General features: G+C 37.5%; 1 protein-coding gene across 3 annotated transcripts; it reads right to left on the minus strand.

Moving 5' to 3' along the window:
- Nucleotides 1-24,507: 24,507 nt before the first annotated feature.
- RSPO3 (R-spondin 3) lies at nt 24,508-110,107 on the minus strand. Of its 3 annotated transcripts, XM_059941263.1 has the most exons (6): nt 108,584-110,107; nt 78,158-78,349; nt 76,435-76,581; nt 71,627-71,824; nt 38,701-38,800; nt 34,834-34,929 (listed from the first exon to the last, which is right to left on the minus strand). In XM_059941263.1, the coding sequence occupies exons 1-6, from the start codon at nt 108,678-108,680 to the stop codon at nt 34,893-34,895; spliced, it is 771 nt and encodes a 256-aa protein (XP_059797246.1). In that variant the 5' UTR covers nt 108,681-110,107; the 3' UTR covers nt 34,834-34,892. The 3 variants fall into 3 exon arrangements, with proteins under 3 accessions (XP_059797247.1, XP_059797244.1, XP_059797246.1); XM_059941264.1 differs by lacking the exons at nt 34,834-34,929; nt 38,701-38,800 and adding an exon at nt 24,508-24,584; XM_059941261.1 differs by lacking the exon at nt 38,701-38,800 and having other exon boundaries at nt 33,686-34,929.
- Nucleotides 110,108-144,179: the final 34,072 nt, after the last annotated feature.

Genomic DNA, 144,179 nt, shown 5'->3' on the forward strand with positions numbered 1-144,179 from the left:
TATGAGGAATTTTTTAAGGAGAGGTATATGTCTTGAATATAATTTTCTTAGTTTCCATTTGTAGCATTGCTCTTTGTCTGTTCTTCTGTATCTGTTTTTTAATCTAGAGATATATGATGACAAGAGAGCTGTAAGGCAGAATTGAGAAAAAGGAAACACTGCCAAGAAATATCACATACATCTTTTTAAAAAATTTTTTATAAGGGTATCGTTGATTTACAATGTTGTATTAGTTTCAGGTGTACAGCAAAGTGAATCTGTTATACATATACGTATATCCACTCTTTTTTAGCTTCTTTCCCCGTATAGGCCATTACAAAGTATTGAGTAGGGTTCCCTGTGCTATACAGTAGGTCCTTATTAGTTATCTATTTTATATGTAGTAGTGTGTATGTGTCAATCCCAATCTTCCAATTTATCCCTCCCCCGCCTTACCCCCTGGTAACCATAAGTTTATTTTCTACATCTACAATTCTATTTCTGTTATGTAGATACGTTCATTTGTAACCTTTTTTTAGATTCCACATATAAGCGATATCATATGATATTTGTCTTTCTCTGTCTGACTTACTTCACTCAGTATGACAATCTCTAGGTCCATCCATGTTGCTGCAAATGGCATTATTTTGTGTTTTTTTATGGCTGAGTAATATTCCATTGTATATGTGTACCACATCTTCTTCCATTCCTCTGTTGATGGATATTTAGGTTGCTTCCATGTCCTGGCTATTGTAAATAATGCTGTAGTGAACGTTGGGATATATGTGTCTTTTCGAATTATGGTTTTCTCCAGATATATGCCAAGGAGTGGGATTGCTGGATCATATGGTAATTCTATTTTTAGTTTTTTAAGGAACCTCATACTGTTATCCATAGTGGCTGTACCAGTTTACATTCCCACCAACACTGTAGGAGAGTTCCCTTTTGTTCATACATTTATTTATTCTTAGTAGATTTCTTGATGATGGCCATTCTGACCAGTGTGAGGTGATACCTCATTGCAGTTTTGATTTACATTTCTCTAATAATTAGTGATGTTGAGCATCTTTTCATGTGCTTTTTAACCATCTGTATGTCTTCTTTAGAAAAATGTCTATTTAGATCTTCCACCCATTTTTTGATTGGGTTGTTTGTTTCTTTTGATATTGAACTACATAAGCTGTTTGTACATTTGGAGATTGATCCCTTGTCAGTTGCTTTGTTTGCAAATGTAATATCACATACATCTTGGTGAAAATTAACAGTTTTCAGAGTTTCAAAGTAAATCTTTAAAAGCTAAGTCCTTCATGTGTCTATAAATTCTCAGAATTTTAAAAGGGGAAATTAGCTTTTATTTACGTTTTTAAAAGTTTATGAGCACATAATTATTTGTTTAAAAATACACTTTAAAATTTTTAACTAGAAGTTCCTCTTCTAGTCAAGATGAACTAATAGAGACCAGATTTTACCCACATCTATTGTCTTAAACAACTACAAAAAGAGACACACAGGAAATGCAAGTTTTTGGACATTGGATAGCAAATAGCACAGGACTATGACCCCTGAGAGAAGGGAAATAAGCAGTGCAAGACTTACGTTTTCACCAGCTTATTGCCCAGAGACAGTTTTCATGCTGCAATACAGTTATAGGAACCTGAACAGCCTAAGAGTCTTGCTAAATTGAGGAGAAAAAAAGTAAGAGTTTGGGGGGCTGAGTTGGCTAGAATTTGCTCGTGAAATTTCTGAAGAGAAAAAACCTATGCAAAAAGAGTTCCAGAGGTTTTCAGAGGGATCTCTTGAGTCTTTAGCTGAGAAGTGACCTACACATAAATAAGAGAAAAACTATCTGAGGAACATAGAAAGAACCACCATGAAGGAGTAGGCAGAATAATTCCTAGAAATCACTCAGGGTTGGGAATTGTTTATGTTCATATCAACAAACATGTAAAGACCATACAACACAGAGTTCATCAGAAAGAATTCTCAGTAGAGTATCACCTTAGTGGGACTACATTAGCCCTAGACTGAAGGCTGCTTTGGATACTGTTCAACAGTATCCTTCACTCTAAATACTATGAGGTAGCCAAACACATGGCACTCAACAATGGACAGAGGAGATTGGCAGAGGTTTATTGGCCACGTATACTCACAGCTTGGGAGTGGACACCATATGCCATGCAGGGACACATGGGGGCTGAGCCTGGGGACAAAGTAACCCCAAAGGGCTGGGGGGAGCAATTTCCAGGCCATGAAGAAGGGAGGAAATTTTTAAATTGAAAGACATTAATCACCAAAGCTCACTCAAGCAGGAATAAATTTGAATACCTCTGTATCTGTTAAAGAGATAGATTGTAGTTATAACACTTCCCACAAAGATAATTCCAGCCTCATCTTGCTTACCTAGTGAGGGAAAAACAACATTAATTCTACACAAACTATCCCAAAAATTAATGAGTAAGGAATACTTTCCAACTTGTGCATTAAAGTGATACCAAAACCAGGCATTCCAAGAAGCTAAACAAAACAAACAAATAAGAAAAACCACTCATCAATATGCCTCCTAAGCATCTATACAAAAAATCCAAACAAAATTTTATCAAATTGAGCCCCTAAATATATTAAATGGGTAATACATCATAATCAAGTGGGCTTTATCCCAGGAATATAAAGCTGGTTTAACAGAAAATAAATCAATGTATTCACTAAATTACAAGATAAAAAAGAAAAATCATATCAAAAACATATCAACAAATGGAAAAAGCACTTGACAAAATTCGACATCTATTCCTGATAAAAATACTCAGCAAAGAAATAACACAAGCATACTCCCAGAGCCTGAAAAGGAAATCCATAAAAACCTACAGCTGACATAATACTTAATGGAAAAAGAACAAATGTTTTCCCTCTAAGGTCAGAAACAAGACATAAATATTGGCTCCTCCTAAATCCATCATTGGGAGGAAGGGCTACATCATGACGGAGTTGCATATCTGGAGTGAAATTTCCCTCATTTATAACTGTGAGAGCACATGCAAGTGCCTAATTGTTTATTGCTCAGTGATAGAATGAATAGAAAGGTCACATACTGCCAGATTCCATACCCTGAGAAAACCATAACTCAAAAAGAGACATGTATCATAATGTTCATTGCAACACTATTTACAATAGCCAGGACATGGAACCAACCTAAATGTCCATCAACAGATGAATGGATAAAGAAGATGTGGCACATATATACAATGGAATATTACTCAGTCATAAAAAGAAACAAAACTGTATTATTTGTAGTGAGGTGGATGGACCTAGAGACTGTCATACAGAGTGAAGTAAGTCAGAAAGAGAAAAACAAATACCGTATGCTAACACATATATAGGGAATCTAAAAAAAAACGGTACTGATGAACCTAGTGGCAGGGCAGGAATAAAGATGCAGACATGGAGAATGGACTTGAGGACATGAGTGGGGGGGGGAAGGGGAAGCTGGGACGAAGTGAGAGAGTGGCATGGACATATATACACTACCAAATGTAAAATAGATAGCTAGTGGGAAGCAACAGCATAGCACAGGGATATCAGCTCGGTGCTTTGCGATGACCTAGAGGGGTGGGATAGGGAGGGTGGGAGGGAGATTCAAGAGGGAGGGATGTGGGGATATATGTATGCATACAGCTGATTCACTTTGTTGTACAACAGAAACTAACACAGCATTGTGAAGCAATTATACTCCAATAAAGATGCATATATGTAAAAAAGGAATACAACCTTTCCATGCTTCTCTTTATTTAATAACTTTTGGTTAACTTGACAATTTGTAACAAATGATGAATATATTTTGTATCCCAAATTCTACCTAGCATTGATTCAAATTCCATGTAGTATTATCCCAAAGCCTATGTGTTTTGTTTTAAGAGAAAATGATTTTTTTAGGGAGGTTACAGTGAAAAAATTAATAAAACACTGGTCTGGAATCAAAAGTTCTGATTGTGGTCTTGGTTCCACCATTTAGGCAATTACCTTATCCCTTCTTGGCCTCAATTTCTCATCCAATAAATAAGTAAAAGGCTAGACTAAAAGGCCCTCTAATTCTCTTCCAGGTTAGAGGTGTTTTTTTGTTTGTTTGTTTGTTTTGTTTTAATAAGTACTTAGAACAGTATCTCTCATACTTTAGCATGCCTCAAAATCACCCAGTGAATTTGTACACAGATTCCTGATTCCTGCATCCAGAGATTCTGATTAAGTAGATCTGTGGTGAAGTCAGATACTTTGTATTTCTGACAAGTTCTGAGGTCATGATGTTATTGCTGGTCTTCAGACTACACTTGGAGTAACTCTTGTCTAAACTCTAGAAATTATACTAGTTGCAATTCTGTTTCAAGACACTAGATGATATATTTTTGCATTAAAACTAGTCAGAAATACTTTAGTAAGGATATGTGTTTTAAATAGTCCATCATAAAAAAATATTTCTGTTGCTATAAAAAGTCAGTATTTATTGTTTTATATTATCATCTGGTTTTGGCTGGTTAATGAAGTACATGATTGGTTTATTTGTATGTGTTAGCAAATTTAATCTCTTTTATTGAATAACTTTTATATACAAAGTCTTTTGATTTGTATTTTGGTTTGTATTTTGAACATAGGTTAAGGGTCTTCTATCTTTCATGAATTCATTAGCAAGTGGGGAAGGCAGGCAAAAACACAAACAACTTTAAATAAAGCATCAAATTAAGATGTCAAAATAGTTCTTAAGAAAGCACAACATAACCCCCCTTACAAACAAGGGAGAATGAAGGAGAGATTAATTCTAACTGGAGGGTACAGAGAGGAGGAAACAAATAATATGTTATGACCTGATGACCAGATTCTGTTAATAAAGAAAATAGGAACTGCCAGACTAAGGGAACCTATATAATAGATATGGGGACCTATTTTAAATTCTCTTCTATATTAGAAGGCAACTAACATATTTGGAACTTTCTTTTGCAGTACTACATGCATTTTTCAAGTGTATTACTTTTAAATACATTAGGAAAAATTAAGAAATAACACCAAGCAGTCATTGCGGTCATAAAAAGTCACTTTTAAATCTATTACAAAGATTTAAAGATTTTAAATCATTAACAATAATGTCTTCTAAATTTTCGTGTTCATGAAGAGGATAAGCAAACATAATTAGTCAACTCAGACACTGGTCAAATCAAATTTACAGTAGAATGAACGATATTTCTAAAAATAAATTTTGGTAAAAACCACAATGTAACATATATTTTCTGATTTAATACAATACATAATCATATGAGTTATACATATAAACTATTCACATAATATCTGTGTAATTATATGAGTTACACACATAAAATAAATAAAATACTTAGAAATTAAGGTTCTAGAGGCAAAGAGTTTCAACCAGACCCTAGGGCTGCACCTATGAGTTTTATTCTTTTATTCTAGTTCTCTACTTGCTTTATGATATTAAGAATTGTTGTGATATTCATAATGATTGCTATAATTTGTTGAATGACTATTATGTGCTATCCACATAATATACATTTTCTTGAATAATCCCAACAATCCCAGAAAATAAGTAGTACTAACTTCATATTAAATATGGAATAAACAAGTCACCTTTCAAATGGTATGGTAGATTTATACTTGACACCAGAGTGAGTACTTTGCCCACATCAATTACTTTATTTCGAACTATTCTGTTTTTGCCTTGGAAGAAGAAAATTCTGCTGATTTAATTACTTATCGGTCAGTCCTGTTACCAGGCACGTATCCACTCCTTCCTTTGTGTGTGCCTTCTCGTGATAGTGCTATGTGCTAGTAATGAATCGCATGTGCCCAGATATATTTACAGAATGAAGATGTATCAGAAATACAAAGGACAATGAAACATACCAGAACTGACAATCTTAAAAACATGGCTGTAGAGTCTGAACGAGGAAGCTATGTAGGAAGTCAAGCCAATATGCACAATGTAAACATGTGATTTAGGACCTGAAGACAACCTTTTGGGCCAAGTAATGCAGCATGTTTAGTTAGTTCTAAATGAAGTATGGGACTGCAACCACGTAGTCTGTCATTTTCTTTCTTTCTTTTTTCATAATTATCCAACCTCAGGTTTACTAGTTGCCTCAGAGACATTTTCTGCTCTTAAACTCTAGCTTCCCATGGCACTTCCTTCTGCAAAATGTCCAAGGCTTGAGCTTTTGCTGGTTTTTCCAACACCTGTGCATTACTAGCCTGTTTCTGCTTGGATGGTGTGACAGATGAATGACAGCCACAAAATTTTTGACACTCCTTCTATCACGAGATAGGGTCTACTTACCCTCTTCTTGAATCTGGGCTGGCATGAGGTTATTTTGACTAATAGAGTGCAGTGAGAGAGACTATGGCCATTCTAGACCTTGTTTTTAGGAGGCTAGCAGCCTCTGCTTTGGTTTCCTGAAGCCACAGACCACAAAATAAGAAGTCAGACTACACTGCTGGAGAGACCACATGGCAAAGCCTGCGAATGCAAGGAGAGGGACAGAGGGTCTAGCTGAGCCCAGCCCTCCCATTGACTGTGGCAAGATGTTAAGTAAGAGTGACAGTGAAGCTACCTTAGATCTTCCAGCACAGCCCAGCACAGCCCAGCACAGCCCAGCACAGCACCAGGTGAAAACCAGTGAGTCAGCACCCTGTGGAGCAAAACGATTGCTCAGCTGAGTGTATGCAAATTCCTGACTCACAAAATGATGACATATAACAACATGGTTATTGTTTAAGCCAATAAGTTTCAGAGTCATTTTTAACACAGCAGTAGATAATGGATATTCTGAATCTTGGACTTAATTTTCCTTTTTAGGATAGTTAATGTCAGTTCTCCTCTCTCTATCCAGGAAGATGGATGATTCCCTTCAAATCACGCCAACAAAGCCATTCCTGCAATAGGTAAAGGTCTGTCTGCCTGAATTCCAGTTCCCAGTCTCCTTTAGCTGGTCCATCCCATTCTTCCTGAGTCCTGCTTATTTATATGCATGCCTTTTCCTGCCTTGGTTTGTATATTGGTCTGTCTTTATAAAGTCTGCATGCCTTTTTTGTGAGTATGGATCTCTCTCTGTGATTGTGTTACAGTATGAATCTTTTTATATCAATTTCCCATTGCCTCTGTGGGATGTGTGTGTGTGTTTCTCTCTGTTGATACCTTTCTGCCCAATCCTTTATCTTTATGTATGGGTCAATATTTACATGTTTAATTAACTTTCCATTTTTCCTTTTCTGTCTCTGCCACTTTCTACTTAACTTCTCTCACTCTCTCCCAGGACAGGTAGTACAGCATAGCAGATTAGAGTACAGACATTGGAGCCAGATTGCCTGGGACCAGACCTCAGCTCTGCCACATACTGAACGATGACCTTGGACCAATAACTTCACATCTCAGAGTTACAGTTTTCCCATTTGAAGTATGAAGATGATAATAGTGCCCAATCACAGAATTATTGGGAGGATAAATCTGTACCTACACACATACATGTGTATAGGTATATGTATATGTGTGTCTGTGTACACATACAAATGTGTGTGCATATGCACATGATAATTGGTCCCCAAGAAGCACTCTCTAAGCATAGGCAGGATTATAAGTTTTGTTTCTCACTGTGTCTCCTTGTCTGCATTCCCTGTACTCTGCTCTTTTCCTCCTCTGTTTTTCACCTTTCTCTAGAAAGTAACTGAAGTGGCAATTTAATTATTTTCAGAATAAATCCATAGAATTCAACATTCCCATTAATCATTTTAAAAAATGAGTAGATTGTGATACATTTCTCTCTCTTCAAAATTTCAAAAATTCAATTGATATAAGAATCTTTAAGCTCATAAGGACACTAACTTTTTTTCTCTCTTCTGAGGCACAAAGACTGAATATATAAAAAGATTCCTCAACCAGGCTTAATTCGTGGAGGGATTTCAACCCTTTTTTTTTGGAGTGACACGTCTAACAGATGGCATTCCTGTGAAGGATGGTTCTGTGGGTGAACCTGGAGCCCTGTGCAGTTTCTGACAGACCATCTCCATGTTTATCATTTTCTCTTCTATTCAAGACAGCATATTGTCTTAGGCTAGGTTTCTCAGAAGTATAGCAGCCCCAGCCATGTGATTCGTACAGGAAGTGCTCAGGAGACACAGGGAAGAGAGTCAGGCTAGCAGGACAGGGAAGCAAAAGAAGCCAGGGAGGGGACTTAGCCTGATCTGGGGGAACGTCAAATTCTCTGGAAGGTGAAATCCGCCTCGACATATGTCCTGACTGGAAGGGGAAAGAGCTAGGCCTTCACAGTTCTGTGTCGGTAACTAAATGGCCAAGGACTGGGGCTGTGGGAGGTACATAAGCTCTCAGGCACCTTCAGCTCCTTTGCTCCAAGTCTGTGGGCAAAGCAGCTTCAGTTGGCCTTAGGCAGTTTCCGAAAGAGTTTCAGGTACAGACAGGCAACTGGCAGAGGGCAGGTAGTGGGGATCCAAGGCGCTCTGGGCAGAACACTGAGAGTGTCCCCAGCCCTGCACATATCAAAATGCAGGAAATGGGAGTGATAACATTTTAGGAATAAAATTTGAATTGGTTCAAATTTACATTTAAATTTTAGTCCCTCATAGGCGTTGGTGCTTTAACAGATAGCAGGTGGCATTTTCCACATCTGTTTGCTCTACTTCTTGTGTCATGACGACACAGTTTATATGTAACTAGATTAGACACTAGTTTGTCCATTTTTTTTAAGAATAGTAACTATTGTCTGTCTGCAACTTAATTCAAACTCATTTTTCTTACATTCTAATTATACTTACAAGTTGGCACAAGTAATAATGATGTAATAAAGAGAAGAGGTTTTCCAAGGTTAACACATATCACAGGCTCATTGACATTTTCAGGTCAAGAAGACTTCTAAATGAGGGGGCAATAGCTAACTTGTTCTGACTATGTTAGGCTCTCTGACATGACCCAGGCCACCATGAAACAATGGAAGCTAAGGGAGATGCCATCTCTTACTGATTCCCTGATTTCAAAGGTGCCAAATGGACCATTAAATTCACTCCTAGGTCCTGCAAAGCCTTTCCCCGACTCATTGCTAAGGCCCTGAAAAGGCCAAGCAGTGAGGCAGTAAAGTTTGTACTCAACAGCCTCAGTCTCTTTTTTCTGAGCCTCTTTTTGCCACTGCTGGGGCTCCTGTGAATCTATCACCTTTGTGTTTATCCTCAACCAATAGAGAAAGAAACTGAGTATTAACTATGTTTAACCTGTATGGTGTTGTATGTGAAATTGTTAAATAGACACATGCTCAAATGCTGTAGTCAGTGTTGACATAGGACATGTCATATATGATACTCATGTTTTAGTCAATATCAAAGTGGTTATCAACCCATCTGGAGATAACCCTTGTTACCAATGTTTTTGGAACATAATACCAGTGCTCTCCGAGAACTTTCTCTTTCTTTGTTATTGTCTTTGTTCCCTTCCTTCCTTCTTCCCTCCCTTCCTTCCTTTCTCTTCCTTTCTTCCTTCCTTCCTTTCTTTCTTTCTTTCTTTCTTTCTTTCTTTCTTTCTTTCTTTCTCTCTCTTTCTCCCTCCCTCCTTTCCTCCCTTTCTTCTTATCCATCCACTAGCCATCCATTCATCCATCCATCCATCCAAAAGAGAAACAGACAGAGAGAGAGAGAGGGGGGAGAGAGAGAGAGAGAGAGGGAGGGAGAGAGGGAGCATTTCAAGGTTAAGAAGTAAAACAGGCTGAAAGTATTTTATGGAACAAATTAGAGGAATCAACTCCCCATAGAAATCAACTGGTAGTAAAATTTGAGTATGTAGATATAAAAAAAAAGATACTCTGAAAATAGTAATGAGGGCTTTTAAATAAGAAAAACACAAATCCCAATGTAGGTGGCCTGATAAAAACTATCACAGCCGTAGAAGAGAATATAAGAGGATTCCAGATTGAAGCAGTACATATACAGTATATTCTCATCTACACTGGTTAAAGGGCTCTCATAAGCTCCTTAGTAAAAAGGAATTAAACGTCTAGTTTAGAACTTGACTATATTAGTATATCAGAATCCCATATGTATGCATACATATAGTTGTAAAAAGGTATATGAGTGTGTGAGTGTGCATATATACGTATGTGTGAACTGCAACTTTTATGGAAAAAGATAAGGTTAGCCATGACAGAGCATCCCAAGTGCTTTGATTCTATTTTTAACAGGTACCCATACTCACAAAACAAAAACAAAAGCAAACAAACAAAAAACCAAGCACAGAAACAAACAAACAAAGGAACACTTTATTGCTATCTGGTGTTGGTTCCAAACTCCCATGGAGAGCTTCAGTGGCTGGGCTAGCCTAGACCATACTCTAATTCTTTTGACTTGGTTAATTGGTCCTAAGTGACAAAGTCCAGCAGAAGACCTACTTGTTTTCTTCGCTTCTACTCCAAAGTTTAAATCTGAATTCTGAATGTCAGCACTCTGAGTCAAGGAAAGCATACCATCAAGCAACAAACAGGAAGAAAGCACAAAAACCAAGAAAGTGTTTGGCCCAAGGCATAGGGCAGAGCTGTTTGGATTCCCTCCCTCTGCATTTTTTTGGGTTGGCTGGGAGAGGAACTCAAGGAAGATCCCTTCCTTGGTTTTTCTTAGGCAGCTGGGTGGAAGAACTAACCAGTTATGCAACATACACCAGATAAAAGCCTAATTTATCTAATTTATCTCAGTTATATGAGGCCAGAAATATAAAGTGTCTGAAAACTGTTTTCTTTCTATAAAACTAAGCAAAATGAACTTCTTCTCTTAATCAAGAACACCCTTTGTTCCCACAGAGAAATGAAAAGTCCCTTAAATAGGTCTTACTCTAGGAGCTGAATTCTCTCATTAATGACTAAGCTTGGAAGAGAACCCTGAGCTCCAAATGAGAACAGTATCATGACCAGCACCTTGAAGAAGAAATATTAAAATTCTAAAATATATACAGAAACATCTATTCTCTTTTTGCCTCTTTTTGCCTGAACTGATGTTCAGGACTTCCAAAACTTTAGTATATCAGCTCCAAGTCCAGCAGACCTTTGTTGAGTTTATTTGCTCAGTTGCTTTCTTCCTTCTTCATGTAAAGCACCCATTCATTCCTGTTTTCATCTACCTGGTTCACTTGGGGGCTGAGAGTGATTGGTCCATGGATGGGAATATTTCCCAAACTGGGCAAATCAGAGTCTCTTTCCAGGAATTTAATCTCTTTCTATCTCCTCTCTAGTCAGAAACTGTAGGATGTGACTGAATAGTCAGGAGGCATTCTACATATTGACCATAATGAGAAACCCAGGAAAATAAAGCTAATTCCCACCCCCTAAAATAGAGGTGAGAAGTAGGGAGAATGTCTTGAGACTATTACCATATACAGAAGAGTCCTCCAGTATCTGGTTTATTCCTGAGGCACGTTCAACCCTTGTTCTTCCAAAGTCTATGTTGTTTGGTATTTTTCTAAGTTCTGAACATTAGACAAATATCTTTCCAATAAAACTTCCCCTTTTGCTTAAGCTAGTTCAAGGTGGATTTCTGTCACTTATATGTGATAGAATCCTGACTAATACATCAAGACTTTCAATTGTTCTATTTTTTTTACATAAAAAGTTGCTCTACCAGTCCTAGTTGGGGCTTCAACTTCAAATTCTATATTGAGAGTGCTAGTTGATGGGGCTGGCCCAGGTAGAGCACTCCTTTTGTCTAGACTGAGTTAGCCTGAGTGGCCCAAAATAAAACTGGCCCAAAGCAGAGGACTTTGCCTATCCCACTCAAATTCATGTCTTGGCTTAGACCACACGGCAGAGACTGCTAGTTGCCTAATCCAGTTTTCATTTCCCTTTTCTTTCTTGTAATGGAAACCCTGGATTTTATTTGGAAATATGACTGCCTGGAAAAAAGGTTCCATTTTCTAATCTTCCCTGCAGCTAGGTATGGCATGCAACTGAGGTGAATGATATGTAAGCAGAAGGTTTTTTGGTTTGTTTGTTTTTGTTTTTACAGCTTCTCAAAAAGCTGGCATGTGCTCTTTGCCTATTTCTTCTTCATGCCTCCTTCTTTTCAACTGGCTGTTCCCTTGTACCAATTCCCAGGGAATTTGACCCATTCCCTTGGACCATGAGGTGGAAGGCATGAGCTGAGGTTGATGAAACCTGGGTCTATGATATCATGGAGCTCCATATCAGCCCGGAACACATATCTTCAGGCTTTTTTTTAAACAAGATAGAAATAAATGTATTTCTTGTTTAAGTCAATATTATTATGTTATATGCAACCAAACTAATCCTAAATGATGAGCCATTCCAGTTGGAGAAAATTCTAATTGAGATCACATTTACGGGCAAAAATATACAGAGATTAAAGAGGGACTTGAGTGACTAGACTGGGGCAGACACGTCTTAATCCCCTTACTAGGACTGTGGCCCAAGCTCAGTGCTCTGAGGCTTGACTAAAATTAGACTAGAGTTATTCTTCATTGTGAGTAGAATTTAAGGTAGGCTTATGAAAGAGTCTTGAGTTCTCCCTACGGCCAACATATTTATGTTTATTTGGGGTAAATAATTCCAAATTCTCATTTCATGAATGGGTCCAGTCAATCTCAATAAACATTAATCTCAATAACGTTCAGTGTCATTTTCTAAAAATGCCATCTGAATAACGTCACTTTTCTGCTAAAATCCCTTTAATGACTGAAAGCTCTTACCATAATTTGCAAAGATTATATCTATTTGTTTCCTTATTTGTTTTTTGTTTGTTTGTTTTGTTTTGTTTTTTTTATTCTCTCAGGACTAACTATAAGCTCCGTGAAGGCTGAGACTATGCCTATCTTACTATGACACCAGTGCCTAGCACTGTGCATAGCATATAGTGGATAGTCAACAAATATTTGCTAAATGAATGACAGAGATGAATGAAGAAAGCAAAAAATTCAGGAATTGGAGAAATCCTTAAGGTAATATTGTTCTATAGTTGTACCCAGACTGAACCAGTCAAGATCCGGTGTGCCAAAAGATTAAACCAAGTTGCACTTTTTATAAAAACTTGTTTTAATTGTTTTATATGTGGGGAGTGGGTGTTATGGTATGTTACGTACAACAGGCAGAATTCTAGGCTAATCCCCAATGACCCATGACCTTGTATAGTCATGGGTCATGAGTGTGGGTGAAGCTGTGAATATGATGGGGTATCACTCTTATGATTAGGTTACTAACTAGTTGACTGATAAATCTCAAATGGAGATTATCCTTAGTGAGCTTGACCTAATTGAGTGAGCTCATAAAAGAGATAAGAAGCATCAGCAAATACACTCCTACTGACTTAGAAGAAAGCAAACTTCTGTGCTGTGAACTGGCTATGGGAGCCACAAGGCAAGGAACTTTGAGTGGCTTTTGATCACCAGCCAATAGCTAGAAAGAAAATGGGTACCTCAGTCCTACAACTGCAAGGAGCTTAATTCTCTCAACAATGACTAAGCTTGGAAGAGAACCCTGAGCTCCAAATGAGAACAGCATCATGACCAGCACCTTGATTACAGTTTTATGAGACCCTAAGCAGTGGATTCAGTTAAGCTATGCCCAGACACTTCACCCTGGAGAATTTGAGATAATAAATTTGGGTTGTTTTAAGCCTCTAGGTTTGTGGCAGTATGATTATATAGTAATAGAGAACTATTACAAACACTTTCACATCTGTTATTTCATTCTTGTAGAAATGCCCAGATTTATGTTTTTATTTTAGTGTTTACAGATAATGAAACTGATTTCAGAGAGGTTAAACAACTTAATGTTTACCGACCTTGTAAGTGTATGGAAGGATAGGGAGAGTTTTAGAAAGACCATATTAGGAATGGAAATAAATACTTACATCATGTGTGCAAGTGATGGAGTAGACTGAGAACTGAGGCTGCAAACACCTCCATAAAGTGGTGTAGTTGCTTCTCTCCAGCTGACAGTGTTGATTGAATATCTTTATTCTAATCGAAGCATAGTAACCTAAGCTAAATCTTTTCAATTTTAATTGCTTAGAGATCAACTATTACAGCTCTGTTGGTGCTTTTTAGGTTACTTATTTGTACTCTTGGCTTCCTATTCCTATTTTCATTTTTCTGTTTTTTATTGGGCATGTTTTTATTGAAATCTCTCTCAAATTCTATATAGCATGAAGTATAATGGGAAGAAAGGAAGCAGGAAAAGAAGAAAGAAAGAAGGTAAGAAGGAAGGTAGGAAGGAAGGGAGAGAGAAAGAGAAGAGGTGGAGAGAGGAAATGAAAGAAAGTAAAGATGAATGGAAGAAATAAATAAGATAAACAGGAAGGAGAAAAAGACAAAAACTATAGAATGATGCCTTGTAGCTGAGGAAGCTATGACTCAGAGAGGTTAAATGACTTGCCCAAAGTTAGTTTACAAGATATAATGTGCAGTTTCCAAGTCTTCTGACTTTAAAATTTATGCTTTTTTTTTTCCAGACTGATATAAATATTTGATCATCCTCATCCTGGGACTTTCTATTTTTAAAGCAGTGTGTGTATTTTGCTCAAGCAAGTAATAAAGCAAGTATCTATTCTGCTTACTCTCAATGAAAAGAATCATCAGTGCCCCTCTGTTACCAGTTAGGCTTTGTAGTAGATTTGGGTCTTTTTGTATCTCTAACAGAAAGAGGCTGATGAAAATAAAACATGATGATTTGGATGAACTCTAATCTACACATGCTTCAGAAATCACATTTTAACTTAAGTATAAAACCAATGCCTTGAAAATTTAATAGATCAAAGAGAAACCAAGAAAAAAAATGCAATTTTAGAAAGGAGAAAATAATAACAAAGTAGAAGGTAATAGAAGAGAGGATGAAGAGGAAAAAGAAGGTTATAAAACAAAACTAAAGAAAAATAGATTTTTCACAATAAATCTCAAAATCCACTCTGGTATTTATATTGTATTTTTTCCAAGTCTTAAACAGTTCCTGTTTGTGACTCATTATTATGGATGCAATTTGGATTGTACTGTGCTTTAGACCATATGGAATATCAGAGTATCTAGAACACACTGATCCACCCAACTTGTAATTATTTCACTGTACAATTTGAGATGGGATTGCTTGGTTTGGATTATTTTTTTCTCCAGGGGTCAAGGTATGTTTTCAAAGCTTTGGTACACAATAACAATTACTGTTCATTGAGGAGAAAGGTTAAGCTTGAAGAGAAAGAATAAATGCTAAGACCTTACCTAAAGTCTTCCCTATCACAGTTAATGGCCACTCCATCTTTCTAGATGCTGAGGCCAAAACATATTGGAGTCATTCTTAACTCCTTTGTTTCTTTCACACCCTACTTATAACCTATGAGCAAATCTGGTAGCTCTGTTTTCAAAATACTCTAGGATCTGTCCTTCTATCACCAGCTCCATTGGTATCATCCTATTCTAGGACACCATCTTTTCTCAGCTGCTTCCCTTGTTCTTTATCCTCTAAATCTATTCTCAACCTAGAAGCTAGAGTTATTCTGTTAAAACTTTGGTCACATCATGGCACGTCTCTGCTCACTCCCTCCAGTGGCTCCCCATTCATCCCAGAGTAGAATCCCAAACTCACTCACGTGTCTCCTCCTTGAAATCTCTGAAATCTATTTAAAATTGCCAACTCACCCTATCCCCCCTCTGGAATGAAGCTTCACAGGTATCGGTGTGTGTGTGTCCATTTTATTCACTGATCTACCTTGAGTACCTAGAAGAATGCCAAGCACAGAGTACGTATGTGCTAAATATTTGTTGAAGGAATAAATGAATGATTGTTGACTTGAGCCTCTGAAGAATATAGCATAAACAGTTAACTAACCTTTTATTAACCTTGGTTGATTTACATTTTTCTACTGATATTTGGGTATTATTTTATTATCCCAATGAAGAATTTATCATAGAACCAACATGAGACAGAATATAGCCATTTGAGGAAATGCAATTAATAAGGTACTGTTGGATTGTAGCAGGTATAAAGAAAAGTATCTGCAAGAAGTGAGGCTGGAGAAATAGACCAGATGATGAGTTCTCTGATATGCTCTGCTAAAAATATTGGGTTTTATCCTGAAAGAAGTATAATATGGCCATTGCCCAGGTTAAATGAATTTGGGGCTCATCAAGGAAAAAAATATGTTCACAAGAGACCGTAACACAGGGCAAGTTTTATTAGGCAGTGCTTGGACAGAGTTGCATGAGAAGGGAAGTCTCTCACACTATGAGACTCTCCAGAGGCTTCTGGGCAAAGGGGCCCATAAGTACTTACTTATAAAAGTAACAAAGGATAAATAGCAATATTTATTTGAATATGGCTCCAGTGACTTTCAGCAGAAATGATGAGGAACGTCTTGTAGAAAACCACATGGAAGGCCAGTGTTTGACAGTAATCATGGAGTAATAATAATAACAAAGTTATGGCTTTAAGGAACATTTAAGGAACATTAAGAAAAAAATTGAGAGGACTTAATCATTGGATAAATGTGAACATTGAATGCCATTTCTGACTTTAAAAAATGGATGGGAAGTGGCAGTTTACCAAGATAGGAAAAAAAAGTGATAAGCAAATTTGAAGGTAGGCGGAAGATAGTGAGTTCAATTTGGTACATAACAAGTTTGAGATGCTATAGGACATCCAAGTCAAGACCTTTGGTTTGTTTGCTTGTTTGGTTGTTTTTCTTGAATTACCCATTAGCTACATGGATCTGGAGTGGACCAGGGTTGGAGATTTAGATGTTGGAGTATTAATGTTAAATGGTAGTTAAAATCCTGTCAATGAATGAGATTTTTCTCTATGTGAGATAAAGGAGGAAAATCAAGAGTAGGTGATGTCATAACAATCATATGAGGAAAGAGTTTCAAGAAGAAAAATGATAAATAACATCAGGAGTAGTAGAGAGGTCCTGTAAGGTAAGGACTGAAATGTCTACTGTTTTTAGTACCTAGAGAGACATTTGTAAGATTGGATTTAGTGGAGGTAAAGAAGCATAGATACAGTGGTTTGGACAGTCCTAGGAAATGGGGAAGTGGAGGTAAGTACTAATTGCTCTTTGGAGAAACATGGTTCTAAGAGGAAACAGGAAAGTAAGGTGATCACTAGAAGGAGATAAAGAGACAAGATGGGGGATGCTGGAAGAAAAAGAGAAGTTAAAGTTACAGAAGAGGGGAAAAACACTTGATTTAAGTAAGGTTCCCAAAGAAATGGAAAGATGTACTTCAAAGAACAGATGGGAGGATTAACATTTGAAATGCAGAAGGACAACCACATAGCTAAAATATAAAGAAAAGGAGTAAGTGTGGCTCTAACTATATTTACATTTGATTGTCTTTTGGGGAGACACATGGAGTGGAGAATGGTCTTGTATTATGGTCTCTATTTTTCTCTCTAAAGGAGAGTTCATTTACTCAGAGTGATGGAAAAAATCAGAGTGGTGAAGGTTTGAAAACATTGTTGTGGAGAATGAGAGAGGAAGTGGACTAGGGGTAGAGGTTTTACTGATGTGGGAGACCATGAATTTGTAGTGACATCAATCCATGCGGTTGTGGCATTTGTTTTTAGCAGTGCTTGGCAGCCAGATATGAGACTAGAAAGGGAGTGACTGGTTGATCCCGGGCTAGAGTTTTGCTAATTTGGTGCAGAAGAAGGATAAAAGAGCAAGGACACTGATGGTTTTGGCAAGAGAGTTTTTTAAGTAATAAATAATGAAGTTTAGATGGATCGAAGTTGATAATGATCATTGAATGCCTACACTTAGCAAGGAGCAATGTTATGTGTTTTACACAATTTATATCTAATCTTCACGTCAAATATGTGATATAGGTATTACTACTCTCATTTACAAATGAGGAAAATGAAGCTCAGCTGAATAATTTAATGAAGCTATGAGGAGGATGAAAGATTAAGATAAATTGAAGGACAAAGGATTAGAGTCCTTAATGAGATTCAAGAATATTTTTTGTAGACCAACAGGTTGAAGGAGCAGAAAAGATGAGATCACCAAAGATTGTGGAGATCCAGAAATTATAAATTCAGAGCTGGAAGAATTCTGGATGTTGTATGGACCAGGGTGTCCATATAGAGATATATAGACAGTGAGGTTGGAGTGTTGGGTATGCTGTCTGCACAGAAGTGGCAGTCATCCAGGATGCAGTAGAAATAGGGGTAAAAACCTGACCTTATGATTGATATGCTCAAGCCTTTGATAAGCATGTGGGAAGTGAGTAGGACATAAGAAAATGGCAATTGCTTGTAAGTGTGAAGCTTGATTATGCTAGAGGTCCTGAGTTTTAAGGAGAAGTTAAGGCTTAAAAACAGTGACAGGAAATGTCATTCTTCTGGCTCTTCCTCCTTCACGCACATCCCTCTTATCCTTGGTCACCTCCCCCAAACTGGATCCTTTCTCTGTATAATCTATGTTGCTTCAAGTCTGAATTATCCACTCCTCCCTTTCATCTCTCCCAACCCCATACTTAGAATCCAACATGTTACCAAATTCTTCATAAATTGAGCTCTCCATTTCTTTGCTTTAGCTGAAATTTGACTAGTTTTCTCAAAGACAGGGGTGGCCTGGAGAGAGAGAGAGTGGGTATTTAATCAGGCAAACCTGAATCCTCTCCCCTCCTGAGAAAATCCCACCTTTGTTCTGGGATTCACTGACCTCCCATTTCCCCATAGAGCTCAGGGGTGAACTTGAACAGGCAGTGGCTTGAGAAGCTGAGTGAAATGTGACTTTTCAAGATTCTAAGCTAACTGATAAGGGGATTTTATTGTGGGTGTCTGAAGACATTCTAGTCCAGGTGTGCAGACACTCAGATTAGCTAATTCCCAGGACCTGCCCTTGAGGTGGAAATAGCAGCAGCCCTGAGGGATGGCTGGTCCACAGTACCATCCTTCATTAGCTCCTTTACATACTATATCAAACTCTTAGCCCTATGAAGCTTGTGGTCAACTAGAACCTCTATGAGTTGATTTTTTCCATGCCAATGGCTATTAATTCCCTTGCTCCTTTTTAGTTTGTTGTACTTTAATGTAGGTCTATGCTTTCTTTTCTTCTTGATTTTATCATTTTGGTGCCAGACTGACATAGCAGTTTATTTGACTGTTTTACAATTCCTATTTTCTCATCCAAAGCATCAGTTATTTCTCTCAGCATTCTCTTATTTTTTTTTTTCAAATTTCTTTAGCTTCATCCAATCTATTGAGATGAAATAACAGTAAAGGATGAAGGACAAAGACTTTGGTGCACCATCATAGAAACTGCAGGTTGACACAGAGAATTTTGTCAATATTCCTTCTATAAGGTTGCTCAGCTAGATATGGATCCATCTAATTGTAGCCACTTCTATAAATTTATTCATGAAAATATCCAGAGAAACTCTGTTGAAATTCAAGATAGTGTTGGAAATTTCCCTAATTTATTACTTTATAAACTCTAAAAACAAAACAAAACAAAAACCCCCAAAATCTCCTACACCATAAAACAGGAAAGGAAAAGTGTGATTTGTAAGGCAGAGCCTGATGTCTGAGAGCTGTGGTAATTCCACAGTGGCCTGTACAGTCTCCCCTGAAAGTAATGTCTGGTCTTCTTGCTTCTGCGTCAATAGCTTAATATTAGTTTTATAATTTTGTTAGATATAAACTCATGACTTTGGTGTAGTCTTCAGAATCTACATTTTGTTCCTCAGGGCAGGCCCTGTTACTTAGGCAAAAGAAAATATGTTTTGAAAATAAAGTAATTTTAAAAAATGAGCTGTTTTGAGGAGGTGATAAAACATAATTGATGTTGTTTTTCAAAAGAATGTACAACAGATTTAAGAAAATTCTTAAAATCTGACTTGAAAGCAAGTTTTTCTTTTTTTTTATTTATGAGGAACTGTGAAGATATGTGATTTTTACTGGCTATCTGAGTTTCTATCGGGCAGAAGACTAGAATTCTATACTTACCATTGGATCTATACAATAAGCATTACATTAGGTTTCTGTTTCTAGACATCAAATAAGTTAATGGAGACAATTTAGCCCGAGTTTTTGCTGAATATGCTAAGCACAAGATGCTTCCTATCAGCAACTAAACACATGAGTAAAACATCTAATTTTTAATTGAATAGATGAAACTGTGCCAATATGTGAAAGACAGAGTTACAAACTGCAACAAAATATAACTGGTTTCATTAAACAGGATTGCATACATTGGACTGCTGCTGCATGTATTTGAAAAAAGGAAAGCAAATATGGAGCCAAAAATTTATGCTTCATAGACTATATATTATACCTAGTAGGTTTAAACTTTTCTTTGTAAAAATTTTCTACTAGGTAGTGATAAGTTGACTTGAACAGCTTTCCTTCTTATCAATGACTTGTACTCATGATTCAAACACTGACTTACAGTTTGATGGAGGAGGAGATATGGCATCCTTAAAGTGATACTAATAATATATTATACTTTATATTTTTATACTTTATTATTATACTTCAAGTTTTGCAGTCTTCTATATTTTTAAAAGGACTCATCCCTTTTTGATTTTACTTGTAATTCATTGATAAAGTAACATACAAAAACTAGAAATTAATATAGTATATACAAGTTTTGGGCAAAAAGTTGAGTAGGCAATATTGTCTAAAAGTTGAGAAACTTGACCTGGGTGTTAAGGAGGGCAGTGATATAGATTGATTTTGGATAGAAAAATCAGTTAAGGTGAAATAGCATTACCGAATGCATTTTTGTGGAAAAAGAGACAAATAAAGGAGAAGACAAAAAAAAAAAAAGATCTTGCTGAGAATTATAAAGTGATATGGTGATTTGAGAGAGAGTTGGAAGATGTGTTGGGAGAAGGATGTTAAAATGGAAATACTGTTTAAATTGGTATTTGTCCTCCATGCTTATTACAATATCTTTGGTTGCACTTTTACTTTTATTACAGGTTAGCATAATTGTACTCCTTGTCTGTTAAGCCAGGAAAATGCTTTGTCTCCTTTGCTTTAGCAGGTGAACATGCTCTAGTCCAATTTCTTTCTTTGAAAGCAGACCCAGGTAAAAGATAACTTGACTCTGTGTGGGCCCCGCTCTGAGTTCCCTTTCTCATCCACCAAGAGGAGAGCTTCCCCACTACTTTGCTTCCACGTCTGCAGTTCCCTACTTCCCATTCTGTTCTCAGCACATTGGAATCTGAATTCTGTCCGCGCAACTTTGAGGAAACAAGTTGAAAGATTACCAGATTTGCAAACCCTGGCCACATGGGGCCTTTAGATTAACTGATTTTGTTGTAGCGTTTGATATTATCACAGCTTCTTTTGATTCCCACCCCTAACGTTTCTACGTTGTCACTTTCTTTGTTCTTTATTTACCTCACAGACTGACTTTCACAGTTCCCTTCATATCTTCCCATTTCTCTACTCACTCTTTAAATATTGCTGAGTGTGTTCAATGTTTTTTCTTTTCTTTTAATGTATTCTGCTTGGATCCACTCACTCATGCCCTCTGGTTTATTTATTCGATGATTACTCCTAATTCGACATTTCTACATTTGATACATTTTAATAGAGACAGACCTGTGTTTCAGACTCCCTTGAGTTCATCCCCATTGAATGCCTCACACATCTCAAAATCAACAAAGCAAAGAAGCAATCCACTTTTACCTGTGGTCGATCCTCTGGGTAGTGACTCCTCTATCCTCAGACACACCAAGAGAAACATGGGATTCACTTCACTCACCAGCTTCCTCCTACTGGTCACCGCATTTTGTAGCTCCTACTTTCAAATGATGTTTGATATCTATTCCCTACTCTCCTTCACCTTTCTCTCTGCATTAATTCAGGCTCTATTTATTTTTGAGTTCAGTAATATAATTTTATACCCCATACTTAAAACTGCTGCTCATCTGAGTCTTCTTTTGTTCATTCTTTTAAAAAGTTCATCCTTTCTTTGTCACCAAAGGCATCTTTGCAAGCCAAATAGAATCATTCCATTGCCCTTCTTACAACCCTTCCCAGACTCATCACTCTTTTCAGGATAAAGTCCTAAGTCTTTCACATAGCTTATAAGGCCGTTTGTCACCTGTTCCCTGCCCACACACCCACCAAATCTCTTGCCAGAGAACACAAAATCTACTTGGACTTCCGCAAACAGCATATGCATGCTCTTTTATGCCAGACTCTTCTCATGGCCTATGACTCCATCACTTCTCTCCTACCTTGTCTCACTGGCAAAGAACTACAGTAGTCTCCCCTTATTCTCAGGGGATGCCTGAAACTGCAGATAGTACCAAACCCTATATATACTATGTTTTTTTTCCTATACATACATACCTACGATAAAGTTTAATCTATAAATTAGGCACAGTAAGAGATTAAAAACAATAACTTATAATAAAATCAAATAATTATAACAATATACTGTAATAAAAGTTAAGTGAATGTGATTGTTTCCTCTTCCTCTCTGAATGTCTTATTGTGCAAACTTAATGCCTTTTTTTATCTTAACTAAGCACTTATTACCCAGTGTGCCTGTAACTTTTGTAGTTTGAGGTGCGACAGCAAAACTAGCACGAATTTCTTTTTCCTTCTTCACAATGTCACAGATAGAAGACTTGTTCTTACCATAGAATTTAGCAACCTCAGCATACAATTTTTTTCTTTCCTTACTGAGAACTGTCACCTTTTCACTTAAAGGAAACACTTCACAGCTTCTCTTTGGCGTATCTGAATTGCCAGCATCACTACTCTTGTGCTGCGGGGCTGTTATTAAATACAATAAGGGTGACTTGAACACAAGCACTGTGATACCAAGACAGAGGCATCATAGGATATCGCTTATATGTGGAATCTAAAAAAAAAAAAAATACAAATGAACTTATATACAAAACAGAAATAGACCCACAGACATAGAAAACAAACTTATGGTTACCAATTACCAAAGAGGAAAGGGGGGAGGGATAAATTAGGAGTTTGGGATTAACATATACACACTACTATACATAAAATAGATAGCCAGTAAGGACCTACTGTATAGCACAGGGAACTCTACTCAATATTTTGTAATAACCTATAAAGGAAAAGAATCTGAAAAATAATAGATATATATATATGTATAACTGAATCACTTTGCTGTACCCTTGAAACTAACACAACATTGTAAATCAAGTATACTTCAATAAAAAAATAAAATAAAATAAAGAATATTTAGAAATACATTGCTGATATCTACAAAACAAAAATATCTTATTACTAAACAATGCTAACCATCATCTGACAAAGTAGGGTTGTCACAAACCTTGTTTGTCAAAAACGCAATATCTGTGAAGTGCAGTGAAGCACAGTGCAATAGAACATGCCTGTATATATAAGAACTTCTGTTTCGAGTGATTTGGAAATTCTAAATATTTTAAACAAAGCACATATAAGATCTTACGATAACAGCAACAGCTTACTGAGTACCCACTATGTGCCTGGCAAGTCATATACTTTTTTAAAACTTTATTTTAATTAATTTATTTATTTTGCAAGCCATATACTTTGTTTCCTTTAATCCTCACAACAACTCTGTATAGTCTGGAATAATATAGTCATTTTATACAAGAGGATAATGAGAATGAAAGAACTTAAATTATTATTTTTCCAGGATTGCACAGTTAGTCTGTGATGGAGGGATTTAAAGGCAACTCTTCCACTCTCCAAAGACTGTGCCCTTTCCACTAACTTTCACTCAACAAGGTAACCCCAGACTTATTTCCTAGTGTTCGCCAATGATTCCATCCAACCCTTCGTCTTGGTTTTTTCTTCTGAAGCACATTTGGATTGTTTCTTGATGCCGACAAATGGGCGTCTATTGATCGGGAGAGAAACAGGAGCCAGGAGTCACTGAAGAGGGCAGTCAAGGGGCAGTGGAGGTAGAGAGATGGAAAAATGGCCAGCACTGTGCCCCCCATGTTTGCACTTCCTCTTCCCTTCTGTGGAGCTATGGGATATTTGTTTTTGCTTAAATATGTTTTACTTTGTGACGTTTAAAAACTTGTAGAATGAAAAGCAAATGCTCTTTTTGAAACTTGCAATATGAATACCTTTTTATTTTTGTTTGCTGAAGTTTTGTTTGTTGAAAGAGAGGAAATGGTTAATCATCAAAGCCGAGGAAGAGTCTTTTAAATTTATTACAACTTGTAGCCTGGGTAACTTTGACTTACTGCCAACATTTACAGTTCCTGATAGAAGAGACTGGAATTTAAAACATCCTTTATGCAGCCTGCCTAAAACTGGCATTTTGGTTAATCAGAAAAAGAAAGAAAAAAAAAAGTAATGAAATGTCTGATGACTTATCGCCCAGTGCTCTCCAGCGAGTCCATCTAACTATCCATCTTGGCTGTTTCTTCTGAAGTGCATTTGGAGTGTTTCGTGATGCAGTCAAATGGGGTCTTTTTTTTTTTTTTTAGATAGGAAAACTGAGTTCCCCACTTTGCTGGTATAGTTTAGGCCATATGTGAAAAATAGAATATGTGACATCAGGAGCAGACTGTTAGCAGATGAGATGATACCTCAGGCCATATCTCAGCAATATCCTCTGCCAAACTCTAGTCCCTATGGAAAGAGAAACGAGTGCACTTTTAAAAAACACTTATGTGAGATTAAACATCCTTACATATTTATTTGACTAATGAGAAATATTTATTATCCCACTAGTAATGAACAGGTTTGTTTCATTATTTTAAAAAAAACAAGATTTATGAACTAGGAAGAAGAAATAACTGAGGGTATATAAGTTTGGAATAATTAAGCTGATTATTATTATTCACTATAAATTAGGCATGAAGATTTTTTTTTTTTGGAGGTCTTAACAATTTACTTACAAAATTACAGAAGTTTCTAATGTTTTTTTTCTTTGGCATTGGACATACAATGCCTATGTCACCTACAAAAATTTTATGAGAGCTTTACACAAAATAAGCAAAGTGACTCTGGGGCAAGTATCCACACAACAATCCTTAAATTCAGTAGGAGAGACTCAAGCATTCCTTGCAATTATCTTGCATATGAAGAGTGTCTGACCAGTTGCTGTCTTTATAAACATTAACTGAATGGAATCACTACCCACAAGTTGGATGCGTATGAGAAGCAGACGGAACATGGTCTTTTTGCTTGTCATTGCAAGGAGAAATAATTTAATGTAATAATAACTATTGTATTCTTTTACGATGGAAATGTTGCATCTTCCTAGTACATTACATTGGAGATTTTAGTTTCACAAGCCAAAAGGGGGTATTTTTCTTGTCTACCAGCACCAATAATAATTAGAGCTAAATACAAACCATTTTCATATCTAAATGAAGTGGCTTAGTAACTGAACACTTAGTTTCAAATAGTAGAAAACAAGAGAGCTAAAATATTGCTAAGATTAGCTCAAAGACATAATTACAGACAGTATTACATTATTTGGGATTTTAAAGTAAAATTAGTACATCTTTGGTTTGTGTTTGGTTAATAATGGAAAGCATGTCCTAAATTAAAAAAAATGAAGCCCAGGGCTTCCCTGCTGGCTCAGTGGTTGAGAATCTGCCTGCTAATGCAGGGGACACAGGTTCGAGCCCTGGTCTGGGAAGATCCCACATGCCGCGAAGCAACTAGGCCCGTGAGCCACAACTACTGAGCCTGCCCATCTGGAGCCTGTGCTCCGCAATGGGAGAGGCCGTGACAGTGAGAGGCCCGCGCACCGCGATGAAGAGTGGCCCCCGCTTGCCACAACTAGAGAAAGCCCTCGCACAGAAATGAAGACCCAACACAGCCAAAAATAAATAAATAAACAAAACAAAACAAAAAAATGAAGCCCATACTTTAGTAATAGAACTAAGAAAAGTTAGCACTCTCTCTCACCCCATCCCCTCCAAAGCTTTGCCTCCAGATGTTATTTGGTATTTATTTTGCAAAGTTTATTTTTACAGTCCAAGCCGTTTGTGTTTTAAAGATACACTGGTCAGTTTATTTATAGAGACAGCTTCTTGAAGTAAAGACAATTGACGTGGGTGTGGGTTAAAGCTACCCAGCACTAGAAAGAATGGGGGCGTCTGGTAACCTCCAGTATGTTCTCTCTCCTTCTTCTCATGTTCTTTCATTATGGGGACTCTGGAATTTTCTTTTCCTTTTTTTCTTTCTTTTCCTTATTTTTTTCCAGTCCTGTAAGGTTTTACATGATTCATCCTGGGAGGAAAAGATGAGCTTCTGGACCAGTTATCCCACACAGGAAATGAAAGAAACACAAGGCAGAAGGGGTGACTGGGACTTTGAGCATTTGCTTACAAATCTGGCTCCTGTCCAGGTTGAAACTGGAATAGCTGGAGATTTTCCCAAGGCACCCAGGATGGAGAGCAGTTCCTCGCGTTTGGATAGCATCACTGGTGCTTCTCAAACCAGGCTTAGGACCAGGGAGGTGTGGAGGAGGGTGGGCAGTGGGTGGTTATGACTGCAGTCGGGCTGGATCAAGGTTGTGGAGGCTTCCTGTGCTGAACGATGCTGTCATTCCTTTCCTTCATGTGTTACAAAGTAAAACAATATTAAACTGTAAAACAGGGGTGAGAAATTTCAACAAAGTTCTCATTTTTCTCATTGTGACTACTTCACTGCCACTTCGGTAATATTGAATAACATTTTTCCTTCAAAAATTGTTTTGTAATATAAAACAGCAATTTTTTTTCAAAGATTGCTTTTCTTTACCTCTGCTTTGCGAATCCCTTAGACTTTCTATTGGGAAATCTAGCACTGAGTTTGTGGGAGTACAGGTTGGAGGCCGTGCACAGAAGAAGCTGGGAATATGGTATCCAATGAAGGCTGGGGAAGCACTGAGGACAGTTATGGATTAGGGCTGGTGGGGTGTCTTTAGAACCATAATGCAGCACTTCGTAGTAAAACTGAAGTTTCATCTTGCAAATTAGAATGTACAGGGGATTCCACTTTTAATTATTTTCTTCTACTTTAGCATTATTTTTCTTTCCAAGCTTTAAGAAGTGATTTGGGAATGAATTTGTCTTCTCAATTCACTTTTAACTTAATATTTGAGTTTTGTATAGTGTTTTAAGTGACACTAGGAAAAGCAAGGCAATATGCTACTTTTCTCTGAGGGTCCAAAATAATCTTACACCTACCTACTTCTCCATTTGAAATGCTACTCAAAGCTGTATTTTATTTTTTTCAATCTTTTGAAGCACTGCTTGGATAGTGCGTAGTTTTGCTAGCTAGTTCGGTAGTTCAGTCTTATTTTCATAGATAAAGACTTTTCCTTCAAACTGGTAATTAAATCACTTTCTTTGCAAAGTTAGACTTCTGTATTTTCAAATTTTCTTTTTTTTTTTTTGTATCAAAACATAAAGTTATATAACTACAAAAGCAATAATATGTTTTCTTATTGCTTTTACAGGCTGGAAAACATTAATATTTACTATAGATGCCAGGGATTGTAGAGCAATTAATACAAAATAATACAAGGCTTTAACCTCTACCTGGAGACCTGACAGAAAAGTTTAAGAGAATATGTAACCTGTACACATGGAAATACTAAATCGAATTGGGTAGCTTTAATGGCCCCTCAAAGCACTGTTGCTAATTAGCAATACAATAAGAATGGTGGAATCTATCATTTGATTATTTATTCATTTAAATGATACCTAATTAGTGGATGGTGCTATGGTCTGAATGTGTCCCCCTCCAAATTCACATCTTGAAATCCTAATGCCTGTTGTAATGGTATTAGGAGATAGGGTTATTAGGTCATGTGGGTGGAGCCCTCATGATTGGGATCAGTGCCCTTGTAAAAGAGGCTCCAGAGAGATCTCTAACTTGTTCCACCATGTGAGGACCCAACAAGAAGTTTCCATCTATTAACCAGAAAGCGGGCCCTCACTAAACACGAAATCTGTCAGTGCCTTCATCTTGAACTTCTAGCCTCCAGAACTGTTATCTGTAAGCTGCTATTTTGTTATAGCAGTCCAAATGGACTAAGACAGACAGGAAATACATCTACTGACTAGTTTTATATTACTCTCCCATAGTGACTATATTAAACCTGAAACAATTGATGCTTTTCTACAGTAATTTTTCTTTAAACTTATTAATTTTTAATTATTCTTTGTTAATTTAGTCTTAATTTATTTATTATCTAATTGACTGGTTGTTAAGGGGAGGGCGGGGTGGAAAGGGTAGAGGCAAGGAAATTGATACTGGCCCTGAATTTCAAGTTGCTTTGGCCTGCAGGAATGGCTGTGACCAAACAATCTATTTTGATGATTGTGGAAAGAATAATTTTCATAATAAATTTGAAAAATCTGGAGACCTGGAGCAGCACATTCTAATGATCTCTTCCTTTCTATAAATTGTAGCATTTTGCATTTGATTGGATCATATGGATACAAATTAAGCTCTATTCTCTAGACCCTTCCTTTCACATGTTGCATATTAAGCTATGCTTTAAATATTCCACAGTCAACAAGCAGAAATATTGGTTTACAACAATAATTCATTTTCCCCCCTCCCACCCTAAAAACTTCAACATTTCAAAGGAGACTAAGATGGCAATCAAGAAAGCTAGGACTCATTTGCATGAAAATGACCGACTTTCCTAAACTGACTCTGCTTGTCTATGACTTTTTGGATTCATAAATGATTCTCACTGCTGGTTTGGATAAACTACAATCTATTTTCCTGTAGTATTTGGTGTGTTCCTAAAATGAGTCATAACCGTTTCTTAATGGTTATGGGGAAAAGATCAGTAGGGGCAAGCTTAGTGATAAATAGGATCTGCTTCTAAATAGTTACCACATGAGGAAAATCCCTTGGATGTTAAATACCAAGTGTTCTTATTTTTGTTTTTCTGTGTTCTTTGTTTTGATTTTATTAAACTACTTCTTTAAGAAGTGTAAAATAATGTCTTTCCTTAGTTTTATATTGAGTAGAGGAACTTACTAAATTATTTCTCCTCCAACTTATTCTGAGATTAATTTTTTAAATCAAGTCATTAAATCATCACTGCTTAATGATTTAAAAATCATTTTTTCCTTCTCAAGGTAGCCAACCAAAAAAACATAACCAAGCAAAGTACAGGACCAAAGCAAGGAAAGAGGCTACTGGCTAGGATGATTGGTATTGCCATCATGGAGACCCCAGTACCCATGCCCCAAGGCTAGGAATGTGGCTTTTTTTGTTTGTTTGTTTAACATTCTGGGGGAGAGGGGTGAGGCAGTACATGGTTGTCACTGAGTAGCTAAGGGTCCCCATTCTTTTGGGATCATAAGTTTTCTTTTATTTTCTTTCTTTCAAACCTTGAGACTGTCATGGCCAGACGGTCGACTGATCTGTTAAAGAACTTTCTACCTCTTGGGAGGTTGGGACTCGCCAAGAGCGTGCGTGGTTGGTCCGGGGACAGAGAGCACACATGGTAGCATCAACTGACTCAAAAATGTCTCTGGTATAAAATCAAGATTTAGTGGTAGCTTATGTTATTGTATTTGGCTACCACAAAATTTACAAAGTGAATTGGTGTCTCCTGCCCCACCTTTGATGTAGCTCCACTGACAGCAGCTACAGAAAAATAAGCCAGAAGGAAAAACTGCATGCTGAATTCTCAAATATGGGGTCAACTCAGGAATTTGTGCTTTTATTAATCCCTTCCTGGGAGTGATATGGATAATTTCCTCTAAGAATAAACTCTCCAGTGGGATCAACAGTGTGAGGAATGGAGAAAGAAAAGGCAATGTGTTGCTTTAGTTAGTGACTAGCTAGCAACAATAGTGGTGTATATATTTATTGTGCTTTATAATTTCAAAGCATTTATAAATGTACTGTATTATTTCAGATTTTATTATAAAAGTAGGTGCCTCTGTAACATTTTTAATGGGTTGTTGAGTTGGTTGAAAAAAACTCTCTCGCTTAAAATCTATTCGTAATGGAAATTTGATAGGGATAACTAAAATAGTAACTGGTATTAATAGTATAAAAGCTAGCATACCAGTTAAACCTCAATTAGCCAGAAATCTTTTGTAATTAAAGTTATTATTCACCTTTCCTTAAAAACTTTTCTAATATGTATTTACTAATTTTCTATTTTTATAAGTAAAACTTAATCTTTAGTAGATGATTCAATATCTTGGATTGTCTCAACATCATTTTGAACAGTACTTTTCATTGCGTCAATGCAGATATAAAAGTGTAAGATATTTTCTCAAACTGTTTATATATCAGATTATTTTATGGTCATGCAATTCTGTCTTCTGAAATTATCATGTTGCCAATTTTCCAGCTAATGGAATATTCTTATTAGTTGAGGTTCTCTTACAACTGTATTTTAAGGACTATGAATAAAGTTGTGTTTACTGTTTTTTTGCCTCCCCCTTTCCTTTCCTCCATCCATTTCTTCTTTCTTTCCTTCATTTTTTAAAACCTGTTTATATGATGGACATGCTACATTTGAGAGACAGGATGGGCAAGAAAAGGTGTGTGACAATTAAAATATTGATACTGAATGTCTGATGTAGCTGGGAGAAAGTGAGGCATTATCTGAATAAGTTGTTTTGGCAATTCCAATAGTGAAAAAGACCTGTTTATGTTTCTTCCTGTATTATTTTAACTCTGCACAAGGACTCAGGGAAAAGATGATAGAGCTGGCCAATATTCTGCTTACAATGAAAGAGAACTGAATTGTGAGTCATTCCGCAGTCATGAAGAGCTATAGCAATCCAGGACTTTCCCAAGGAGCCACACTTGCTGTTCCCTTTTTGTCTGAATGTTGGTCTTTTACTGATGGAACATAATTATCACTTCTCCTTTTCCCATCAACTCTCCTATTAGCTAGCCTACAGGCCCTCTGACAGACACACACACTCTCACACTCACACTCACACATGTAGTCACATTTGAGTTCAGATTCAGAGTTGAGTCTTACCCTGGGTTAAGGCCTCTGTGATTTGACTTCTCAGCCTCTTCTTTATGAGGTACTAGCTCAGGTCACAAGAAAATACTCTCATAATGTGTTCATGGACATTTTTGGAGCTAAGAATAAATAGGATTTTAAGAGCTATGAGGTACGGGAAGGAGCAGGGGCAGAGCTGGAGTGACTTCCAGGCTTACTGGTTGCTGGTTCTGTGACTTTGGGTGCTTCGCTGGGCCTCAGTTTCCTCACATTAAAAACAAAGATATCAGTAACCTGTTCAGAGGGCTTTAGGGATAATTACATGATGTAACTTAGTCAAAGGGTAAGTGGCTAGCACAAAGGAGGTACAATTTTTAGGTTTTGTTTCTTTTTCTAATAACTCTAGAAGTAGGAATATAATAAAAAATGTTAATACTACTAAGTTAGTGAGATGAAATGTCACTATTTGCAACAGGAAAAGTCTCAGTTGATCCGGCCACCAGCTTTATGTAATCTTACTCTTTCAGTGGAGGGTGAATTTATACTGGCTTCCAGACCAACTCCGTGTTACAAGAAGTAACAAATCAGCCTTAGAAAGAGGCCTTGTCCCCGACTAATTTGCCCAGAAATAGTTTCAGTCTGACTGAGATAGAGTCTAGTCAGTTCTTCTATTAAAATATATTTATGAGAAAGACATAGTATCTTTATGTCCATTTATAAAAAATGCATACTTTAAAGAATAGGTGATTTCTTAATTTTAAGAAGATCCAAGACAAAACTGGTATTTACATTTTGGTTCCTATTATTCATTTCATTTCCATGATTCTCACATATATACTTATTCCTTGAAATTATTACATGTGTGAACCTATATGGATAATATCATATATTAATCAAGATAAAATTGATTTATGTGTGTGGCTTGTGGAATTATTTTTATTGATATTTATTTATATATAGAATAATTATTATATTGAGTAGTGAACCTTCTAATTCTCATCTAAGTGTCTATACATTCCCACTTTTTGGAAAAGCAGGGTTGGGGAACCCAAAGGACACTGTCACTAATGAAGAGTTATTAGGGATATCACCCTGAACTAACAGAAAGGTCACATGCTTCCCTGCCAATGATGATCTCTAGTCTACCTCTTTCATGCTGCACATAAGTAATGGGGACCCAGAGCAGTTAAGTAACTTGGCAGTGGTTAACACCTTTGACTGGATAGAAGAGAGACCTCCTCTCTATTATAATCTGGAGACTAGAACAGGAGTGTAGATCAGACATAGATTTCCGTTGCTGCACTCCCTCGATTTTCTTTGTATCAAGAATTTACCAGCCATCTGTTACCATTAACAGTTTACCAGATCTTAGAGACAGAATCAGAGCAGAAAGTTAATGCCTTCTGTGACTAGTGCAGGAATTTTACCAGAAGTTAAACAGGAGATTTTGCTCAAAGTTGAGTAGGCTGCTAGTTTGAAGACGATAATGATTCCATGTGCCTAAAGATCTATTACGTGTGGATTGAGAATTGCAGTTAAAATTGATGTTATCTTTGTCCTCACTTATATTTCCCCAACGTGTGACCATTAATGCTAGTTTTCATTTCTTTTTCCTTTGTAATATTTCTACTTGTAATTACATGCTGCATCAAGGATTTAGATTATCTGCCATCGTCTGGGGGACCACAGGGTAAAAGTCTTGAGTCAAAACACCTGGGAAGACATGATAGTCATTTGCCACGATTGTTGTGTCCTGGTTTATTTAAGCTTTTTCCCAGGACTGCATATGCAGGCATAGACCTTCCCAGTAATTGCTTGTTGAAAGAATGAAGACAATGATAAACATAGAAAATACACAAAAATAATTTGGCCACGTATGCTTGACTATAAAAGATTGAGGACAAAGATGGTGATAGAGACCACCCCTAAGTTCTAGAAGATGGGAATATACTTCCACCTAATATAGCTCAGTAGGAAAAGATTTGTTTCTCCTTAGTGACATAAATTATACGTGAAGATAGAATTATTTTTATACATTGGGAATATATCTAGTTAGCTGAAACACATCTCATGTGGACAAGAAAAGAAAACACCAGAGTAAGAAACAGGAACACATCATTCAAAAATTTTATATCTTGGAAGAGGAAAAGAGAATTAAGCCAAATAGTCCATATGAACAGTACAGTTGGTGGAGAAAGAATGACCAGAAATAAGCAGCCAGAAGACAGATTCATTGCCAGCTCTTCAGAAAGCAGTGATCTTTAGAGGGTTAGGAAGCCTGGTGGACAGGCTAGTTGTGTGCCCTTCCACGACAACAGGAAGGTTATGGTGGGTCATGAGATTCTGTGGCACATGCCTCCTTTTGCCCTGGGCTGGCTGTGTCCTCTTTGAAATACTGGTGAGGCCTCCAGCTAGGGTGACTTCAATCCCCAGAAGAGATCCACAGACTTAGAAAATATGGAGAAGAAAAGGCCAAATGTTCAAGATGCAGGAGGAGCCGACACACAAGAAAAGACGCTAACTTTGAAGCAATGAAGGGGGAGTAGTGAAATCATTTAGGGAGGCCCCTGCACCTATAACTAGAATTTTTTGATCAAAATAAGAAAAAAATTGAATAAATATCTTCCAATACCTTGTAAGTAAATCTCCAATGGCTCAGATAAAAGTGGATTCCAAAAGCAAACACTGAGAAATGTAATATGTTCTGAATTACATAGGATACAGAATCCTCCTCCCTAATTCAGGAGTCTCTAAGAGTACCAATTTTCTAATAAAACAAAATGAACAAAGCTTTAAAAACTATCAACAAATATATTTATTGTGGTGGCTTTCCCCCCATTAGATACACTTTGTTAGGAAGTAGTATCCCTTTTAGTTCCAGGTGGACCATTAAGCAGGTAATAAGATTGTTCCCCACCCCCACCCCCCCTCCGTTGAGAGAGAAAGAAAACACATGACTTTGCAAACATGTTATATTTTCCTTGCTCTAGTTTTCGTTTTCTATGAAATCAGAATTTTCTTCTAATAAGTATGATTTGTTTTTGGAAGTAACTTACAGGTACATGTTTACAGACTTACATAACCCAAGGGGTAGCAGAGGCTGAACCACACGATGCTGACATAGACTGGAGACCTGTTCCAGGTAATCACAACCCTTCACGATTTTGGAAAGCCCAAAAGTCATCTCCAACTCTATGGTTTCTTCCACATTTTGCCAATCCCATACAGTATATTTAATTCTGTAAATATGTGCACTCTCATGCTTCTTGCAGAAGGACAAATGAGGGCAAGAGAATCAAGCTTAAAACAGTTGTTTCTGTGGTGATAATTTCTATGATTCCAAATGCCAGGCCCTAATATCTGAGCACTCTCTAGATTTCCTGCACAAAACAACACTGTCCTTTGAAAGATGTTTCTCTCCTCTGATCTCCTGTTTCTTTTGAAGGGATACCACATCTTTGAATTTGCAGAACTATCGTTTGCTTCTTTAAACAATAGCTCGAAAAAATACTTTTATAGGGAAAAGATGTTGCTTCTCCAGATGTCATCATTATGTTGTTACATCTTATAGCCTATTGACGATTATGTACAAAATTTCTTGTCTCTTAAAAATGCACAGAAGCACGTAAGATAACCATTCAAAAACATCCCTTCTTTGAACTTTCAGCTCTTTGTTGTTAACTATGCTGGTCTGAAGAATATAGCAACTATCTGGAATGTTGTTTAGACTGAGCAGTAACTGACACGTTGTCCATTTGTGGTCCTAATGGCTAGAGCACCTGTCCTGGGCATCTGGTGGAGATAGCAGCATCACGAGTTTACAACAATCTCATGGGACTCTCTAGTGTACAGTGCTGACTGATACCGATTTCTGTTGTTTATCTTGGACCTTTCGCTTCTTCTGCTGCTGTTTGTTTTTGTTTTCTCGTTGCTCTGGAGTTTCTCTGCTGGGCTCCAGACCTTTGTTATCAGGTATTGCATCCTTACTTTCTTCTTTATTAAGTTTTTTTCTTTTTCTCTCCCTTCCTTTTTTTCCTGAAATGAAAGCATACACCTTTAAAAAAAAACATTCAATCATGTTCTATTTGGTTATTATAAGTTTTTAAAAACTAGTTGAATTTCTCTTAGGTTGCATACCATGCCCACAGATACCAAATATCTACTATTTAAATCATTCATTCAACTAGTCTTTATTAAGGCTGTGCTATATTTCAAGCAATGTAAACATGAAACACATACAACATATAATGAAGCAATTAATATATGATAGTTCTGAATTCCAGAGGGTTCTATTGCTGTAAGTTTGATATGAATATTATTTTACATGATAGCTATTTATGGATATTTAATAGAAATTTTTGAATAGATTTCTTGCCATCTAAGAAATTTATTAATGTCTATACGTTATCTGGCTCCTACATAAGGCACTATTTTTTTTTCAAAATTGTCCAAGTAGCAGTTACATACTTGCAATATGCTGATATATCTGTATGCCATCTACTAGAACAGAATTAATTTGCATAACAAATATGCAAATAAAGGTTCATGAGGAATACCAGGATAATTATATTTTAATGCAAGTATTTATATGTTGAAAGTAATTTCCATCACAAATTCTCTACATGCAGGGGTAGCTGTGTCTATAACTTATCGATAACCCTATGGTATTAGCTACGAGGGCAGGGACTTTGTGTCTCTATCAACCAAATGAGTAGATATTTATTGGAATATACTGGATTCCATGGAGGACCTTGACCTTGAACTGGGTTTGAAGCACAGATTTATTCAGATTCACACTCTGAGGCATTTTAAAAAGTGGAATCAACACGACTTTAAAGGTTTTGATGCAGGAAAGCATATTGCAAGAAAGATTGGAGCCAGGGTGAAGAAATGGATTTTATTCTATTGGCCTTGGGGAACTGTTAACAGTTTTAGGAGAGAGTAATTTGATCCAAATGCATGAGTCTGGCACCAAATTAGATGAATCGTTTTTTTAAATTTCAAATTAGTGAATTAACTAGATATTTTATTATCATGTTAACATTTTACATATACAACCTACAGTGTAAAATAATTTCAAGGGCATGGTTTTAGTAACCTCCATTCATACACATATCCCAGTGAAAAATTACTGATTCAAATCAATATAGTAAATGAAAACTAGGAACAAACTACTCCTTGGTGTGGGAGAAATTCTGATTGGGTGTATCCCTACACACTGAGCCATGTAAAATCTGAAATTAGTTTTGGTCTACAAAAAGTCACTTTGGACAAAAGTATTTTGGAGAAATTACTTGCATGACAGAACCAAAATATTTTCACATCCTGAAATAGGCTGCAAATATTGAATTCAGTGGTTTGGCTTTCCTTTTCTTGAGCTCTGGTTATGGAATTCTAGGAACCAACATTAATACTGCATTCGTAAACTCGGCCAACACAGTCTCCTCGGATTTTATGCCACAGCTAGCTTTGCCTGAGACTGTATTTACAAAACCTTCCAGTTACTTTATGAAAACTTGCCTTGTTGGGCTCAACATAACACACCTCCAAATTTTGGACTCTAAAAGGACAGTTAACAAAAATGAGAACTCAGACCACGTAAAATAAATATCAGTCAAATTATTTTGGATATGTAGAGATGAGCAAAAAATATTAGAGTTGACTGTATGTCTAGGGTTGACTAGTTGTATATTGATTCACCAATTCCATTTTTCTTTTCACTTAAAAGAATATTGCTGGATTGATAAGATTTCTAAAGAAGAAATTCAGGGTGTTTTTTTTTTTTTATGCTGGCTTTACACATTTGAAGAGCTGACATAAACTTAGTAACTAAATAGAGAAAACTGAAGAGTTAATTTACTTTCTTGAATATGTACCATAATTTAATTTTCACAAATCTGCATGAACTGAAAGAGAGCAATGCTGGTTTTTATGGTATATGCTTGATTTTCTGAAGGACATGGCTGCAAAGGTTAGATTACATAATATTTCCATTCTGAAGAGCATTTTGGAGGTGTTCAAGTTCAGCTCTAAAAATATTGTCAGTGAAAATCATTCCAAAGTTCCATAAAAACTACTGACCCCAAACAAAATGTTATTTTTATGGAAATCATCCAAAAGTTCAGTGTTTAACATTGTTCTCTTGATGATGGTCCAACATCTTACAGCTGTGATCCCAACCATAAAGTTTTGGATATGTAAAAAATATATTGCTTCTTTCTTGGTCAGAGATTGATTTATATATTTTCTAGCTACATGTGACAACGTACTCAAACTTATAGTGCATTTCTGCTTATTAGCAAACTGATATGATTATTTCTTAATATGGGCAGAAACATTCTTGGAAGTAGCTTGAAACCCAGTATCATAGTTTTATTATCCAAGGAATAACTATTTAGTCTGGGCGGTGAGTGAAAGGGGAGGTTCTACTAAAGTAACAGGAAACTAGCACATTGTACATTGTTGTTGCCCAACAGAGGGCTATTGCACAATAGAAAAATGGGATTATTACTTTTTACAGGCCATGTGTTAGTGGTTGGAAATGCTAACTACCCTTTTGCGTAAGTAATATATTTTCCTCTTGTCCAAGAAATAGAAATGCAGAAGAGTGACTCTAGTCCATTAAAAAATCACATGCAATTTGGGAAATTTGGTAAGGTTTTCATTAAAGAGGATTTCTCTTTCTATTCTGGTGACTTTTCATTAATGTGGTCAATAGTTATTTTTATACTTTTTTGGGTAATTATGCAAACTAAGCATTCCAGTTATCACAATCTTACATATATATGTTTGTGTTTTGTCATTCATTGATTATGTGTGTGCACGCACACACGCGCACCAGAATTGTGTTGTAGAGTGTTCCAATGATTAAAAGAATGTTCATCTTCCCTCTATGTTCCACCCTCATGGGCGGACTTTGCATAGAAACCATCAAAAAGAAATTGCTATTAGCAATCAAGTACAATCTGAGCCTTTGCATAGAACTGTAATGTTTAAGAACACTGTCTTAAGATGTAGAGAACAAACATATGGACACCAAGGGGGGAAAGCGGGGGGCAGGGGTGGTGGTGGTGGGATGAATTGGGAGATTGGGATTGACATATATACACTAATATGTATCAAATAGATAACTAATAAGAACCTGCTGTATAAGAAAAAATAAAATTAAATTAAAAAAAAAAGAACACTGTCATTAGAGTCAAAAAAAACATGGTATTCAAATTCTAGGTCTGTCACCAGTTATTTGTGTGACTTTTGGCAAGTTGTTGATATCTCTCGGGATTAATTGCCTGATATTTAAAATGTGGATAATCATTACTACTTGCTAAACTTTTTAAGGATTGCGTGAGATGCTTGTAAAGCACTTAGCATAGTGCACGGCACACATTAACCATGGGAGAAATGAAAGCAAATGTTATTAACTCATTACACAAACACAAATTAAACCTCTATCCCATGCCAAAGACTGGGCTAAAACCTGGGGATACAAGTGAGATATAGAGACAGACACAATAAATATAGTCACACACTAATGCAAAAATAGAAGCATGCACAAGATCTACAGGTTGCAGAGCAAGAAAAGCATTGAACTCTGCCAATGGAGATTGAAAAAGACTCCCCAGATGGGGTGATGTTTGAGCTGAGCTTTAAAGAATTAGTGAGAGTTTGCCAGACTGAAGAGGGAAAAAGGGCACGGTAGGCAGAGAAAAATATGTCAATGGCATGAAGGCATGCAAGGACATGGTGAATCTGGGGAACTGAAGTAGACTTCCTTGGTTTGATCAGAGTTTATATATAGTATATTACCCAGAGAAGCTGGAACAATAGACAGGACTTGATTGCCATTTTGGGAGTTTGTCCTGAGGACCAGTGGTACTGAAAACTGGAGAAGGGCGAGTATCAGAATCTGAGAGCAAAGCAGAGTTTGGGTGTTTCTGTGACCAGTTTAACATGTGACCTTATTTTCTATTTCAGAAATACTTCTATAAGTAATAAGAACCCATGAAGTGAGTACTGGTGATGACTGGTGTTTATTTTTGAGTCTTAACTTTTAAAAGAGTAGCTAAAGTCTATGTGAAGACCATATAGCCGCGTATTATTTAAGATTTTGTTGCAAGTCAGTGTCACATAATTGAGTAGGTGATTGACATTTTTGAGATTCTGAAGTTATTTTCTATTAATACAATAGTATATAGCCATTTATGTAAACACCTCCTAGGGCCTTCTGCAGACCAGGTTTCCAAGCGCAGATGACTCTGAAAAATACAGATTCCTAGTGCCACTCCTGGTGATTACGATTCGGTAGTTTTCATGATGGGCCCAGGAACCTACAGTTAAAAACATGTTCACCCCCAGTTTATTCTTATGCGCAGCTTCATTTAAGAACCATAGCTGTAGATCAACAGAAGATCCAATTTCCTTAAACATATACTCTCAAAAAGTTTATTTCATATCACATGGCTTATCATTTCTTTTCTTATATTTTTTCCCATGGATGTCAAATATGTTTTTTGACTTACTGTAGCTACTAATTTTTAAGTCAAGTTTTCTGATTAGGTACATTTGGAATAGACACCTAGATACAAAACAAAAATTAGTTGCAGATAGTCTTTTTAAAATATATCAAGGAAATATGAACTGAAAAGAATAAACATATTAAAAAGAACAAAGAGAGAAGGAAATGATCCTGAATTATGTCTCCTAAATTACATATAACATATTTTAAGTTCCAAGTAAAAATAAAAACCACAGAAAATGCTCAATCACCCTTTTAAATATAATGCGGTTATAAATAAAAGTTGTTCTCCTTAGAATCACAAATATAATTTATTTATTGAGAATTATTCAAATTATGAATATCAGTTCACAGTTTTCCAGATGTTTAGAAATATCTGTGTCCAAGTCTTTATAAAAACTGCTTCTTGGTGAATTTCTTGCAAGATACCACTAAGGGGAGCTATTGAGCTTAAGTAGCTCCACTTCCAAGCCTTTCAAAAAGCTGAGAATGTATCCTACACTTTGAGGACTAAATATCACTGAATCTATGATTCAAACTAATTAAATAAATATCCCATCAAAAGTACAAAAGTTATTGCTAGGTATTTTCTCTTTATTGGGTGTGGAAGGAAATTCAACTGGAAAGCCAAGGCTTTATACCTTCAAAAGAACATAAGTGGTGTGAAAATGGGGTTAATCTGATGATTTGGGGATCTAGAGTTGGACCTGAAATTTATGTATAGAGGATGAAAATTCCAACTTTTTTTCCTTTTTGTTAAGAGATCACTGAAGAAATTTCCCAAAGGAGGGGAAATTGCTACAGTATAACTTCTTCAGCAAATATGATTTATCATGTAAATACATAATTTAAGGGTCTTTGAACTGTGGGCACAGGACAGGACAGCTTGACCCAGTGGTGAAGAACAGAGCTGAAAGTCAGCAAGGCCAAATTCCTTCTCAGCTATATTATTACCAAATAGAACTGACTTGAGAAATTCATTAAAACCTTTTGTTTTGTTTTTGTTTTCATAAAATAGAAACACTTATTTCTTTGCTATTATTTTAACTCAGGAATTTATTTCAAATACAGTGAAAATATGAAAGAATGGTAGATTAAAAAAAAAAATAGGCAGACAATTTCTCCAAATGGAGATTTAAGCTACCTGATTTATCTACTCTGTACAGTTGATCCTTAAACAACACAGGTTTGAACTGTGAAGATCCACTTATACATGGATATTTTTCAACAGTAATATTACAGTACTATAGCTTCTGGTTGGTTAAATCCCCAGATGCAGAGGAACCATGGACATGGAGGGCGACAATAAATTATACTTGGATTAACCCTCTGAAGTTGTTTAAGGGTCAACCGTAGTTTAATACACGAATTAGTTCAATTGTATTTCCATTTAACTTCCAAGATGCTTCTGAGTAACTATTCACAGAAAAATAATCTGATGTATCATTACATGCTCTGCTAAGTGCTGTAATTTGGGAAGTTACCTTGAGCCCATTTTTGCAAAGATATTAAGATTGAAGTAACATTTTGCCACCAATTGAAAATGGTTAATGTAAGAGACGTTAATCTATTTGAGTCATTCTTTTGGGGATTCTGAAACAAGTCTGTCCTGAGTGAAAGGCACTGAGTGTAAATTTTTGGACGTGAAAGAAGATCAACCCAAACTTCTTGCCATGGCGCCCAGGGTGCTTGTCCTGTGACCTGGCCCCTGCTTATGTAGTCAGCAACCTTGAAGCCCTCATCCTTCTCTTCCTAGTCACCTCCGCACTTCACCTGCCACAGCCCACAGCATTTACAGATCCCATATGTTTGATTCATTTCCCTAGAATGCATTCTCTAGTATCCCTTGCTCTAACTCAGACTTAAGTACTCACGTATCACCCCTTCAGGGAAATCTTCCTCACCCTTCTAACTTTTTCTTAGGCTGGATTATTTATGTTTCTCCTCTCTTTTCTCCTTAAACTCCCAATTAGTTAATCCTGTTGCAATAATCAAGGAGAAGATGACTTGGGCTGTCTCTTTTTAAAAATAGTAAGAGCAATGACAGATAACTAAAAATTAATGAACACTTCCATGTGCCAGGCATACTTCTAAGAGCAAGCACTGTGTCTGTAAGCTCTATTATAACCTCCATGGGAAGATGAGGAAAACGAGGGCTCTTAACCACCGTGCTCCTCTGCCTCCGCAATTGTGTCTCAGTAGAGCACAATGTGACACGACATCCTTGTATTCTTGTTTTATTTCACACTTAAACTACTGAATACAAAAAAACAAAAAAAGAAAAGACAGTGTGCGGGTGTGGACTAACATGGGAAAACATAGAGGTTTTGTAAAAATTAGAACATACTTACTTGACCTCTTGAAACTTCAGTTTCCTGAGCTGCCAGCTGCTTCTCAGAACCTAAGAGCACTTTGCAGTAGATGTTTTGTGTCTTCACCATCCAGTTACCTCATGCTCTACCCTCTTCTGTTTTATTGCTACAAGTCTGTTCAGTTTTCATTATTTCCACTCGTCTCCCAATCATGTAGAGGTAGGATATTGTATACATATATATATATCTTATCATTCATATCTAACTTAGAAACTTTATTTGACTTTTAAAACTACCACTATTACATTTTTGAAATTCTAATAAAATTATCAGAGATTTTTATATTTTGTTACATTTAATATCAGGAAAAGAGAAAGAAAAACTGTATGAATTTAAATTTCACAATCCCACTGAGGCTTGAAGGCAGTCTCATTATAAATAATTTCATTTTATGGCAGATATCATAAACACCAATAATAACAACTTTTCAGAATCTGTATTTCCATAATATGCTTCAGCGTAATGAACTTGCTTTTGCCAAATCAAACACTTTCCTTATGAATTGATTGTTGCCGATAGGCCTTTACAGATTTTTTTCCCCTGTGTTGCTTAAATAGTTTCATTACTCACTGAAGATTCAGGATCTGAAATTTTGAATTCTTGGCTCCACGTCCTAATAGAACTTTCCATGTGCCTTTCCCCCAAACGTAACTCCAGTCCATCTTCATGCTTCTGCTGCCCAGAATGCTACCTGGACATCTTGCGCTCAGAAGGGACATTACCTAGAGTGCCAAGGGAACTGTGAAAGATACTGGCTACTGCATACTATGATGCCTTCCTGTTGTAAGTCGTCAGTATTAAAGGAACAGTTAAAAGTGCAAGGAGAAAAAAGAAACCCAAAATGTTTTACTGTTTGCAATATTTATAATTTACTCATTATAAAAGTAAAGGGTATCCTGTATTTTATTTTATAATATTTAAAAAATGTAACAGTGCATTACAATTTACATTACATAACTATTTTAAGCTTAGTATTCTTTTATGTGGGCTAATTTCTCTTGAATCAACTACCTTTTATTTGAAAGTTCATTTGAAATTAGTAAGTTCAGTGTTGTTTTTTTTTTCAGTGCAAAATTTCTTAACTTGACTTTGAAATTCTACCCAGCATATTAGGTTAGATTACAAAATTCTTGGAAACTAAATCACATACAATTTACATGTTGAAAATTTCCTGATCTAAGCATGTTTGCATAGTGTGTTTTGAAGCAGATCTTGGGTCTTATACAATTTCATCTATTGGATAAGCAAGTAAACTTTTTCTGATTTTCATTTGCTGTCAAAGAATGTGTTGGTAAATTTCACCTATTAAATCAGTCAAATTTTGTTCATTACTTTTGCCATGAAATTCATGACTAGCTTGTGAAATGACTATTACTGCTCTCTTTACAACGAATGACTTTGCATATGATATTTTTATTGTTTCACATACTGTTTATGAATTTATGAGGATATGTGTATATTGCTTATCTTCAGAAATTTAGACAGTGATATGGCTGGCACCGCTATTTCAAAAACCGTTGAAACCTGCCTAGTAGCATTGTCGAGTGTCCTCCCAAAATTTTCAGTAGAGACCAGTCTTCTCGAAGTATTAATGAGTATCTCGGAAATTAATTGATGTGTTTATCTTTGTTGTAACACTCATTCTCTACCTTGTCTCCCTCCTCACTGCCCACCCTCAACTCATGTTGACTGCTGCTATAGGCTACCATCTTATATATCAAGGTAGAGAATATGTATGAGTCTATGGAATGTTTACGTCAAAATTTTTTTCATATCATCCTTTAAAAAATCTATTGCAGCAATTTAAATATAAAAAAAACCACCCAGTTTTTTTCTAGGAACAGCCTCTTTGAAAATTCCTATCATATGCATATTGCCAGACTCAAAGTATGTAAGATAGTTTATTATGGATAGGACTTCCTACAAAATTATTTTAAAAGCAGAATACACAATTGTCAGACCATCTTTTGAGTGATTCCTTTAAGAAATATGGACAATGATTTCTTTAATACTTCATTATAATTAATGTTTAAAAAACATTTCATATTTTTGTGATAAATTATTTTTCCTAATTTTGTGTCAATTAAATTTTTTTTTTCTTTTGGCCGAGCTGCGCGGCATGTGGGATCTTAGTTCCCTGACCAGGGATCGAACCTGGGCTCCCTGCACTGGAAGTGCAGAGTCTTAACTACTGGACCACCAGGGAAGTCCTCAATTTAAATTTTAAATGTAACAACTTTATTTAATATATCACTAGTCAACAATAAGTTGAAAGTACTGCCTGAAGTGTAGACTGCTTTGAAAATCTGAGTCTTAAAATGTTTTTCTTGGTGAATTTTTCTTGGTGAATTTTCATTTTCTTGCTCTAAATCTTTCTGAGTTGACAACCATCCTACCTCAGCCCCACTAACACATGCTAAAGTAACACAATAAAGAATGCCTAAATTTGTTGACTTACCCAATACATTTACCTTAGAGAACCAAAAACCTCAGTTATATCAATATTTGATTCTGAAAATAAACAATTGATATTTTAAAACTGTTTTTCATCCTCACATATTCCTCTCATGAGAGAACACAATGGCAGTGCGTTTTCATGTAGAGCTTAGTCAAAATAACACTGGTATTTGAATTTTCCCATTTTTCTTCAGTTAGGTGTGTAGGTTCACAGTTCAGTCTTTCATACTTGAATACAGGTTCTGGAATCTGTTTATGGTAAATATCCACCAAACGCTTTTTTTTTTTTTTTTTTTAAAGAGAATCACTAAGCCAAGAGAACTGTCTTCATCTTTCATGAAATATAGCTTTCCAATTAACAGGAAAGTCCTTCATTTCAAAAGTCTGAACAGAATGCTACTTGAAAATTCATTCCAGCTGGTTAAATTGAAGAACTGAAAGAATTCCAAAGAAAGAATATTCTCTTGGCATTTATCATTTGACTTTCATTTGGATAAATTTCCATTTGCTCCAAGAACTTGTCTCAGAATTTTGTTCTTCTGAGACAAAAAAAAGAAGTGTTGATAGGCATGTTTGACTGTGCTGTACTTCCTCCCTTACCCAAATTGTGTACTCGGTTGTATTGACAGGAGTAGATGGCCTCATACTTGCTGACACATTGGCAGTGATTGATTATACAAGAAATGTTGATATTATTCTAGTCACTTTTATCATTTTATGCACTAGTTGACTGTGCTGTCTAATTCTCATTCTACCACATCCCACTCTTTCTTTCCTTTGAAGCTTTTTACTGCTTGATGGAGGAAAAATGTAACTCTAATCTGGAATTACATCACAGGGGGAAAAACAACTACCAAGTGTTTTATCTAGTGTGTGCTACTCCATATTTTTAGTAAAGATGTCACACTCTTTTATAGTTATAATTTAGTATTTTCAGCAACTTATTGATTACTTATGTAAAGCTAATTTTTTTTATGCAACTTCAGTACATTCGCAGATGTTTTCACTATTAATACTAGTTTCAGTAATACTAGTTTTAGTATTTTCTTTCTTTTTTTGTTACAGGTTCTATCTCAAACTATTGACTCCTTAACTAGCTTAGAAAATATAGCGTACCCCATAGAGCCTCTACTATATTAAAATTTGCAAGAAATAGATTTTCTTCATTAATGTAAATAAGATAATAAGGGGTGTATTTCACCTGTAGCAGGTAACACAAGCTGTTTTAAGTACTTTTTTTCCTCACTCTGTTCGTGTGAATATCTGTTCTTAATTAGAAATACTTTTCACATGCATTTCCATAAGCAACAAGGTAGCTCCTTGTAATTATTTCATCAGCAGTGGTTACATATACTTGAATGGAATACAAATGATGTAATTTCTTTAAAAGTTTTTGGCAGTTGAGCGTTCACTAATCTAGAAATATCGACCCTATAATTGAGATTAGTAATATTTTACCATATCTCATTTTACAGTTTTTCACTGTGCTTCCTTTTTCATTGTATTGATGCACGTTAGGGTGGGGGAGGAGTTGGGAGAGTAGACACATGTGCAACAAATGTGTGTGTATGTTTGTGTATATATATAAATATATATGCACATATTTATTTATAGGTCCCTTCCCACCACAGATGGAAAAGTTCTGTTTTTCTGGTGGATTTAAAAATATTAATTCAAAGACAGAAAGTCTGTTTTCCAATTTAATTTTCAGTAAGTTTGAAAGGAGATTTAGCCAATTACAAGAGTTCTTCAGAAACCCGAACCTTTAAAATTAAGAGACTCTGCTAGGTTATGTGATTTTTACCTTTTTCTTATAAAACATATTTTCCATATGTTAAATTAAATTTAACTTAAATTAAGTTGCACCCTTTCTTTTTTTCTTTGCAAACTTTCAAAATGTTGTGGTAAAAATAGAATGTGGTGCTCTAATAAGCATCTGATTAATGCAGAAGAGTTTAAAGAATTATGTTCATTCTTCGGATACTCAAACTTTTACATGTGGACTTCCCCTCCTAACATTGACGTTATCATGAGAAGTCCAATTTCCTTCTTCTTTCTTTGCTACTAATTAGTTCATTTCCTTCCATTGTTTTGATTGGGTCCCTAAGTGTATATTTTATGTATTATCTACATATATTATCTACTGAATTTTGATCTATATTTCCAGGCCCTTTTGTAATATGTCATGATGATATTGAATTATGCTTCTACTTTTTGTAAAATAGGAAGAACAATGTAGTAATAACTGTAAATATGATGGACTTATTTTTGTAGAAACTCAACCTTAATTTTGTTTCCCTATAAAAATATTTAGAAAGAAAATACAATTCACAGGATGGGTTATTTCAGGTGGGGTGGATAACGTTGGGGCTTCCAGCAGTGGGTTCCTGATTCATTTGCATAATTCTGTGCACAGAGAACCTGGAGGCATAGGAGACCTCCATACCTGGTACACAGGTAAGCATTGCTACCATTGCTCCAAAGAATGTGGCAGCTTTGCCTTTCTCTTTGGCATGAGCCTGTACACGGTAGTGACTCAATAAATATTGGTTGAAAAAATTAAATGAAAAGATGAATAATGCTCTTTTTTCTTGATTTAATGCTTGTCATTCTATTTGAGGGAGAGATGGGGAAGGACGGACATAGAGAGAGATGCTTTTGGTGTTATTATCACATATGCAAGCATGCTGTGATTACCCAGTATTCTGAACAACTTGTCTTAATGAATGACATTTATTATTATGGAGTCCTCTGCCAGTTAGCCATTTCCATACAGTATTGGTTTCAAGTGACTACAATCCACTCCAGAGAGCTACATCATGGTTGCAGGGAAATAATTTTAACTTGTCATGCTCTAGAAGATCATCTTTGGGACCAAACCAATGATGAATAACTAGAGTATCCCTAAGGCTGTTTCAGGTAGAGAACTTAGAAGTCTAGGTTGCAACAGAGAGGTTACAGAGGATCCTCCTCTCTTCTATTGTGAGAAGGAACTTAAATTCTAGAACAGTTTTAGGGATTTGAAGGCTCTAAGGTTTCCCTGAGGCTGGGAATGTGGACAAACTCTCAGCCCAAAACTGGGAAAGAGTGGCCTAAGAAAATTTTTCTGAGACTGGAGAATAAGAGGTGGTCAGGGAGAGGGACAGAGTGGGGAAATGGAGGAGGAGAGGAAGGGACTTGGATGATGAAAAGTTGAAAGATGACAAAATAGCTTTTTTCTTCCTTAAATTATCGTCTATAGCAGGCACAAATGATGCTTTATTTGGTGGACTAGGGAATGTTGTCTTCTTTTAAAATAATGAAATTTGACCCTGGCTCATCTTGGCCCAATCTTAGGGCTTTTGAAGTGGTACTGCACAGTCTCAGAAGCTTGATTTCCCCTTGGGTTTTGACTGACTGTGGCTTTTGTTGTAATCCATTGAATTTTGCATTCGGTGGAATTCCACTAAAGTGAAGGGCCCTTGGGTAATATGATGAAACTGTCAATTTAAGAGGGTATAGCAAGGGCAGCAAATGGCACGTGTAATGCAATTAACGAGAGAAAGTCTAGGAAAGACTTAAGCAAATGAGCTGAAAATGAAAGAAACTGTAATAGTTTCTGAAGGAATGAAATCTGTCTTACACCATCTCCACAAAAATGAATCCTTATTGTTTAATTGAGTAGTTGAGAATCAAATAAGATGCTCTTGGAAATAAAAAGGCCAAATGAAATAGAAAAAAAAATGTTTTAAAGGAATAAATAGTTTTTAATATCCCATGTTTTGGTTTTTTACCTTCTGAGCAAAGTGCACAATCTTCCTGTGTCCCTGAAGACCATATGAAGGTAGAAAGGGGAATATATGTCCAATGATTGATATAAACCCTTCCCTTATCTCCAGGGAACTTTTAGGAAAAAGGGTAGTAGTCAGGAGGTGATTAAAAATGCTGAGGAGTAAAAATATTTAAGGATGGCAGGAGTAAGATTGGCAGATTTATGTCTCTGCTGTGCTGGGGGTTGAGGGGATGGGAAGAGGAATCCTTTCTTCTCTATTACACATTAGCCACCCTTAATCAAGTACATTTTTGGGCCCTGTAAACTCTATTGGTACTTTTTAGCTGCACAGGCCTTGAGGAGTGAAGCACAAAAGGCTGTCTCCTGGGCAACCTTCCCTGAGTATGAACAGGTCTAGGTGTGGGGGATGAATCTGTCCTAACAGAAAACAATACCCATGATTTCTAAAAATCAGCAAATATTTCAGACATCACTGAATGCCCTAATAGATGATTTTTGCTACTGCTCACAACACATAATAAGCAGTTGTATTCTTTATGTATGTTAATATATTTAACATTTTTGATTCATACATGGATTAATATATTAGCATATTTTGCTGTACTAGTTGTTAAATGTTTTGAAAATCGCTCCTTGCCTATATACATCCTTTAAGATACATTTCAAAGGCTACTTTCTCCATGAAGCCTTCCCAGTTATTCTCCAGCAGGTGAGTAGGGATGCAGTAAAGTATAGCTTCTATGACCTTGGACTTTGAAGTTAGAAAGATCTGAGTCTGATTCTCTGCCAAACCATTTAGTCATTTTCTATCCTTGGGGGATGTTGCTTAAACTCTCAAGACCTCGTTGAAAAAAATATGTGCTTAAAAATATGTGTGGCATTCAATTAAATGTCAAACATCTGAAATGGGTATCAGAAAACGTGTATTTTAGACTTGGCTATATTACTTAGCAGCAATGTGACCTTAAGTGAAGTGCTTTCTGTGATTCAGTTGACTCATTTATAAACATGAACAGATAATTCCTATTCTTCTCACTACTTGGGATAGGTGTGAGAAACAAATGATATATAACTACTTAGAAAATTGAAAAAATAATAAAATTATAACCCCTAAAATAATGATGATGATGATGGTGGTGGTGGTCTCTATGAAAATACAAAACAGTTGAGTAAATCAAGTCACCTTTGAAAACCGAAGAGCCCTAATTTGACTAAAATAAAACCTCAGGGGCACTTAATTTTTTAAGACTTTTGGTGGAAGTACTTAACCCACTCAAGTCCATCTGCTTCAGTAAAATTTTAAAAATCTTACTCCTTATGTATCGCTCAAACATGTTATTGTCTCTTCATTCTCATTTAGCTCAAGCCTCTTACCATCTCCAGAGTGTAATGCTGCAAAACTAGGGACACTGCATTTTTTTGCTTCCAGATGTTTTCCACTTTGCTGTCAGGTTACCCCTTTATAGCACGGAGGGCTGCTCTGCTGTTCCTGTTGGTCTCTTGTTTTTTTTAATCTCCCCAGTGCCTGTATTTCCAAAGTTGGGAATACATGACTTAGAAGGCCCTTCAGAATCTGACTCCAGTCTATTTTATAGAGTGTTATTTTTTACCCTAATTTGCCTTTGCTTCAGCTACACCACATGTCTCACGATTATCTGATCACATCACATTCTTTCCTGCTTTCGTGCCTTAGATGCTCGTCCTTAATGGAAAGCTTCTTTAGCTGGAAAAATTCTATGTGCTTTTCAAGAGCCAATAACACTTTACCTCCTCTGTTTCCAGAACACTGTACCCATCTGTCTATTTTGCCATTATTTGTTTACAACTAACTCTCACATGAAGTTGTGAACTCTCAAGTGAGTCTCATACAGATTTGTGTATCTTCCTTGTCATTTTCACTTCTTGCATCTAGCATGGTTCCTGGCATACAGTAGTTACTCAACACATAAAGTCACAAGAAAGGATGAATAGGCAGAGTGTTCAATGCCAGAATCACGCAGAGCTAGACAAGCGGTGATACCACAAGGCTTAAACAGCAAAAGAGTTTAACGACAATTCTATTCATAAAAACAGATTTTCTAGTAGGACATCAAGTTATTTATCAGACTTAGTTTGCCTTTGCCACAATTATATTGCTTTGTCAGTTTCTTTATGTTCTTTTTAGTAAAGGAAGCTTTGCTTTTGGTGATGATGTGATCCAGTAAATAAAACTGTTCTATATGAGGCGTGGCATCATTACGTCACCCCAGCTGGAAGCAGTGAGGACACAAGGCTTACTCATGGTTCCATCACATCCAGCTTCCAATTTTCTAAGCTTCAGTTTGTCCACTGATTAATATGCACAACACATGCATGATGAGTTAGGGATGATGGATTTAGTCATATTTTCTACAGTCTGTTTATGAGAAGGATTAACTTTCCTTTTTAAATCAGTGAGAGATAGTCAGAGGGGACACACAGGCAGAGTAATGAAAGAACTGGGCAGACTTAGCTGAATCTGTCAACAATTTCTTATGGAGGAAATCATCACCGTAAGTGTTCACTTCATAAAAAGGAGCAATGCTAGTTGATGTTTGGTCCTTGGCTTGGTAATCATTTACCCAGGGTCCATTCAGAGAGCATTATGTAAATTGGGAGCCCTTCAAATTTCTAAGAAGCATGATCTACTTTGCTGGAACAGCCGTGTGGCAGGCAGAATAATAGCCTCCCAAAGATGTCCATGTCCTAATGCTGGAACCTATGAATATGCTACTTTACATGGAAGATGGGAATTAAGGTTGCAGATGGAATTAAAGTTGCTAATCAGCTGACTTTGAGATGGATAGAATATCTGGGATTATCTAGGTAAGCCCAGTCTAATTTCATGAGTCCTTAAAAGAACTTAAAAGGAAGAAGAGGCAGAAGAGAGGGCCAGAGAGATGCTATGTGCAAAGGGCTCACCCTGCCATTTGTAGCTTTGAAGAAGGAAGAGGCCATGAGCCAAGGAATGTGGGCAGTCTATGCAGGCTGGAAAAGGCAAGGAAGTGAATTTTCCCCAGTGCTACTAGAAAGAAACACTGCCCTGTGGACACACTGATTTTAACCTAATTAGGCATGTGTTTGTCTTCTGACATATAGAGCTGTAAGATGATAAATTTGTGTTGTTTAAGATACTATATTTTTGGTAATTTATGGCAGCAGTAGAAAACTAATATGAGCCCAAACTTTGTAATGGTTTTCTTATATTTCAGTTCATAAATATACGCCAAAAATGGTTTTGAAGACCACTATCCAACTGTTCAAATGCTCTAGGTAACCTGAATGGATCATCTTGGCTCTGAATAGCATCTAACTTGTCTAGACAGACTGTTAGAACATAAGCACCACAGATTTCTTTCTGGCAACTTCATTCCTCGAAATTTGGAGAAATAGAATTTACTGGTGACCAAGCCTGCAAAAAGCAGCTGTGTCAGAAATACTAATTTTTAAAAAAGTCATACCTCTAATATTTATCCAAGTCTTGTGAGAACCGAAAATTTGCTTTTCCTAAAAATGATCTGATTAATTATAAGACAAATTGTGAAACAAGATGGGTCCTTCCCATCTTATTTTTATGTATATGGTGCATACATTTTCAGTGTCAATTTGTGAACAAGGATTCCTATTAAGCAGAAATTCATCTGGAGTGTATCATCTGCAAGATCAGCTTTAAGAGAAATGAAAAAAATGTGAAAACAGGGAGATTCTTTAAGAAGGAAATTATGCCTTCCTCCATGCGCCCACACCAATGTGGTTACAGAACTTTGGGGAATTTATTCCAATGTTTTCTGTACTCACGGTGTTCATTGCTTCAGTTCTTCCTATCAGAACCTCCTGAGGTCAGAAAGTTTTGCCCTTTTCAGAGACTTTTTTCAGCCAGTGAAGGCTTCTGAGCTAACCAGAAATCAAAATGGGATGCTGCATTTTGTCAGAACTGCATGTTTAGTCTGCTTTCTTAGGAATAATCAAGAAAAGTTATATGTGAAAAGACACAGATGTTCCTTTCTCAGTGATATTTTCATACTTTTGAAGTATAATATGAAAAAATCTAGTTGAAATCTAGAACAACATGTATTTTGTATATCCATGTATTTTATTGATTTATATACGCTCACAAAAGATAAATATCTTTTGGAAATGCCTAAGATTATATATATAATATTATTATATTATACATAATATGTAATACAAGGCAATAAATGTTGTATCATGGTGATGTTGACCCTTAGCCCAGCATGTCTTTCTTTGAAAATTCATAGTAAACAGATATTCTACTATTTATTCTGACTTATAATTGAGCATATTTATAGCATGGAGAATATTTTTAATTTATCAGACTTCCAATCATTTTAGGAAAATCTTCGAAGAGGTACCTAAAAACTAAGTTGCCCCAAATTTAATCATATTACTTATCTTTCATTTTTATTATTATGTGAAAAAAGTAGGACTCAAAGCTGCCTTAAGACATGTATTCTGTTATGAGTTTAGTAACTAAAAAGCATGTGTGTATATGTTAGAGAATCTCAAGGAGTTGTTTGTAATATTTAAAGTTGTTGTCCAACCCAAATTCTATAAAATGTTACTACTTGTCAACTCTAATATATAATCTACTGCTTAAAAATCTATACAGTGAAATAGAATTAGTTAACATTTCAATATTTGGATTAAAGATGACTATAGACTCTGTCATAGGATGTAAAGCCCTAGAAGAGCAGCTAAGTAAATACCTTTTAATATTCTATTAATACCAGTTTCATTTCACACTTCATTTCTATTTCAGAAATGAGTCAAAGGACTGTATCCAACAGATTGAGACTAATACTAGTGAAATAAAATTTATTATTCTATTCTATCATTAAAAAACCCAGCAAAACGCCAATAACAAAAACAAAACTTTAAGACCACTATTTGGCTCTCTCTGACTCCCTTCCCTGGACAGCCATTAAATAATTGACTTTTGAGGAAAAACAAGCACATTTGTAAAAAGTTTGGCTTCTTGTGAGTCCTTTCTCCCTTTGTCTTTCATCTCTTTTACTCAAGTTATAAAAAAAGAGAAAGTAGATGCAAATCATTCTAATTTACATTTTTAAAAACTTCTTTTCAGTTCCTGTTTCACCAATTTAGTTTTTCACCTAGCTTTGGTTATTCATCTTTATATTTCCTGACTTACTATGTTCACACCTTATCAAAAATTCTAATAGAATATAGAGTTAAGTTCTTGTGACCAGAACTTATTACTGGCATGGAACATTTGGTGCCAACCTCCAACGAATTCCGGATTACATTTGTATCCACGTCCTCTTTTTGACAGGGCACTATCTTCTGCTGTCTCTGGGCAAATACACAGGTCCTGCCTGCTGGATGGATGGCCAGCTGGGTTTAAGAAGGAGACGGACTCTCATGGTTGACAGCTAACCAGATGAATGTGCCTCTTCTGTACAGCTGAGGTATGGAATTGTCATCAGTGAGTGTTTGGTACAATTTGGTAGCTTGAAAGGCTGGGAATTCACATTTGTGATATTTAAGCAGATTTTAGTCTCATTGGCTTATTCCCAAGAATTGGGTAACATGTTATAGTTTTTGATGATTTGTTGGTTATTTGTTATTCTTCTAAATTCCCAAAGAATGAGCAAAATATCCAGTGGGAACACTGACATGAGCAGCAGACTTAGCAGTCACTTTTGTGAGCCATCAGCCGTGGCACATTACATTAAAAACCCCAAACGCAGGCCAATCTTGGGTCAGAATTCTCCCCAGTTAGAGGAAGACTCTACCATGAAGGAAAAGAGCAAGTTCAGAAAGAGTCTTGGCTTAAAATGTAAGGTTTGAGAATCTTAGTAGAGTGGAAGGGGTGGAAACAGGTAGTGTTTATTAGAAATAAAAATTTGCTGCCACAGAGAATCACAGGGATTATCAAGAGTATAGTAATTCAGCTACAAGGAATTCATACCTTGTAACGGGTGTCACCTGAGTTAAACAAAGATGAACTTTGACTTTTATTTAAAATTAAATAAATATATAAACCCTAGAGTAAAATATTTCTTCTTTAAAATGTGTCTTGAGGTTTTTCATTGTCCAAACCCTGGATTATCGTAAATTCATCCTAAATTTCTTTCTGGTGACTCCTAAGATAAAGTGCTTTTTTCCCCCCTCTTCCTAGACATTAAAACACATTGTGCTCTTTTAAAGGCTTATTCTTTCCATCTGCTTGACCATATTAAGAATAGTCATGAAAAATGGCTGACCTAAAACAAGTGGGATTTTAGGACCCAAAGAAGCGGATAGTAAGGAGTGAGCATTTAGGTCTATTCACCAAGAAAAAGGAAATAACAAGTTCTCTGACACTGGAGCTTCAATTCCTCTTGTTACAGGCTTGTACTTCAGCTTCTTTTTTTGCTTAGTCATTGCTTTAACTCCCACTCTGAGATTAATTGCATGACCCTTGGAGATGAATGATCTTCCACTTAATCTTAGCCAATGCAATCTGGACAACCTCAGGGTTGGTGAGGCTCCTCTTGGGTGGTTTTCATTTGTTTTAAGAACATTAAAGTATCTCATAAATCTATATTTATTATATTGGTGAGTAATCTACTATAATTAAATATGAAATGCTGAAGACAATGTTAAGGTAACATTGGGGTCACAAACCTCTTTTTATGGTGGTTTCATGGCTGCAAAAATACTCTGGAATTTGCTTTTGTCTTTATGTCTGCATCTGTTTAACATTACGAAGCATATCCAACAGCATATCATTTTCAAATGGGCACTTTATAAGTGTTTTAAAATAATAGTGATGTTTCTTGATTATAAATACACACTGCTTATAACAAAAAAATTTAAGATGAATCTTGGAGAGAATACAGCTAACAATACCCTCATTCAATATGAAGTGTCTTCACTCACCAGTATTAGAAAATTTGGTGAGCCAGTTTTAATACAGTATTTAAGAATATTCAGGGTTTAATACTAGATCTGTTCCTACTAGTTTTCGATTGAGACCAGTATGGAGATAACAGAAATCAGGCAAAGTAATAAAAAAAAGCAGCTCAAGTCCATGAATTTGGAATCTACGATTTAGAATGGACTATGGCAAATGTACTAAAATTGACCTTTGTAATATCTTCAGGGAGAAAAAGGATTTGTTATGCAAATTAATATTGGAACAAACAGTTGTTTTTAGAGGTGTTTAAATTATCAAAAAGTATAAACTTTTCCAGCCCTTTATATCATTTATGAAAAAAAATCAATGTTACGAGGACGTATTATTTGATAACTGAAGCAGTCACCTAACCAATTTTCCAATTGACTGCAATAGATTAATCATATGCAATTGAGGAAAGTATCACAATTGCGTGTTTTCCGAACATATTCTGTAAACACTAGCCACGCTATTCCTTTGGATTTTCTGAATTTTCAATATTAAGCAAGATGCATCCCTCTAACCCTAACAAAAACTAAACACTATGCTTTGGAACTTTGTCTTCAGTAAAAGAACTCAATTTTCTAAGTTAGACAGATGAACAAAACAAAACAAATGTGCATATCCAAGATAAGAGACGCTAAGTGTCAATTATAGGGATAAAACCACAAATCAATAAACAACTCATACTAGGAAAATATATATGTTAGAGGACAAATGAATTATAGAACATAAAGAGAGTGAGAGTGTTTTCAACAAGCTGGGAAAATCACTTCTTTATGTATTGAAATGTGCTACAAAATCTATTGACTATAAAGTTTTAAAATTGAATAAATCTTCATGCATTTGTACCTAAATTCAGGAATACAAATGAAAGAGTTACTCACTCATATGATTCCATGGCTAGTTTAAAGAGTTAAGATAAAGCTGCCCAAGGGTAGAAAGTGTCTCCATAAATCTAAACACTATTTCTATCAGACATCCTTGCAAACTGGCCTAGGAAAATTTTACTGAGTACTTCAAATGTAAATCCATTGTATGGCTGAGAATAAACACAAATAGATCACAAAATGGGCTTTGTTAAAGAAAAATGTGTTGGTGACGATGTTCCCAGTTTTCTGACTCCATATGTTATTAGTTTTAATTACCGTGTAGCACACACATACTTAAATTTTGAGGAGAATGAAGTTAGGCTAGTTACATTCTAATGGCTCTAGAGAATATGGTGGCAGTGAGGTCAGCTTGTAAAGCCATGGTCCTCATGTTCCCACAGGACAGCAGCAACAAAGTAAAATCCAGCATATAAGCAGTTTCATAATGTATCTGTAACCCTGATGTCTTAACATCCCATGTTTCTTTTGCTCTCTTCACACCTCTTGGTCTTTTCCTGATGGGAGCATATCCACTATTCAAAAATGAGATTTAATGAAGTGTTTGTAAAAACACACAGGCAAGACCAAAATGGCAACCACCAATTTGTTCTTATTTCCATTAGGCCATCCTTGAATTCGAAAATCTCTAACTATGTTTCAAGTGCTTTAGAAGGCTTAATAGATCACTAGTAGGTTTTTACCACATCTTAATTCTGAAAATCTGTATATAATTTAAAGAAAACATATCCATGTGTTTCTGACTAACTTGCCATTAAGCTTATTTTGTAAGCTCAATTTCATGTCTAAAAAATATTTAAAAGCCTCTTTAAATTGTTAAGCTTTTGCCAAGAACAAGGTATCATAAACACACACACTGTTGATGGGCTGGTCTTTGACAGCCCAAACTAAAGTCTGTAAATAGCTATCTAATAATACTACTAGAGGAAATACATGCTCCTATCCTTTTGCAAACAAATAGCTCCCTGCCCTCTCTTTGCCTATTTGGAGGAGCATGCTATATATTTATAATGTTATAGTGAAACTCTTATTCTGCTAACAGTCAATTTCCCTTGTTTTCAAAGTTAAGCTACTATATTCTAGGAGGAATTTTGCACCATCGCCCTAGCCTCAGTCTCACGTGCCTTCAGCAGATGTCTACAGCAACTGAGAGCAGCATGTGATTTTTCCATATAGTCGTGAGTTCCCAAAGAACAAACCAAAAGTCATGCTGCATCTGCTTTATTCGTACATGCACATTGTGTTCTCTCTTGGAACTCTGTCCTCTTACAGCTTGCTTCAGGCTTGGAAGCCTCCTGGGCTGGGAACTTTGCCCCATGTCTGGCATATCCACTGATTCATACGACACTTAGGAGACCATGTATACTTCGTAGATTGAGTTGAAAATCTGAACCTCCGAAATACATTTTTTTAGTAAATTTCATTTTACGTCTTCATTGTTAGTTTATAGTAGTTGGATGGGGTATTAATTTTCATAACCTTTTAAAAAACCAAATGAGGATCTTTATTAGGTCCCATATTTAAACATAACCCTGTGAAAATTGCACGTGGCACTTAGAGCCTGAAGGTCACTGACTCTACTGACTGACAGTGTCTTTGTTTAGACAGTGTGAGGCTGCTAACATAACCATTTACTCCATTTGAATACGATGTTAGCAATTTGTGAAAACCATTTGGCTTTAAAACAGCAGTGTGATTTGAGGCAAAAGGCCAATTTGCTCATTAAGTTCAAGTTTGTTCTTTGAACAACAAAATGACTGTAAAACAGAAAGAAAGATTTAGCAGATTTCATGATAGAAATAGAAGGTTCTCAATTTTGTCAGCAACAAAATGACAATAATAAGAAATAATGGCTAATGCCAACCACATGTGTGGTGTGTATAATTTAAAAAGGTCAGAAAAATAGAAATAAATGGTCATCTTGAATATGTGGCAAAAGTGTTGAAAGAGACAGTGTAGAAAGAAGACTGGATTAACAGACAAAAGATCCACATTCTGGTCCTGATTCATCTATTTACTAGCTGACACTCTTAAGGTTGTTATAAACTTTCTTCAGCCTCAGTTACTTGAAATCTCACTGGACTTGGAGTCAGGTCTGGGTTTGAGTCCTGTGTCTGTTGCTTCCTATGTGTGATTTAAAGTCAACTACTCACACTCAAAGCCTCAGTTTCCTCATTTTTAAAATGAAGTAGATAACAACAATGCAGACATGCCCAAAATATTTGAAAAACTACGTAAGATAATTATGCAAAACTGCCAAGATTTAGACAAATCATATTGTTAAATCACAGCCCAATCATAAAGAATCTATGTCAATGGATATGGTTATTGGATTTGAGTAAGGCTATACAACCCAAGCAAAGTATTTTCTTTGGCTTTTTGTAAGGTGATTTGGGGCCCACTATAATTACCCTGGAAAACCATTTTTACTTCTTCTTTAATAACTAGAAGTCTCATCTCCATTTTAAACGTCTTATCAAGTTCCCAGGAATAATATAACTAGGTAACAACTACTCTAGCTTTACCCCTTAGGGTCCAGTGGTGAGAAAATTCCCTTGTAGTTGTTGTACTATTTAGTGGGGCTCCATGGAATATTAGGATTTAAACCAACTCAGAATTTGGATTTTTCTTTTTTAATTTGACTATAAAAGCTGTATATGTTAAACAACTTGATTTTACAGCATAAGATCAATAGTTAAGGGCTTTTTAATTATTCATAAGCTTCCTTTCCAGAGAAATGTAGGCTTGTGAAACAGGCCTTTTAGTTTAAAGGAATAGCATTTCATGGCAAATCGAATATTTAATATCATTAATTAAAAATAGTTTTATGTTTCCTACGGAACTTTGAGTTTTTGCAGTTAGAAGATTCTGGATCACATGTTGGTAGTTTTATTCTTTTCAGTATTCTAAATACATATATTCAAGTCCTTTGGGTCTCAAACTAACTTGTTTTTTTAAATTTAGTATTGCACACACATTTTTAGTTAAGCAATAAACATCTGTCATCTGCCATTTATTAATATTAATTATAAATAGTCAGTGGCTCATGGGATCCAAGTACAGCAGCTGAGATTTTTCTAAATCTGACCTCCTTAGAGTTTATACAAAAAGTGTTCAGAGTAGTTCTCCTAGGCTCCTAGCCAATTTAAGGCTGGTTTGCAACCTAGTGTTTTAGATTCTGCATCTAGCAATCAAAAATGACAAACTGACAAAAATGATAAATGACAAAAATCCTGAAAAAAGCATTGTGCTAGGGGATTAGGTGGGACAAATAACAAGAAAAGATGTTCAAAGTGATATGGTGCCATTCATTAACTATTACTACAAGCTAAAGGTTATGTGTACAGTGTATGTGTTAGGAACATTAAAAATGTCATGTCCCTTTTCCATAGTTTTGTTGCTTCAGATGACAAATGTGGGAGCCACACTTCCATAAATTAGTATAAGAGAATACAAATTTGAGGAGAAAGTCAAGAAACAAACAAATACAAAGCCAGGCATATTAGTATCTCCCAAGAGAGCTAGCGTTCACAGCTACTTATTTCTTGTCACCCTAAATATCCTACAGCTACAGCAACATATACCTTAAGACATCTGACATGACCTCTGCACAGTGCCTTGGGGAGCACACTGACATATTTTTCCTTTCTGAGATTCAAGCAATTTTCCAAAGAAAAAATATTGTGCTATAATGTAGCAGAGGGTTCATAGAAATGTCAAGTTCAGGTTTTACCTGAGTCTAATTGAAAAACATAAAAGATTTTATAAACCATCTTGTTTAACGGTTTCAAATAAAATACCCTAGCACAGGGCTACTGGTTGGTTAGCCCTTACTTCAATACCAGCACTGCTCTTTTCTTTTATTATTTTAAATTGTGGTAAAAGTGTATAACATAAAACTTACCTTCTTAACCATGTTTAAGCGCACAGATCAATGGCATTTAGTATATTCACATTTTTGTGCAACCATCACCACCCGTCAGTCTCCAGAAATCTTTTCCTCTTGTAAAACTGAAACTCTGTATCCATTAAATAGCAATTTCCATTCCCCCCTCCATGAAACCACCATTCTATTGGGTTGGCCAAAAAGTTCATTCAGGTTTTTTATAAGATGTTGTTACAGAAAAAGCCGAAGGAACAGTTTTGCCAACCCAATACTTTCTATCTCTATGAATTTGACTCTTCTGGGTACTTCATATAGGTGGAATCATACAGTATTTGTCTTTGTGATAGGATTATTTTACTTAGCTTTATATTCTTAAGGTCCATTCATGTTGTAGCATGTGATAGAATTTCCTTCCTTTTTAAGGTGAATAATATTCCATTGTACGTCTACATACCACTTTTTGTTATCTATTCATCTGTTGATGGACATTTGGGTTGCTTCAACCTTTTGGCTATTGTGAATAATACTGCTATGAACATGGATGTACAAATATCTCTTTGAGACCCTGCTTTCATTTATGTTGGGTATATACCTACATACTTGGAATCGGTGGATCATATGGTAATTCTATTTTTAATTTTTTTGCCAAACCACCATGATGTTTTCCATAGCAGCTCTGTCATTTTACATGATCAGCCTTACTAGTAGTCAGAAAAACAAAAGGATACCATTGTTAATCCATCAGAATGGCAAGTCTTCAAAGGACTGATAACATCCAGTTTTGGCATAAGGAAATAGGCATTTCCTATTTATAAGGAAATAGGCATTTCTGATACACTGCAAATGTGAACTGTTCAAACCTTTTTGAAAAGTAATCTGGTAGAACACATTAATTTTTTAAATGTGCACATCCTTTGGTTTTTCCATCCAGTGTTTGGGACTCTATTTTATATAAGATCTCACAACTACTGAGCACTTACCAGATGCCAGACACAAGTCTCAAGAGTTTTATACACACATTAACTCCTTGCTACATCATTCCTTCACTACAAATCTGTGAGGTAGTTACTGTTATAATCCCCACTTTACAGATGAGGAAAATGGGGTATACAAAGCCTAAGTAATTTGCTTAAAGTCATACAGCTAGTTAAAAGCACAATTAAGATTTGAAAACAGGTACTCTGGTTCCAGAGCCTGTGTTCTAAATACTACGTATGATGTATCGCTATTACCTCTTTAACTCCTGAGAGAAAGGGAGTGCATCAGTTCATTAACATTATAGAGATTTTTATTGTAGTACTAAGAGCAAAAAGGGGAAAAAATTTTGCTATCCATGTATACCATTATGTTATATTGGTAGTATGCCATTATGGTATCCATACGTACCATATCATATATACCATTACTGACGTTAAAAATAATGCTTTTTTGAACATTAAACAAAGAAAAAAATAAACACCAAATCTAGAGTTGAAATGAGATGGTTTTGGTTTCCAAACTAGTTCAGTACTCTTTTACTTAACTAGGCTGACACTGCAAATATTAAACTACTTTGAAGACTGTGAACACAGACGAAACAATGATTCTGTGAACATATAATCCTTTGAAAATGGAGGAATCCTGCAGGAATGGAAGGAAAGAGTGTTAAGGCAGGAAACAAAGCAGGAGGAGGGGCATTAAGGGCATACAACATGGTAGGACGCCGAAGGGCGGAGGGAGAGACATTAAATAGGGAAACTCCCTCTCCTACACATTTCAAAGCAAAATTAGAAAAACTGGACAAGCGTGAATCCACCACAAGTTTGCCCAAGAAATACTTTAGTAAACTGCGTCTTAGCTATTGAAACAAACCAATTTGAAACAAAACAGAATTCCTTTATGATTTTGGTGCTGGTTGGAAACCAGAGGAGCATGACATCAGATGTTAACAGCTTGTACTTATTATTTTGAGGAATATTTCACTATTTCATATGTCCATGGTCCATAAAAAAGTAATTAGCTATCTAATTAGCGTTCTATAAATAAGGATAATAATTTTTGTTCACAGGTTGTAATTAATTAGATATTTTAACTACTGATCCTGAGTATGCATACATTTCTATGACTCATTTTTGGAATTAGCAATTATTCATATTTTCCAAGTGTGAGCTCAGTATGTTGATATTTCCTTGCCTAAAATGTGATATTATTCAAAAATCAGTGAAAAATAAGTTGCATTGTGCTTCCAGACATTAGATTTCACATCATACAAAAGTAAAAGGGATATCTCATTTAAAAATGTATGTTTTGCATTGAGATATAAACTGTAATTGGACTCTGTTCATAAACTATTTCCTAAATCTGATCTCTTGCAAAAAAAAGAAAAGCAGGCTTTTCCAGCAGAAACAACAAATAAACAAAACAAGCCTTTACAAGATATATTTTTCAATTATGGCAGCTTGGGCTCACAGAGGCTAGAGTTGTGACCGGGTGGTGTATACACAGTATAAACACAAGAGTTCAGTAATTAGGTTTGAGTTAATTTTAAAGTTTCAGTGGCCTGATGTATAATCAAGCAAAAGGTCATTACCCACGCTGGTACATTTCACACAGAACCTCAGCAGCTAGAAATGGAAATGGACATGTCTTTACTTAAGCTTGCACAAATCAATCCCAGAAACCCTTCATATGAGTACTGGATTCTTTTTCTATTCATTTCAGAGCCAGTTTACTCACAAAAAAAGTTTTCTAGCAAACCAGAGAAATCAGAAAAAAAATTAGTTAAAATATTATTAGCATTATGCTAGACATGCCTCTCTAGTCTAAAACAGATGGAGTAAAACTTTGGTTACACTTTCTCACTTAAATGTTTTTTTCCATAAATAATATTGGACAGGGATTACCCTATAGAAGAGTACAAGCTTCTAGATTTTGAGCTTTTTTTTTGGAAGAAGATCATTTGCATCTGTTGTTTTGTCAGCCTAGCACTCATTTCTACATAGAACTGCTACTCAAAGTGGCCCACGTGTCCCTTGGCTTCAATAGTGAGCATGTGACTGAGGCAGACCAATCACAGTACTCCATTTCCTCTGCCACAGTGATGGGTTCAAGGGTAGACATGTGAGCCAAGCTGGGTCAATTTGCACCTTCCATGAGATTGGAGGAATGGACACTGAAGGAGAGAGCGCACTATCCTTTTGGACCAAGAGCAACGTGGATATAGATTTAGGGCTTCCCAGAGCCAGCTTTCCCTGTGAGTAGAGACAGACTCACTGTAGCAGGGGAGAACAAGGCCAATAAACAGTCACAGAGGCAGGATGAGTTGAAATGGCAAGAAAGAGAGAGGAGAGAAGAAGATGGAGCCAATGATATTGTTCGAGCACTTAGAGCAAACTGTGTCTTCAGCAAATAGTTTTCTTTTTGCTTAACATAATTTGAAATCTGTCTTTTCAAATATCCTGATGAATACACAGAAGATAACAGTGACCTTGGTGAAAAAGGACTGTCAATGAAAGATAAACACTCAGATATTGTTTTTCTGTTAAAATAATAATTACACACATTTGCAAATAAGTTTTTAGAAAAACTGAAAAACAGTAAGAAAAATGATAGAAAAGCATTTCCAATTTAGGGCATGAGGAATGGGGTGCTTTAAACAAAAGGAAAAGGGAACTGAATAGAAAATTAAATGGAAAGTGAAGTACCTGTGGAAGAGAGCAGAAACTTAGTGGAATAACAAGTTTTGAAGAATTTCTCATTTACACCCATTTTGTACATGTTAATGTACACTGATGCCAGCCACTGTGCTGAAAACTTTATGCTTGGATTTGTCCATTAGTACAAAAATATACCACATTCTATTTGGGGTCTGCTTTGACAGCAATGTACAAGAATTAAACCATGCGAGTGGTCTTTCCCTTTCGCGATGCTAAAAATGATACGGTTTTAATGTAAACAAGTTTGAGAATGTTTCTGTTTCAATGACTGTCAGGGAATTTAATTGTAACCTGGCTGTATTTGCTTGGTCACACCTCTTGGGAGGCCTGTGGACGAGGTAACCAGTCTTTTCTGTCAGGCTGTAACAATCTACGATGTTAGTCTGTAACACGTCTATGAAGAAGTTACTGGAGTAGATAAAAAGAGAATAAGATAATGATCTATGGAAAGAATAATTCTTTTGTGCCTTCAAATGTGGGGTGTCTTCTTTGCCAAAGAGGTTTCAGCAACACCAGCAGTTTCAAGGAGTGACTGTGTTAGGGAGGTGGGAAGGAGGACAGGAGCATGAAAGGAGGAAGTGTCTTTTTTGCTGGAGAAATGTTTACTTTGTAATTAGCAAAGGACAAGAAGGCCCTTTTGGAAACTATACTTGGGGGTCCAGAATTTAAATTTATGCTGATGCTCTCTGAGGCTCTCTCTGGGGAACCCTCCTAATTGGCAGGGATCTCAGTTGGCTAGAACAGGCTGCACATGAAGCCAGGGTCTCAGGGTCATTTCTCCAAAGGGCCTGTTAACTCAGCTCTGTTCCACAGCCACAAGCTGTACCTTTAACCCTACTTAGCCATCTCACAAAAACATATTAGCATATCAACATGGTGGTCACAGAAAAATAGATTTGCCTTGAGACCAAAACAAAAAGTAGGCAGAGATATTTCGTTTTTGCCAGCGTAAACAAATGTCTTTGTAAATGTGTTAGCAAACTAATGAAACTGCAGCTACCGACAGAAAAAAATCGCAAAGATGAAAACCGTCCACACAAGCATATGCTACAAGTGAGCTGATCATCGATTGTCTTTACTTTGTGGACCAACATAAACCATGGCACCAATATCTAGATTCATGATGGCAGGAACTTTTGTCTTTCTTGGCCATTGCTCTATCTTCAGCACCTAAAAGTGCCTAGCACATAGCTGGTGCTTTAATAAACATGTGTTGAATGTATGAAGGTATCCTGGCCTGGCCTTTTATTTATTCTTCCTATTCTGACCTTACAAACTGGAAAATACAATAGAAATAATCTCCTATATACCATCTCCTGTATCAACCACTGAGTGTTTTTACAAAGGAAGAGACACTACATTAGATAGGAAGAGAATGTTGAATAAAGGAGCAATCACACTCATCTAATTGCAAACAAGAGAAAGACCTCTGTGGGAGATGGAAAAAATGGTTACAATTCTCCACTCACCCCTGTATGTGCATGCCAAGTTGCAAAGTAACTATGGGACTTCTCCCCCAAGAGGTGAAATCTATTTCAACTTTTGAATCAGGACTGGCCTTGTAACTTGCATAGAATAACAGAACATGGTGGAAGTAAAATTGTGCCAGTTCTGAGCCCAGACTCAAGAGGAACTGCTTCTTCTCTCCCTCTTAGAACCGTGTAGAACCCCTAGCCACCTTGAGGATGATAGAAACAGCAGTTTCCTCTGTCCTCAACCAGTCCACCACGTTAGGGAGCCAGCCAGAACTGCACAGTGGATCCCAGCCCATATTACCCACCCACATTTATTGTTAAATAAATGGTGGTTGTTTTAAGCCTGTATGTTAGGGGTTTATTTCTTATGCAGCAAAAGCCAACTGAAACAACTTTACTCCGATGCACAGGAGCTAAACAATGGCAAGATCGTTGTTTGGTTGGGGGCTGAAGAATGCTTTGTTTACTACAGCTACTACTCTATTCAACAGACTGACCAGTGTGTGTTATGTTACACATACCAATGGGTTGAAAAGCATTAGATATTTAGAAAAATCACAAAAAGGAAATCTCAGAAAGTATAAGTATTTGCAAGAATAATTTATTATAAAGATTGTTTTAGAATAGAGATGCTGCAGTATACACACCAACACAGCACAGAAGCCTAAAAATGATTTTTCTACCACCAAAGCAAGATAGGGACTACACAGATAATAACAACACTTAAGTATTTTCCCACTGTGAATAATGCCCACCGTGAATTTTGACGACTATGAATGTCCCCAAAATCTTAGAGAGCCTATGGAAATGGAATGGTATGAACTTGGTATTGATTATAAAAAGATAATAACTGCTGGTTGAATTATAAAAAATGGTATAGTACCTGGGATTGCAAAACATGAAATAAAAGGCTTCTTATTTTCTGCAGAACTTTTTCATTAACACTGAGAAATTTAAGAACATACAATGTAATTGTAAAATGTGCTCAAGGCAAGAAACCTAGTAACTGTCATTTTACTTTTTTCAAAAATCTATCTAGGTGCTGGATGTGATCCTTCAGCTCCATTATTACAGAGGGAAGTAAACTGTGCATATATAAACAGTCTTAGCATTGTCTTCAACCCACAAACCTGGGCAACAGAGAATGCTTGCAAAGATCCTGCCACTGTAATGTCAATGTCAGAAGAATCAATTAAAGAAACTGGCGCCTGTCACAGAGGTGATAACACTCTTTTAACTATATGGATAATAAATTCGGACACACAGCTGTGAAATTTGCAAGCTCATTTGATGCTTCAAAGATTAAGTTGTAATTGGTGGGAAAGAAACAAAGAAGAGTAAGAGTTGAGTAATATGGCAAAGGAGAAAATATGTAATCAAATAAATCAGTGCATAGGCCATGAGTGAGCATAACTGAAAAGGACCCAAAGATGAACCATGTTTTTATGGGGATCTTCAGAGGTTAGGAGTGCCTACATCCTTCAAAAACAATAGCATACCTGTATTAATATTAAAAGCCTAATATTTAAATTAAGTTGTGGCATATACAAACTGTAATGTTTTCATCAGTAACAATGGCACTCTAGGTCTAGTTCTAGTATTTACAAAATTCAGAGAGAGAAAATTTTGGAGTATTAGGTTGAACCCTATGAAACTGCTTATATTTGACCATTTATAATCAACAAAAATGGCAGTTTCATATGGTTTAACCTAGTAGATAGGAGTGTATTAAAAAACAAGAGATGACTGTAGCCACATAATTTGTCTCAGTGGAGAGAGAGCTAAATAGCGATTAAACAAATGACAGGCCTCTCCACTGGGGACATTAAATGAAAAACTGGGCTCAGCCTTTAAGAGAAAGTCCATACATTTGTATTAAGGAACATTGCTCAGAGTGAAAGGCATTATTTATTCGCAATAGACTACCTTTCTTGGAGGTTTTAAACATAGCTAAATATTTTCGTGTGGTACTGGAATATTTGAAAATCAAAGAGTATTAATTTTTAATAAAATTGATTATTACCTTTGTAATGATTGGGGGGCAAAAATTTCCCCTCTGTTTCACCAAATCGTTCTCGTTACCAAAGGTTTGCACCATGTGCAGGTTTCCATTGGTGGCAATGAAAGGTTTTCACTGGTCCTTCCCAGAATCTAAACAAAAAACCCATTTGGGTAAGGACCAACATGGCCTCAAAGAGGGATAACAGAGAGAGATTGTTGAGTTTATACCAGGGTTTCTCATCTTTGGCACTACTGGCAGATAATTTTTGATGTGTGAGGCTGTCCTGCGCATTGTAAAATATTTAGCAGCCTCTACCCACTAGATAACCTGTAGCATTCCCCTCCTCCAAGTGTGACAATGAGAAGTGTGCCCCGGGGAGCAAAATACATGCCTGGTTGAAAACCACAGTCTTTAATGCCATTCTTATCTCAGCTCTGTACTTTGTTGTATTTTCTCTGACCTGTGTTAAAGGGCTAGTGTACTGTTCGGGTGTAGGGAAAGAGAAGAAAGCTCCCATCCTCCAGTGCTTAAACAGAATGAGTGTCTGTAGGCCAGCTGGTCCTCCTCCATGAGGTGATGGTGGTGAGAGGCCATCATCAAAATTCTCCAAGCCAGTTGGCATCCTACAATTTTGAGCTAATGACTCCTTCTAGTTGGATTTTGAGAACTGTTCTGAAAATCTTGGCTAAATGTCTTGTTTTGAATTTGACTGAATCTTTAATATGAATCCTTCCTGTAGAAAACTCAACTCTTCATCACTGGAGTAGTTGTTATAAAGATTTTAAGAAGTAAACTAAAAGACAGAGGTGCAAACCTGGGAACAAAGCAGACTCATTTTTTATTTGTTTCCTTTTTTAAAAACAAATTTTTCTGTAACTTTAAATATAGTGCTCATGATAAATATAATGCATATTTATAATACTGGTATTTGAAAACATGATTAATAGCAATTTGTAAGTTAACATATAACACTTTTCTTCTATGTAAAACCTAGTAGAATTTTACAACTGTACTTTTAATTTTGGGAAGGCACATAAGATGACCTTCAGTATGTTCAAATAATGCAATAATTCCCACACTTGTTTCTTCCCTTGAAATGTCTCTGGACATTTTATTTATTTATATTTTAATGGATTCTTTTTCTCCTTCTCTGCTAGGAAGGATGCTATTTCTTCTTTACACCAAGAAAGTAAACCCTGCCCCATTTCTTTCATGACTCTGTTCTTCTCTCTCCTTTCTATCCCAAGATCATGTACTACATGTAATTAGGATCTTATTCATGCAATTCACCAAAGAACAAAATTTCTTTCATTCTTTGTGAATTGCCTCAAAACCCAGTACCTACAGGAAATTCTCTTCAGTTAATTAAAGAAATGTACAAATGAGTGAGAAACATTTTGGTGACCTTCCTTTCTTTGCACCCTGTCTTCAAACCCAAACAAAAAAAAATCACTCTTTTGCATCAAATGCAGACACATATACGCTCCCCTGTTCTGTTTCACTTCCCCTTATCTAAGATGGTTACACGCAATATATCAAAAGAGTTAATAAGTATGAGTTGGTAGCCATTAAAAGTGCATTTTCTCCTTGTTTACTTCTATTTAAAATATATTGTTTTAAGGCATATGTGATACTAGTATATATGTTAGCCTTCATAATCTCTTAAAATAAATGTTATATATCTTTGACATTTCAGATATATAATTCAATTGAGATAGTCTCAAGCTAGAAACTACTGCAATGGTAATAACTTCTTATTAAAGCTAGTAATTGATGGAGAACTTAAGATATTAAAAGGCAGCATGCCAGGTAAAGGGAAATAATCCTAAATGTGCGAACAAGTAGTACATCAGATAAAAGTTTAGATTTGGGGCTACAGAAATGACATTTATCTCCTCAGATTAACTTACTATAACTATTCTAAGCATGAGAAGAATATTAGTAAAGAAAAATGTGTGTATGTGTAAGATTTTGCAACCAATTTTTCATATATATATGAAAAGTTCATATATATAAATATGCATCTCACAACTAGAATAATCCATTCTGTTAGTAAAAACTAGTTCCTCCTATTCAGCTTCTTCTTTGTGTACATTTTAGAAAGTCATTTCTGGGTCTTATCATTCTTCCCTGGAGACCTTGCCTTTGGCAATTACAACACAGCAGAAAAAATCCTGCACACATGCTGCATACCTTTTCCAAATATGAGTTATCTACTTCTGTCTATTGTTAACCTCTTAGGCAGGGAAGATAGATGTAAGTTTAAATTCAAGATTTTTAGGCTAAATTTTTTTTTAAAAACCTTATCTTTTAGCTTTCTCATCTGAAAACGCTCAGCCATGAACCTAAATGATGTTATTTTATGAATCTACAATCATTTAGGTGCAACTCAAGCAATAGCTATTCTAGTGGTAGGAGAAATCATGTCTTCATCACTTTATTGTTTATCAGTATTGTATAGCTCTGAGATATACAATATAAACAAGAAGATTCTGGGTAGTGTTATTATTTTGATGTGATATTTGATACAGTGGCATGTCCAGGGGTCATAATTACTTTTCTATTTGGTTTCTTCATATTCAAATAGATATATTTTTGATATTTCAGTTACCATTAAGAGAAGTTAAGAAAACTAATAGGTTAGAGAAGTAAGGAATGAAGGGAGAAGTGGTTACCTTCCTATCTTAAATTTCTAGGCTACTTGAGAAATCATTTTTGACAGATATATAAAAAGATGAATGAAAATTAAATAAAAATGGAACTAAATCTTGAATTTAATTATACATGTAATCCACATTTCCTACTTAGTAGTCTATGGATTATCAAATTTGAAAAAGAATAAAGCACCTAAAATTTTCTAGTTGTATAACATTTTCTTTGTAAACATAAAATGTCACTGTATCCTACTCAGAGGGGAAGAAACAAGGACCAGAAAGAAACTTCTAAGTCAAGCTTATGTTACAGGTTACTATTTTAAACTTCTTATGGCATTACTTATCTTATTTGTTGCTAGTTTAAAAACTAACATTTTCAATGTTAATGTTTAAGTCAGTGCTAGCAAAATATATTAGAAGACCACATCCTCAAATAAAAGAAAAAAATGTAATTAGTATCATAATTTAATTTTTCTATTGGATGAGATTTTCTTCACTTATATTTTAAAAGCAAAGTATACTAAATACTGATTAGTAATGTAGAATCTTTGTGGAAAGAATAATATGAACAAAGACCACCTGTAAGTCATTAAATTTTAAGAAAATTTAGTAAACATAAGTAAATGTACGGCTATGGGAGCTTACCAACAAGTAGAGTGATGAAATATTTGATTTCCAAATCCAACTTTTAAAATCTAAGATGTTTTAAATTAATTGGTAACAAATGCCAGAAAGACCTTTTTCACTAGCCAACTTTCATTCCTTAAACCTAATTTTAATCAAAACCTCTTATAAATTTACAAAAACTTGAAGTTCCCTTAAAATAATCCATGTATTCAAAAAGTTTATCACATTAACTACTTGATTACTAATGGCAACGACAGGCTGTATCCATCCTGATGATGGTCAGTTTGGTCTTTTGGTACAGTGAAAGACACTGCAAAGTATGGGTGACCCAAGTTCTTTCTTGTATGAGCAAAGTTCAAGTTTTCACAGCACCCTCTTCTGTGTTTCCATCAAAATTTTCCACACACCAAACCTCTCTTACTATGTGATATTGTGATTATCTGCTTAAACATCTCAACCTTTCACTGGACTCTGAGTAGAACTTCAGGATAGAGATGGGACCCTATTCAGTTGTGAATCCCCAGGGCTTAGCACTATGTGTGGCCATAAAATAAAAATTCAATAAAATGATGTTGAATGAATGAATGAATGAAATAAGCAAAGGAAGTTCAACTACAGAGTCAGCCAAGCTGCAATTAAATGAGAGGATCATTTATAGGCTCACCAATAGCTACATAACATATTTGTAGGCAGTGGTGCTGAGGATTAGTGAGAAAGATGGAATAATTATATTTTAAAAGTCAACAACTGCAGATCTTCTATATGGAAGTTTAATCACCTTAAAGCATCAGATTAAATGACATATTTTTCCTTGGCACTCATACGACTTCAGAACAGCCCTTACACAGAGTTATTTAATATTGTTTTGGTAGGTTCTATAATCTGATGTATGAAATTACTGTAATATGAAAAAAAATCTGGGGATAAAATGTCACGAATGCTTGTATTATACTTATAAAATATGTAACCTTTAAAATATGTTTAGCTACAAAAGCTTAACACCTAATTGCGCTACTTTGGTTTGTAGGCAATGAAGAAAGGAGTAAGCTGATGGCTGGTATTCACCATGCTCGTGTACCAAATGTTATTATTAGACCTTGTGTTTCTGAGGCTTCCCCTAAGTTTTCCAGGTACTAGGAAGGTGGATGATAGGAAAGATAATAGTCCCAAAGGAAGATATAGGCATATATTATATGCTTATAATGCAGCCCCCTTTCCTAAGAATCAATTAGCACACTTTTGTGTAGTTTAAAGTTCTGATATCAAGCTCCATTTTAAAAAATTACCACATCGGTATTCTGTAATTTACAGCCAACATATTCTTTGTTTGGTACACATTTTAGGGTTTTCAGACATGAGTGATAATAATAAATGTTTCCCAAGAAATAAAGTGAAATTTGCATCAAATCATGAGGATTCAAACAAGCACATGTTGTTAGTATGATTGTACCTCGTTCTCCCTTCTGACACTTCTTTCTCTGCACTGTACACTTTCTTGTCTCACTGGTGGGGGGACACAGGTTACCCTTTGCTGATGGATGCTGTATTATTTCTCGGACCCGTGTTTCAGTCCCTCTTTTGAAGCCACATGTTTTTCCTTTTTTCGTGCATGGACTCCAAGGACTCCATTCACTGGCCTCACAGTGCACTGAAACAGAACACCAGAAACAGCCTCAGTTCGCTCACACATAGTTTCACAATTGTTAAATAAACAAGAAGGCTTGCTTCCATCAATACTTGCCCAAATTCTGAGCAGAAATCCTGCAGAACAAAGTTGGGCAAGATGACTTAAAGATAAAACAAAGAGAAACTGAAAGCAGGAATAGAATGTTTTCCACTTTTTGGTCCTCATATTATCAGGTAAACTCACTCTTGCATTGGGTTTACTTTTCACTGTAGATTTGATTAACCCAGGCATGAATATAATTATTCACAACTGACCAATGCTTTACAATTTCTAGAGCACTGCTACAATTATTGATTGATCCTGACCATAACTTGATAGGTTAGTCATTATTACATACTCGAGAATTGATTCTCAAAGTTTAGTGTGCAACAGAATCACCTGCAGGGAGGACTTGCTAAAACAAAGAATGCTGGACCTCTCCCCTCCCAGAGTTTCCAATTCAGTTGCCTGGGGTGGGGCCTGGGAATTTGCATTTCTAATGATACACGTGATGCACATTTGCAGGTACTGAGAACACACTTTGCGAACTTCTGTGCTAGAGAATGATTAAGCAAAAAATGAATTCAGGTCCTTGGCCTACAACTCACTGCTTTTTCTACTTCATGTGCCTTTTCTTGAGTACTTCAATATTGTCATTTATTCATGGGTGTAGATCAGGCATAGCAGTATCTATTTTAAGTGAATTCTGGGTCAATTTCATCTGATAAACTGCTTCTAGAATTCACCTGACTGGCTGATTTCTAGGATGAACTGATATACTTTTTCTAAAATTTCTTTTGTAGATTTTTCCCCTTTTCTGTGTGTATCAATCTTTTCAATCTTGACTTTACAAGGTATTATAACAGATTTTTGCACTTCTAATAAAAATAAACACCTGCAAGGTGATATTCTTATATTTATGTTCATAAAATTTCCTGACTTACAACAGAAACGGCTTGCAACAGTAACTCTTTCAGATGATATGACTCTCTTTCCACAAAAACAAATTCCCAGTAACCTTGCTGCCTTCTGACTTAAAGAATCCTTATTTTAGAGCAGAGTACTATTTTTCATACAACCTCAAGAAATATAACCTAAATGTTTCAGAAATTTAAAACCATTCACAATACATTTTTTTCACATGCTTTTTCAGTCACTTTCAGGTATCTGAATGCAACACAGAGTTGAATGGAAATGATTAGATAAGTGAATTTAAGTTTCTATGAACTTAAATGAACTTTACTGAACCACTTTCAAAGGAGTCTTCATGTTCAGTTGGTTAAAGAAGAGAGCAACCAAATCACTTAATGATATCATAATCTCTTGCCAGTTAAGGTCATATCTCTGATCTCAATATTAGTCATTAAAAAGTAGGGGAGCTTTGCACATACAAATAAAAATACCTCCAAGAAAGCAAATGGAAAAATAAAAATCCAAGTTTGTGAGCTGTAACTTTGTCCAGTATTCATTTAATGCCAGAACTACATGGACTAAATTAGAAAAAAATTACATAATGTGGAAATGACCCAAACTTTGGTGATTTTCATAAGAGCAAAGGTGGTCTAGGCAAATGTACACCTAGACTTAAGAAAAACAGATATAAAAAATTACAACATAGGTAGCTATGAGTCTTTAGTCAGATGATGAATGGTTCTAAAAATGAAATTTTAGTGCCAATCTTAGATTATTCCATTGAAGAAGAAGGAGGAAAAATATTCACAACTAGCGAGTTCAGATATAAAGAGCTCTAATAAGATGGGATAGTTAAAAGGCCTTGAGAGGAGAAGAAATTTTCTTAGCTAAATACTTTCGAATGAACCTTTAATGTTAGCATCCAAAAAATATTTTTGGAAAGAATGGACACTTTGTTGATCATGTAAAGACAACAAATAGGTTGATTTAAGTAGTATTCAGGTCATTAAATGAACAATATAGATCTGGGGCTCTGTCTGGTTAAGAGGTAATTAAGAAAAAAAAAAGAACTGCTCAACAGAAACTGCATTTCTTCTATCTTCTGTATTAAGAACAATCTTAACATTGGAACGTTTAACTGTTCACTAATGAAACAAGTGTTTCAAAAATGTAGTTAGCTCCTTGTCCCTGGAAGTGGTCATGGTGTGGTTGATCATCAGCCTGGAATGCTGTAAAAGGGATTCTTGAATTGGAAGAAAAGTTGAATTGGATATTTCACCAGTAATATTCATTTGTTCTCATTCTTGCTACCTGACTGCACAGTTCCAGAGAGAACATAGCAAGGCCATGTTCTCTGCTACTCACTGTTTGGAGCTAGATATCTTCCCTCTGTGACTAGTTGAACAGCACCAACTCTCCAAGAAGAGCAATGAGGATGGCAGAATGACAGTGCAGAAAGGAAGCAAATTTCTGGAGCACAAAGTGGAAGAAATACATTCTCCTATAAAATTGGCTTCAGTCGACATTTTTGCTTAATTTGACTTGCAAACCATGAGGAGTGGGTATGTTGTGACATAAATCTTTTACCCTAGCTCTGTATGAAGGTGGTGTTTTCTCTGTTTATGACATGTTCTCTCAATTTAAAATCTGGGTAAGAAACAAGTCATGCAGTATAGATTTTAGCAAAGGGAGAGACACATTCTTCAACCTCTGCCCTGGAGAGCTAGAGTAGAGGTACTAATTATAGCACTGACGATAACTCACATTGTGTCCTTGGGATCACCATTTCAGCTCTCTGGGTCCTAGTTTTCATATTTGTTAAAGGAACAGCCTTTAATGGTCCTTTGTGATCATCAAGCAAGTCATCATTTTTTGTGAAATTCTGAGGCAAGCCCACGGGCATGGCCCACACAGTGCTTGCAGGCCAGACACCACATGATGGGAGACATCCCGTATGGAGCAAGCAACAAGAGCCAGCTGGGAACTGAAGCTGTTGATTTGCCTATTCCTATGTCCTAGGTCATTTACACCTATCTGTTCAATGAGCCTGATTCACTAAATGGCTTTTAGATTGCTAACCCCTATTCTAAAATATATAAGTTTCTTAAACGTAATTGTGTTAACCAAACAGTCTTTGTCTAAATAGTATTATAAATTAGCAGGAAGCCTTAATAGCTAATTCAACAGTGCCAGGTGTTAAATGCTCTCTGATAGGAAAGCATTAACACATTTAAATAAATGGGCTTTGAAGGACTGATGCTACACCTTCAACAACTAAGAAAATCTAAACATTCGCCCCTTTCCTGGGTAGAGCAATATCACAGACTTTCCGCAACTTATCCTGAATTTCTGTCCTTGAATATTTTCAGAACTGTTTCCTATTTTCTCCACAGTTTGGAAGTTATCACCTCTAATCATCAGCCCTCAGGACCTACAGAGAGAGGAACTTGAAGTGCTTTCTCATGTACCTTTTACCCTATTTCTAAGTTATTTTTCTGTGTTTTTATTGACTAGAGGAAAAAATAAGACTGAACCAAATTGAGCCATGAGCTGTTTCAGGAAAGTTGTTTTCCAGATGCTTCTGAGATTATCTTTAAAATATCATCTATTTGTTTCCTTCTCACAAAAACTTTGTTTAGAAATAAATGTCTCATGTGGACCTGAAATGGTTAAACCACCACTTTAGAGTTATTACTCCAGTACTTAAGATTCTAATGGATCTGTCTGTGGGGAGCCCAGGGGTGTCCTGGAGACTATCTTGTACTGAATCAAGGGGACAATTGTGTGCATTTGCCAACAGCACTACAGCATCAAAAGGTTCTTGCAGCTCTTGCCCAGGGGATTCTGAGATTTAGTATGCTGTTTCCCCATTTGCTTTAGCATCTGCTCCCCAACTGTTCACCAAGCTCGTAGCTGTAGTAGCTGCACACCATTTAAAACAGGGAAAATATAGCCTGACAGTGATCCGTTATTAGACAAACAACTTGTCTGAGGAACCTCCCCTCCAGGAAACTCAGCCTGCAATTAATCAGGCCCTGGGACTGTGTGCTTCTGTCAGTTTAAGTCCAAAATCCTCTCCTTGTCTCTGAATACCTGTGCAAGCAGGGCGTTTCAGCAAAGCAGTGTGAGAGAAAAAAGTGAGATTTTTTTTTAACCATATCAGATCCAGTTCTCTAAGTCTTTGATCCATCTACTGAGTATTAAAGGGCTGTATCCAGAGAATATGTTTCCTCCTTTTGGAAAATAAGTTTGGTCACTGGTTGACATTAGATCTAGGTGGAAACTCTTAACCTAAGGTGGAAATTTAGTTCAAGATCAAATTTGTGTGTGTGTGTATGTATATATATATATATATGTAAGTGTGCGTGTATACATATAAATTACTATAAGTAAAACTTCATTAGATAATGATACAGAATAAATCCGTAATGATCACAATAGTCGAAACAGTTATCGATGGTCCCTAAGAAATAACAGTGCACGCTCAGGGTGTTAAATTTACTGTGATACACGATAGTAAGGCCCATTAGGATGGTATCTTTGTAAAGAAGGAGGGAGCGAGCCTCTTAGAGGTGGTCCCTCAGGCTCTTGTGAGACAGGACTTTGAGCAGCATTTCCATGGAGACTGACATTATCTCTGGTGTTTCTCATCCCTCCTAAGTCTTAGAGCTCCTCCTCACCAATACTGACGCACTCCATGGTATGGTTATTGGCTTCCAACCCTTCTGGGCAATTGTCAAGGCACTTTCCAAGGTGTAAGTAAAATCCACTTTTACACTTTGTGCAGAAATTTTTGTTGAAACAGGTATCACAGTCAGCTTTGCATTCTGAAAACGAAAAAGGAAAAGAGAAATATGCTTCCATTAGCATCAGTTAACTATTTATTGTTGGTCCAGTTCTGTATGCTTACAACACAGGCACATGCAACTTATATGTCAAACAAACACTTAGGCTCAAAATTATTTTGCCAAACCAAATTAAAGATTCCTCCATAGTCATTTAGTTGATGTACACCAGTCATTGATTTCAAAATTATTGTATTTATTGCCTTATGAAAAAAATTTTGACAAGAATGCTTATAAGACCAAGCATCTATTTATATTAAATGATAGTGAAAATGTTTCATTAGAACTTGAATGAAATGTACTAGGGTATTGCCTTCATGCTGTTCTTGAGGTCTATTTGTTAATTCAACAAATATTTGACTGCCTACTGTCTGCCAAGCCCTATTCTAGGTACATTGACAGCAGCATACAAAAGAGAGATAAGGCCCATACTTCACAAAGTTTACATTCTAGGAGGGGAGGTACAATAAACAGTAATGATAGTTGATCCTTATATGGTGATTACTGTATGTCATACACTGCTACAAGTATTTTACAATATTGTCATTTAAACCTTACAATAACCCAGTGAGGTAGCCCCTATTATGATTCTCATTTTACAGAGAAGGAAACTGTGGTTCAGAAAGGTTAGGTAATTAGCTCAGGACCACAGAGCAGAGTGGTCTTTGAAACTAGGCAGTCTACTTCCAGAGTGATAAGTGCTCTGGAAAAAATAACGACAAAAACAAAAGGTAGGAAAAAGATATAAAAAATGACTGATGAGGGGAAGAGGTTGATTATTTTGGACAAGACGGTCATGGAGTCCCTCTGTGAGAAGGTGACATTTGAGCAGAATCTTGAATGAAAGGAGACAGCCCGCCAAGCAAAGGTGTGGGCAAAGAGTTTTCCAAACTGCCAGGACGGTGAGTATACAACAGTCATTTCCAAAGCCTTGAAGTGGGAAGATCTTGCAAGAAGGCCAGTGAGGTTAGTGCAAAGTGGTTGAGGGGCAGTCGTAGGAGCTGAGTATGGAGAGGAAGGCAGGGCCACATGTGATGTATGCTAGAGTAGTGATATTTCCTAATTTACATTTCGAAAGGTTACTGGGTCTACAGTGTGGAGAGTAAACTTTCAGTCCAGATGAGATGTGATCTGAGAGTGTTTCCAACATTTAATTCCAACTGATAAATAAATACCTCAGTTGCTGTACTGGAATCCTTCTTGAAGTGAAAATAGCTGAATTACTTCTTTCAGTCATTAAATACTTGGATTTTGTGATGGTGGTGGGAACTCAGGTGGCACTGGTGCTTGCGGTACCTTTCTACAGGTTCAGTGAATGATAACCACGTTCTCAGTTTTTGTTTTTACAAAAAAACACCCCTCAAAACTGGAGTATTTTTTAATAGCGGTGAAAATCTTCCTGCCCTGAGGGCTAAGTTCAAGTATGGTTTAGCCTAAGTGTCAGGTAAATATTATTATTTACGTAACACTGAATATTACAAATATGGCTAGAGGCCATTTCAAATCTGGAAAGTCCCCCAAGGATGAGATAAAAACATAATTTTGTGTAGACACTTACTTGTACACTTATTTATATCTGGATATCGAGTTCCATAATATCCACTTGGACATGAAGAGAGACACACTCCAATCTGCTTCATGCCAATTCTTTCCAGAACAAAAAATAGTTTGGGCTTACATGACAAACATCCATTGTAATCTGAACACGTTGCACATCCTCCTTGGCAGCCTTGACTGACGTTAGGATGCACTAGGGGGACAAATGTAGAAAGACAAAAATGAAAGTTAAATCATAGATATAGAAGTTCAATGACATTCTCTGGGCAGGATACACATTTTCTTTTATTAGCTTTCAATTTGGTGGTAATGGGTGAATGAGTTGGGAATTTTTCCCTCTTTTCTGTGATCTGGTATTTCCCTTTAATACATACATATATTGTTTTAATTTCAAAGTTCTTAAAATTTGAGCATTTGAAAAATAAGAATATATTGCCTCAAAATATTTATAGATAGTATATACCTAGTGGAAGTATCCTCACTGAGCTAGCACCCTGGCAGATCAGAGACGGGTATTTTGTGCTCACTCATTGAAATCAATACATCTTAGTTTTGCTTTTCATTTATGTGGGGGATGTCTCTAATGTCTTCAAATAAGGATGACAACGTAGACTGGGGCTTAATCTGAGTAATGACACTAATTTTTAAGGTATCTTTTTCAACTCTGGTCTATTTGAGAACACCATTTCACTCTTTGATTCAAAGCAAACTGATTCTGCAACTATGTAGCTGTTCAGCACCTCACTCCCTGCCAATGCTTTCCTGAAACATTTTTTCTCACATGAGTTTAATATTTATCAGTTCAAATTGATATAACGGTGAAAATGTGAATTATCTTATCAGTAGTTCCACGTGGATCATATGTAAGTATTTATAATAATATTTACTATAAGTTATGTTCAATATTTGATCTTTTGGGAGAGAAGTCTTATAGCTTTTGTGCCCTCATCTTTCATTTACTTAAGTGAAATATATATTTGGTGAGGACACGACCAGTCCTTTCTAAGGGCTACTACTACACGTATCCCTGAGAATCCCAAGGTTTCTAAGAGTCACCAATATGTGTGGTGAGAATATTCATTAGCAAGTCTGAACGAATACAAACATTTGGAAGATTCATGTTTACTTGAGATCTTCACAACTTTAAACCTTTTTAATGACTATTAACTGGTCATAGACACCTATGTGTGAGCTGATGGAAAATTGCTGACTGAGGTGCATCTCTCATGTACCTGGTGTTTGGGATGATTTCTTCTCCTAATGTATTCTCTATTCATATACAATATTAATAGCTTTATTGTCCCTTCAGGAATTCAGAAGGGAATAATCCTGACCCTATGAGAAGCAAGGTTGAGGCACAAGCGTGCAAAGGCATCCCCATGCTTCTCTGACTACTGTTGGTGCAGGGAGGGACCTTGCAATTACTAAGTCTGTCTTCACAGTGATGTCTGATTATTGCTAAGTTCTTTACTGCAAAAACAAATCCCACCAGGTTTAGTTAAAAGGGGTATCCATAAGCCCGATCAGCCTTACCACAGGGGCGCACGGGTTAGCTGCAGAAAGGTCATTTGGTTGCCCAGCATTCTCTGCCTGGAGGAAACCATCCCTGAATCAGCCACAGGAACCACAAGCAGCTCATTCTCATTCCAAGACGTTTTGTAAATAAACTGAGGAAATGTGTGGGGGAAGGGCAGTCGGCTCTTCCTGTACATGCTCCTCTGCGGGGTGGGGCGGACATCTAAAGTGGCACAGGAGGTTTAGACATTACAGGACCTGGGGGACTTGTAAATGAATACTGCCTTCCAAGGAACAGGGTCATTTTTCATGCCAGGAACTCCAGCATTGGAGACTTACAGAAAATGTGTACATATTTTAATCTGGGAAAGACCCTAAAAAAGAAAGGGGTGAGGAGAGCTCCATGTGTTCGGAATCTAATCAACCCATTTCAAAAAGTGAGAGGTGTAGGTCAAAACCTGTAAAACCTTTTCATAAGAATTACTGGTGGAAAATAGGACCTCAGTTTGAAAGAAAATCACTCCAAGCTCAGGAAAGTAAGTGACTGAATTTAAATGAAGATGGACTGGATTGACCCACATCAATCTGTCTCATCTCTGAAATGCAATTGCTCAAAGGAACACAATTGTAAGTTTAAGTACCTTGAGACTTTTGTCAATTATAACTTTAAATTGATCAGTTATGAAAATAAATATGACTTACATATTCTGAGCCTCAAAAACTGATATATCTTGAAATAAATTTTATTTAAAAATTTGGGTTTTGAATGTCTGGAAACTTCTGCCAGAGATACCTCTGTATGGATCCCAGGATTAGTAACAATTTTGCCCCAAATTATGAGATGTACCGAAGCGTTTTGCTTAATTCCCTCTTTAAAACTTTTGCTGATGAACTGTAGCACATTCAACTCACACATGGTACTACAATCACTCTTTTTTCCCCATATTTTGCCTTTTTAGACAAAAGTTTTTGACAAAGCAGAGTTTTGAAAAATTAAAGAAGATATGATTGTCCTAACTGGCAAAGAAAATTTCTGTTTGTTTTTAATCAGGGAATTTTGAATATGGGCAGGTACAAATAATGGCCAACTTTATTTCTTCAGGAAGGGTTAAGTATTATGCTGTGGGAAGTAAGAAAAATTGAGACTATGAAGCTCAGATTCCATGATTCTAGATTCTTTTACAGTTGAGTAGCATGACATTTTGCTTTCTTGAACCCTGTACAAGGATCACTCAAATTATGCAGTTGGTATGACACAACTAGATAGAAATTTCCCAAACTTCATCTTAAGGCAAGAGTTTTTACTTTTTATATGGAAACCACAGAAAACTTTGGTCTGGATTGACTGTAACAGCCCTTTCAGTCTTAAAATCTTATAATTCTAAGGGAGAAAATAGAATTCTACTTTGTCATGCTGCTTCTTTTTTCCCCACTCTAGTTATACCTTCATTTTCTATTTCTGAATCACTTTTTTTGCAAACAATGTTTTGTACTACTATTTTATATGAGCATTGGACGGGTTGGTGGTGGGGAGGTTTCACAGAATATCTAACGTTTGAACTTACTCTTAGAAAATGTGTTGACGTTATGAGCATGTAAGTGGCCATGATGGGGCTGGAAGCAGGAACACCACAATTACCCCATCAAGGAGACTGGCACGAGTTCCATGCAACTGATGCTTAAGTAGTGGTGAATGGAGGTATGAGGCACATCAAGAAAATTGGAAGCACAGGATAGATCTAGATTATGAAACCCCTTGTGGGCTCTGCCAAAGAAATTATTCTGTAGATTTGGAGGACTTGAATCTGGTGAGTGATACGACCCCATCTGTATCAGAAAGGCAGTTTCCCTGGCAGCATGGCAGGCATGGAAGCTAGGAGACTAACGTAAGGATCAAGGTAAAAAGACGATGAGAGCTTAAAATATAGCAGAGACAGTGCAGTGTGGTGAGAGAGGGGTGCATGTTCCAAGGATATTTAGGAGGTGGACTCAATCAAATATGCTGACCAACAGAATGTGGACTGAATAAGTAGGAGGATTTGTGCTTTACGTTGTGGCCAGTGAAGAGAAAGGAAAGGGACGGCTGAATAAAAGCCACAGTTGGAGGGCTGTGGCAAGGTACATAGAATAAGAAGGTCTACAAATATAAACGTGGTTTGGGATCACTGATTTTGCAGATTTTGTGAACTGTCCAAAACGTGACGCTTAGTAGATGGAGTTTAATATCGTGATGGTTGCTAGAGATGTACGTGAGAGTCTTTTAATTAGAGAAGAGATCTTGAAGGGGGGAGGTGCCGAAGATGCCAGAAGAAGGAATAGTAGTCCAAATAAGGAAAAGATATATTATCAGCTAATTTTAGTGATTCTCTGTGTTTCTATACCACTTCTGCTTTCAATTTTTACCACTTTTGCATGCATCTCATAGAAGGCTAAATTAACCGTGGAAACTGCTGTTAGTAAGGGTAGAAGCTATCACAATTATTTATTTTGGAACCCCAAACGAGGACTCAAAGAAATGCTGTAAACTGCTGGACAAATAGTGAACTTAGATCAAAGGTTAGAACCTAGATCTTTGATATCTGGTACCAATCTGTTTATATATAAGTAAACTCTAGGTGTGTAACATGGGTAAATATAAAGTGAAAAAATGGGCAGAATTCATGCGAACTTTAAATTGGGACCTTCTGATTACAAATGCTTCAAATACATGGTCAAATTTGGATATCTTTTCCTAAAATTGGGAAAGAGGAAAGTATCTTTTCTTAACTTGTATACGAAAGTTAAATGTTAAGAGTATACCTTAATGCATAACTTAAACCAATTTTCAGTGTCTGAATTGTCGATACTCCCTGTGTAAGCGACTTCAATTTCTCTAGCTGTTAGGCAAGTCTTCCTACTATTTCTCTGTTTGAATCTTGTGATGTGTAACTGATGCAACTGTTCCTAAAGGCTATTGTCATGATAGTTAATTCAACTTTTTTGATAAAATGTGCAGAACATAGAGTTTTAAATGGTACTAGAGCATTTGGAAAATACACAATCTTTGTTATTTCCAATGTTTATGATATACCAAACCAACTGCAGCATTGGAATCTAAGTTCTGTTTCTGTAACAATTTAAGTGTAAACTTCAAGGATTTCCCTTACTTTAATCCCTTTCTACAGCCCAACTGCAAATATTAACACCTACTGTAAATTGCTATGCAGAAGAAATCCATTATTGCATGCTGTCAATTACCTCTGAGAGTCATTTATCTGTGGCTAGAGAATTTCCAGAAGTACAAAATTTAACAGACTTTAGGTTTATAATAGGCTCGACTAAGTTCAAAGGAAGTGCTAAACACATGAAGGTAACATTGATTTTATAATTCAGATAATCAAAAGTTAATAAATTAACCAACTTGATAAATTTATTTTTAACCAATGAAACATACAGATTCTCCCTAAAGCATTCTTGTCTTCACAACATTCACTGTCTGCTCTTCTCCATATAGTGGCCTTAGGAGACAGGTTAGGGAGAAGAGACAGGTGAAATTCTATAATCAAAGTTACTTGTACATCTGTCCTTTCTTCCATGTCCTCTCCTTTTACAAGGATGTTCGCATTGACTGGAAGCTTCTCGAAGGCAGAAATATAGTCGGTCTAGAGAATTTCTTCGTAATTTTCCGGATAATTCTCAGCTTCTACACAGGGTAGCTGCTTACTGAATAGGTCCTCATTAGAGTTGTTTTTTTTTTTTTTTTCCCCTTTGGCCATACAGCATGCCAGCTCTTAATTCCCCGGCTAGGGATCGAACCCGCACCCCGTGCAGGGGAAGCACGTTGTCTCAACCACTGGACCGCCAGGGAAGTCCCTTCATTAAAGAGTTTTTGATTATTGAATGGATGAAAGCAAAAAATATAAAATATAAGCCATTTATTTGTGTTTTTTTAAAAAAATAACAATGTTAAAGCAGTAAATATTTAACAGAAAGTACCTATAATAATTGATTTTAAGTGAACTATATCTATGAACACATAGTACAGAAACCAAGTTTAAATCACATACATTTTGAGGATGCTTAATTAGGAAATAAATCATTCAAAATAACATAATGAAAGCTTTTCTAGGTGCCATTTACTTCAGTTATCCATTCACCTAGTGAAAATGGAGACTTTTTTCTTGCCTAAGTTAGGACAGCACATTTCTATCAGATCTTGGGACTTGATTGTTACAGAATCATTTTTAAGTTTAATATAATCTTTTGGTCGTGGAAAGAGATGTTTCATGTTTCCTTTGGAATGTTTGGCAATATTCACTTTAAGAAAAATCTAATGTTAAAAACTTGTATAACTTGGCAGTCTCTTTCAAATTCTATTGAATCAACCCCAGAAAATATTGAGAGTCAATGTTTCTTATTTGTTCATAGGTTAAAGCTTTTAGGGCAGAACTGACAATGGCTAAGATCTCTAGAACCATCTGGGCAACTTGGGAGTATTAGGTATAGACAGCAAAATATCAAAAGCTGCTTAAATAAATATAATCGCTTACTGGTATACAATACTCCTTTACATTCTTCAACAATGATACCTGAATGAACAGAGGTCTATCATAGTCCTCTATTATTATTTTTGACTAATAATTTGTTAAAAGAGCAACATATTTATATATATACATGTATAGATTTTGCTATTTTTGAAGTACTGTGTATCATCCGATGATTTTAATGTCTTCATATACCAATGTTTTAATCATTAAATGAATTAAAATTCACCTATGCTATTTAAATATATAAATGTACGTGCACGTGTGTGTGTGTGTGTGTATGTGTGTGTGCCCGTATTAGACACATGACACCCACACATTCTATTTGGTCTTTTGTCAAATCAATAGTACAGACATGAACTGACCTGAAGCAGTTAAAATCATTGAGTCTGCCACATCTTTTGTCCCAGTGAACCAGCTTCTGATACTCTGAAAGTTTGTGCCCAGACCAATGGGTTCACAAAATTCCTAACAGTCTCAGAGAGGAATGTATTCACCAGCTGCTGAATACAGCCCAGTTAGGGCTCCACCATTATTATGTGGGAAACATACTGTTTTTAATGGAAACTATTTCTTGGAAAACTTGGAAAATCTTTCTTTTTCTCTTACTGAATAATAATTTCCTGAAGGGAGTCTAATATTTATATTCTATAAATACTTTAAAATAAAACCACAGCAATAAAACAGACCTAACATTAAGTAGCAATTAGCTAGACTTTCCACTAAAATCAAGCCAGCTCAAAATATTAAGAACATGGCTAGCAAATGATGGCAGATATAGAATTCCTGAAATCTAAGATACGATGAATATTTGGAACTAGATGCCAAGTTGGTGGACAATGGCTGTGCTTTGTCTATCCACAGGCTATAGCATCAGAACTAGAAGTGAAAGATGAAAGTGGGTTGCATTGTGTGTATATATATATATATGTATATTATATACATAATATTATATATAGTATATATAATATTATATATAATATATATTTAATATACATAGATTATATATATATTATACACACACATATATATGTGTGTACATATATATGTGTATATATATATATAGTGGAGACTAGTATTAAGGTTTTAACAAAAATTTCTGGTAACTACTATGTGCCCAACACTACACATGGTGCAGAAAACGTAGGAATGAATAAGACATCTGGTTCCCCATCTCATGACGTTAATCGGCTAATAAGCAAGTAAACAAAAAATTAAATGATTAAAGACTGTGATGAGTGTTGTGCAGGAAATAAACAGGTGGGTAAAGCAGAGAATAACTCTGGGAAGCTATTTTAAATATGCTGGTCAGGAAAGGCCCCTTTAAGAAGTTTACCCTTTAGCTGAGACCTGGAGGGTGAGAAGGATTCAGCCATGAAAACCTGTGGGAGAGCACCCCAGGTGCAAAGCCTGTGGGAAGGAACAGGGCATGTTCCTTTGCCAGTGCAAAGACTGTGGGAAGGAACAGGGCATGAGGAACAGCACAAGGGACACCAATGAGGCTGCAGTGCTGTGACTGGTATGAGATGAGGTTAGAGAAGGAGGTTAGAGCCAGATCCTACAGACCCTTTTCGACCAAAGTAAATAGCTGGGATTATCTACCGAGTACCTTTAGACTCTGCATTGGTAAGAAGATATCAGAAGGAAAGGAAAGAACACATTTTTGCCTGATTTAGTTATTCACTTTAATTTTTGTTAATTTTATGGGTCATGGAACAGAACCAGCATCTTGTATTCCACGAAAACATGTTTTCCTATTAATTTTTATATTAGAGGATAATGTTCTAACTAGACATAACTTGGGAATTTACATTCAGATTGCAATCTTGGAAGAGACTGTACATTGATCTACCTGTACTTTGCTCTTGGGAACATGTTATTTCTCTTTTGTTACTCCCACCTCCCTCTAGCAGTAATTTTAGTTTGCTTTGGGGTTTTAAATTTTCATTCTCTTGTACTGGAGTGTGTGTGTGGAGGGGGAGGGGGCGTTGGTGGTGGTGAGAAGAAACAGGAAAGTTATGAAATATGTAAGACGTCATAAGAATAAATAAAAAGAGTAAAAAAGTAAAACATTTTGCAATCTTGAATATAATCCTTTTTGTATTTTTCTGAATTCTTGCCATTAGTGACGCCTACTGACACAGTCTAAATAATTTAGAGCAACAGCATTATAGTTTTCACTTATAACCTTCCTTTTAGAATCCCACTATTATGTTCTTTTTTTTTCCATTAAATGAATTAAATAACCTAAGGGCTAATTCCAAAGTTGATTCTTCAAAAGTAGTGAAAACCATATTAGTTTTCCTATGAGCTACCAGATAGCTATAGTTGATACTACTGCTGAAACTGCAACAAAAAGCATTTGTAGAACCAAAAATAGTGGGGTTTTTTCCTAACTACAAGTAGAAAATCTATCATGAAGTACTCTGCTACGGGTGTAAAATGTAAGGTACTGAATCAGCATCTCCAGCTGTTGCTGATTGGGGGGAAAGCTTCCCCTTCTCCAAGTGGCCATGTTCCCAAGCGGAGGTGAATAGAGGATAAGAAGGCGTGGACAGGGGTAATGGAGACCCAGATTCTGTAGAGAGCCAGGACCTGTTGATGAGTTAGTGGGCGGTAATAACAGCGTTTTTCATGAGACAGATCCAACAGTGGGAATCATTATGTGCTCCGGTCTGGCTGAGAGAGAGCCATTCTTTTTTTTTTTTTTAAGGAGAGAATTAATTAGAAATCAACATAAACAGAAAATGTGATAGTTTAATGGTAATGAATCTGCATGGGTGTGATTCTGTAACTACTAAGTTCACATTCTTGAACGAAACAAACTTCAGTTTGTGCTAAAAACAAGCTCCACTTTGTTATATTCTGAATAAACCTAAATCTTCTCACCACATAGCATGCTAAAGTAGCATATCTGATGGCCGAAGTCTTAGCATAAGCAAACAGCAGGCAAGGGACCTGTGATATTTTAACAGGCACAAGATGTGCAAATAGTGGGTATACCATTAAATAAATCCAGCTTTATGTGTGACATCTAAAGTCCTGAGCAGAAAAAAATAAGTGGATTTTTCTCCTAGATTCACAAAATTGCTGACAGAACAGGAGCTGACATGCACCTTTGTGAGTATGATGCATTTTTGTATTTATGTGCATGATTCACTGTGGTACCCCCTCATTCAGAAATGGGCCTTGCATGTTCCCTAGAGGAGCACAGGAAATGGGCGGTGGAGAACTTGCTCTGGACTCAAACAGAGTTCTGACGTTTACTAACTGAAAAACCAGAAGGTACCTCTTCATCTAGCTATTCATTTAAACAATTAAGTTTTCTAACATCCAGACACTGGGCTAGTTGGTGAACATCCAAAGATGAAAAAAACCAATAATCTGTGTCGAAGAGTTCACAAATAAGAGTCTGATTATTTATTTAGACAATAGTTGCTTAACCTCTTTGAGCCTAAGCTTCCTCATCTGCAACCTGAAAATATCTACTCGATAGACACTGGGGGGATTAAGTGAGACCATGTGTGAGCACCTAGCACTCTTACAGGCACTCGTTACAGATCAGTAAGTGTAAGACATTTTGTTTTACTCAAGAAGTACCAAACACATCCTTGTACTATTTCGACTCTTATTCAAGGTAGCTGGAAGCTTTAGTCAATAACAACTCCTCAAAAGCCTCCAAGCAAGGAGACAGGAGAGAGGGCAGATGCTGAAGCTTCTTTCTAACACAGATTTGGGGAAACTTGAGGAGCCAAGGATTCACGAACAGTCATAGAGAGGGGCTACATTTTAAGGACTGCAGACACAGCTTTTAATGGGTATCAATGGTGGTCTCAAACAACATTCTGAGCAAGAAGTCCTCTGGGACTCTAGCAACACACTGATGACAAGAAACTGCTTAAACAGACTGAAGGAGGTCAGGCATGCCATGGAAATGGTACCAGAATGGTATAGAGAAAGTGAAGTTCTATGCCTGTGGTTCTCAAACTTTACTGTATGTGAAGATGACCTGGAGTACTTGTTAATAATGCAGATGCATAGGTTTTACTCCAAAAGATTTTGATTTGGGAATGAAGAGGTGGGCCTAGGTAGCTGCATTTATAAGAAGCACCCCAGGTGAATGTGATGCAGGTGATACAAATACCACACTCTCAGTATCACATCATGGCCATCCTCACAACTAAGTATTTATTCAGTGATTACTGGAAATTCTCTAGTAGGGACTGAGAGACGAAACACGGTCCCTGGCTCAAGAATTCTACAATACAGTTAGTAGAATAGTCTGTTTATATTCTGAGGGCTGTAAATACATAGTTTAGAAATTTACAACAGAAATTAAAAGGTAGGGGCAATAACTGATGGCTGAGGTATCTGAAGACTGTAGAGAACGATTAGGAATAGTTATGGCACTTGAAGGAAGAGAAGAACTTAGACGAATGGAAAGAGAGGGAATGTTATGAACAGGAATGTTTATGTAGGAATATATAAAGAACATTTGGGATAATGGTGAATATAAAACTGTGGAATTTTATGGGACCTTAGATTTCAGATGAGAACACTGACATCCACACAGTTAATTAGCTTCCAGCTGATAGAATCATAAACCTTTGGAACTTTAGAGGGATTTAGTTCAAACAGCTTCCCCAGAACAGTCTATTTAATCATGTTTAGTAAAACAAATCTTATGATATTTGGGGGCAGCCAACATAATTATTTTACTGCATCCCCTCATATTGAACATCTTAAAACATCTCCCACAGTGAACGTTAATCTGTCTTTCAGAAAGTTGTACTACCATAGAGCACACCCAATATGCTTTCTGGTTTCCTTCAGACAGTTTGTCAAACAATGCTTGGTGCTTTGGATGAAAAGATGGATAAGACCTAGGAGTTCCAAGTATGGCTAGAGACTATAAACAAGGTCAAGCCAGCGTGGTAAACACTGTGTACAAGGCCAGGGAGAAAGGAAACAACTAACCACCTGGAAACACCTACTTGGGAGACCTGACATTTGAGCTGGATATTGAGAAATAAGGAGAAACTGGGTGGGGATTTGAATTTAATCTTACATGTAATTTGGATGAACTGTTTATGGACAAATCAGTGACATGATCTAATTTGGTTCTAAGTAAATCCTCTATGATGGTGGAGAAAAGAATCACTGGGAAGGAGAGACTAAAAGTTGAGAGAGTCAATAGGATGTTGTGTTCTGTACCTGGCATTGCTGTTAGCTGAATTAGAATAGTATTAATGGAATGCAAAAAGAGAGCATGGATTTTTAAGTTATTTTCAAAGAAGACTGGACAGGATTGACAGGATTTGACAATCAATTTTCAATGGGAAAATGAAAAAGTAATACATGTTGAGTTGGGGGTTTCTAATTTGGGAGACCAGGCATAAAATGATGTGGTTAACTGAGATAAAGGAATTCAGATATCAAACTAGAAGGATAGGTGATTGAGGGAGGGAGAAAAGCAGGTGAAAATGATTGTTTTATTCTGAGGTCCTGGGGCCTGGACTTGTCTTATCTCCCTTCTGTATCCCAAACACATAGCCCAGGACAAGGCACATTAACAGGTTCATAATGCATCATAAAGAATAAAACCCTAAACCCCTTCATTGTATTAAAAAAAACCCAAATCCCCCCAAAAACAAAAGCTGAGGCTTATGGAGTTTTGGTGCCTTGACAAGGATCACCTAGCATTAGTGGCACTTTTCAGGGTTTTTTTTTTTTTTTTTTTTTTTTGGTTTGACTGGAATGTGAAATTTATGGAGAGGATTAGAGCGGAGAGAAAGTTAAGACTAAACATAAGGAGCATGAATAGCGGGCCAAGGAGTTGGCTGTGCCGGTAACAAGGAAACGTCATGGTTTTGAAAGGTGATGGGACTTTAGGAAAAGTTGTTCATGCGTAATAGGAGTTCAGAAAACAAAGTTGGGGGGAGTGCTTGCAACCCGGCAGTTCAATCATTACACCTGAGTGTGCACGCATTTACGTATGGAATCTAAGAGTTCTCCAAAACCAAAGAGAACTAAAATGCTGAAGCTAAGCGTGATTTCTTACAGCATCAATATCCCATTACATTTCCAGTGTTTAAGATCATTCCCTGATGTTCATTTCCTCGTGATTAGTCATTGTGGAGACAGATTCTGGAAAGTTAGTCATGAATCTTGCCCAGAGTAGGAGCAGAGACACCTGACTGTTATTCCTCTGATTTTCCATCTTCCTCACTGGATGAAATAAATGTTCCTGTGGTCCGTGATAATGATCACTCTACATTGAGACTATACAGCCAAATCTTTAGTAACAAAAAGAGATCCAACTTGGTTCATCTTCCATCATACCCTCTATAGGCATGTTACTTTGGATACTGTATCACCAGAATATTAATCAGGGAGCAAATTTCAAGATCCTAATTCATTACTCGATATATAACAAAAATAAATGATTATAGTGAAATAGCAAAATGGGTAAGTTGTTTTCCTTAATATTTTATAAAATAATGTATCACTATGAATCTTTATTTTTAATTTATTTTAGCTTATAAGGACTATCAGGGGAGCCATGGGCTTAGAATTTTATTCTTAGATTTAAAAGCATTTCTGTTCTGTCTTTAAAATAGCTTATTTGGTACCCTTTCCCCTTGGAATTTCCCCCACCCCACCTTCCAGGATGAGTTCACACATGGGTATTTAAATGGGAAAGAACCTTAAAGAGCCACCAATTCACCTTGTCAGCCAATAAGAATCATCTCATCCATAACAAAGATTTCCCCTAATTTGCATGCCTTTATTGTCAAACTCAAAGAAATTAAACTAATAGTAGGAACTTCACAGGAGATGAATGGGGATTCTGGTAATGCAGGAATGGCCATGAACTTGTAAGACAAATATGCGTACAAATATGCATGTGTTTATAAGCTGTACAAAATTATATTGATATGTTATTGTTAATAATGGGCATAATGGTACTTTACCATCTCAGGGCCAAATCTGAACCTAACCATTCCCAGGAATAGAATAAGAATATATTTGATGAGGAAACTGACAACTGTATTTGATGAGAGTATGTATAATTGGTTTGTTTTTTAAAAATTGTGCCCTATTGTGAGTCTTGTTAGACTAGGACAACAGGTTATAGAAACTTTTTAACGTTTAGATCTCATGGAGTAAGAAAATGAAGAGATTGTGAAATAAATATCCAGTGAACAAATAATTCTCTTTGAAACGACCGTTAATTAAACAAATAAGAAATCAGATTGCCAGAAGATCCACAGAGCACTTCTCTGGAACGTCCGTCCTTGGAACCATCTGCCATGTGGTGTCTGGTGTTACAGAATGGCCACAGGAGTTGTTTCTACTCTTGGCTCCACTGCAAAGTGACTTCAGTCAAGTAATTCACTTCTCTGCCTCTCTTTTTCCTCCTCAGTTACGTGAGGGAATTATGCTGCATGCATTAATCCCTGCAATCTTCCTAGCTATTAAAACATGCTGTAGGACTTCCCTGGTGGCGCAGTGGTTAAGAATCTGCCTGCCAGTGCAGGGGACACGGGTTCGATCCCTGGTTTGGGAAGATCCCACATGCCGCGGAGCAACTAAGCCCGTGTGCCACAACTACTGAGCCCTCGTGCTACAACTACTGAAGCCCACGCGCCTAGAGCTCATGCTCCGCAACGAGAGAAGCCACTGCAATGAGAAGCCCGTGCACTGCAACGAAGAGTAGCCCCCGCTCGCCGTAACTGGAGAAAGCCCGCGCACAGCAATGAAGACCCAACGCAGCCAAAAACAAATAAATAAATAAATTTATAAAAAAATAAAATAAAATAAAACATGTTGTACACCTAATCCACATGGCTCTTTCTCTAGTGTTTTCTATTTCAGTAAATGGCACCATTCATTGGCTAAAGCCAGAGAGCCGGGTGCCCTCCCCACCCTCATCAATCACCCTTTCCTATGAACAGAGCTCACATCTTTCATTTCCTACCCCCACTTCTGCTCCCATTGAGCAATTACAGTGAACTTTGAAGAACAGTAGTTGTGATCTTATCAGGCCCCTGCTTTAACAACCGTTTAAAGGCTTCTCATTATACTTCCCAACTAACCACTTCTGTCAATTAGCCCAGTTTACTCTCTTGCCTAAGGAGGCATCAGTAGTTCTGCCTCAGTAGCAGAAAGAGAATTTCCCTCATTTAAACCTCCTTTGGCCTTCTCCGTTAATGGGCTTAATGAAAAGCAGAGTGTAATGGGGAAAGCTGTGCTTTAGGCCATAAGATCTGGGTATACACTTAATTCTACCCTTTCTGACTATGTCATTTTGATCCGTTTCCTAATTAGTTTAAGCCTCAGTTTCTTCATTTCTAAAATAGTTAACTATATATCACGAGATTGGTGTGAAGGCTACATGAGATAACATATATAAAAACACCTGATAGTCACCTCTCCTTATGCAAAATCCTTCACAAGTTAGTAATAACATACAGAAAAGAGTTGGATCATATTATTTTCAAGACTCTGAATTCTGGCAACTGACATTTAAAGCTTTCAATTGATGTTAGGAAAGATCACATAAGAAATCCAAATAACTTGTTGACATGCATTTGCCAAACTGGTGCTTTAAGTAGATCGGATTGTATGTTCCATGTAGTGGTCAAGGGTTACCATAAAAGGTTTGAAAAATGCCTCTGAGAGATGGACAAAAATGCACTAATGTTTAAACATACAATATTTTAATGTTTGTTTGATAAAAGTGATTCCAGTTAATGAACTAGTGTGAAAGTTCAACTATAGAAATTATTCAGTGCCAAAAAAGGAAATTCGCTCAGCTAAACCATGCCGCTCCATTACAAGCGTTACCTAACAATGCCAACCACGTTTATAGTTTGCATAGCAAACTTCCTATGATTGTCACAAACGTCATGCTAAGCCATGACTCCTATTCATCGGTCATAAATTTTCAAGCAAGAAAATACTGGGAGGCCCAATAAATTCCAGTGTTTTCAGTTGATCTTTCCTCTACCTTCCTGCGTCTTCCCCACATGATGTCTAGTATCCTTGTTTTCCAGAGAAAAATCTGGGTGTTCATTAAGCTTATTTGTGAACAATCTGATTCCAGTTCTATTTAAACAAGACTTAAAAAGAAAAGTTATACAGCTTAGAAAGAGTGCCTAACAGTTTTCACTTATCTTAGGCCAAATACTGTTTAATTCTGGTTTCATGGTTTGTTTGTTTTTTTCCTTAACGACTGTGACATGCTACAAATCACGTGTGTTTTGTTCACTTTTGTAATCTCAGCACATACTAAATGTCCAATAAATAGCTGTTGAATGAATGAATGAATTTATGTTATTTTAGGCTAAGTTTAATTTCAATTTTCCCTGTACTTTCCCCCCCAACAGAACTTCTTTTTCATTTGTTAGCTTTTTAAAAATATGATCTAAAAAACTCCATGAAAGTATAAAGAAAATCTCATGCTTTTGAATTCAAGCTCTAACTCCACATTCTTGAAGTTTTGACAGATAGTTGTCTAAGGATAGAGCATGCTACAAGAAGGAAAGGGAAAGCTCTTTGATCTTACTGTTGCAGGGACTTCAAGATCAGTCTCTTGCTTGTTCAAATAAATGAAAGATTAAGAGTCAGATTTTATAGTGGATGCAACTGAATCACAGACTAAATGACTTGTCTAAATTATACAGCAGAGTGTTAATGAGAAATCAACCCACCTACCCTCTAATGTGGCATTTCTCTAGCTATAGTCCAAACTCAAAAAGATCAAGATTGTAAAAAGGCAACGAGAAAGATGTTATTCTCCCACAATGAAGTTTATGAAGTTTCCATGTCATCTCCCTTAAATCTCTTTTTATTTTCTTTGCAAAATCATCAACAAATATAGGATTCAAGTGGGATCCAACTGGAGACTCAGCAGTGAATGGTTGTCACTATAAGTTAGAAGCAAAACAAGGAGGAATAAAATCCCATTGTAGATATTTTAACAACATTATTTATATAGCATCTTTTCTCTAAAATGCTTTTCAGCAGAAAAAAGATTCTATGTAAAGTAAAAAGAAAAATCTTACTCCTGTAAAGAAGAAAAAACTACATATACTAATGAGAAATCTTAGATTGTGACTTATCGATAAAGAAACTGAATTAAAATTCTTGGCTTTTTATATTTTAGTGTAGGCCTTAAATCATCAAGCGAAGGAGGAAATAATAAGTAGTGTATACCTTTTCTAGTCAAGTATCACAGTAATCATCAATACAGTAGAATTAATTTGAAATTCAGTCAATGAAGCCTCCGATGTTTTAAATGACTTAGCTGTGTAATCCCCTAGTATATAAAACACTTGAAAATGCCATGCAAACAGTAACGTGCAGAAGTGGAACACTGGTGCGCTTCCACCCCTTGAGGCTAGGTTACCACCCTGTTTTAACAAGTGATATTTGATACAAGTATTAGAGCTTAGCTATTATCCCTTTTAATAGTTCTTGAATAACAACACAGAAACCAGAACATACATCAGATAGGATCTCAGATGTATTACTTCATTTTGTTGGGAATATGGAGAAATAGCTAAGAACTACACTGAACTGACAGGGTGATAGAAAAATCTGTAACTGCCCCTCACTTTTTATTAAACACTAGTAGCCAATTTTTACTATTTTCAATTTAGTTTAACTCATTTCCCCTACATTCTGTGCACATTAAAACATGTCATCTCTCTGGTGATAACGTATAATATTTTTCAGTTCAGGTTACACAGAGTTCAATCTACTTCCTATCTGGATTCTTTTTTCCCTTAGTCTTTTCTTCAGTGTACAATATTGGAATCTGTGCATCAGATAGCATAAGGCCTGTTGTTGCAAACAGTAATAAGATATATCTTTTGGGAACAGTTACTTACACTTTGTTTCATCTCTAATGGAAAGGATTTCTCTAAATATTTACACCAGAACAGTTGTCAGAATGAATCCTGCAAAACTGCTGGCATACTCCCAGGAGCAGGGGCTGGTGTGGGGGGAAGGGGAGATTCCTGGTTCCTGGTCGTATAATTTTAAGCAGCCCTAGATTTTCAGGAAGCTGCTTGCTAGAATATGAAGGGTCTGTATTAACAAAAAGGTACTTCAGTGTGTAGACAAATTCAAGTAAAGTATCTGAACAGCCACTTTCGTTTATTGCTCTTATAAAAATGGCTCTCCATTTGCTTCAGGTTTAAAGTAAAGGGATGGATTCGGTTTCAGAGACCCAGCAAATAAATTGTATATGAGGAAAGAAACTTGTATAGGAAGTGTGAAGGAACACCACAATCATTCTATGCAGTGGCCCTCAAGGTGCTTAATATATAGAAATGACTTGTTCCTTCCATGAATTGCTGAGTGAGAGAGTCAGCATGCAAAAGTTAGACAGGAGAGAAGTGAAATCTGCCAAGATAAATGCCAAGATAAATGCAGCAGTGTTTCATAAATTAACTCGGCTGTCTGTGTGTTTGTTTTTTCTTTGGAAGAGCCTAAAATTAAGACTGTTCGACTCATCTTAGTAGTGGTTTAGAATTTGAGGAGTGGATGAGAAAGTAAGTTTGGGCTAGGAAGGGTAGAGAAAATATCCTGCATTGGAAAATCTTGGCAATTTTCATTTGAAATGTGTTCTTATCTGATGAACGATGGTACTTCTGCCCCAAAGTCTGTGAATTAAGTAGTTTGGTTAAGAAATGATTACACAAAGATTTCTGGGTTTGTAAGCTCTCCATTTGTAGTATGGGCAAGATATTAAGTTCAAAGGCAAACAGTTCATGATGAATTCCTAGAACGTCAATGAGGTGTCCACATGGGTACTGAAAATGGTAGAAGTAGCCTGAAATGGTCTGGACCTACTCTTGCTGGAAATCTCCCTTATTCTATTAGAAATTAAACGTTGAGGTATGGGCACATAATGCTCACAAGTCTGAAAACACACATGAATCAGGGCTGGGCCCTGGAGGCTCAGGGCTAGGTAGAATGGCACATGCTATTGATTGTACTAGGGCCAAGGATGCATCGACATGATCTTGCAAGTCTAATTGGCTTCCAAGGGAATCCCACTGATCTATGTTAAAAGTTTGGATTTACATCAAGCTCTGGACAGAAATGGAATGCTGGATGGATGTCTTAGAAATATGCTATAGGAGAGACTGCCCCTTTTAAATTATACTAGTCTTTGTGGAGAGGGCTAAGAGTTAACATCTTGAGGGTGGCATGAAATGAGTCTGTGAATTGAGGCCAGAGGGGCTAAGGATACCGCCTTCAGGCTTTATTTCTTGTTACCAAACAGTAATGAGGGTCCTGTTAAACTTAGATCAACAAATTGCTCATAAATTGGAAAACAAGACTGAATTCTGTACGAAACAAATCTTCAGCAGCTCAGTATGTGCTCATTTAGTTTGTGGCCAAGCAGCACTTGTCTACATCTTCTGTATTGCATGGCAGGAACTACATGCCATCAAAAGGTAGTGAGTGATACAAGTAAATGCAAGGTCACCGTTTTGCTGCTAAATTTCCAAAAGTTAAGATTCTTCAATTCTTAAATCAGCTCATGGTCAAATTTAAGACCAGATAAAATCAAATATATGATTCCACTAAACTGGTAATATCATATTGATAGCAGATCATTATAACTCTTTGATGTACACAGGGCATGAGGTCAGGGTTTATTTGTCCAGTGTTACCTGGAGATTGCCAGTTGCCACAGAAGGCTGGCCAGAATAAGAATCTGACTGCGTGCCTTTCTGTGGATTTAAAATAAGCAATATCACCCATCCACATGTTTAAACAAAGAGAGTCTAAGGCCACAGGCGTCTAAGGTCTGAGGTCATAGGAGTACTAAAATATACTGACGTCATTCTGAATCATAAGAGAATGGGAAACTTACCACATTAAGGACAGTGGGAACTCTGTGACTTTGTTCAATTAAAGATCCAGCACATGAGGTGACAGAGTAACCTTGCTGGGTATTTGAGGCAGTGTCAATAGTTTCAAAGGTGAACTTTCACTGAGGTTATTAAGCATAGATATATTTGTGCTACTTGAATATTTTCCTATAGAAAGTCTTAACAATCTTCTAATTTCTAGCATATTGAAAACTTAAAATCAAAGCACCGCTTAGTTCTTAATAATTTTGATTTAGCTGCTTACAGCACCATATTTCAAAATGGTATTGTTTTCAGTAAAAGAAATCCTAAGCTTGCTCTTGGCCTTTTCCTAGATCTACAGGATTTAGAGCTCCTGTCCTGTGCAATATACTACTATTTTCTTATTTCCAAATGTTACGTCAGGAATATTATATCTAAATTGACCTTAGGATGTTTACAAAGATCCTTTCCCCCGTCCCTTCCCATCCTAATCAGACACCTCTTGTACAAAGACTCAGACTACATTCCTTGGGTTCTTTTTATCTACTCAGGAAGGGAGGAGGAGAACTTGCAGTGATGACAGCAGGAGTTCTGTATGTGTGCGTCTGCCCTCATGCAGGCAGACAAGGTGGTTTATAAGATGACGGTGATTTGCACTGCGCACGTATACTGGCGACACATTTCCATCTCTTGCATGCTTAGGATGAATAACCTATTGAGGAAAAAAAAAATTGGTGGAAAAGCATTGTTTTCTGGTGGGTTTCCTGCTCTCTGTAACTCATGATTGCTCCCATTCCCTAGGGACAAGTAACTAGGTCTGACCACGGAGCAATGGCTCAAGCGTGCTCTGATGACCCTCCTCCCCAAAAGCCTGGCTTTCCTCAGTCTAATTACTTTTGGCAATTGTGGTTATTGGGATTTGGCCTAGTGACTCACTGGAACCCAAATTCTCCCAAGGAGCCCCCTTAACGAACAGAATTAAGTCTGACAGGAAGCCCAGACGTCCACCTCACTTTTACATGGAGTTTTCCCTGGTTTATGGCAAGGTTTGAACATCGTTCATGGACTAGAAAAGAATAATAAACAAGATTTAATGAAGATAACCACTTAAAGAAGAGCACATTAGGAGAGAAGTAAGAACAGTAAGTTCAAGAATAAACAACCTACTGCAAAACTTAACCCATTAAGATAGAGTTACAACTATGCTATTTATAGTAGTTTTACTGATCACCAGTAGTCAATATAAAGTTAGTCAGTAATTGTAGAAACCATAAAAGAAAAGGATGTTTATTTCTTATCAGAGGCCATTCTCTAACCATTTCATTTTTCCTGAAAACAAAGAGGACTCTAGGGCACCGTCATCTGGTAAGACATGAAAACAGTTGTTTATGATTATGTAGCTTTGAAAAAAAAATTGGGGGTATGGCTGATACCTCATCTTCTATTCACTGCCTCCCTAACCCCTGGTACAGTTCAGCAGCAAGCACCCTCACTCCTGATCGCACCTCTCCTAGCAGCAGGGTTCTTATCTGTGAAAACAGCAGCAGTATCTGCTAAACTCACCATCATGTTCTACTGTGTGCCCTCTGCTATGTCTTCTTAGACCCTCTGGCTGAGACAATTCTCAATCAGATGGTCTTGTCTGCACCAGTCAGTGCCACAAGTTAAACAGTACTCAACTGATCAACAATCTGGGGCTATCAGACTGCTTTATATTTTAAACTACTATCTGTTCGAACGACACATATCTCATCTCTTATCATACTCCACACAAGCCTATTTTTTCTGTCGAACTCTCATGAAACTGGCATTGTTTTCAACAGTTGCTTAGCTGTAAGAGTTATCCTTGAATTAAGGATCCAGTGGTACTTCTCAGTCTTGGCTGTACCTTAGAATCACCAGGACTACTTTTGAAAATGCAGATGTTCAGGCCCCATCCCCAGAGATTGCTTCATTTGGTCTAAGATAGAGTCTGGCTTTTTTTTTTTAAGATCCCCAGGTGATTCTAATTGGAAATCAGGGTTGAAAAATCACTGTACCAAGGCCCATAAAGCAAGAATTCGGAGTGGAGGTTACTGTTAATGCTCATAGTAAAAGTAATATAAATAAGAGATTTTATGAAGCACCATAAAGATAACTTTTCTGGACAGCAAAAACTAGCCAGTGAAATATCTATTGTGGTTATAAATTACAGAGAAGGATTTTGATATTTAACTGCAAAATTATAGATTTTGCCCACATTCTCATGCCTTAGTTAGTCTTCTCTTGGAATTGTGCACCATAGATGGGAAGAATAATCTTAGATTATTTCATATAAACTGTGCTATTCTATTGCTTCTAATGAAAAAAAAATCAGCAACTTTCTATGTTTAAAAACCATCAATAGGGCAGGTTTAAGGAAAGAGAGGAAAAAGGACAGAGAAAAGAGAGAGATGTGGGAAGGAGTATTAGAATACCAGAAGCAACCTCTAGAGTAAATGTTTGAAGAAGACTTGTGGTTTGTTAAATGAGGAGGAAGAGATAATGAGCAAAGAGAGTAAAGGAAAGAAAAAGTGGGGTAGCGTTTGAGAAAACACTCCCATGATTGCTTCAAGTACCAATCCCAGTAGTTGAAGTGACATGAAAAAATCAAAGAAGGACATGGGCTTTGGAGTCAGTCCTGGGCTGGAATCCTAGGTCCACCACATCTTTGTTGAATGACCTCAGGCGACTGATATGGGACTACTGGCACCTGCCTTACAAGGTAAGTGTGAGGACTAATTGAGATAATATTTGCAAAAACATCAAGGACAGAGTCTGGCACTCACAGGTGATTAAAACACAGCAGCTATTTAAACGATAATCATTATCACAATACTCACTTTAACATATAAATATAAATGCATATTAAGATAGAATGTATGTGAATATAACAGTGGTTCTGAGAACTGTGGTACCTCTTTCTTATCATCTAAATGTGGCTGATACTGTCTCTTCTTATATGACAGCCTTTGTCGAGATGACTGTGTGTTCACATATGTGAGGTCCCATTGTACCTAACAATGAGAAACTAGCGGCACTTTTTCTTACCAGCTTATCAAGCATATGTTAAGAAAATAGTGTTCTAAAATAAGCATTTCACAAATTCTGTTATTTTATATTGTGTGGTGGTGGTTTGTATTATGTGGTTATAAAATGGGGGCTGCTTTACCACTTACTCTCAGGAATGTGCTTTGTATTGGAGTATAATTATAAATATGCTTACCAGCTAGTTTTCTAAGGACAATTTTTGGGAGTGAATATAGTGCATTGAATTATTATGTATTCATTTTAGAAAGATGTTTTAAGGTGACTAAATGTAATCCCATGCCCCAGCCAAGTGCTCAGAAGAGAAGTAGGAGAACAGACCACTAGAAAGTATAACCTGCTTCCTGATCCAGAAGACCCAACTTGCCTAGAAGAAGCAAGAGAGGGCATGGAACCTGGTTGTTACTGAGGCTAGGCAATTACTCGGTGGGGATGCTGCAGAAGTAGTTCACGTATTATATAGATGGACTGAATTCCTTCAAGTTTCATTCCATCCTGAGAATTTCTTATTTTAAGAGAGCACACTTTGTTGAGAAATCTGCTTGAAAGTAGAATGCTATGAGTAGATGCTAGATCCAAGTGGAACGATATAAAAAATCATTTTTACACCTTAAGGAAACTAATCTTTCCTTACTATAAAGTTTTTCAGGTCTACCTAAGATCCTGTGGCAAAGGAATATCGTTCCACAGGTGATGAGACTTCCAAGTATGACCTTCAAGTGGAAGACTTGGCAACGTAAAATTACCACTCCTGATACCAGTGACCATTTTCTTACGTAGCACAAAAAGGGCTATAAAAATGAGAAACCACAGTTGAAAATGATATATTAGATTCTATAGACAAAGTACCTTAATGTAATTCATCTTATTTTGATACTACCAGTAAAAGTGAGTCTCAATGTCAGCACAGCAAACATTTTAATAACAATAAACAAGAAACTGCCAGATTTTTATCTCATGTATTCAACTATGCCTTTTATGGGAGTAACTCAAAAATGCTTATCTTCAGCTCCTGAAACTCTCTGCAACTTTGATTCAGAGTTCCTAAATGCCCTGCTGGCCCTCAAAGACAGCGCAAAAGGAAAATAAGTTTCCTAACAAATCTGCTTGTCTTACTTTCCTGTTCTTTTTGATTATCTCTAATCAAAAAGATAGACATAATTGTTTTTCACCCAGACATGAGTCCTTATAAGCCAAAGTTTAGTGCCAAGTATGGCTCTCTTCCTCTTTTCCCTTCATATGCACTCTCGTGCTCAATCAGTCACTGTCATAGCACAGGGTCTTATAAGCTTAAACCTGGGCCTTTGTACTTGCCGCTTCCGTCCCATCACAGGGCCACTTCTAAACTCCTGTCATGGTAGGGGAGTTCTGATGCATCTTTCTAGCTGGGATTCCAAACCAGCTCCCTGTGACTCTAAGCCCAAGGACAAAATGGACTTGCCAAAAATGGAGTATGTGGATTTACGCTATGGCTATGGTTTTCAGGCACTAGATATTGCGATGGGTGAGGAATATCATAATTAATTCAGTCTCTATGTTGATAAGTTACTTATTAATCTTTATATGATGGATTTACTTATAATAAGTGAATACTTATATTTGTTTGTATTCTTTTTTTTTTTTAAGATGACCTCTTTCCTCCTCTTACTCTTTATTTATTTATTTATTTATTTATTTATTTATTTAATAATGGCTGCATCGTGTCTTATTTGCTGCACATGGGATCTTTCGTTGCCGCACACGGGCTCTTCATTGTGGTGCATGGGCTTCTCTAGTTGCGGACTGAGGGCTTAGTTGCCCCGCAGCATGTGGGACCTTAGTTCCCCGACCAGGGATTGAATTGGCATCCCCTGCATTGGAAGGTGGATTCTTAACCACTGGACCACCAGGGAAGTCCCTTTTTGTATTCTTAATCTTCATCCACTAAACTTGGTTGAATAAAACAACTAAGTTTAGAAGAACTAACTCGCTACTCCTGGTTCATGTTCTTATACCAAAAGATTAAAAGTTGAAGAACCTATAAGAATTGCTTAGATCTAAATTTTTAACCAATCACCTCACTTCACAGATGAGGAACTGCAGCTTAGTGTGGTAAAGGGACTTGTCTGGGTTATTCAGATATTACTAGCAGTGCTAGATGTAGAACCCAGGTCTTCTACTTCTTAGCCTACTTTTCTCAACACACACTGGGAATTCTCCTTCAATGACTTCTTAGGTCTCAGTCTGTACCATGATTTTATGATGTTTGCTGCTATCCATCAAATTCTTAAAGGTCAGATGGAAACCTAATAAGGTAGTATTTTGAAGACTGGGTTAGATACTTGCATAAGGCATAAAGCATAAAAGCAGTTAAAGGCCATTAAATATGTATTTAATTGGGCAATCATCTCCTTTAGTACCATTGAATTTTCCCTAAAAACTTCCAGAACAGTTTTAGTGACAGCAGATGGTAACTAGACCTCTTTACCTAGGTTACCCAGTTACCTAGTTACCTCGCCAAGAATATAAATAAGGCAGAAATATTATCAGAGAAGAGGCACCTGCAGCCATGTTTTTTTTTAAATGAGTTTTTGAAATTATTCAAACTTTTTATATGTAAAAAGAATTCAGGTATTTTGCCTAAAAGTTGCATGTTGTTGAAACATCTTTGGAGCAGAAGATGGGATTTCTTAGCACTCAATGGCATCCTCAGCACCCTGACAATCCTTGAGAATGGAACATTCCATTCTTTTCAGCATTGCTGGTTAAGTACTTTAGTCGGAATGCTAGTAATAGTCCTGAATGGAAAGATCTGATGGACAGAATTAAACAAATAGAAAAAATGGGCAGCGTCTTTTACAGATGTGTATTTTATACTTTACATGTTTTGTTAAGGTATAACTGCAAAGCATTTCAAATTTACTAGGTTGGCCAACAAACGGTAAATTTTAAGATAATCGAATCATTTTAAACCTTAAGAAAAAATTCACAGTCAAGAAAGCAACCCACGTTTTTCCTCAAAATCAAAAGCAAGGCAAAAAATATCTATATAACTTATGATGCGACACTTTTTCAAATGATCATTCTCAAATGAATGCCAGTGTATGATGCACGGTTCAGAGAAGAAATAGTCTTAACCAAGTAAAACATATAATTTCAACACACTGTCTTACATGATCCTTACCATGCTCTCAAAACTGAATGATGTTTTCCTAATGGTAACCAAAGTTGATTCTTACATTTCATGAAACATAATACCCACTCTGATGGCATTTCAAGAATTCACTGCTTGGAAAAGGATGTTTTGGGGGCTGGGGAGAGTGAATAGTGAGGAAGTGGGAAGAGAGGTCAGGACAACGTCCAAAATGAAACATTTGGATAGAGATAAAGAGGGGAAAGATGATTTAGAAAACTGCTGTATGTGGAATAGTTTTATTTTTTGATAGTTCATTCTTATAATTGCAGAGGGATCATGTGGTCTTAACTCTACAAAGGTTTCTGACAACACACAGTATTCTATCAATAATATATAGAATTCAAAAGAACTATTGCATTTTTTAAAAAAGATTAACCATTTAACTAGAAAATATTTGAGATACTCCGTAGCAATCTGGAGATCTCTGTCCAGATTAAAACAGACTAAAACGATCAGATGACTAATACACTTGTTTTGTAGTAGTGTGGCAAGAGTTTCCCCATAATAACTTGAAAATCAAATTTAACTACATGCTGTAATTTCCCATTCATCACTTTCTGGGGAACTAATTTGTAGAATATTAAATTCCAGGAAATATTTAATGGAGAAATGATTCAACAAAACTTATCTACTTGCAAGTTAAAATACCGTTCATATTTCATCCTTAAAAATATTGAAGTAATGCCATTAAATCAATTTTATGCTTATTATATTCTCAATTACTTTACATAGAATAACTTGGGACTAAAAAGACAATATTCAAAAATTATCATCCTTAATGTTCTTAATAAAATCCTTTTATTGAAGTAATAAAGAATTAAAATAGTATAACAAAGAGATACTTTAAGAAACAATTTTGATAGTGTAATGATGATTAAATTAGAATTCACAAAAATAAGTGTCTTTTGTTTATATTTAGATGTTGCCATTAATGCCTAAGAGTTTGAATTTGGGGCTTGGATTCATACAGATATCACATGATATGTTGCAGAATATACTTTCTCTAGCAAATTTTACTCATATCTTCATCTATTAAACAGTGTTTCACTCAAAAACAAGGTAGACTGGTGACAAAAGTAGACAGGTGAAAAAATGCGTTGTAGCCAATATCCAAACTATACATTTTCATTCAAAATTAATATGACAAAATGCATAATAGAATGAAAGATTTTTCTGTCTTGTAGTTAACCTATTATTTTCCAGGTTAGCTGTGTAATCATCAAGAGTGTATCAGAATCTCAAAGAATGGCTTAACATCCAAAATGGTATCATGAGCAATGACCACTGTATTCCAGTAAATCGGTTTTCATTTTATCACCATTAAAATGATTTCTCTTATGTTCTTACTCCTTTATTTCAAACATCTTTATGAAAGATTTTTAAAAGTTTTATAGATTGTGCAATGAGTGCTTGGTAATTATTATGCCTACAATGGCTTTTCAAAAGCTGGATCTATCTGGAATCTAAGCAATTAAAAACCAATTAATAGATGGCATCAAATAAAAAGGGTACTACAGTGGCATCTGATGTTTCTCACAATAGTCTTCTGGCATAATATGATCCTACAATGTCTTCTTAATAACTAAATAATATTATATTTAGCAAGCTTCATTATCACTATCAGGTATTTAACTCTTTGACATTGGTCATTAATGTATAATACATATAAATATCGTTCAAAAATTTCCAATTAGAACAGCTTATTCTACAAACATAGGATAAATGGTGGTTTTGAGACCATCAGATTTATTATTTAACACGCCTGACATCTTCTCTCTGACGTGGGCCAACATATGGCATAAATAGCAGGAGATAAGTTCCATTTAGTAGCTGTATGGCTTTGTATAGGTGGTTACTTAGCCTCTGTTTTTTGGGTTCTTTCCCTGTAAAATGGGGATATTAATACCTGCTTCTATACTTCAAGTGGCTATTTAGGGACCCAAGTGAATAACTCAAGTGAAAGTGTGGTGCAATTGTACGGTACTGCGGTTATTATGGCACATATAACCTTTACTTTTATTAGCAGATAAGCTAGAATTCAGAAGCTGATTGTACCAAGCAGCAAAGGCTGAGCTGGAAATGAGTTCAAAACTCCATTCAGGATTCTTTATTTCACATCCTCTGAAAACATTTCTGGTTGAGGATTTTTGAATAAGGATTGCATTTCATTTTTATCTTGAGTAAATTCAACTTAGTCAACTCTAGGAGCTGTATATGAATCCAAGCAGGTAAAAAAGTTATTGAGTATTTATTCATCCATAACATAATAGATATTTTTTTAAAGTACAAAACTCCTGTTTAAAATGTTATTTTTAAGAGGAAACAGGATCACTAGTTTGCAACAAAGTAGAGATAAATGGAATAGCAGTTCCTTGAGGGAAACAGGAGATTACTGATATAGATAGCTGTATCTGCTTTATCTGCGGATTAGCCATGGTTCCTTAGACTTGATAATACTAAACACTGCAAATGAACATGTTTTTGCAAGAAACTTTTCTACCAAAACATTCAAGAGACCACTTTAAAAACTCTGAAAAATAGTTCTTACACCCCAAATTTCTATCATTAGTTAAGATTTAAAAGTTTAGGAGAGTGAAGCTATTTATCTATAGGCCAAGAGGTTAAATACTTTAATTGTCTCTTGAAGCAAAAATAGGAAAGACCGTTTCTTTCTAGAATACCTTTGACTACTACCTTATTTTTCATTTAAACAACTTTTTCCCAGTCCCTATTTGAGAAAACGTTTTTTTCAGAGATTTCCAAAGAAACGAGTTTGTCCACCTGCAATTTGACCTTGATTTTCTGGACCTTACCCTCTACTCCTTCCCCATTCTAAAAAAACCAAAACCTAACAAACAAACAAGAACAAACCCCATGCTGCACCTGCCAAGAGAGTCTCCTCTGTCTCCTCGGAGAACGCAAGGGGTCGCCCCTCTCCCAGGGTTGCATCAGCAAACCCCAGGAGCAAAGGCAGACTCAAGTGTGAAGGAGCAAGGAGCATCCCCTGCTAGGGGAGCTCTCTCCCGGCCCCACACCCACAGAACAATCGGAATTTCAACACAATTCCACCCACTCCCTTTCTCATCCCCACTACACAACAAGAGGGCGCCTTTGACTTGGCCTTGAGAAGATTAAGGCAGATCAAAAAGCAGCTCGCCTTTGGACTCTGTAAATCCTCTCTAATCGGAGCCTAGGGGTGCTCCATCCCCCCTCTGCTCCCAGAAGACTTGGGGCAGCACCACTGGGCAGCTTCCTGCACCGCTGTCCTTGCTGGGGGGAAGTGAGAACGAATGGATGGCCAGCTTTCTTTCCGGTGTCTTCCATCAGAAACAGGGGCCCCCAAACTGCAATCGGAGACCACTCTGACACTCAGGACCCCGTCCCTCCCCTGCGATTGTGTGGCTCCTGGCCCCGGGGTCCTCAGTGGGGTGAAGGAGGGTGTGGGCCATGGGCGCCGGGTGGGCACTGGCTGGAAGAGGGATGGAAAGCAGGAGGCTGCGCTTGTGCCCAGCATGCCTCTCTCTCCCCACCGACCTGCGATTCAGTTCCCCTGGCCGGACTCTGCGAGAAGGGGACCTGGGGACCGCCAGAAGCGAGGGCAAGTCTCGAGCTCTAAGCCACTTCTTTTGGGAGGCGGCCGCAAGTCTCGAGTGAAAGGGTGAGTGGAGGAGTTTCGAAGAATACAACCATCCAGAGGCCAAGCATAATAAATCGGATGCCCCGACGTGCTTAGATTAGGCCCTCCTGCCCCCCGCTACGCGATCCTAGAGGCGCTGAGGCCGGGCGGGAGCCCCTGGCGCTTTGGTACAGCGTTTCTTAGAAGCAGTTTTCAGGTGAATCAAACCTTGTCTGCCCTAGGCAAGCGGCACAAAGGGAGCTTTCAGGGGTCCCTCACGTCCAGAGACAGGGCACAAACTGTGGCGGAGAAGAGATTTCTAAAATCTCCATCTCACACAAGACTGTGCTGTGTCCTCTGCGCTGTACCCGAGCTTGCCCCCAGGGGCTTCGCGGGCCAGCGATCCGAGGTGGCTCTGCGCGCGGGACCAGGCGCCGCCAAGCGTCATTGGCTCCTGGGCGGCGGAGGTCCGAGTCGGTCAAGGCAATAGCATCGCTCTCTGCGCCCCGGGAAGTTTTCTCCCTCCCAGTCCCCGCCAGCGACCCCACGCTGGAGCCAGCGTCGCCCTCGGTTCTATCTGCGAAGGAACTCCCCACGCCTGCACATACGCCGGAGCGGAGCGGCCAGCGCGCCGGGCTACCTAGGGGCAGGGAGAGGTGCCTTTCTCGGGTCTGTCTCCTCATCTACGGAAGACGCCACCTTGAAACAGACCAACCCGGGTTGAGGGTGCCCTGGTGGGGGGGGCGGTGCCCGTTTCATCCCAGCTAGGGCACTGTCCTAGGAAGTCTTCACAAGCCAACCATCCAAGTAACTGGAATCGGGATAAGGGGCAGCGAGGAGGCGAGCCTGAGTCTTTAGGGGAACCCCACCCCTCAGTGTGTGTGTCTGCCCCAGGGGACCCACTTGAAAGGGCCTGAGACGGTAAAAGCGCTCACGCGTGACAGGCAAGATTGTAACTGGAAACCTGGCACCTCCAGCTCCCAGCGGCCGGTTCGGCAGCCCTCACATCCCCCGTACTGGGACGCCGAGCGTCTCCTTAAGCGCGCAGGCACGCGAACCCCGAGCGCCCCGCGCGCCCTTCGGTTCCACTCGTGCGTGGCTGGGGGTAGAGCGGCCGCGCAGGCGCTCGCTCGCCATTTCCCGAGGGGCGGGAGAGTTCCTCGCGACCCCAGCGCCGCGGGAGGACCCTGCGAGGTCTCCCCAAGCGAGGCGGCGACGCAAGGTGAGCGGGCGCCGCGGCCGCGCCTTCCCCGGCGGGAACTCAGTGGTCAGGGGCGTCCAGCCGTCCGGGCGTCCGTGATGCCTGGGGGCTCGAGTGCCCCGTCCAAGTCTCGGGAGGAAAGCACAAATCCCTCGAGCTAGTCTAACGAAGGGCCGAACTTTTCCGCGAACCTGAAATTATGAGGGTGCGGGAGCCACCTTAGCGCCGGGTCCGCCGGACTCTGGCACCCAGAAGGATGCGGGGGAAGAGAGGGGCGCGAAGAGAAAGGCGTGAAAGACGCCAACACAGGAGCCTAAACTGTTACCTCCTCTCGAGGCGTGGGGTGCTGGGTGGGAGGACCGCTGCCTCTGGGAGCCGACTCAGGACAGGCAAAGCGACCCGACAGGTGAACGCGGCGGGAGGGAGCAAATGCGTAAAAAAGCCTGCACTTACTTCTTCGCTGGCGCCTTCCCCGGGAGGCGTTTTGGCTGCCGATGTATTCCAAAAAGTTCAAAATGATAAAAAAACAAGAAATCAGTCGCAAGTGCATAGTAACCCAGTAATATTTCCCTTCCTTTTCTCCTTTTTCTTTTGATTGTTAATTAATATTGAATGTTTTAGAAATACACGTAGGTGTTAGGCGTATATGGAGAGCAAGAGAGAATCCAAGCAGCGGACTCCTCCACTCAGATCCGATAGGCGAGCTGGGATGGCAAACGAAGCGGGTCGGGTGGTCAGGGAAACCAACTACTGTACTTTCAAACTGTCCGAGCCCTGAGCTGCGGGGGCTCCCGTACGGTGGCTGTCAGTGCCGCAAGTGAGGGTTCCAGAAGCAGCGAGCGGCCTCGCCAGGGCGGCCGCAGGTAGCATGGTGCGCGGCGGCGGCGGCCGCGGGCGGGATCCGGGTGGGCGGTGGCGACGGTGGCGGCCCCTTGGGCTTAGAGGTTGCTGCGGCAGCGGCGGGGGCCCCGGGAGCGGAGGGGAGCGGGCGCCGTCAGCACCGCGGCCATGGCCAAGGGGCGGCGGAGAGACCCCGAGCTGCTTCTGCTGTTCGCGAGCAGGAGCCGCTCCAGTGGTGGAGGGAGGGCGAGAGGGTGGGTGGGAGGGAGGGAGGGAGGGACGGGGCGAGGGAGGGGGGAGGGGAGGGGGATGGCTGCTGGGGGCGGGGGGAGCTCGGGGGCGGGGAAGGAAACTGCTGGAGCAACAACCCTGAGCGACCTCAATAACTTTCAATTTCAAGAGGGAAAGAGGGAGCTGGAAAAGTACAGGCGTCGCGATTTGGCAGAGGGACGGGAAGAGGCGCCTAAGGGGTCCCGGGTCTGCGGCGGAGCATCTCTGGACACTGCAAAGAAGGCGGGAGAACAGGAGCCGGAGGGAGTGGGGGGAGGCACTGCGTGCCCAGAAGAGCCCCTCTTCAGAAGGGTCGCGGTCGCGGGGAGAGGCGGGCGCGCTCGGGCTGAGACCGTGGAGGTGGACGGTCCAGCGGCCGCGAGACTCCCCCCTCCCCGCCCCCGACGCCGGCCGGTCTCAACCGCCTCAGGCTGGGCGCACCCCGCTCCCGGGGGCCCGCGTCCCGGCTCCCTCGCGCCTCCACTCCCGGCGCCGGCGCGCAACCACTGCCCCAGGGAAGCTCGCTTCTCGCCCCCTTGGCAGATTGCTGCAGGGTTTCTGGCTGCGGACTCCTTCCCAGCTTTCTTGAGCCCCTCCTCTGTTGCTTTTCTCCTTTCCTTTCTTTCTTTCAGCAGAAGTAGCTGCAGCTGGGCGCCGGGCGGGTGGTCCGGGGGAAGCTCAGTGGGCACTGGTGGTCAGGTCGGCCGCCCGTTACCTGCCCGGAGCGGGTAGGACTCAGAGGTGTGTGCGCTCACACACCTTTGGAAATCCAACTGTGCTGCGACGTTCTCCCAAACGGAGTCTTTGCTGAGCCTCTGGAAGATTCCTCCTCCCCTCAGGCAGTTCCCTCCGCAGTCTGCTTGCCCTCGCCCAGCGCCGCTCTCTCTCTCTCTCTCACTCTCCGTCTCTCAAATCTTCTCGAGATCTCTTGTGCAATTTGGTTTCTCATCTGGGGGACTGGGAATGAGATTTGGAAAGTTTTTTCCCGGCTTGGGGAGGAGAGGAGAGGGTCCACTACTTCCTTCTGTTCCAAGTTCAGGTAGGGGCCCTTGGCAGCGAAAAATAAGGTTCGTTGGTCCACCCCGGGGTGGGAAAGCCGAGGGCTGGCCCTTCAGAGCGGGGTACACACCCTGGCTCTTATTAGTCGGTGGTAGCTTCCCACCTCTTTTCGCCAGTAGCACAAGTCGAAGAGCTTCCAGTAGTTTCTGAAGAAGTATTTAGTTGAAAGTCACAAGCCCCCAAAGTGATTTTTAACATAAATCTGTCCTATGTGTTCTATTACACAGACTGTCGCAAGGACTGCACTCTACAGCATTACAGTTTTACACAGCCCCAGACTTCTGAGAGGTGGCTTTGAAAAAAGTCCCTGATTCAAAGACACCTTGCTAATTCTTATGCTCAAATAATTTAGGTTTAGAAAATAGCTAAAGCCTTGCAGGAACAATTAAGATTTGTATTTCTCTCTCTTTTATCTATTTGTAACCCCTATTACCGGATTGCCTTAATTTCTGTGTTGATAAATGAGAGGAGAGAAAAAGGTGATTGCGTCTAGCCATTCCATTTTCAAGCTTGCAGTGCTTCAAATTGTTGTGTCTGTGAAGACGTCAATGGTGTAGCTGTTATACATCCCAAAAGTGAGGATTGAGGAGGTGAAATGGCCTGGAAGCAAAAGGAAGGGAACATGAAATAGGCACTCCTGTCAAGGTGCTAAAAATTAGAATCTGAGAGACTGGGTCTTCCCATATGAATTCCTTAATTAAATATCATTTATTACTTTGTATACCTGTATTGGAATTTTGGAGGCAGGAATAGTTTTCTTTAGGTTCTTTATTATGGGGAAGACAACAACCCATCAAGATTATGATTTGGGGCTTAATTAAAAATTCCCATTTGCAAGCTTTGTGTTTCTGTGGTGGAACTGTATTTTCCATACATCACACACACACTCCCTTCCTTTATCTGTTGCATAATGTCCAGTTGAGAATGACCGAGTTTATTACTTTGAACCAGAGAAGTTGCAGACAACAGGACAATTCCAATAATGATTATCCAAAAAAGAAGCTACTCTACTTTTCTATGCCCGTCTCAGTCAGCTTTGCTTTCCTTCTTAATACCTCAGATCCTGAATATCTGCACCATAAAACGTGGGGGATTTAAAGGCTGTGGGAGGCTCCCTTTGAAAAGGACTCCAGAGACGGCCTTTCTAATCCGGGATACTTGAGCCGGATGGGATGAGATTGCAAAAGGGGATGTAAAAAAGCAATTTGGTGAACAAGTTCAGGGAAATAAACACGAAGAAAGAATTTACTTTTTTCACTGTGTGTTGTGCAGACATATGTTAGTTTGGATGAGGACAGGAATGGGCGTGTAAATAAATAAACACACACAGTGAGAAGCTGCAGTTCTTGAGCCATCCCAGAAAAGAACTAGATGCAGTGGGCAGGAAAAGCTTGTCAAGGAATAAGTGCTGCTCTGAGGAAACATAAGGAAAACATTAAATAAACGGCGAGTGTATTCTTTCTCTCTTGACACTATGCTTTAGAATAACTTTTTCCTGATCCATGTTACCGTTCTATTAAATGTGTATTTACTTGCCTGGCTGAGTCTTGCGTCCCTCGACTGTCCTTACAGTTTATGGAAAGCTTGCCATGGCCTATTTTGTGCAACATAGCACTTTTTTTTTTTTTTTTTAAATCAAGAAAACAGCGCTCACAGAAGCCTGTGGCTGCCAATGAATTCCAGGGCCCAAGCCTAAAGCAAGTTAAAAACCATAGGCTCAGCATAGAAGTCAACATTTGCTTGCTATTTTTCTCCAGAAAACATCAAAGTCCCAGGGAGTTTAGATAACCAGGAGTTTGAGTCGGGCCAGGAGAATAGAATAGTTTTGGACAAAGATAGAGGGTTAAACACATCCAGACTAGTTATGGCAACTTCTCATCTCTCCTTTTTCTACCTCCCCCACCAGGCAGTGACAACAGTAACAAGTTATTTTTGTCACTTGCAGCAGTGGCACTTTAAGGAAAGAAAATGATTGTCATATTGTTGAATCCATACTGCAAATATGTGAGAGGGGGCTGTGCTCCAGAAAGAGAGAGCAAGCCCAATAGTTTGGAATGGTACATAACTGGTAGTGATGAGAGATGTTTGGCAAAGTTCGGGCTGACATCAGTCATTATACCACAGAGCTAACATGCAGATCCTGAAAATGCTCAACTCTCCAGTTACTCAGATCCGGAGGCATATGAGTGAGTAAGTCAAGCAGGGTCCTCCGGGTGGTGTCTGTGTAACTGATGCAGCTAGAAGTCATCCCTGAAATAGAGAGCAGACAGCAGTATTTAAAAGCCATTGAAATGAGTAGATGAAGGAAACTACTATTTTTAGAGAGAGAAATAAAGGAGACAGAATTATTATAGCAATTTTAAAAATGACTAAATGGTTATATAGCACTAAGAACATGAGAAAATCAAGACCCATGATGAATTACTTTCTGTCAACAAGAAAGAATGTTCTTCCTCCCAGATGAAGTTATGGGACACTTATAAAATTGTGGTGAGCACTGGCTGGTGTGCCTATTTTTAAAAACTTTCACGAATCAGTTCTTTGCTGGGCTCATTTAAAAAGTGAGTATCTGGTAGTACTTAAGATAAATTATTTACTACCTCAGAAAATTTTGTTTGACTACAGAGTTTTAACAGAAAGAGGCTGTGTGTTGTGGTAAGAAGGGCAAGAAATCTAGGGATCAAGGTGAGTCCTTGTTCTGAATTTATTGTTGTGTTTCAGCTTTCTTTATCTGAAAAATGAGGGAATTCAAGTAAATCATCTCCAAAGTCCCTTTCAGCTCTGAAAATAATGGCAATATATCCAAAAAAGAAAGACAGACTTGTAACTGCAAATGTCAACGCTATTTCTAGTTATGTGACATCACATCTTTCACTTACGGAATTATGTTTAACTGAATAGGTCCAGATTTAGAAATCTGCCTGTAAACGCGTTGATTTTCTGGAAATGCCTAAACCCTTACAAGAATCCTAGATGACGCTGGCCTGGCAAATTAGGTCCAGGACTAGTTTAATCTGTCTAGATGTCTCTAGACTTTGGGACAAGGAGGAACACATTTTAAACCTCGGATTCTGGGCAGACGCCCATAGAGATTAGGGAAAAGGACTTTTGCACCTCATGGAGATACTACTCAATCTCCTTTTGTTTTTAGGAATTGTAAGTGAGGAAGGAACATGGATTTTACTGAGTGCGGCCTTTCCTTTTTATTCTGTGTTAGTCCTTTCTTTTTCCTACTCATATCTTTGGATGAGGACTGATATCCATGTCTCCTTTGTCCCAGGAAACGCTTCAGAAAGTCAACAGTGAAGCTTGAGTGGCTGTGGTCACAGACTTAGGCTGAAGGATTACTGTTGTCGACGACATACAAGTCCGATAAGATGTCGTGGGCAAGGCTACATGAGGGATAATTTTATTGAGCAACTTTTTTGCAGTTGCTCTTGCATGTGTTATCTCAAAACAGCCTCAAAACACATTGTTTCCTAGATGAGACAACGTAAGCCAGAGAGATAAAGTTGCTTGCCTAAATTTATATAGAAACTATTCTGGTTATATTACCCCAACATCTATTTTCTCTGCCTTCCCTGACCCCCAGGATGTTGATTTCTATGGACAAATCCCCAGAGCTTTCTTCCTCTGATTCCTGGTTGAGTTCAGTCAGTGAGGGCACCAGCAGGAGATCAGAGTATGGGAGGAAAGAGCGATTCTGCTCCCTCCCTTCTTTGGCATCATTCTGGAAATGGCTGTATCCCTAGGGGTGACCACAGCTCCGTCAAGCAGCCCCTTATCTGTGGCCCTAGTTTTTAACCAGATTTCAATAACACCATTGACTCTCCCTGCCTCTTTACCTAGGAGTGGAAATGGCTAGTTCCTGGGTGCCTTAACATCTCCTATTGTTTCCCTTCACTTTGTGCTATTACAAATAGTCCTTTTTAAAAGTATCTTCCAAAAATTCTTGCGGGGTCCTGAAGTGACACATAAGTGTCAGAGCTGGGTCTTGAAACAAGGTCATCTGACTTAAAGCCAGTGCTTTTTCTACCATGTCGTCTGGCCTTTCCAGAGGAATGCACTCTGATTAAAACTGAGTTGGGTGAAGGGGAGGGAAATAGAGGAGGTTGCAGGGTTACAAGCCAGGAAGGCTTCACAAGTAAAGAAGCAGGCATACAGCAGACATCAGAGCATGGCTGTGGGCTAAACCAGAGGGAAAAACTAGAATCAGAATGGCAAGGAGCAAAGCGAAGTTCATGTTCAAAATTGTAGCCAGGCATCAGCAACAAGGTGATACATAGGAAGGGAAGGAGCAAGGTAATCAGGATACAGCAGTAGCAAAAGATAATGTTGATTTTAAGGCTGTTTTGAATAAGTCATTTTTTATATTTATTTTTTCCTGCTAAGTCTAAAACCAGTCTTTTACAATCCATAGGTGAGTGAGGGTACTTTATTGGAAAGGGTAGTGAAGGGTGGCAGCTAAGGTAAATCAGTCATCCCTTCATTCCACAAATGTATATTGATGGTGCCTGCTATGAGTGACTCCGGGCTGGACAAAGAAGCAGAGACTTATGCACGGTCTTTAAGACAAGAATATGGAAGGGATGACTTTATAGGTTGTATTGGTGCTCTGGTTAAAAACAATGTTATGGTTTATGACAGAAATAAAATGGCATGTAGAGGCATAAAAGGGCATGTTCAACAACAAGCTTTAAGGAAACATTCATCAAAGCAACTCTATTAAAGAACAAAACAAAACAAAAACAACCTCTCTCTAGCTATATATTTACCTATCATTTATGGTTTACATTTGTTGTTACCAATGCATTTGGGTGGCTACTTTTGGTCAGCTGGTTACCCTTATTTCAGCATTCACTGGACATGTGGCAAGCACCACGCTAGGCTCCAGGGATACAAAACTATGAGGACTAGGGCCTTGCCCTCCAGTAGAACACCCTCAGTGAGGGAGACAGCCACATAAACCATTAAAGCTTCCACGAGATAAATGCTATGTGATAAGGCTGGTGGTATGTTGTGGGAAGAGGAAAAAGGAACAATGCTTTGGGGAAAGGGGGGGGAGATAAACTCTGTGTCTAAGACGGGCAGCATTTAAAGGACTAATGGTGAGTCTTAAAATGCGGATAAGGAGGGATTCCTTCCCTTGCTTAGACTGGCCCTAATTCCAAGGTGGAAGGATAAGCTCTCCTTCTATCTTGTTTTGTGAAGGTCGGTGGTCAAGGTTGGCTGCCTGCTTGCTAGGGAGGCAGCCATGCTCCTGGAGTGGTATCAGGCCTCCTCCTCCTCCGGCAATTCAATGTGGCTCAATATTGACTACGTGGGAGTGTTGTTAATGGCTGATACCTATGCAGGGGTCTTTGTGGGTTAATGATTTGACCAGTTTACTGTAGCTGCACTGTGGGTGGATTCCTCTCATGGGAGAAAAATGACATGTCATTTCTCCAATTTCTTCTAAGTGTTTGAGTATATTTAGAGTAAGCAACAAAAAACTGAAGGTCAGCCTTCCTAGGTGTCTGGCAGCTCTCATTCTCCCACCCTAGCCCCAGCGCTCCACCATCCGCTACACATTCTGGTATTTCTTTGCAACATGTTCTCCCAGACAGGGTTTTGGTCACCCAATCTTACCCAAACGTCCCCTGCTGAGTCTCGTCCATCGGGCAATCTAGCCCTCCCCGCTTTAGAAGCGCCCTTCTCTGAAACCTAACCCTAGCTCACACGTTAGTGATGGCAGGGGTCCCCAACTGTGGCCTGTTAGGTACCGGCCGCACAGCAGGAGGTGAGTAGCAGGAGGTGAGTCGGGGCGAGCAAGCAAAGCTTCACCTGCCGCTCCGCATCGCTCTCACTGCTGGCTGAACCATGCTCCCCCCGCTGCGACCGTGGAAAACTTGTCTTCCACCAAACTGGTCCCTGGTGCCAAAAAGCTTGGGGACCGCTGTAAAGGATTAGCTTAGCTCTGCCATTCTTTCTTTCTTCTCTACCCTCACATAAACCTTTCTTTCTAGAAACATATTTTGATTTTGATTTCATGTTGGCCTGGGTGGTATGCCCCAGATGTAGGGAAGATGTAAGGCTACTTTTTCTCTATGTGGGCATATGACTGTACATATTTTTCATCTGTCTAGTCCCATTGCTGAAATTGTTCACATGTATACTACTTGAAATCATCATAATTAAAAATTTATTTAAATGCAAATATTCCCGAGAAAGTTAAGAATGAGTGAATTATTTTAACTAGATTGTTTTTTCTTAACAGATCTCTGACATGTGGCAAGGGAAGAAGGTCCAACATGTGCAGGGCATTATGAAACGTGAGTATGTGGAGACTTGTGTTGAATAAGGACGCTCAGTGACTATGGGAGGTTGAAAAGTAAGGGCAGAAACAGAAGCTGAAAGAAAAAGCAGCAGAAGGGGCGGTGTGACTGTTTCAAGGATGAACTTAGTTTTCTAGGGGTGACCCAATGAAGCATTAACAAAAATGTAAGTTAGACACCTTATTGCAATTCCCTTACCATAGGAGGAGATTATGGCAAAGATTGAACAATGGATTGTTCTGAAAGTAATTTAAAATTCCCTGATACAGCTTCACCTGAGAGTAGGCATGTCCTATGACTTAGGAAAGAAGAAAAATTGTACAGAAAGTGCTCTGAAGATTGAAAATAGATGAGTATATACTCTTGAACACAAAAAGGTGAGGCAAAACATACTATGCCATTTTTACGTTTTATCCATTTTCTTTTAAAAATTAATTGTTATCAAAATTGCTGCTATTGTTGATACTTTTTAGTGAGAATTAAATGAAAGGATTTTCTCTGATATGAATAACTTATAAATGCTTAACTGGGGGAACCCTCAATGACAACATAGATATTTCTGATTGTATACTAGGACCCATGCTACATTTTAAATAAAGACTGTACCAGCTAATGAAAAACATTTTAATTTATAGCCCTGAAGTTTAATATTCTACATTGCTTAATTTGAAGATACCAATTTTGAAAATGTTAAGCACATGAATTTTTCATTCTCTTGAAAATTATGTTGCCCTGCGGCTACTGTATCTATTGAATCAAGGCCATTTATTATTTGTGGGTTAGGGCAGATATCACCTAGACCACAATTTCATTGTTCTGCTTTGAGTCTCAATGTTGCCTTTCTTGAATTCCCAGTAATATTCACCTTGCCATAGATTTTTTGAGAGTCAAGATATTTCTATACTTTAAAACTTCCCTTTATGTATACAAGCAAGGTTGGAGATCCAAATATAGAGTTCCACTGAAAGTCACAGTGTAGTCACTAAAGATTTCCCTGTCAAAAGGAAGAGGACGTGGAGAATTCTTCTGGAACAGGAAGAAATACAGTAGGAGAGTAAGACAAAGAAGTCATAGTCTAGTCTCCTCTTGACAGGCAATCATTCATGTCTCTTTTCATATAGGAGGGATACAATTGTTACGGATATTTAGGGCCTTGTGTTAAAAGTTCATAAGGAACTTATAATCAAAGATCAGAGGATGAACTAAAATTCCTCCCTACACTGGTGGGACCTAACATAATAGTTCAAGGACAGACCTTCTTGGGGGCCGGAGACATCTTGTACAGCAGTCAAGTATGGGTTGAAAGTGACCACAGGAGTTTCCCTATACTAATTATAATGCCAGCCCTGGCATGGCTTCATGTGGTAGCCACGTGAACATTCAGCAAATAGTCTTATCTCCCTTTGCTATGCTTTCTAGACATGTACAGAGATTTCATATCCCTCGCCCTCCCTCCCTTTAAAGTTAGGCATAGAATGTATACGTGGAAAGAAATGAGAGTAGAAGTGACACTAAGTCACTTCAAGATAAAAGCTTTAAGAACCAGAGTCAGGTTTACCACATTTTCTTTCTAGTGCTGTGATGTTCATGGAAGCACAGGACAAAATGAAACCTTCTTCAGACTAGGTCCCTGGGGGACTATGGTGAACAGCCCTCTCATTCCATACACGCTGCTGACTCTGTTGGACATACGGCATGAGTGAGAAATACAGCTTTGTAGTTATTGGGCTACTGAGATTTCCCTTAAGTCAGATTCTGATTCCTTCAGTCAATATAGGTCCGAGCATATGTCAGTCAAGATAAGTGTGCAGAAGGAGAATAAATAAGAGAATTAAAATAGACAATTTCCATCATAATAAAAATAATGGATAATTTACAGGGTAAGATTCAATAGGTTCTTACTGATAATGGGCAAAATCGACAGAAAGATGGCACAGCTGAATCCCCTGGAGTAAGATATGTTTGCTATTGATGAATTAATATATATGTGTTTTAGAGAACTTGAAGGGTTTGGTAGTTAATCTAATTTTTCATACTTGGCCAATGTTTCAGTCTGGTGCTACGACTCCCTCCCACTGAAGCGCACCTTATTGCTGTGGCTGTGGCACCCTGGAACACCAAGTCCTAAGGGGCTTCAGGGTGCTTTACGTACAGGGCTCTCTGCTGTGACCGCCATTAGATGGGAGCTGGAATACAATAGGGAAACCTGTTTGCCGCTTGAACTTGAGGCAGGAGAACACATAAGGCATCCTTGAGATGCAAAAGTCTGCATTGTTTTTTGTTTAAATTAATTAATTTACTTATTTTTGGCTGTGTTGGGTCTTCATTTCTGTGCGAGGGCCTTCTCCAGTTGCGGCAAGCGGGGGCCACTCTTCATCGCGGTGCGCGGGGCCTCTCATTATCGCGGCCTCTCTTGTTGCGGGGCACAGGCTCCAGACGCGCAGGCTCAGTAGTTGTGGCTCACGGGCCTAGTCGCTCCGCGGCATGTGGGATCTTCCCAGACCAGGGCTCGAACCCGTGTGCCCTGCATTGGCAGGCAGATTCTCAACCACTGCACCACCAGGGAAGCCCTGCCTTGTTTTTAAAGACCTTGCAAGGAAGAACTTACAATCTTCTTCGTAAGCTTTAAAAAATACAGAACAAATTTTATTTCACTCTAATGCAGCTTATGCCAACATAAGTTTTCTGTACTGAATTGAAATTTCGAAAGCAAACTAGAATCTTTTCTTAGAAACTGGTAAAACATCTGGTTCTTAATGAAAGTTTTAGTTTAATTTGACTCCCCAAATTCATGGAATTCTAGAACTGTAAGGGCTCTTAGAGATCACTTAGTATATATATATATATAATTGTGTTTTGTAGATGAGGAAACTGAGACCTGAAAGATGAGATGACCTGCCCAAGGTCACACTGGCAAAGCTGAGACTAAAGCCCAGTCACTCTCATTACTAGGATATTTTTGACCACACCAAGATTCTGAATGCAGTTTCATTTAGCATTCAGTGTTTCATCACTCGTGCTGTTTTAGAAATCTGTATCCTTTTGTTTCACATCAGTGGAGTCTGAGAACAACTCATTCATTCACTAGTTCATTCTTTTGTTCACTCACATTTATTCAACATTCCTTTACTACCTTCTTTGGGCATTGCCTTTGTTCCTCATTACCATTTTCAAAGGAAGAACTCTTAATACAGTTTAAAATATTATGAATTTACCCATTTCCTTGGGTTAAACACTTTAATTCTGGTTCTTTTAATAATTCCTCATAGACTTTCATTTACTTGCATTTGCAAAGTCTAGGGTCAGATGAATTCTGAATATAATAGAAGGAAGATCTAATATTTTTGTATTTACTTTCCTAACTGAAGCCCATATTTGTTTTTATAATAGAGAATTCCAATATGGATTTGCTATACAAGTGGCCCTGTTTTCTTTTTTTCAGTTGTACTTAAGGAAAAAAAAATTATACCCTCCTCAATTAAATAAGGCATTGTGTTTATTCCATGTAATACCCTATACTTTTACTGCTGAAATTGTCACTTATTTTCAAATTACTTCAATGTATGAAAATCACTTGGATTCTGCTTCCAGACTAACGATTAGTGAGAATGATGAATGCCTGCTACGTGGACAAAAAGCATAAATGTATTAACTTTTGTGAAAATTATACCAAAGAAATGATGGGCACAGGTCTCCAGGAGCTCATAATTCAGTTATGAGGAGGACAGAAAGAGGTTACAAAGGTTACTCTTTAGACTACAGAGAAATGAGCAGAACTAGGTCAGTGCAGTCAAGGTATCAGTCTTTAAAGACTTGGGTGTTAAGCCAGATTCTGAAGCAAATCTGATGAAGATATAGGGAAAGGGTAGTTCAGGTGTTGAAGTTCTTCCTGTTCAAAAGAAAGACTTAGGCTTGAATTTTTCTCTCTCTCCTTTGAGACCAATTGAATGACCCAGTCTGTGCATCTGCCCCTTCAGAACATTCAGATTCCCTTTCAGCAGCAATTCCTGAGAGCTCACGTTCCAGTGTCCACACAAGGCGCTATGGCGTGTTGTCACATTCGTTCACCTAATCGTTTTTCCAACGAGGCAGGTTGCCAGGTTATTCTCAATCTTCCCCTCCATGCTATTAGTCTTACTCACCACTGGAATCTAAAATATATAAGTAATGTATGTGGAGGAGAAGGAGAGCGGAAGGGAAGGCGGGTGAGTAAGTGTTAGCTCTAGCTCTGGCTCCGTTCCCAAAGATGTCAGTTTAATAAGCCTTGCTGCTCACATGTGGTCCACAGAGCAGCACCCCAGAGATTACCTTGCTAGAAATGCAGAATCTCAGGGCCCACTCTAGACCTGCTGAATCAATCTACTGAATCATTTCAACCATGTTCCTGGGTGATTTGCGTGTACATTAAGGTTTGAGAAGCTGCTTCACAATATAATCATTTGAGGGAGCTTTTCAAAGTACTGATGAACGAGCTCTATTTCAGCACAATTAAAGCAGAATCTCTGGTTGCTGGGCATCTGTATGATTTCAACATTTCCCAGGAGGTTCTAGTCAGTGCCCCTATATCCTTTTACCAGATGACGAGAGGGAATAGACCCACAAAGCAGGGAGGTAAACATGGAAAGGAGAGAATGTGGGATGAGATATACGTTCCAAAATATCTGATAGGGTCTAAGCAGAGGTGGAGGTGGGTAGAGCTCAAATCAGTCTGTGTCCCCTTAACTTTATCAAGAGCCGCTGCTGTACCTAGATCAGTGAATAATTTTCAGCAACTCTAAATCTCTTTGTTTGGGCAAGGGGTGGTGCTGAAAGGGAACATTTCAGAGAAGATAACCAGAGTATTTAAGGGAAGACAGAGAGCAAATCAGAATGGTTAACATGACTGAGAGTCTTAGGGTTCAACACGAAGGGAATGAGTAGGTGTTCTTCAGTACTGTGGAAAGCTATCCTTTGGATTTCTTTTATTTAATCCCCAAATTGAGGAATACTGATTTCAAGAATATGTAGTCTTTTTATTGGTATATGTGACGCAAAGGGCAACCACACATTTCTAATACTGGTGTGAATTATGCTCATTGCATCTGTTCAATATATCTGCCCTCTTGGCATAGAATACCAAATTGGTCTGACAGATTAATCCTTCATAAAATTGTTAGCTGTCATCTAAGACCTTGTTCTTTCTAAGACCTTGCATTGATTTATATAATTATTTAGATTTTTATTTGTTATAGTTTTGTAGTAGGAAAATACCGTGTATTTTAAATACCTACACAGAGAAATGTGTGGAGTACTCTGCTATGTGCTACAGATTAAAAAAAAAAATATTAAAGGATACAGCCCCTGCCTCTGAAGGAGGTGGGGGGATGGTCAGAACTTGTATGCACAAAAAAATAAACAACATTGAAGCAGAGCACATACTGAAAGCCAAATTGGAGATTCAGACAATAAGTGCTAAAGAAGTTGGGAGCGCTATTATGCCTGTGGGTATTGAGCTTTGGGCCTCTCCCTCTAAAAGACGCCTATGTGAACTAGGAGACTATATTCTATTTCATCACTTTTTCTCACTTATAGCTTTAACAATCATTTAACTTCTCTTAAGATTAGTTAGCTGAATGCAAAAGCTCCCTGGATTTCCCCTGGTGCTAAACTTAAAGGTACTTCAGAGACACAATGAGTTATCTTACCAAGTCTGAATATCTAGGGAAATTACAAGACCTTAAGATAATTAGCCTTTGTAATATGCTTCCAAACTGGACATTTGGCAGATAACTATTGTCCTGCCTTCTCATTCTAACAAGGGGTTGTGATTTTCCCAACAAAGGCAGAGGAGTTGCAAAACAGCAGGACTTTGCTACAGTTAGTAATTAATGAGGTGCTAAAAGTGCCAGAGCAGAGGCTCCCAGACACAGTGTGTGACTCAAAGGGATAAGAAGCACCCAGAATTTCAAACAAAAGTGTCACTTAAATAAACAGAAAGTCAAGTGAGTCCAGTCTGTGGAATGGAAAATGGTCTATGGACGTCAGGAGTCATCACACAACTGTGTAATACAATATAATAAAGATTAGTCACTACATTTTGCAACTTGTGAAAAAGGAGTTCTTTTCTCTCACTCCTGCAGAAAGTGAGAAATTATCTGCTTTGCAGTATTCAATGAAGTCAAAATGAACTCTCAATGTACCAGAGTGTCCAAATAAATAACCAATTTGTTACAGGTTCCCACCAGCATGACTTTCCTCTGCACCTTTAATGTATATTAATCAATCAAGTTAATTATTAATATTAGTAGACAAGCCAAAGTACTTTGCTAATCAACTAATAGCTGGGGACCCAAGGTCTAATGAGAAATTTCTTCACCGAGAGGAGCATTTTTGAGAGAGAAGGACATAAGGGTCATTTTGGACCATGAGAGCTGCCTAAAGCGGAACGTGTTTTCCTGCAGAGTAGAATTCCTACGTAAATTCGGACATAAATTCGTAGTAAATTTCCTACGTAAATTACGTATTCCTACGTAAATACTGTTAAGGTATTTCAAATTAAGATTTTATGGTTTCTTCTCTCATGTTATTTTCAAGTTTCTTGAAATACTCTTTTTAGGGAATTCCCTGGCAGTCCAGTGGTTGAGACTCGGCGCTTTCACTGCTGGGGCCCAGGTTCGATCCCTGGTCCGGGAAGTAAGATCCCACAAGCTGCATAGCATGCCTCTCCCAAAAATATGCTATTTAAATTTTGGGGTGGTAGATACTAAAATAACACTTTAATAGGGTCTACCAACCTAGACTAGCAGAAGCTCATTAAACAGGTCACTAAAATATCTATCTATATCCATAACTCCATCTATATCTGTATACATATATACATATATATGTACACATATATATATATGTACCTTATGTAGGTTTTCTGCTAGAAAGAACAAAAATTATTAGATGTAATTTGATTATCCTAGCATAAGTATCATTCCCTTGAGGGATTTCATAAATACCTCCATTGTTATTGATGTATGATACTTAATGGTTCAATGACCTTGAGAAAACTTCTATGTTGAATAAGCCTACCTGAGATTGAGAATGCAAAACGGGTGAAAGAATCTCTTAAATGTATTCAGATGTTAAGATTTTAGGAGAATTAAGCAAGTCCCGGATTTTCCTTTTTGCAGTATGGAACTCATACATATATATCTTGCCATAAAACAACACATAGCATTTACACATTTTACAAATGAATGTATGTTCGTTATACATGCGAAGAAGCTGAATATCATTTGAATTTGGTTAGTGAACTTTAAGTTGTAGAAATAAAGGCTTCATGATAGATTTACTTGATAGCATTTATTAAATGCTAGCCCATTAGAAAAAACCACTACCTGCCTCACACTAAAGCTATTACTGTGAATTTGGAATTTTAATGCTTTAAATCACAGAGCCAGTATTTAATGACTTGACTTTAGAGGTCTCTGGTCCTGGTGTCAGCAGGTGATGAGTTAGAGATATAAATCAGGAGTTTACTCAGCCAGAAACATTTTAGCTCTCTCCATTAAGAATGACTGAATTGTTTTGGCTTTTCTTTTTAAAGAAAACTTGTAGATTTTGTGGAGGAGGGGGAGTATTGTATCAAGAACTTTCCATGTTTTAAAATGTGTATTGAAAAAGAATTCCCTGGATCAAGTCTTTCCCTCCAACATACTCTAGAGGGAGTCAAATCTAAGAAAGTTATGTTTCATGCATTTCAACTGCTATTGGTTCTTTTTAGAAATTCCTTTTCTTGCTGACATCGTTGTTTGACCCTCTTTGTTAATAAGGGTCCTGTCCAGGAGTTGGTGAGAACCTGGAGCTAATGAGGCCAAGGTAGGGAATGACTCCTTGTGTGAGCCAATTAGCATCTTCCAGAGAAAATACCCTGTCCCTTCCTTACAGATTGCATGGGTCAGCCTGTGAACCAGTGCATATTTTGGCATGAATGGGGAGGTAAGGTGTGGAGTGAGAGAGTATTTATGGACCAGGGAAAATCTTTCCTTCCAGACCTGAATATAAGCTCCACTATGAGTCTCAACGCTGCCATTAATTAGCTGTATGAACTTGGAAATGCCACTTATCTTCTTTGAAAGTCAGTTTTTCAATTCTGCTAAAATAGAGGGTTGAGTTAGAAAGGCCCAGATCTAAATTTTATGATATTATTTCAATAGAATATAGTTTATCGTTTGTATAAAAGCATGCCTTGAAAATCTGAGTATGAGCCAGGAACTTCTAGCAGAATTGTGGAAGTCTAGTGTTTTGTTCTTAAAATACTTGTACCATCATTAAATACACAACTGGACTACATGTTCTTCCCTTAAACACTTCTTGGGCTTTTTCACATTTGCTCCTTTTATTGCACTATTTCTTTCATTTGGAATTCCTCCAGTGCTCTCTACAGTTATAGAAATCGTACATGTTCTTCAAGGCCCTACTCAGCTGGTGTGTGGTCCATGAAAAACGTCTTGTACCCTCCAACATTATGGGAATGATTTCTGCTTCCTCTGAACTTTCCTGGCATTTTGCTTTCATTTTTCTTTCGGCATTATCATCTTCTACCTTGCCTTATAGTTGTTTTTTGGACATGTCTTACCTCAACACACATTAAAGCTCCCTAAGTGTAGGGATCAAGTGATCTGGTTATATTCTTCATTTTAAGCAACATGGCTTGCTCATGGGACATGCTCAACAAACATTTATTTAAACATGAATAAAAGAATGCTATTCAATAAAAAACACCTAGTTTTAAAAACTTATTTAAAAAGACATGTTTTAGTATCACTAATTGCAATTCTTCAGGCTTCATGCTTGAATGCTGAGACAGCTCTTGTATCTGTGAGGAAATAGTTTTAGGAAATTTTCTCTTTAGGGATTGAGGGAGGAGAAATTATTTTGTATTTCTTTGTCCTTTGTACTTTACATATTTATTTCTAAGAAATCACACAGCTTTGATTTTATTCTCTGGCAACTATAAATTGGTATCTACTCAAAGCAGATTTTGAGTGAATGTTTTTTAAGCTCTGCATAACGTTTCCACGTAGTTAATTTCCTGTAGATGTAGCCCTTGGAGATGAGGAGTAGCCAGCATTTTTCTCATCAGGTACCAATTTATTTCCATATCACAACAGGATCACATCTCTAAATAGAGCTGAACGTGGAATTAGAAATTCTCACATTTAGTACAAAATGTGTATTAGAATTTTGCTTCACAGTTTCTTAATTATTGTAACTTTGATTTCTGTTATTATGCCTCCTTCTTATCTTCCTACTTTGATTTCTACATTTTGTTTCTTCCTTAGAGCCCACAGCTACAACAAGACATTTATATGCTAGGTGTTCAATACGTATTTTATTTGCTTTGAGTCTTACTGGTCCTTTTCCTCTACCAGGAAATGGAATTTTTTATCCAGGGAAAAGAGCGACACATGTGGAATTTGTCTTTTTTTTTTTTTTTTTTGTAACTTACAATTACCTGCTCTCTCAGTGGCCTTTTTCATCACAAACCTTTCATCCTGTATTTTAGCTTTTCCGTATTTCTTTCTTCAAGTGGCTGCCATTTCTTTCCTCTTGGGTGTCAGCTTACGCTGTGGGATCCCTTCCCTAGGTAATTGCAAAGGCATAAATCCCTGATGATAAAATGTTAAGTGGTGGGGTTGAGATTTCTGGACATGAGGGCCTTGTGTATCATAATGTCCTTCATATTATCATGCCATGAACATATATGGCTTTACCAATGGCTGTGGGCAGAGTGTTCTTCCTTCTACCCTGATGCTGAATCTCTTTCTCATAGGGGTGGCCTCCTCACCTCTCAGCTCAGCTCGGGGCGGAAGGCAGAGTTCTTATCCAAGTTGCTTAATTCCAATCCCTCCATTCCCCCCTCCCCCCCAATTCTTTTTGCCTCCTCTGGACTGATGTGATGACTAGGGTAAGAAAACTTTATCTCCATTTAAAAATATATCTGAAAATTGTTATATTAATGGTACTATAGTATACTAGAGTCAGTAGTGTCAAAAAGATTGACGTTAAAGGCCAGATTGAAATACACTATTAAAGAGGGATAAATGCCATTTGCAAGGATGAGCTCTGGTAGGAGTTCATGGCACTCTGTATTTCAGTTTTGTCCTTTGGATTTATGTTTTGTTCAGCTGCTTTTTTTTGGAGTTCTATAAGGCTGAGCAGTGTGGAGTGTGCAATGTCTCACATAGACTGCAGAGGCTTTGTGATAACTTATCTTCCAGGTTAATTTCCAAGTCTTTTTTTTTTTTAACATCTTTATTGGAGTATAGTTGCTTTACAATGTTGTGTTAGTTGCTGCTGTGTAACAAAGTGAATCAGCTATATGTATACATATATCCCCATATCCCCTCCCTCATGCACCTCCCTCCCACCCTCCCTATCCCACCCCTCTAAGCACCGAGCTGATCTCCCTGTGCAATTTCTAGGTCTTCATTGTAGAATGAAGATGTTTTCATTTATGAAATCAAACTATTGATATGGTAGAAAACAAAAAATATTTTTATCCCTTACCTCAAAACTCTGAACAGATTTTCATAATAGAGATAATTAGTATCATCTATGATTTTAGAGTCTCAGTTTCTGTATCTTCTTTGATGATTCCTTTCACAGTTTGAGGTGTACCTTTAAATGATAGAGGAATATTTTGAATATTAAAGCCATTGTGACTCTACTAAGGAGCAGCTGGCTCTCTGCCCTCATGATGTGGTTGGTATCATTCTTTTCTCTTGGCTTCAGAGCTGACTTGGATTTCAGGCTGGCACATTATGCTATTGATAATAATATAAGTGGTAAAGTGTAACATATTTATGGCCAATATTGATAAAGTGAACATAAATTTTATGATGTTATTATAGAATTGACCTACTTTCAGTATTTCAGGATTTTAGATTGTGTCATCATCTTCCTTCCTTCTTCATTTCTTTTTCTTTTAATGTCTGAAAAGTATGGATTAACTGACAAATTGATGTGCTTATGTGTACTGAACTCAAATCTTTTTTGAAGCTCTTAAAATGAATGGCTGATAAAGCTAGTGCTTGAATATCTTGGAATAAAGACACTAATACCATAAAAATGTTCAGAATCTAGAACTGAACACATCATAGCGAATGTGTTTATCTATAAAGACATATAAAGCCAGTGCCAAGACCATTCCTTGGGAAAAAATTAGTGCCAGAAGAGTAGTCTTCATAGTAACCTATACACTACTTATACTCATGAGTCTCTGTTGCCTTTATGCTGGATGTATGGTTTTAATTCTTCATATTTTGTATGTTTTGGGGTGCAGTTTATATCAAGGATAGAAATAATGGAACAGAAAAAAATATCTTTTCTTTTAACTGTAATATATCCTGAGGATAAATGGTAAAGACTTTGATGGCATATGTAAATTTCTGTAGTGCAATAATTATCTCAGACATTTAGATATGACTTTGGAAAACCCACTGAAGACCTTTGAACTAGAGAGGAAAAAAAAGATTAAGTTTTATTTACAATAATGCAGAAAAATATATAAAACGTCTGTAGGGGAAAAAGCTATGTTGGGACAGAGGCACAGAAATAAAGAACTTATCTTAATCATAATGAACTCTTTCAAAAGTCTTATCTGAATTATTACTGGTAGATTTCTCTTGTTGCCTTTATACTTCTGTTCAATTTTGTGCCAAGATTTTAAAAAATGCAAAACACATAGAGGAGTAAAGCTCTCAAAGAATCTTCTCCATAAGCATAAGGATTCACACTCTTCCTTCACTTTTTCTCTCCTCACCCCACCAAAAAAATCTCAATGCCACTGTCGTTTCCATGATTTATAAAATAATTTTTTTCATACTAGAAAACAAGGAAGTAGAATCATATTTCCATAACTATAGATAAGATAAATTCCATTAAAATAATTAAATGAAGCTTTTATATTCAAACTTCCAAACTACTCAGTTCTGGCCATTAGATTTCATGCACAGACTCTAAGACTATTCATCTATATTCATCTACTCATCTGGGGGCTCTTCTTCTATTGACAGTTGGAGATGTTTTGCATTAAATGAAGTTAATACCTTAGTTTGTGCTCTGAGAGGTATCAGAACTGATGAGGAAGGTTTTTCCAACAAATATTTGGATATTGGTTGTTTGTTTGTTTGCTTTAAAATTATGTATCCTTGTCTTCTAATGAGGAAGTTGACCATTTAGCATAATTTAAATGTATGATTTTCCCTTTTTAGTATTCTGTTTTATATTTTCTGATTTTTGTGCTTCCTGGGAGTCTCCTTTTATTAGTGATGAACTATATTTTGGTTTTAACTTGTCTAGGAATTTGGAAAGTAAGCATCCCATTTTAAATTTTACTCCTGGTTAACTAGTAAAATTAAAACACTTTCAAATATGCTTTAGTTTCTTAGTTTCCCTTATATTGAAGGTAAAAATGTATTAATAACTATTTTGTTTAGTTATTTATTTTTATTTCTGTAATTAGTATATTTACATAATTTAATATATCTGTGGTAGAATTAAACATACATGCATCTTCCCACATTCACTTGATGTCATGTACTTCCTGGGGTCTTGGCTACTTGCTCAGTGGAGATCTTTGGCCATTATACTGTGGAGTCACCTCATCCCCAAATATCCCTTACTGTCTCAGGTTCCCCTGGCAAGATGTCAGATTTTGCTGCACCTAATGAAGGCAGAACTACAGCAGCATCTAAACCAGGCTCAACTCAACTAAATGCATGACAATTTTATCTCTTCCCGCTGGTTTTGCATTCAGTTGAGCACTGAGCATTGGGCATGAGATTTGCCTTTCCCAAAGGCTCTTCAGATGTCACGACTAATACAACCCAGAGGTACAGAGAGTTAACTTGTGAGGGAAAAGTTGACCAATGAGGAATAGGAGATGAGAGAGAGCTGATTCTCTAGTTCATTCCTCGTCCCACCCCCAGCTGTTCCGATGTGGGATGGATGTTCCATGTGGCCTGCCAGGACATGTCCCTGGCTATGCTTTCCTGTGAAACTGTGCCAGCTCCATACAGGCCCATGTTGTTTTTGCTTTCTCTGCTTCATTTTCTGGTTTCTCTCATTTACTCTTGCAGTCATTGATTACACTCTTTCCCAAGTGAAGCATTAAGATTTTTTTTAAAATTAATTAATTAATTAATTATATTTTTGGCTGCGTTGTGTCTTCGTTGCTGTACGCGGGCTTTCTCTAGTTGCGGTGAGCAGGGGCTACTCTTTGTTGCAGTGCATGGGCTTCTCATTGTGGTGGCTTCTCCTGCTGCGGAGCACGGGCTCTAGGCGCGCAGGCTTCAGTAGTTGTGGCGCATGGGCTTAGTTGCTCTGCTGCATGTGAGATCTTCCCGGACCAGGGTTTGAACCCGTGTCCCCTGCATTGGCAGGCAGATTCTCAACCACTGTGCCACCAGGGAAGTCCCAAAGATTTAATCTTTAACGTAGCCTCTGTTTTATAGGAAACCTTGGTTTTGACATATATATATATATATATATATATATATATATATTTATTTATTTTAAAATAAATCCCATATAGAACTATAAAAATGTAGGAATTTTTTAAAATTCACATTTTTTTCCTTTTTCCAGATTTTTAATAGACATTTTCATACATTTAGGACAGATGATCATATATATATATATATATATATATATATATATACACACACACATTTTTTGCTCTGTGGAGTCTTGTAATAAATGAAATAATCTTGTATACATCTTTCTGAGATTTGATCTCTTCATAAACTATGATTTTGGACATTGTTGTATGCCAGTACACAGTGTTCTATCTCATTCTTTTAAACACAGTACTCCAGAGTATGGATGTACCATAAAGATCTAACCCATTCCCTTTTTTAAAAAAATCTTTTTATTAGAGTATAATTGCTTTACAATGGTGTGTTAGTTTCTGCTTTATAACAAAGTGAATCAGCTATACATATACATATATCCCCATTTCTCCTCCCTCTTGCGTCTCCCTCCCACCCTCCCTATCCCAGCCCTCTAAGTGGACATAAAGCACCAAGCTGATCTCCCTGTGCTTCGCGGCTGCTTCCCACTAGCTATCTATTTTACATTTGGTAGTGTATATATGTCCATGCCGCTCTCTCACTTCGTCCCAGCCTACCCTTCCTCCTCCCTGTGTCCTCAAGTCCATTATCTACATCTGCGTCTTTATTCCTGTCTTGCCCCTAGGTTCTTCAGAACCATTTTTTTTTTAAGATTCCATATATATGTGTTAGCATACGGTATTTGATTTTCTCTTTCTGACTTACTTCACTCTGTATGACAGTCTCTAAGTCCATCCACCTCACTACAAATAACTCAATTTCATTTCTTTTTATGGCTGAGTAATATTCCGTTGTATATATGTGCCACATCTTCTTTATCCATTCATCTGTTGATGGACACTTGGGTTGCTTCCATGTCCTGGCTCTTGTAAATAGAGCTGCAATGAACACTGTGGTACATGACTCTTTTTGAATTATGGTTTTCTCAGGGTATATGCCCAGTGGTGGATTGCTGTAACCCATTCCCTTTTAACTTACATTTACATGCTTCCAATTTTTTGCTATTACAAATAATGCTGCAATAAATATTTTGCAGGTGCTTCTATGTGCTATGTGCTCATGTTCAGATGTTTCTCTGCGATACAGAAGAACTGAGTGAGATTGCTGGAGATGAATGTTATGCACAGTGTAAATTTTACTGGTTACTCCCAAATCCTACATCTCCCATCAACCGCACGCATTTTTTTAAAAAAATTATTTATTTATTTATTTTTGGGTGTGTTGGGTCTTCGTTTCTGTGCAAGGGCTTTCTCCAGTTGCGGCAAGCGGGGGCCACTCTTCATCGCGGTGCGCGGGCCTCTCACTATCGCGGCCTCTCTTGTTGTGGAGCACAGGCTCCAGACGCGCAGGCTCAGTAGTTGTGGCTCACGGGCCTAGTTGCTCCGTGGCATGTGGGATCTTCCCAGACCAGGGCTCGAACCCGTGTCCTTGCACCGGCAGGCAGATTCTCAACCACTGCGCCACCAGGGAAGCCTCTTCTGCACACATTTTTACTGTGATCAGTTTCAACAATTTTCAAGCTCAGCAGCACTGGATAGTATAAATCTTTATTTTATGCCAAGCCCATGTGTGAACAAAAATTTCACTGTTGTTTTAATTTATTTTTCCTTAATTGAAGAAGACAATTAGCTTTCCATGTTTCCCAGCCACTAAAATTTCTTCTTCTAAAAGTGCTTGTTTTTATTCTTTCCTCATGATAGCTTTTGGACCCGCATGTGTTATGAACTATGGGAATATTTTACTCTTTAACCCTTCCTGCTACTGAGGTACTGATGTTTTAAAAACTATTGACTTTTATATAAGATTATTATTAGCAAATAATTATTTTTTCATGTGGTTTCTCATTATGTTTTATTATCAAGTGAGTATTTCAATTTGATATTATGCTTAATAGAGTTCAGCACTTACCATCTTTTTAAATAATACGATTACCTATGAAGTTTTGATTCATCTCTTAGTTTCCAGTAACCTTTTTTAATTTTACCTTTTATTATTCTTTTATGACACAAGCAATTACATAATACAAATAGGAAATTCACATGAAAAAAAATCCTTTCATACATGTTACATTTTGCTATATAACTTTTTAAATATTTTCCGTGAATATGTTTGTAATGATATACATTTTTTCAAAAAAAGACACATGATACCTGTTGTTTTATAATCTACTTTTCCCACTTAACTGTATGATGTAAACATTTCTTAAGCATGTTTATATATTTTTTTAATAAGTGTTGTAAGGAAGGTATGTTTCTGAACCTTTGCCTATCTTCAATTGCCTTCACAGATGAATACTAACTTGGCTGAATATTAAATTATTGGGACAAAAAGTTTTCCCTCAACTCTTTTTGCCAGTTATTATTACAGAAAAGATCTATGTCAGCTATTCTTTTTCTTTGTAGTCATCATGTAAATTTCTTGTCTAGGTTATGTTTATCTTTATGGATAATAAATCCATAATGTAACTTTTTAAATCCCTTATCAGTTAAATTCTCTTTTTTATGTGACTGTTTTTTCCCCTGGATATTATAGCATAGCAACGAATAAACAGCAGACTTTGATGTCAAATGTCCTTAGTTGTAAGTCTCTCCTTACTAGCTTTGTGACCATGGGCTAGTCATTTCCTCTCAATTTCTAAATCTGTAAATATGGGGATGGCTTGCTGAGAGAACTGAGTGGATGGAATGCATGTAAAGTGCTTTGAAAGCTGCTCTGTAAGTGTTAACTTTTATTGGATGTTTAGATATTTGTTACCTTGCTTACATATCCACCATTTAGTTTTTTTCCTTTTTCATAGTATTTTGGAAGACTGCTTCAAGGATGTCCACTACATTACTGGTTTTATTTCTCACAGTGTTAATATCATAATTTGTGTCTTCCAATGTGAATTTTAATTCCGTTTTTGCATTTTAGCTTAAGAAAGCAATCCTCTCTTATCTTACCTATATCTTTGTTTTTATGATTCTTACTCTGCTGGTTTTCATCTCACCCTTATGGCTTTCTCCTCTATTTCATAAATGTTCTAATTTCTTGTATCTTAATTTAAAATACCAAATATACACATTTTAAATTTATTCTTTCAAAGTTCTCTTTCTTTAATTGGGCGTTAAATTTGATGTAACTTCTCTCAGGTTACCATTACTTTTTATTGTTTTTTCCTGAAGTCCAGCTTTCTTTATTTTTGTTTTAGTTTCCTGTTTATTTACTCTTGGTGTTTGCTAACACACTGGGTATGTGCATTCCCCTTGGGCCTCAGAGTCTGTTTGGTTTAGTGATGGTTGCTTCTTAGACTTCTGGCCATAATGGCTGGTTGGTACAGAGAGTTCTTGACTAGTTTTCACTACGCAACTGTTTATCTAGTGTCATTATCTAAGATCTAATCTACCTTTACATTCCACTGTCTGCTATATGTCATTTTGAGCACATAAGTACATTAAAAACTACAATCTTCAATATACTTTGCTTCCACAAATCTTGTCTCTACCTATGTCTATAATGACTCACTTGTAAGAAGTATCCGTTCTAGAAATAAATGTGCCGTTACTACTGTGCTCACACTCTATTTCCTACCCAGTTTCCTAGATTTTCAGGATTAGACCAGATGTAGAAAGGGAGGTCCCAATGGTTGATTGGGCAGTAGAATTGGGAAGAAGCCCCCTGCCTGCTTTGAAAACATGCACCTACCACCAGGGATATATAGGTGTTCCCTCTGGATAGTACACATTGGATCCAGTGAGTTGCGATGAATTGGATTCCTGTCTAAAGCCCCCACTAGATGACTTGACACATGGTAGGTACTCAACAAATGTATATTCTTTCCTCCTCCTTATGGTGGGCAGTGCCACTGACTTTCCTTTTAGTGAGGATTCTTCTCAAATGCTTCCTAAATTCTGGTGTTAGTTCATTGTTGGTCTTAAGTTCCAGTGTATGTCATCTTTTCATTTCTTTTAGATGGTGAAGGGTGGGAAGATTTGTCAGCGACTTCCAGCCTTTTCATACTGAATTACCCATGTATGTTTTAGAAATATTGCTCTGGCATCACCATGGCAGGTGCATTGATGGGGAGTGAGGTTGAGGAAGCAAGAGTCATTAGTTGGATACTTGCATGATTCTGACCCAAAATGACAAAACTTGAACATTAGCAAGAGGATTACAGAGAAGAGAATAGATTCAAAAAGTATTTGAGAGGTTCAGTAACAATGCTTAGTAATCGATTATATGTGATGTCTGGGGGAGACTAGTAAATGAGAGGAAAGGGCCTACAATGAGTAACAGATTCTAACTTGCACTAGTGATTCAATACCTTAGTTCAGGAGAGAGCAGGTTACAGGGTGGGAATTTAAAAGTTTGTTGTTTGACATGTTAAGCATGTGAAATCTGCTGAATGTCCACTTGGAGATATTCAGAAGGTAGTTGTAACTATGGACCTGCAGTTTAGAAGATCAGTCAGGACAGGAGATATGGGTTTGAGAGTTACCAGCATATGGAAATAGGATTTGAGTGAAAATATGTTGTATATAAGGGGGCAGATGCTAGGGAAAGGCAAGACTGCGGGCAGGGGGAGCAGTTAGAAAGTTGCATTAGTCCAGGAAAGAAATGATCACTGATTTCTTCAGAACAGCAACAAAGTAAAAGGAAGGAAAGATCACATTTCAGGAAGCTCACTGTGAATGTACAGTTAAGAATAAGGAGGGGCGGTAGTTAGGAAGAAGCCATCGGCTGGGGCTGGGGCGAGTGGGATGAAACATAAAGGCCAAGGAAAGATGTGAAAATTTGGATGCCTAATACGAGCAACCAGGAGGGAGAGGCAAAGGCCAGGGTCAAGTGAAACATCGCAGGCCCAGATGAGGCCAGAAACCAGAAATAGGTAGAGGCCACAGTTTTCACAGTAAGTGGCTTTCTCCTTATTTCCTGGGTGTTAAGAAATAAGAAGGTGGATTTGTTGCCAAGAAATAAGAAGGGGGATTTGTTGCCTTGATACAAGTTTGGAGGTTTTCCAGCTAGGAACCACAGGAGGACTAGGGACCATGAATGGGCGAAAACAAAAGGGTGAGGCCATGGGCGCATAGGCTGTGTTCAGAAGCAACTGAAACAATGCATGCTGGAGGTAGGGAGAGGGAGTTAACATTCTAGGAGAGAAAAGATGGGTAAAGGGAACAGAGACCGAATTTGGTTGAAGATGAGGTATCTTCGCTTTTGTAAAATAAGTTTAGAGGAGGTAAGAGTCACAATGACTGGTGAAAATTAGAGGCTTGTATTTAGATTTCATTTACTGATTCTCTTCTCCTCTAGGGCTGCTCCAGATATTAAGTGCAGACCATATATGAATGAACGTAAGGTGGCTTTACTGTCTGAAGCAGAGGGCGATAGGATAGAGGTACATTCGAGGATATGATCTTTGAATTTTTGTCCATGTCTCCTAACAGATCTGATACAGATTTCTCAATTGCAGTTTGTCTACAGCCTGCAACGTCACTGTAATAATTATCCTGTGGGCAACAACAGAGGGTGGCTGTCGAAAGGATAAACCCCAACAATAAATTTATCAGATGACTGTGTGATGCTGTTTGATGGCTGTAGGATGGGTCTTCAACACCTATATTATCTCTATCCTGGCCAAGCTGTCTGAAACCTTCCTTGGATTACTTTCCTTGGATTCACTTTTTAAAAAATGCAAACCTCATGATGGCAGTAAATTCACAATAAGATAAGAATGACTTAGCTGCTCCTTTATACAGGCAGAAAAGAGTGACCAAGTGCTGGATGCATGACTGGAGAATGGGGTTTATAGTGGTTATAGAAAAACCACAAGCTGTTATTGTTATTATTTGTTTAATCCAAGCTAGTTTTTGTATTTCTAGTACCTTTATATTTCTAGTTTAATAAAAATGAATGACAAGAATGAGCCTAGCCACTGTGATTCTGTATCACTTTCAACTTTGCAAAAGTATAGTAACAATTTTTTATATATGTTATATATGTAATATTTATAAAATGTCTTTCATTCTGGTAGGTGAAATCACTTAATAAATGCGGCAAGTTAAACCAACTAACAACCTAAATATTTTTGTTGGCGTGGCAATATGTGTTTGTTTCTATGATGGTCTGTTTCCAAAGATAACTGCCCCCTTTAAGTTCCTTTAGGGCAAAGGTTTTGTTTTATTCATCATTTGGTACTCTGTGCTGTGTAAAATGTTTTCAATATAGTAGGTGATCAATGACTTTTATTGCATAAATAGCAGAAAGTGGAAAATTAGAAACTAAAAGAAAAATTATAGTTTAAAATGTATATTCTAGGGGAAAACTTCCATTGATAGAAATAAGAGCCCTGCTTACTCAGGGCGCTGTCATGCATTCCTAGAAAAAACCAAAACCATGAATTCCAATGTGCAGTTATTGAAATAAACAATTCCTCTTTTTTGTGACACCAAGTCGAGGAAGCACAAAAATCTGGTTTTGGACAATTTGGTGTGGCCAGAAATATGACTTGATTCATAACACAGATTAGTTGGGTGGGTGTGATATTTCCCATCGTCTAGGAAACCTTTCAGTCCTTCTGTCCCCTCGTCAACAGCCTTTTCAGCGATAATGCCTTTGCTTTTGAGTGGGAGGACTTGTTAGACCACAAACTTCCAGACTCAATTTTTGTATATCCTGATGAAAATTCTCAAATTTCTCTGCTGAATGTAAACATCTGTGTGATGTGTTTAAACTAAAACTTACTGAGTGTTGGCAAGATTTGCTGAAGTGAATAGGGTGGTGCATTTGTATTGATGGAGTTGTTTGGGACAGTAAAGTGATAAAATAGAATAATCTAAGTTTGGGGTGTACTAGCATGTCTGCCTCAGGCCACCACCTGCCCTGTCACCTCTGCTCCTTCTATTTCCTCCCATCATGGACTCCTCTTGAATTTACTGACCTCTTTGCTTAAAATTAAATATAAGACCCTACATTTTGTTTCTTCTTTCATGTCTGTATTTTATGATCCTTCATCCTCCCCTTCTGCATCTTTCTCAAACTGTATTCCAGGATGACATCCCCAATCCAGCTATAATGCCAATAACATTAAAAAAATGAATTAAAAAAATTACAAGAGACCTCTGTAAAGAGTACCATGTAGATGTGGCTCATGTTTCCTCCAGTTTTTCATGAAAGCCTTACAGTACTGACTCGGACAAATAAATGCTGTAGATGTGATAACTGAAAAACAATAGGTTGGTATAATTCAATTATAAATGGTTACCATTTGAGACTTGCAAATGTACTGAATATCTTAAGGGCATAAATAAAAATTCATTGCAAATTGGAGTAGAGATCAAGGATAACTGAGGTGAAACTCAAAGTCAAAGGGGAAAGTTTGTGAGATTTCTAAATCCAAGTTTTATCAGTTAAGAGGAAATCTCATTTAGGGTAGAGATAATGTATTCAATGTATCTATAGGTATGAATGGGTTGCTTAGGTATGAATGGGTAGGTATGCCTATGCTTCTGAAGTAAAGTTATATAAAGCCAATATTTTTGGTGTATAAAATATAATAGATAAACATCACATGAAGTTCAAGCTTTTAAATTCTTCAGAGCCTATGGTAAAGTATCACTTTTCACATGGAAGCAGTTAACAGAGATGAGTCTCTCAAGATACTTCTTTTACAAGCAAGTTATTTTAAATTAATCTTTACTCTTTTTGAGATTTTATACTCCTTGCAAGCTAAGTTAACCTGCCACAGTTTCATAGATGCTGGCAGAAGATACAGGACTCCTGCTTCAGAGACAAAGGACCTTATTAGCAGTAACAGCAACAGCCAGAGTATTGAGCATTTACTTGTGCTGGTTCCCCACACCCCATTCTCATAAGACAGTGCAAGTATTAGGTAATATCTGTCCATGCAGTGGGTTGTATTAAAGGAGAGAGGTCCTGAGATGAGGAAACCCGAATCTTTTATAATGGATGGTAACAATTCCTGCCCTTTACTCTGAAAATGGACACAATTTTTGTTATACGAAACAATAGGCAAGCCTGCCCTTTGCTCTGGTGTGTAACCTGTCTTTATCTTCCAAAGGCTCTTTGTTTCACAAATATCCTTGAAAAGACAGTCTGGAATAATAATAGAAAGTGCCTCAGCTCATAAGATGTGGAAAAATGGAAGAGGCTCATGGAGAATTGTCTCCTAAAACAAAATTTGACAAAAACATGCTTCTCCTCTAGATATTCTACACTTAAATTATTGAGTGATCTGAGAGGCCTCTTATGATTACTTTGCCAAAGCAATGGGGCTAAGGTGGCCTCAGAGGGTCCAGAACATCTAAAGAGGGTTTGACACTTTTGTCTTTTCTACTGGATAGCTGTGGTGGTATATATATCCAACCTAATGCTCCTTTAAGCTGACTAATCTATGTACCATTCAACATCCCCTCCCCACCCCCGAAAAAAAGATCCTGGCAGCGTTGCCTCACTCATTCATGGACCAGATAGCAATATCATAAACATTTCACTACATGCCACCATCCACACTGATTTCTGACTTGCTCATGATCTCTGTAGCTCCTGAGTTTTTGCCTTATTTCCTGTCTACGTCTCTACATTTTTCTCTTGGATCTTCTGTTTAATAATACTCTTCAGATAGTGACTGGTAATCCCTGTGATAAAACTAGTGCTTGCTCCTTGGTTTATATCTGCTGTCTAGTGCTCTGCAGAGCAAATTTGATCTAGCCAGGCCTCCGGGATTCTATCTCATTCCTGAGAACTGGTCCATAGGGTTGAAGTCCACACCCAGTTTTCACCAGCTTTTATGAAAAAAAAGCCAGACTCTGCCCCAAACATGAACACCCTCTGTAAGATCCCCACAAGATGGTCATCAAGCTTTTACTTGATTTGTATTTTCTGGGTTGACAGTGGGGTCAAAAGAATCAAAAAGTAATATATAACTGAGAGATATATCTTGAAAACCATTTCAATAAAGATCCAGACCTTGGATTTAAAACCTATTTAAGTATGGATCAGATATATATGCATTAAAAAGCATAGAGAATACATTATTTTCATAAGACATGTAGAATTGCCCAATCCTGAGTGCTTCAGATATGATCTGAGACTTAGGAAATATGGTGTGAGACAGGGCTTTTCCTGAATAAGGTAGATGTTTTGTAAGAAAAGACCACAAATATTTAAAAATATTTGACTTTGAAAATAATAAACATAACCTCACTGCCCCATACAAAAGTTTGTGATCTTTAAGCATGGGGAAAACATAATGTGAGGACTGACATGAAGATCAACGTTAATAACAGTAAAGGACCTTGTCAATCTACACAAGTCTTTGTTCTGTCTACCCTTATGGTCTTGATCTTCTATTTGACTCACAATTTCCTTATTTTAATTTTTGATATATTAATTTTTCCATATTATTTTATATATATATTTTAAGTTGCATATTAAAGCAAGATATGAACAAATACATAAAATCTTAACTGTTTTTGTATCTGCTCATTTAATTCACCTGGACGGAAATACTTTGGAATAAAATGTGACCTTAGCTCTATGTGCTGTAGCCTATAGATTCTTTTACTCTCCTACCAGAGTGGGAGGAGAATGTATTTTACTTAGAAATACTGCCTCAGTGTTTGGCAACATAGGAATTCCTGTGGATTGTTTGGAAGTCAGAAATTTGCAGAACTACAGAAGATATTAAAGCCTTAGAAATTAGAAATAAACATTTTTTTTTTCTGAATGAAGGAGAAAACTGAGCTCCTCAGGGGTAAAAATGGCTTGATACAATTAAGCTTGATACAGCCATACAATTAATGACGAAGCCAGGACCTCAATTCAAGTCTCCCTATATTAAATTCAACATTTTTTTCACTATAACTTGCTGTGATTATTTTACCTTGATATTGAAAAATGAATTGGAATTGAAGAATGAAAAATGGAAACCAATGCTAGTTAACAAAAGACAAGATAATACCCTCAGGGAATGTGGAGGTGATGCATACTGAATTACTTGGGAAAAATAGAGCTAATAACCAGTATGTAGAGACAGGTCACCAGGTTAAAAAATGAGTCAGAGATCTTAAAAATGCAGGGTATTTGGTGACCAATAGCATTTGAAGTTATAAAAATCAGATAAAGTTATAAAAATCGGATAAAGATATTTTATATCTTTATAAAGATAAAGATAATTTATGTGCTCATATCACAGCACATAAATTGATCGCTCCAGGGATCCAGCACCTCCTTCTCTATCTCCTTCCCTCTCCCTTATGAAGTAATTTCTTGGCCCTTAAAACTGTTTTCACGATTTATTCAAAATTTTGCTGCCAGAGTCCCATCCCATTTGGCAGAAGGAAGGGAACAAAGCCCCCAACAGCTCCACTGCTTTCTACAAAGGACTTGACTCCCACTGTCTATTTCTTGGCTTTGGGCAATGACAGATTACAGAATCAAACGTTGCACAGAAGTCTTGATAACAACTTAGAAAGATGACCGCTGCTTGCTTGCTTGTTCTGTTAGGTTTCTTTTTTCCACTGGAAAGTTTACTGTGTATGTTTCCAGGCTTTAAAGAAAGATTCTGAGTTTTATCTTCACAGGTATCTAATTCTCTCTGGCAGGAGTACAACTAGTAATGCTCCAGAAAACCAGATGAATATTTCTGTCTGAATAAGACTAACTTATTTTGTAGGATGCTAGTGCCTTGCAGTTACTCTAAGAACTCACTTGGCAACTCTTTTGTACTTGAACCTGGTCTGGAAATAAAAATCTCGTTTTAACAGTCTTGTAAATAATTGTCTGTATACATAAGAAGTCAAGCTAAGGGGAGAGTGCTTTCTAGCTGGAAGGGCACATTTATACTTGGGGACAGAATTTCTGGGTTTCAGCGCAGACTCAGCTGCTTGCCAACTGGGTCGCCTTAAGCAAGTCACTCCTTAGCTTCACTGTCCTCACCTATAAAATGAGATAATGAGAATCAAACAGGAAGATGTGAGTTGAAAACTTTTCCAAAAACTGTATACCTCCTTGCGAATGGGAGTTAACCTTACTACCATCTGAAGAATGTGGGAGGATTAGAGAATAGTTGTGCCACAAACAGCCAGACTGATGAAAAATGTCAACTTCAATTTGTCTTCAAATGATCGTGCATTGAATTATCTCAGCTCTGTAATATTGCTGTTTGCATTTGTGATGAAGAGTTAGTATTGCTTTATATCGGGACATTCATCCTAATTGACTGTGGTCTGGGTCGGGTTGTGGAAACTACATATATGGTGACGTTTACTGAAACAGAGTTGCCAGTGTTGAGAGAGGTACCCAAGAAGAAGGCGCTTTTTAAAGAATTTTGTGCAGTATTATTAACTTAAAATTCTGTGGAGAACCTTGAAACTAAAGTGAAAGACTACTGAGTAGGACTCATGAGGACCTGGGTTCGAGTTTTGCCTCTGACTAATCCTGAATAAGGCTGATGCTGCTGATATTGACTATGCTGTTGATGATGAAGATGATAGTAGTAATAACAATAACTTTTTTTTACTGTAAACATTTTAATCAAAATAATACATGCAGAAAACTACATAACTTTAAGTATACAGCTGGATGAATTATCAGAGTGACACATGTGTAATCACCACACAAGTCTAGAACCAGAATGTTTCCAGTATCTCTCCATCTCTACCTTTTTCTATCACATCCCATTTTTAATCTCTACTCACTTTTTCCTCTCCAAAGGAAATAACTTTCCTGACTTATAACCATGGGTTATTTTTGCTTGTTTTTGAATGAAAAAGTAAATGAGTTATACAGTATGTTTTTAACCATAACTTTTTAAATTTTAATTAATTAATTAATTAATTTATTTTTGGCTGTGTTGGGTCTTCGTTTCTGTGCGAGGGCTTTCTCTAGTTGTGGCAAGCGGGGGCCACTCTTCATCGCGGTGCGCAGGCCTCTCACTGTCGCGGCCTCTCTTGTTGCGGAGCACAGGCTCCAAACGCGCAGGCTCAGTAATTGTGGCTCACGGGCCTAGTTGCTCCGCGGCATGTGGGATCTTCCCAGACCAGGGCTCGAACCCGTGTCCCCTGCATTGGCAGGCAGATTCTCAACCACTGCGCCACCAGGGAAGCCCCAACAATAACTTTTTATTGAGCAGTTATTCTGGGTCAGGCACTATGGTAAGTGCTTTATTTACATTAAATTATTTAATCATCTCAACTACTCTATCGTGTAGGTACTATAATTATCCTCATTTTACAGATAATTATCTGAGAATCAGACCAAAAATGATTCCTAGAAACCATTGCTACTGAGCCAAGATTTAGTCTTGACAGTCTCATTCCAAAGCCCATGTGTTTACTGAATACTCCGTTGCCTTCATGTTTCTGTGCCTTGGTTATTTCATCTATAAAGTGAAAGCATTAGGGTAGAGTCTTATCAATTTTATTCAAATTCCATCATTTTGTAGATATTTTAAAAAATTTTTTGCAGAATACAGAATTCTTAAAGCACACTTGGAGTATTCTATACCTCTGGAGTAAATAAAAGAGGAAGTAATATCACCTGAACATATATTCATTACCGTCTGGATCATTTCCCATTTAATGTCTAACTTCTACTAGTACTTTTCAAAGAATAGGCAAGGATTCAGACAGGGATTTTCTTTTTTTCAAAATTAAATATGACATATTTACTAAATTAAGGATGCATTTTTAAATGAAAGAAATGCAAGTTGGGGAAGATCAGGCAGTCATAGTACCAGTCCAAGGGCTCATTCTAAAACCCTGCTTTGCCAGCAATGAAAGAATAAGGTGAGTTGTCCAGTGAAGTGGTTATACCATGGAGATGCAGAGAATGTTAGAATTGGAAGCAGTCTTAGAGAGTATCTAGTCTGATAATTTCATTTTACAGATAAGGAAAGAGTGGGATAAAGAAAGATCACAAGCTTTGTAGTCAGACATATCTACATTTAAATCCCTATGTTTGTTACTTACTAGATATTTGACCTTTGGCAAATTAACTTCTGGGAGGCTATTCAAAGAATGCGAATAGCACACCGTAGCTCACTAGATTATATGTAAAACAGCTGGAATGATGCTGGGTATCTAATAAGCATTCTATAAAAATTAGTTCCCTTCCCACTTAACTACCTGATGCTCTGTGAAAGAGTCCTGAGATCCACTTCGCCAAGCTCCCCCTTGGTCTTCTGACCTCCACTATCAGCAATGCTTCCCAAGCCTATTGGAGATTTGTCCCACTCTGCTAAAGAGAGTGTCAATGCCTGTTTTTTTTTCTTCCTCAAATGCCCCCTCCTACCTCGAGGTGCCATTGTGAAAAAATAAGCATTACTTAGTGAGAAAGAGAGAAAGGAAAAGGGAATATTTATATCATAAACAAAATGAGAAAAAATTGATCTCATCTTTCAGTCCCTCTTGGGAACTTCTTTCTTAAATTTCCTGTTTTCCCTTTGTCTACAAACACACCCAACACCGTTACAATTTGTTGTCCCAATACCTTTAAAGATTCACGCAAGGGCTTCTTTTTAATTAATTATTACTATTTTAATAATTTTAATATTAAAAATTTTTAATTGCTAAAATAACAAAAAGAGTAGTAATCTTTACTTGTTGTCCCTTGTTTCTCATCCTTTATTTATTTCTTAAGCATTCTCACTTTTACCAACTCCCTTATTTCTGAGCATATCCTACACCCCTCTCCCTCATACATATAAATCAAATTTCTTAACATTTCCATTATCAACTCTATACTCATGACTTCAGTATTTCTATTTTACCCAAATTTTACATTCTTTTTTTTCAAAGTATCTCAACGTGATTAAAACAAACTTTGTTATTTTGACAGTTACCTGCCTCTCTGGCTCTCTACGCCCATAAACATTTAAACTGATTTTATTTTCCTGTATTCCATTTCTATTCATGGCCCAACAACAATATAAATCTTGGGTATCCTTTTGGAATATCTCAC

Source organism: Balaenoptera ricei, chromosome 12 (genome assembly GCF_028023285.1).
Source record: "Balaenoptera ricei isolate mBalRic1 chromosome 12, mBalRic1.hap2, whole genome shotgun sequence".
NCBI classification, from domain to species: Eukaryota; Metazoa; Chordata; class Mammalia; order Artiodactyla; family Balaenopteridae; genus Balaenoptera; species Balaenoptera ricei.

What these genes read in the sequence shown, in the direction of transcription:
- RSPO3 (XM_059941261.1), bottom strand. Translation starts at nt 108,680, where the DNA reads ATGCACTTGCGACTGATTTCTTGTTTTTTTATCATTTTGAACTTTTTG. An exon ending in AGATATAAATAAGTGTACAA is followed by an intron (nt 76,582 to 78,157) that starts GTAAGTGTCTAC and finishes TTTCGTTTTCAG; the next exon opens with AATGCAAAGCTGACTGTGAT. An exon ending in GTGTCAGAAGGGAGAACGAG is followed by an intron (nt 34,930 to 71,626) that starts GTACAATCATAC and finishes CTTTCATTTCAG; the next exon opens with GAAAAAAAGGAAGGGAGAGA.